A 143,844-nucleotide genomic window follows, 5' to 3' on the forward strand; every position below is an offset into this window, starting at 1 on the left:
GTGGGTGTTGTTCTCATGGGCATCTCCTGCTGTTTTCTCGGCCCTCCCCTTGCAGAGCCTGCCTGTTCAGAGAAGAGCTCGGAGCTTAGAGCTGAAGGTAGCAGCCAGGATGGGGGGCTGAATGTCATGGGGGAGGAGTGAGGGGTTCAAGCCTTGTGCCTGGGGGAGATGCTGGCTCTTAGTGCAGTAACTGAACCAGGAAGAACTGGAGAGGAGGGAATTGTGTGTTTCGGGGTTGAGGTGGGAGGTGTGTGTATGGTGGAGGTTTGGGGTTGTGTGGGGTGCGTAGTGGATAGTGTTGAGGGGCTGGGGGCTGCAGTGTGGGGAGGGAGGAGTACGGCATTGCATGTCTGTTCATCACAGGAGGTGTTTCTGTGGAGGCGTGAGGCTGGGGCATGGGCAGGGTGATGGGTTGCGGGGAGCAGTGTTGTATGTGGGTCCCTGGGAAATAGGGGGTGTGGGGCCATGATTCTGGTTCTGGACAGTCATGCTAGAGGTTGGCAAGTTTGTATAGTGCTTGCATTCAGGTGCTTGGCTGGGATTGTGTTGTTTCTAGGGAGGAAGTTGATGCGTGTATGTGTCAGGTACATGGCTTCCACTGTGGGCTGCTTATTGGATCTGTATTGGTAGTCAAGCCCTCTGTCTCTTGGGGCGCTCCGGTGTGTTGGTGGGGGTCAGACAGTGTGTGAGTGTCGGGGGGAGGTTACTCTGTGTGTGTGTGTGTGCGTGCATGGAGGGTGTCAGACAGTGTGTGTGCACATCTCTGGTGTGCGCGTTTGGTGGGGGGTCAGACAGTGTGTGTGTGTGTAGGGGGGGAGGTTATTTTGTGTATGTATATGTGCAGAGGGAGTCAGTGTGTGCGTGTTGGGGGGAGGTTACTGTGTGTGTGTGTGTGTGTGTGTGCGTGGCGGAGGTCAGACAGTGTGTGTGTGTGTTGGGGTGATGTTACTATGTGTGTTGGAGGGGTCAGACAGTGTGTGTTTGGGGGAGGCTACTGTGTGTGTGCTGGTGGTGGTCAGACTGCGTGTCTTAGGGGATCAGACAGTGTGTGTAGTCGGTAGGTTACTGTGTGTGTTGGCGCGGGTCAGACTGTGTGTGTGTGTTGGAGAGAGTTTACTGTGTGTGTGTGTGTTGGAGGCAGTCAGACTGTGTGTGTTGGGGGAGGTTACTCTGTGTGTGTGTATGTGTGTTGGTGGGGGTCAGACACTGTATGTGTTGGAGGTCAGACTGTGTGTTGGAGGAGGTTACTGTGTGTGTTGGTGGGGGTCAGACTGTGTGTGTTTGTTGGCAAGGTGTGTGTGTGTTGGAGGTGGTCAGACTGTCTCTATGTGTTGGGGGGAGGTTACTGTGCTTGTGTATCTTGCGGGGCCGGGATAATGAGGAGGGGAGGGGTCTCACCTTGCCTCTCTGCCCCCCACCTGGTGTATGCCCACAGCTCGTACCAGTGTGAGCAGGGGTGGAGCCCCAGCCTGCCCTGTGTAGCCAGGGAGCCCAGCTCGGGGCCAGCACAGCAGTGCTGTGGGGGTTCCACTCCACGTGGGGCAGTGCTGAGGTTAGGAGCTGCTTTATGGGGTGGCCCCAGTGCCCTGAGAGTCTCTTCTCCTGTCTGCTGTACTGCAGCCCCCTGGGGCCAGGAGTCAGGAATGGGTCTGTGTGTGTGGGGGCGCAGTTTGTGTCACTGCAGCACGGGGGGTAAGCGTGCGCTTGTAGCATGTGTCTGTGCCGCACTGGGAGCGTGTGTCGCTGCAGCGCTGGGGGGGCACCGTGTCACTGTAGTGCCAGGGTGTGGGTGGGAAGCTCATAGCATGAGTCACCATAGCACAGGGTGTGTGTGCGGTCGTAGCATGTGTCACTGCAGCACTGGGGGGGCGTTGCACACTTGTAGTGTGTCGCTGCAATGTCCGGGTGGAGGCACTTGCTCACAGCATGTCGCTGCAGCGCTGGCGGGGGGTGGGGGGCAGGGTCTCTGGGCTGCGCCGCGAAGCTGTCTCTCTGGCTAGAGCACGTGATGCAGTGTGTCACTGCAGTGCCAGGGGGAGGGGGTGCATGCTCATACCATGTGTCACTGCAGTGCCGGGGGGGAGGGAGAGGGGAGGCGCTTGCTCACAGCGTGTCACTGCAGTGCCGGGATGGGGACACTCATAGCGTGAGTCACTGTAGGGTGGGGGTGGGGATGGGGATGGGGTGCGCTCGTAGCATGTGTCACTGCAGCACTGGGGGGGTTGCACACTTGTAGCGTGTCACTGGAGTGCCAGGGTGGAGGCACTCACTCGCTTACAGCATGTTGCTGGAGTGCTGTGGGGGATGCAGGGTCTCTGGTCTGCGCCGCGAGGCTGTCTCTCTGGCTAGAGCATGCTGTGCACTGCAGGCGGAAGCCCTCTGCAGCATGCCCTGCGTGCATCTACCTGGGTACAGTGTCCGTTCGCGCTGTGACTAGCCGGTGGGCAGGGACAGGCGTGGGGCTGGGTTTCATTGCCTGTGTCCTTACGCAGGCAGGGCTTGCAGGAGCCTTTCCCCTGGGCACCGATGTTGGGGGGTTGCAGAGGGCTGCTGGAAATCAGCTCCTGTGACTAGCTCAGCAGGGAGGTGAGTGTGTGGAGCAGGGAAGTGCTCAGCTGCTTCATGGCTGGCAATAGGACTGGGGTTTCTCATTCCTAGCCAGGTTGGACATGGAGTGGCAGCGAATGGGGCCTGTGGGGAGCGAGGAGGCCCAAGGGATGGAGCATGCTGTCCCTAATCTGTGGTGTCTTTGCTTCCTTGCAGCCCCTGTCCAGCACAGGATGACGTGGCTGGCAGCCTGCCTGGGCCTGTGGCTCTTCCTGCAGCTCCCCATCTTGGGCGCTGGGACACGCGTGGTCTACAAAGTGCAGGAGGAACAGCCGCCCAACACACTCATTGGGAGCTTGGCTGCCGACTACGGCTTTCCTGACGTGGGGCACCTCTACAAGTTGGAAGTGGGGGCCCCCTACCTGCGTGTGGATGGCAAGACTGGGGACATTTACACCACGGAGACCTCCATCGACCGAGAGAGCCTGCGGGAGTGCCAGAGCCAGTTCCCAGGGGACCGCTGCTTCTTGGAGTTCGAGGTGTCCATCACGGACCTGAAGATGAACAGCAGCCCACGCCTGCTGGAGGGGCAGATCGAGGTGCTGGACATCAACGACAACACGCCCAACTTTGCCTCACCCGTCATCACGCTGGCCATTCCTGAGAACACCAACATTGGGGCACTCTTCCCCATCCCCCTGGCCATGGACCGTGATGCAGGAGCCAATGGGGTCGCCTCCTACGAGCTCCTGGCTGGGCCTGAGGCGCAGGAGCTCTTTGGCCTACAAGTGGCTGAGGATCAGGATGAGAAGCAGCCACAGCTGATTGTCATGGGGAACCTGGACCGAGAGCAGTGGGACTCCTATGACCTGACCATCAAGGTGCAGGATGGAGGCAGCCCACCACGGGCAAGCAGCGCCCTGCTGCGCATAACCATCCTGGACATGAACGACAACACCCCCAAGTTCGAGAAGGCCCTGTACGAGGCGGAGCTCTCGGAGAACAGCCCCGTGGGGCACTCCGTCCTTCAGGTGAGCATGCAGCGGGGCACCAAGCATCGCGCACAAGCTGCATCACCCAGGCCAGCTTCCCACTTTCTTCATCAGCGTTCAAAGGAGGGGGGTGGAGCAGCTGGAGTGTCTCTATATTACTTACTATGATTATTATTTATTAGGTGTATTATGGGAACACTAAGGAGGCCCAGTCACGGACCAGGCCCACATTGCAGTAGGCACTGTACATTATTAGGAGTATTACAGTATCTCTCATCGGCCCCAGTCATGGCTCAGCCCCCTGTGGCCCCAGATGCTGTACAAACACAGAACAAAAAGAACAGTCTTTGTCCCAAAGGCCTCACAGTCTGTCTGTCTGGAAATGTGCTGAGGCACCACCGGGGACCTGGTTTCAGGCATGGCATGATCACAAGTGGCAGGGGTTTTGTAAGTTAGGTTTTGTAAGTTGGTAAGATTAGGAATGGAAAAGAAGTGGGGGAAGGCCAGGGCTGGGCTAGCAGGGGCTGCAGGTCAGGATAGAGGGGCACTGGCAGCGCTGTGCTTGGGAAGCCTGCCCACTGCCTAGCTGTGCTAAATGCTGGCTACAGACAGGAAATTAGTCTCCCTTTCAGCAGCATTAGATGCCTCTGAGAGTAAAGCAGGCTCCTTTGGCTTGGCAGCCCCTGGGAAGTGCCTGCTCCCCGGGGAGATGTGGGATGGTGCAGCCTCTCTTGTACATGCACAAACAAAACGTGGCATGGCTGTCTCTGAAGCCCCGGGGCAGCCAAAGGCCGCTTGCATGCCACAGACTCCACAGAGAGAATTTTGAGCCCAAGCGTGGCATCCTAATGCCCATCTTGATTGGCTGGGGGCCCTGAGGGGTGGGTCTCTGTGGATTTGGTGGAAGGGGCACTGAGCTGATGGGAGCTGACATCTGTTTATCTGCAGCTGCCATCTTAATAAGCGGAGCGCGGCCAGCGCTCGGCTGCTCGGCTCGCTAATTTTGATGTGAATTTTAAGAATTCATTTTTCACTGTTCAGAGAGCGAAAGTTGGAGGCAGATAAGGCAGAAGCGACAGGAGAATGGGCTGCAGCTCTGCTGCTGCCATTGCTCAGCTTTTATCTTTCAGGAAGAAAATGACTCCTCAGCTCAGGGAGTGGAGGTAAAAGGTGGAATTTACATTTAACAACTTTTGTTCTCCATCCAAATCTGCTGAGCGAGATAACGGCAGAGCCGCAAATGGGGCAGAGAGGAGCCCGCTTGGAGAGCTGATTAGGAAAGCAAATGTTAGACAAACCTCTGATTCTTTAGAAAGCAAATAATAAATGTGGAAACAGGCTTATGTGAATGCAGAACTCCTGACCGGGAGAAGCCAGGAGCCGTGTGTGTGTGTGGGTGTGTGTGGGTGTGGGTGTGGGTGTGTGTGGGGAATAGAGCCATGCAGCGTATGGGCAGCTCTCCTCTGTCCCTCCACTCAGCCAACATCTCTCAGCCCCAATCTGGAGCTGTTCCAGCCCTGGGACCCACCTTCCCCACTTCTGCTGCTGCCCCTCAATCCCAGCCTCTTCCCCCTACATGCTATTTCTGTCCTCGGTTCCCCCACTCCCCAGCTAGGCTGGTCCCCATAGTCCTGACCCACAGCTCCCTGCCACCCCCCCATGCTATCCCAGCCCTGAGCTCCTCCCCAGCTCTGCCATTGCCCCACAGTACGGAACCTCAGCCCGCCTCCCATTGTTCCAGTCCTGGGCTCCCCCAACACCCAATTCCGCTCGAGTTCCTCAATCCCAATCTGCAGCCTCCTGCTGTCCCAGCCCTGAGAATCACTAGCTGTCTGCACTGAACTGCAGCAGCCTCTGGAATGGCTTCGGGTCAGGACGGCCCAGGAGCAGGCACTGGGCTGCCTGCGTGGCTTCAGAGCAGCAGCCCAGAATGGGAAGCAGTGGGTTCTAACCCAGCCTTCCCGGGTGGTGTCTTTGGCTGCATGTAACTAGCTTCACTGCAGTGTGGCGGTGAATCAGGGTTCATCTTAGCAAAGAGGTGTGCAAGGGCCCAGCAGGGTGTGGCCGACTCACTTGGACGGGCTGCATTCTAGTTCCTGGCTGTTCCTTCCTGTTGCTGGGTGTCAGACCTGCTGGCTGGCTGGTTCCCATGGAGAATTCCTTGCATGCCAGAGCAGGACAGCAGGGAGTGGGGCTGAGGCAGCCTAACCGGTCAGGCCAGTTTCACTGGAGCAACATGGACAGGGTTGCTCCTGTTCACCTTGTCCTCCTCTTCCTCCTCCCACAGGTGAAAGCCAACGACTCAGATCAGGGCGCCAATGCCGAGATTGACTACTCCTTCCACCAGGCCACGGACATGGTGCGCCGCCTGCTGCGCCTGGACAAGGCCACGGGCCTCATCACTGTGCAGGGGCCCATTGACCGGGAGGACATCAATATCCTCAAGTTCTCTGTCCTGGCTAAGGACAAGGGGGCCAATCCCAAGAGTGCCCGCACCCAGGTGGTGGTGACCGTCAAGGACATGAATGACAATGCCCCCTCCATTGAAATCCGGGGCATTGGCCTTGTCACCCATCAGGACGGCATGGCCAACATCTCTGAAGACGTGCCTGTGGAGACGGCCGTGGCTCTGGTACAGGTGTCTGACCGGGATGAGGGTGAGAACGCTGTGGTCACCTGTGTGGTTGCTGGCGATGTCCCGTTCCAGCTGAGACAGGCCAGTGAGACGGGCAGTGACAGCAAGAAGAAGTACTTCCTGCAGACCACCACGCCGTTGGACTACGAGGCGGTGAAGGAGTACACCATCGAGATCGTGGCTGTGGACTCGGGGAACCCGCCCCTCTCCAGCACCAACTCTCTCAAGGTGCAGGTGGTGGATGTGAATGACAACGCCCCAGTCTTCAGCCAAAGCCTCACCGAGGTGGCCTTCCCCGAGAACAATGCACCTGATGACCTGGTGGTGGAGGTGAGCGCCAGCGACGCTGACAGCGGCTCCAATGCCAAGCTGGTTTACTCCCTGGTCATGGACCCCTCCTCCAAGGGCGTCTTCTCCATCGACCCTGACTCAGGTGAGATCCGAGTGAAGACCGTGCTGGACCGGGAGCAGAGGGAGCGCTACGAGTTCCTGGTGGTGGCCGCTGACAAGGGCAGTCCCAGTCTCAAGGGCACTGCATCTGTGGCCATCAATGTCGTGGACAGGAACGACAACGACCCCAAGTTTATGCTGAGCAGCTACAACTTCTCAGTGATGGAGAACATGCCTCCCCTGAGTCCGGTGGGCATGGTGACAGTGATTGACGCTGACAAGGGCAACAACGCCCGAATCCAGCTGTCAGTGGAGCAGGACAACGGGGACTTTGTCATCCAGAATGGCACTGGCACGATCCTCTCCAGCATCTCTTTTGACCGGGAGCAGCAGAGCACATACACCTTTCGGCTCAAAGCTGTGGATGGCGGGGACCCTCCCAGATCCGCCTACGTGGGGGTGACCATCAACGTGCTGGACGAGAATGACAATGCCCCTTTCATCACCTCCCCTTCCAATGCCTCTTACAAGCACATCCTGCCCCACACCAGCCCTGGGCAGCAGGTCAGCAAGGTCAAGGCCGAGGACATTGACTCGGGGGTCAATGCAGAGCTGACTTACAGCATCACGGGGGGTAACCCCTTCGAGCTGTTCCAGATCTCGTCGCAGAGCGGGGACATCACGCTGGAGAAGGAGATCCTGCGCAAGCACCACGGCCTGCACCGCCTGGTGGTGCGGGTCAATGACAGGGGCAAGCCCTCACGCCACGGCACCGCACTGGTGCACTTCTACATCAATGAGACCCTGGCCAACCGCACGCTGCTGGAGACCCTGCTGGGACACAGCCTGGACACGCCGCTGGACATCGACATTGCCGGCGACCCCGAGTACGAGCGCGGCAAGCAGCGCAGCAACATCCTCTTCGGCGTCATTGCCGGCATCGTGGCTGTCACCCTGGTCATAGTACTGGTGGTGCTGGTGCGCTACTGCCGGCAGAGGGAGGCCAAGAGCGGCTACCAGGCGGGCAAGAAGGAGACCAAGGACTTGTACGCCCCCAAGCAGGGCAACAAGAGCAGCAAGAGCAAGGGCAAAGTGAAGAAGAGCAAGTCCCCCAAACCGCCCAAACCGTCCGAGGATGAGGAGGAGACAGGGCTGCAGAAGTCCCTCAAGTTCAACCTCATGAACGACTCTGTCAGTGATAGCCCCCGCATCCACCTGCCTCTCAACTACCCGCCTGGGAGCCCGGACCTGGGGCGCCACTACCGCTCCAACTCCCCACTGCCCTCCATCCAGCTGCAGCCCCAGTCACCCTCCGCCTCTAAGAAGCACCAGGTGGTGCAGGACCTGCCTGCCACTAACACCTTTGTGGGCACTGGGGACAACAACTCAACGGGCTCCGAACAGTACTCTGACTACAGCTACCGCACCAACCCCCAGAAATACACCAACAAGCAGGTAGGAGAGCTCGTTCTGAGCCCGCCGGACGCACCCCCTCTGCATCGGGGCGCCATCTGGACGGAGGTGTGGGAATGAGCATGGACCCACCCCCGGCCGCACGGGAATGGCCTGGGGGGCTGGCAGAGGACTAATGGAGCACCTAGCCATGGCTCCTTCCTGGGGCAGGAAAGGGCAGGGGCTGAAGCACTGTGACCTGTGGGCAGCCGCCTGTGGCTGATGGGGGTGGTAGCTGCTGAGCTACATTGCTGGGGGTTCCCCTGACGGGAAGGAACCCTGCATGTGCTGGGTGAGGGGTGTGGATGGACTGGATCCGCAGCCCCTGGGCCCCAGTAGCAGCCAAGCACTGGGCTAGAGACCAGGCCTGCCAGCACCAGCAGATGGCAGTGCCCACCCCTCCCATCCCATGAGTCGCGCTTGCTTCAGCTGCGCTGGGCTGCCTGGGGCCTGCCCGTTGCTGGTCCCACAAGGAGCTGACTTCCTGCCCTGCCTGGGTCAGGGGTGCTGTGCCCAGTCCCAGCCCATTATTGCTAGCAGCAGCCTCTGAAGTGCCAGCTCTGGGCTTCTGGGGGAGGGGCAAAGCAAATCTGTAAGAGAAGCTTCTTCGGCTCCTGGTGTGGCTGCCTGGGGTGGGGAGCCTGGCCTGTGTCCCAGGGCCAACCCTCGCTGCCTGGGGTGCTTGGCCCTTTGCTCCAGCTTGAGCATCAGGCTTGTCTCTGGAGCTGCAGGAGCTGATGCTGCAGCCTCTGCTAAGCCCACTGCAGAGGAGATCAGAGCACAGCTTGTTACCATAAGTGAGGGGGCTGGGCTGCACCAGGGCTGTCTGTGTGTCGGGAATGGGGAGCCAGGGCTCGCGGAGTTGGGGTCTCTGCTGGGGAGCAGGAGATGGCTGTGCCAGTCAGGGCTGGGGAGGGTCTCTGCTGGGGAGCAGGTGGTGGCTGTGCCGAGTGTCGGGGCTGGGGAGCCGGGACTGTGGTGGTGGGGTGTCTCTGCTGGGGAGCAGGAGGTGGCTGTGCCGAGGGGAGCCGGGACTGAGGGGGGTGTCTCTGCTGGGGAGCAGGAGGTGGCTGTGCCGAGGGGAGCCGGGACTGATGGGGGTGTCTCTGCTTGGGAGCAGGAGGTGGCTGTGCTGAGGTTCAGGGCAGGGTCACTGCTGAGAGTTGGGGCTAGGTGTGTCTTGCTGCATGAGGGGACAGAGCAAAGGTCCTGGCTGCATCTTGAGGGACCTGGGGGGGCTGGGGGGGAGAATGCAAATCTGGGAGCCAGGCTATGGAGGTGATGGGTGAGGTGGAGGGTTCAAGGCCTTGAGGACATCCTGCCTGGCTGCCTCATCTTGCTGGGCTCCTGCTCTGTGGGCCCTGTTGCGATCTGCCCATGGGGGGGAGGGGGGGGGCGCTTCCCGCCTGCAGCATTGGCATTATATTCTGTGTGTCCTGGGGCTGGGCTCCCCTCCCCCTCCATTGCATTGTAGGCTGTGTGTCCCATGGGACTTGGCTCCCCCTGTTGCATTGTAGCCTGTGTGTCCCATGGGGATGGGATCTGCCATGGGCCTGGACTGCCCCCATTGAATTTGCCCTCAATAAAGTTTTATATTTTTGAATGCTGTGTCTTGTTTTCCATAAGGCCCAGAGGCGCGGGGAGGGGGAGTGAACAAAAGGAGGCTCTGCCTCCCCCGCCCCCGCTCCCCCCCGCAGTCCATCCCCCCATAGTACAGCTGGGGGCAGTGGCACATTATCCACCACGCCAACCACATCCACATCCACATTATCCACCACCCCAACCTCTCTCCATGTGAGGACGTAGCAGGTGAGCCTAGAAATGGCATTACAAGGCCCGGTCCTGTGCAGTCAAGGGGCAGCAATAGTTTGGGGTGCCTCCCCCACACCGTGGAGCCTAAGTTGCACCTGGGGAAAATTTCCAGGGCTGCGCCCCACAGCAACCCCCATCCCTGGGTCAGGCTCCGCTCCTCCCATCCCTGGGGTTTGTGCCTGTGCCTTGGGGCTAGTTCCTCTCCTGTGCCCTGGCTTCCTTGTGCCTGAGTCCTGTTTTCCTGCCTGTGGGATAGGCCAGGGCAGGGTGGCTTGGGAGGGACCATGGCATGTCCCTGGCTGGCTGTGCCGTGCTGGTGAATGATGGGGGCTGTCGCAGACATCCGGCCCCTCCCTGTGCTGGAATCAAGCTTTGCCACTAGGGTTGCCAACCCGGCAATATTTAAAAACTGGACACTCCAGCAGGGGTGGAACCTCCCCTGCCCTGCCTTTTCCCCCTGAGGCTCCACCCTGCTCTGCCTCTTCCCCCCAAAGCCCCACCCCTGCCCATCTCTTCCCCTGAGGCCCCGCCTGCATCCATTCCCCTTCTTCCCTCCCACCCCATTGCTTGCTTCCGTCTCCGCCTGCCTGGGTCGGGGCTGGGAGCTGCAGCCGCACAACGAAGGTAGGAGGTGGCCCTGATTGAGTAAAGGCTGGAGTGGGTGATGATCTGGCAGCTCCCTGTCTCCCCTGCTCACAGTAACTGGATTTTGGATGTCCAGTCAATAGATCCGACCGGACGCTGTCAGGTCCCCCTTTCAATCAGATTTTCTGGTCGAAAACTGGGCACCTGGCCACACTACTTGCCACGAGGGAGCTCCAGCGTGCCAGCGCACGCCTGGAACTGCTCCATGCACCCTACTGGGTGCAGCGGGATCAGCAATGGTCAGTGCTCGCACCCAGCAGGGCAGCGTGGTGCGTGCATGCAGAGGGGCTGCCTCTGGGAGCACTTACTGACCAGGTCTCCATACTGCAGTGGGGTCTGCGTGGGAGAGGGAGCGAGGAGCCATGCTCCAGCAGGAGAGGGAGCTATCCCTCTGCTTTGACCTCACACTCAGTCCCTGACCACTGCCCTGTGGGATCCATTCTCTCCCTTGCCCCTTATCCCAGGGGTTGGTTCCTACACTCTTGTGCCCACTGCAGGCAGGTGCCTATGGAGGTGTGCAGGACACTTGAGTGTCCCGTTCCTTGTGGCATAAGAACGGCCATACTGGGTCAGTATCCTGTCTCTGACAGTGGCCAGTGCTAGATGCTTCAGGGGGTATGTACAGAAGAGGGCAATTGGAGGGTGATCCACCCCATCTTTTCTCCCAGCTTCTGGCAGTCAGAGGTTTAGGGTCACCCAGCGCATGGGGTTGTGCCCCTGATCATCTAGGCTAATAGCCATTGATAGGCCTATCCTCCATGAACTTATCTAATTCTTTTGTGAACCCAGCTATACTTTTGGCCTTCACAACATCCCATGGCAATGAGTTCCACAGGTTGACTGTGTTGTGTGAAAAAGTATTTCCTTATTTATTAAACCTGCAGCCTATTAATTTCCTCGGATGACCCCTGGTTTTTGTATTGTGGGAAAGGGTAACTAACACTTTTCTAATAATTTTCTCTGCACCATTCATGATTTTATGGACTTCTGTCATATCCCCCCCATGTCTTCTCTTTTTTAAGATGAACAGCCAAAATCTCTCCTTGTAGTGAAGCTGTTCCACACCCTTGATAATTTTTGTTGCCTTTCTCTGAACCTTTCCCAGTTCTACTATAACCTTGTTGAGATGGGGTGACCAGAACTGCACGTCATGCTCAAGGAATGGGCGCAGCATAGATTTATATAGTTGCTTTATCTTATTTTCTGTCTTATTTTCTATCACTGTTCTAATGGTTCCTAACATTCTGTTAGCCTTTTTGACCACTGCTAAATTGATGCTTTTAGAGAATTATCCACAATGACTCTGAGATCTGTTTCGTGGGTGGCAACAGCTAATTTAGACCCTATCATTGTATATGTATAGTCGGAATCATTTTTTTCAATGTTCATGACTTTGCATATCAACACTTAATTTCATCTGCCATTTTGTTGCCCACTCACCCAGTTTTGTGAGATCCCTTTGGAACTCTTTGCAGTCAGCTTTAGAATTAACTGTATTGAATTATTGTGTATCATTTGCAAACTTTGTGATTTCCATTTTCCAGATCATTAATATGTTGAACAGCACTGGTGCCAGTGCAGACCCTTGTGGGATCCTGCTGTTTACCTCTCTCCATTCTGAGAACTGACCATTTATTCCTGCCCTTTGTTTCCTGTTTTTTAACCAGTTACTGATCCATGAGAGGACCTTCCCTCTTATCCCATGACAGCTTACTTTGCTTAAAAGCCTTTGTGGTGGGACTTTGCCGAAGGCTTTCTGAAAGTCCTAGTACACTATATCCACTGACTAACCCTGGTCCACATGCTTGTTGCCACTTCAAAGAATTCTAATAGATCCATGAGGCACAATTTCCCTTTACAAAAGTTGTGTTGACTCTTCCTCAACTAATCGTGTTTATCTATGTGTCTGATAATTCTGTTGTTTACTATAGTATCAGCCAATTTGTCTGTCCTGAAGTTTGCCCTGTAATTGCCAGGATTGCCTCTAGAGCCCTTTTTAAAAATCGGCATTACATTAGTTACTTTCCAGTCATCTGGTCCAGAGGCTTGTTTTAGTGATAGGTTACATATACCACAGTTAGTACTTCTGCAATTTCATATTTGAGTTCCTTCAGAACTCTCAGGTTCTGAAGGTCTGGGCTTGGTGATTTATTACTTTTTAGTTTATTAATCTGTTCAATTTGTACTGCGACATCAATGTGGGGCAACACTTTAGATTTGTTACCCACATCAGAGCTAGCCTTTTGGGTATCCTTTTTGAAAACCGATGCAAAGAATTCATTTAGCTTCTCTGCAATGGTCTTGTCTTTCTTGAGTGCTCCTTTAGCACTTCGATCGTCCAGTGGCCCCACTGATTATTTGTCAGGCTTCCTGCTTCTGATATATTTTAAAAAATTGTTACTGTTTATTTTTGCGTCTTCTTGTGAATGCTTTCTTGGCCTACCCATACTCTGGGCAGGAGGCTCTGCTGGGGCCATGCGCGGCCTGTACCCTGGGCAGGAGGCTCCACGGGGGCTGTGCCCAGCCTGTACTCCAGGCAGGAGGTGCTGCGGGGGCCGTGACTAGCCTGTACCCCGGATGGGAGGCAGTGTGGAGTTCTTGCCCGGCCTGTACTCTGGAGTGTGGGGGGTGATGCTGAGTCTCTGTGTAATTCTCTGGGAATGGGGCCCATCAGGATTTGTGAGATCCTTGCAGCCGTGCTATTAGTGGGACAGGTTACCCCTGATGTCTGTGCTGCCTGGGGACTGGCTTTGCCCCAGAGATCCTAGCCATGCTACAGGCAGTTCCAGCTGCCCAGAGCATGTTGTCCTAGGCTGGCTGGAGCCTTCGTAGAATCATAGAATATCAGGGTTGGAAGGGACCTCAGGAGGTCATCCAGTCCAACCCCCTGCTCAAAGCAGGACCGATCCCCAAGTAAATCATCCCAGCCAGGGCTTTCTCAAGCCTGACCTGAAAAACTTCTAAGGAAGGAGATTCCACCACCTCCCTTGCTAACGCATTCCAGTGTTTCACCACCCTCCTAGTGAAAAAGTTTTTCCTAATATCCAACCTAAATCTCCCCCACTGCAACTTGAGACCATTACTCCTCGTTCTGTCATCTGCCACCACTGAGAACAGTCTAGAGCCATCCTCTTTGGAACCCCCTTTCAGGTAGTTGAAAGTAGCTATCAAATCCCCCCTTATTCTTCTCTTCCGTAGACTAAACATCCGCAGTTCCCTCAGCCTCTCCTCATAAGTCATATGTTCCAGTCCCCTAATCATTTTTGTTCCCCTCCGCTGGACTCTTTCCAATTTATCCACATCCTTCTTGTAGTGTAGGGCCCAAAACAGTTCCACTTCCACTTCCTCTTGGCTGTTACTTCCCTTCTGCTCTGGAGCTGGGTGCTGGGGCTGTCATCCTCCTGCTGCCCCTGGGACCTAGGGCTGGGAAGAATGGGTTTCTGGCCTAGTGCTCTATGAGTGCCTGCAGGTCAGAGCAAATGGCTGCAAAGCTGCCAATCGTAGTCACATCCCCAGGGCCTGGAGCAGCTGTGCCAAGGGGCAGCATCCCATGAGGCAGCTGCTGCGTGGCTGGGGATCTTTCACAGGGCCTGGGATGAGCGGAGCAGAGCTGGACCCATCTGCAATGCAGCTTCCCAATCAGCAGCATGCGGCAGGGTGGGGCCCTGGGCAAAAAGCCGGCAGGGCACAGATGTCACTCAGGCTCTGGCTCAACATGGCCTAAAGCAGTGGTTCTCAAACTTTTGTACTGGTGACCCCTTTCAAATAGCAAGCCTCTGAGTGTGACCCCCCCTTATAAATTGAAAACACTTTTTTATATATTTAAAACCATTATAAATGCTGGATGCAAAGCGGGGCTTGGGGTGGAGGCTGACAGCTCGTGACTGCCCATGTAATAACCTTGCGACCCCCTGAGGGGTCCCGACCCCCAGTTTGAGAACCCCTGTCCTAAAGGCTGATCCTTGGCTCAGCCCGTGGAAGGAGCCTGTGCCCCGGGGTGTGTGTGTGTGTGTGTGTGTGTGTGTGTGTGTGTCAGATCTGTGTGCATCGACTCTATGCAGTGTGCCACGCTCACAGCGCCCCTATGCTGTTGCCATGCCATGCTTCTGGATGCACCTTCAGCTAGCACCGCACACTGCTGAGAGAAAGAGCTGCCTGGGAGTGCCCCGCCGTCAGGCCCTCCCTCATGCTTTGTGTGGGGGAGTCTCTGCCCTACGCCCCTGGCAGGGTCCCCATTTGCCTGTTGCTGTGCCTCTGCAGCATAGCATGGAGCTCCGCATTGGCCTGGCCCTGACTCGGCCAGGGGGTTGCGTGGGGATTTTGTTAATTACCGAAGCCCTGGCTGTTTGTGCGCCCTGCTGGGGATCCAAGTGGCTCTGATTGATATTCCCAGCACTGCCTCTCCCCGGCTCCATTGCAGAGCTGCTCCTTGGTATTCACAGTCCTTCTGGAACCAGGCCAGAAGCTGAGTCTGGCAAATTATTCACCCAATTACTGGGGCAAAAATGGATTCAGCTGCCCTCTGCTTGGGTGTGTTCATAGGCCTTTCTGTCACTAGCCAGGCTCCTGTGGAAGGGTGGGTATCAGTGCCCAAGGCGCCATGGGGCAGGCAGGGGTGGAGGGCAGGGTGCTTAGTGCAGGAAGGGTGGAGGGCAGGATGCTGTGGGGTAGTGGAGGTGGAGGGTGCTATGGGGCAGGGAATAGAGGGCAGGGTGCTGTGGAGCAGGCGGGGGTGGAGGGCAGAGTGTTGTGGGGCAGGAGGAGGTGGAAGGCAGGGTGCTGTGGGGCAGGAGGAGGTGGAAGACGGTACTGTGGAGCAGGTGGGGAGGGTGCTATGGGGCAGGAGGGGGTCGAGGGCAGGGTGCTCAGGGAAGGGTGCTGTGGGGCAGGAGGGAGTGGAGGGCAAGTTGCTCTGGGGTGGGGCTGTGCTTGGGACGTGGGCCAGCTGTTTCCCTGTGGGCAGCTGTGTCGTGTCAGAGTGGGGCTGGCCAGTGCCTGGGTTTTCCCCGTGGGTAGTAGGCGGAATGTACTGAGAGGCGTGTGCTGGTCTCGTGTCAGTTACAGCTGGGGCTGGTGTCTGGCAGTCGGGGCATGTGGACTGTGGGTTACTTGCTCCTATAGTGGGGGGGATGGAGTGTGAGGCAGCCCTGCCCCTCGAGAACCATGGGGTGAGTGCCAAGTCTCCTTGCGTGGCAGGAGTATGTGGGGTGTGACTGCAACTCAGGTGAGGCCCCCGGGGAGCTTGTTGCTGGGATTACACCCAGTGATGCCAGGGGATGAGTGTTTCCTGGGGCCACAAAGGATGGGAGCTCCTGGCTGTGCCGCGGGAGTCAGTCTGCCAGGGAGGGCAGTGCTGGGCAGCTGGGAAGGAGGTGGGCATTTGTGCAGCAAATTCTGTGTGCGGATCCCACTCGTGGTACGTGCGCCTCATGTACGAGGTTGAGATCTCTTGACCTGCAGTGTCTATTGGGGCCATGCATGTCCTTGAGCCCTCCCACACATGAGGGCATATAGGGTAGGGCAGCCCTGCCAACCTGAAGTAGTGAGTTGTCTTTCTGCTGCCCTGTAACACCCCTCCATCCCGTCCGCTAGTGTGTATTTGACTGGCTAGGGGAACTGAGTAGCACGTTTCTGCCCTGTTGGCATCTCTGTTGATTGTTTTCTTTCTTTAAAATCTCTGTCATTCCCATAACTACACTTAGCGCTGAGGCACCTTCCCGCCCAATCACCCAGCCTCAATCCTTGGTCCTCAAGCCATGTACAGTGTGTGATGGACTTATCTTATTAACCAATGGACATGGTTAGTGTCTCTTCGCTCTGGGCGAAAGACACATTCCAGACTGTGTCTGTGTGCACTGGTCACGGTTTCAGAGATATCCAGCTAAAACTCGGCCTACTGGAGCGATCCATGAGAGGAGCATCAGACTGGGGAGACGTTCCTCTGACTCCACAAAAGGACTTTTCTCCCAAAGATCCCACTCCTTCAGGGCCCCTGTAAGTAGCGATTCTTCCCTGAAGGCTTCCGATGTGAGTACCGAGAACCGGCCTGCATCCCCTTCAGGTAGTCATTCTCAGTTCTCCAATCTGAGTCCCATACTGGCTGGGAGCTCAGTGCTAAAGCACAATATCACCTCCACCTCATTAGTGCAGGGCAGATCTGAGCACTGCTCTATGTTCGACTCATGGCACCTATCCTCTTTCCCCAAAGGGAGATCAAAGAAACTGAAAGTGATGGGTCCTCTGACTCTTCTAAACCCAAGCCTTGAGGCCAGCTCACCCTGGTGGTGACTCTTTGCCTCACCTGGTTCCGAGTTGGACCAAGTCCATTCTGTCGCTGACACCCTTGGTACTGACCTCGGTGTTAGTACCTGTCACGGAGTCCCCGGGCGATGCTCTGGAACTGGGGGAGCCTCCTCTCTGTGAGCAAACTGTCTTCAGGGCAAAAAGCTCACACGGCCTCCACCTTCCTGGGTCTGACCTCTGAGCATTCAGCATCTTCTGTCCCTCTGTGCGCTTCCCACAGCGAGTCCGCCCAGGCGGGGTCCTGGGGAAGCCAGAGGGTCTTGCACCCCAACTTCGCAGTCAGACGTGACTTTTAGCCAGCCAGTAAAACAGAGGTTTATTAGATGACAGGAACACGGTCTAAAACAGATCTTGTAGGTACAGAGAACAGGACGGCTCAGCCGGGTCCATTTTGGGGGGCAGTGAGCCAGACAACCACGGCTGCACTTTGCTCCTCGTTCCCAGCTAGCACAAACTGACTCACTCTCCACCCTTCCTCCTCTGGGCTTTGTCCCTTTCCCAGGCCAGGAGGTCACCTGATTCCTTTGTTCTCCTTGCAGGGGGGAAGGGCCCAGGCCATCAGTTGCCAGGAGACAGATTGTCAGCCATTTATGTACACTGGCCCTTTGCTCTGCAACAATTACACCCCCTTATCCCACCACCTAAAGACTTAAGAAATGCATATGGGAAACTGAGGCACCACTATAGTATTCAGAGGAAACATTAAGAACAGTCCCACTTCATCACAGTACCGAAAGACCTTTACCATCTCGTGACGTTGAGTCCCCAGCACTGACCTTGGTACCAATGCCTCTGACACCAATCAGAATTAAACCCTTGCTACTGGTAGTCTCCTATCCTAGCACTGAGAGGACAGGCTTACTCCTCCTCCTTCTCTGGCCACTCTTCCTCTCCAGAATCAAGCTGAGCCCCTTCTCTAGACGTCCATTCCCCTCCACTTCCTAGGGAGCTTCTGAATACAGCAACTCCCAGATCACTGCCAGCAGACTTTAGGGGTCCCAGAGTTCCTAAATATCCCTGAGATGTCCTCATATCCCTTAGCAGATGTCTCCTCAGGCCTCAGCATCTTCTTCGCCCTGTCCCTTTAGCTTCCCATCTTAACCATATTGGCATTCAGGGTCCCTGGTCTAGACCCTCTAGAAGCTGCTCTCCCTCTCACATTACCCACAAATTACTATATTCCCGTCACCAGTTAGGTGCCGACTAGCCCACTAGAAAGAGAGAGAGAACAATATTAGGAGGCAGAGGCTCAAGAGGAAGCATCATAAGATTATGGTTCTCTCCTATAAATCTGTCTTCCTCTTTGCAGGATGAGGTGGTGATGTACACTCCAGTACCACGCCCTGCAACTTCAGTCCTTCCAGGAGTTACTGGGTAGGATGCAGACACTTAATCAAGCTCAGTTTTGATACAAGTTAGTTTCCCGCACCCCTACCCTGCTGCTCCCCTTGGAAGGCTGTTCCAGAACTTCACTGTCTTTGATGGGTAAAAGCCTTCATCTAAACTTGTTGTTGACTAGTTTATAGCCAATTGTTCTTGTGTCCACATTGATACTTAACTTAAATAACTCCTTTCTCACCTGGGGTGTTTATCCCTCTGATGTACTTACAGAAAGCAGACATATCTCCCCTGAGCCTTAGTTTGGTTAGGCTAAACAAGCCAAGCTCCTTCAGTCTCCTCTCATAAGGTATGTTTTCCATTCCTCTGCAGCCCTTCTCTGCATCTGTTCCAGTTTGAATTTATCTTTCTTAAATATGAGAAACCAGAATTGCACTGTGTTCCAGATGAGGTATCACCAGTGCCTTGTATAATGGTACTGTATATTTCTCTGTTGGAAATGCCTCGCTTGGTGCATACTAGTATTGCATTAGACTTTTTCCTGGCCATAGCACATTGGTGGCTTATAGTCATCCCCCTGTGATCAACCAATACACCCAGGTCTTTCTTCTCCTCTGTAGCTTCCAGCTGAAGCATCCCCAGCGTGCAGCAGAAATTCTTGTTGTTAGTCCCTAAGTGCAAGATCTTACAGTTTGCTCTATTAAATTTCATCCCATTTCTATTTTTCCAGTTTTCAAGGTCAACCAGATCTTCTTGTATGATATTCTGGTGGTCCTCCGTATTGGCAATATCTCCCAACTTTGTATCATTCACAACTTGTATTGCGCACTCCCACTTTTTATGCCAAGGTCATTAATGAAAATATTAAATAAGATTAGTCCCAAGACTGATCCCTGAAGAACTCCACTAGTAACCTCCCTCCAGCCTAATAGCATGACCCGTTGTAGTCTCCCTTTTAATCATCTCCTTACCCATCTTTCAATTCTTGGATTAATCCCCATCTTCTCCAATTCCACTAATAATTTCCCATGTGGAACTATATGAAATGCTTTACTGTAATCCAGGTAGATTAGATCTACTGCATTTCCTTTGTCTAGAAAATAGGTTATCTTTTCAAAACAAACAAACAAAAAACCAAAAACCATCAGGCTGGTCTGGCACAAGGTATCTTCTGTAAAACATGTTGTATTTTGTCTCAATTACTGTTTACCTTAGCTATTTTTCTTTCAGAATTTGTTCCAAAACCATGTATACAACTGAGGCCAAACTAATGGGCCTGTAGTTTCCTGGATCACTTTTTTTCTTTCTTAAAAATAGGTACTGTATTAGCAATTCTCCAGTCATAGAGTATGACCCCTGAGTTTATGGATTCATTACAAATCTTTGCTATTTTGGTCTTGCAATTTCATGTGCCAGTTCCTTTAATAATCTTGGATGGAGATTAGCCGGGCCCCCCAGTTTGGTCTCATTAAACTGTTTGAATTTGACTTCCACCTCGGTTGTGGTAATTTCTACTTCCTTGTCATCATTCCCATTAGCCATGCTGCCACTACCCCATAGATCCTCATTACCATTATTAAAAACTGGGAAAAAATGTTCATTTAGGTTTAGGGCCATGCCTAGATTATCTTTAATCTGCACCCCTTCCCGGTGTTTAGCCATCCCACTTCTTCTTTCCTTGTTTCCTTTTTATTTATATGGTAAAAGAACCTTTTACTGTTGGTTTTAATTTCCTTTGCAAGGTCCAACTCTGCTTGGCAGTTCTCACTTTTACCCTACACTTTCTGATCTCCAAGAGGTCGCTTTCATTGCTGATCCAGCCCATCTTCCATTAGTTGATTTAAATCACTAGTCAGGAAGACTCGATTTAATCATGGTTTTCTACATAAAAGTGCATTCTTGTTGGTTGTTATAACCGTAATACATATTCTTCACAACTGAGAGTTAGATGTAGGTTTCATTTTTAGGAGGTATGCACTATATATTTTAAAGCAGTGATCTATTTTGAAAACTTTTAAGATTAGTTTTACAGCTATATCAGAAAATGAATGATTGGTTATTTCATTTACCAAAGGTAATTGAAGCAGATATTTATGAAGTCACTGGGAGGTGAACTATCTCCAATTCAACAGGTTAATCATTAATATTTGGAGGATTTTCTTGCCATGCTGTATTAGGAGGAGAACATCACCAGACAGACATTTAAATTGTTTTATTTAACTAAAACAACGTTAAGTATTCTGGATTTTTTTCTTCAACAGCAAACATATAATATTTTAACAAAACGAGCATATGTTCCTCACTTCTCACATTTATCTCCAGACTTCTTCTCCTTGTCCAGGTCTATTCCGCCCCCAACAATCTTATATTCATTGAACTTTTTGAAACTTTGCACTTTTAGAGAGAGGTAAGAGATTGACTCTGTGTACACATATTTGCAGAGGGACAATAGAGTTGAGGTCTGTTATTTCTCACCTATGCATATTATTTATTTATTTAAAACATTTTTGCTGTTAACAAGCCAGTTACCTCTGGAGACACAAATCCACAGTTTGAGAACTGCAAAACTAAGCATCTCTGATGGTATCTTCTAGACTGAGCACTGAGTCCCATTGGGTAAATTGAAAGATTAACCTAAATAATCCATACAGAAGCCTGTGGAACCCATAAGATTGGGTCCCTAAATAAGATTGAGTCCCATGAACTATTGGACCTCATTTACAAAACTTTTCTTAAACATTACATGAATATATTGTCTCATCCTATAGAGTTAGAATTTATAATCCCTATTCCTTGATGAGATATCTTTGAGCTATAATGTATCTTAATTAAAACTATCTTTAGTTTTTTTCCTCAAAAAGCATTTTATCAAAAAAATCCAATTTTAAACTTAAAAAAAAATCATTTATTTTTATCCACTCTGCCTTGTAGAAGTTCTGTTTTCTCTCAATCACCTGTTCGAAATGCTTGCTTATCAAGCTTGGTTTGCAACCCGTCCCTACCAATGTTTTCCCCTTGCTTGGAATACAGGCTTCAGATAGCTTCTGCAACTTTGACTTAATGTAATTCCAAGCCTCCCCCACATTAAGATCCTTGAGTTCTTCAGTTCAGACCATTTGCCTAACTTATTCCCTTAATGTTTTAAAGTCTGCCCTTTTGAAATCAAGGACCTTCGTGGCAGATCTATTTTTGTTTGTTTTGTTTAAACTGAATTAACTCATGATCACTCAAACCAAGGCTGTCCTCTACAACCAGTTCTTCTATGAGCTCCTCGCTATTTAGCAATACTACATCTAAAATGGCATCACCTCTTGTTGGCTCAGTGACTCTTTAGAGAAGAAATCTGCCAGCTATCACATCCAGGAATATCTGGGCCCAACCATTATTTGTAGCACTTGTCCTCTAATCTATATCTGGGAAATTAAAGTGTCCCATAATCACACAATTCCCACTTGTATTTATTTCATTAAAAATATTAAAGAGGTCTCTACCCATATCCAAATTGGATCCTGGGGGGTCTGTAGCATACTCCAAACGCTATCCCAGTGGAGCCTCTGTTAAGTTTCTTCCTCAAAGTGATTTTGATCCTAACAGATTCTGTTTTATCCATTCCATCACTTCTAATTTTTTTACAGTCTACCTCATTATTATTATACAATGCTACTCCACCACCTTTGCCTTTATTTCTGTCTTTGCTGAACAGCACATACTCTTCAATCCCTGTATTCTAGACATGACTGCTATTCCAACATGTTTCTGTTATCCCTGTGATATCTGATTTCACTTCTTGCACCAGTAGTTCTAGTTCCTCCATTTTGTAACCCAGGCTCCTTGCACTGGAATATAGACACCTTAATATAGTTGTTGCTTGGCTTAGCCCAGATTCCTCACTTGATTAGGTACAGTCATTCTACTGCCAGTATCACTGACCTGCCTGTTAGTGCCGATACCCATGACACTCTATTTCCTCTTGATGTCCATTCTCCTGCCCTCTATTATTCCTTTCCCTGTTCCTGTGTCCTCTCTTACTTGATTTTCCTCCTGCTCAATATTACAATCAGGAGTGGAGATTACATGAGCATCTCCCAATGGTCTCCCCTGAGTTCCTAGTTTAAAACTCTTTTAATCAGTTGTGCCAACCTCCATCCCAGAAGTCTGTTTCCCTCTTTACTCAGGTTTAGTCCATCTCATGAGAACAGTCCTCTGTCCATGAATGCCTTCCAGTAGTCTAACATCCCAAAGCCCTCCTTATTGTACTACTGGTTGAGCCATCTGTTGATCATCATAGGTAGAATCCCACTGAAGATCACCTGAGCCTCTATTTCTTTAAGCATCTTCCCAAGCATGGCACAGTCTCCCTGGATGTGTTACCATGGTAATCTAGCAGTATCGTTTGCTGCCACATGAAAGTGGGTTCTTTCCTGCTCCCATTAGGATCCTCTTCAGCCTCAGGTCCACATTCTGTATTTTAGCTCCTGGCAGGCAGCACACCCTTCTGTTCTCCAGCTCAGCTCAACCAGCCTTCCTCCTGTTCTTTCTGGATGCAAGTCCTCTTGTCTTCTGTTCTCACTTACAACCTTCTGTGAGTCATCCTCTATCCTGCTGTGAACTCTGGCGCTCTCCATTGACTCTTCCCCTTTTCTTGTAGGACTAGCTGCTCTTCTCTTTTTCCTTGCCCTCCCACCTTCTGTTACTGCCTGCTGTGCCCCTTCATTTTCCAGATGAGCAAACCTGTTCTTCAGCTTTATTTATCCTTCACTAGCCGGTCTTTTCCTCTTCTTGTTCTTATAGTCACATGCTTTCACTGGCCACTTTCCTCATTTAGCAGTCTACCATCACAGTTCTCCAGTCCAGCTTGCATGAGCAAGTCTTGAGTTTTCCATTCAGCCTCCTTTCACCTTCCCTCCATCATCTGGTCAAATCCACCTCAAAACTCAGCCGTAGTTTCTACCTGCATCTCCAAACCTCAGATCTTGTTTTCCATCAGATCTATCAGGCAGCACTTTATAAAAACCTTTCAGATACCCTGTCCAGGATAATGTACATCCTGAAGCTTCCACATCCCGTCATCTTCACTGTCTTTTCCATTCCTAGGGTCAATACCAGTGCTGCCTTTGTAGCTTTCGTACCCTTCACTCCTAAGCTCCTGTCAAGAAAAAACAAAAACAATAAACAAAACCCCACACACTCCTTCCATAAACTCTCTTGTTTTCAACTCTGTTTCCTGGCTCCTGTGGTGCTGTCCAACTGACACCAAGGCCTGGTAGAGACTTATCCACTGCAGGAATCAATGCACCTCACCAGCATTGATAATGACACTCACCCAGCGCTGTCAACACAATCGGGCTTATTAGTCAACTGGACACAGCACATGAAGTCTTTAAGGTTAGCACAGAGAAAGGAAAGTTAAAGCATAGCCCAAGTTCATCTTGGCCAGCACAGAGCCCAGCCATGCTATGGTGAACCCCATGGCTCAAGCTCTGTCTGTCTCCGACTGACCTCCTTAGTCAGTTCCCAGGTGAGAGTCCCGACTCCTTCCTGCAGCCACCTCTGATCCCCCTCCTCATCCCTTCCCAGTCCCTTGTTCTGGAGCTGGGGTCTGTGCTCAGCTCTCCTGCTGAGAGATGGGGAAATCCATCTCCCCCTGGGTCTCTGGTTGCTAGGTGTCCATGACCTAGTGACTTTGCTGTTGTCTTCTCGGATTCTGAGCCAGTCCTTTCCCAATGACCCATTCAAACTCAGACAGCTAGTGACATTCATACCTATGTCTCATAGCCTACCCTGAGAGCAAAGAGTCCTTTGCCACCCACTGGGTAACAATGAAGCATGTAGGGAAAACTGAGGCATACATAGGGATCATAAAAATAGTGCTGAAAATCCCCATTTCATCACAACTATCACTTACCTGGCATCATCTTCCAAACAGCAGGCACCATAGGCTATTGGAAATTATTATCAAAGTCACTCCATATAGTTCCAGTGTTTTCTCCTCTCTCACTCCCTCTTCAAGGACCCATTTAATGAGAAACAACTGAGGGAAGAAGGTGGATTCCTTACTTTATCTAGGAGTAAGTAAGAAGGACCGTAGGAGTGTAGAGGGAGGGGTGTCTATTCCTGTTACGGTACGCCTCCTGCCCTGGGCCTGAGACAACTAAACACATTCACACATCCAGTTCAATTCAGAATGGTGACACTAGCCTTCAGCATCTCTGCCGTAGAAGCTTAGGATTGGCTTGCAGCTCTCAACACTTTGTCCTGGAGGCTTAGTTTCATGTAGTGAGGATTCTGGTGCACAGTAGGACATGGTCATGACAGTACAGCTCCATGAATGTTCACAAAATTCCTGCCAGTAGTGGTGGCCCATCTGAGATGGCAAGGAATACACATCTACCTGTACTTGGATGACTGGCTTCTGAGAGGGAGAGTCCCCTCCAAAAATATCTGGCACCCTCAACATCCCATGCTCCCAGCCTGTCCACAGAATTTATAGAGGCCCTTTCAGATTCCAAGTCTGCAGAGCTGTACCTCTCTCTAGACAGGTTTCAGATCATCACATGCATGACTTCCATTACAGCAAGAGCCTATCTCAAATTCTTAGGTCACATGGTGCTATGCTTATGTGATGCCTCCTGCTAGACTCCACCTCCCCACATCCAAGACTGGCTGATCTGTTTACCTACCCTCCTAACATCTTGTAGATCATCTCTTCAAAGTCCTGACTTCTCCTTGCACTGGTGGGCAAAACCGCACATGGTCCCCAGAGGGGTCCCATTCTGCACTTCTCTCCACAAGAGGTTGGTGAGGGCCATCTAAACCATCTACAGATTCAAGAGTCCTCGTTGTCAATGTGCTGGAACTCCAAGTAATTAGAGCAGCCCACAGAGCCTTTCTGGTGCTCCTGCAGGGGACCACAATACAGATCCTTACAGACCAGAACTCCACAATGTAGTATCTCAACAGTCAGGGTTGCCTGCTCATCCCCTCTGTGGCAGGAAGTGATCTAGCCTGGACATGGTGACATTCTCATATGATAACTCCCCTATGGTCCTTCATCTATCAGGAACAAACAGCAATTGGGCAGGTCACCTCAGCACACAGGTCTCAGCCAAATACAAGCGGTTGCTGAAGGATTCTGTTCTTGAGGCTGTATGCTGCAGATGGGGCTGTCCTGTCATAAACCTGTTTGTCAGCAACAGAAATAACAAGTGCCCTTCTGCCACAGCAGGTACCAACCCACTGTACCTCCAGGATGCATTCATCCTTCATCCATGTGGTAGCTAAAGTCTGAAAGTCTCCTTTATGCCTTCTCCCCCATCCCACAGATTGCTCTTCCAGGATCAAGGACAAATTCTCCACCCAGACCCCACATCTCTACTCTTGGCAGTTTGGAAGTTGACTGTCTGAGTACAACAGACAAGGACTGTTCCAGAGAGATCCCAGAGATCCTCATACAGAACAGGAAGCCTTTTACCCCTCTCCAATATCAGTCTACAGATCCAAGTGGAAAAGATTTTCCATTTGGGCTTCACAATGAGGTTTCGACCCATTGCAAGCTCCTGTTCCCAAGAGTCTGGATTACATCCTCCAGTTCAGGTTGAGGGGTCTCAGCGCTATCATGGTCTAACTAGCAGCTGTTTCAGCATGCTACACACCTGTTCAAACTTACACTAGTGTTCTCTCACCCCTGTTTCAGAATTCCTAAAAGGACTGGTCTGTGCCAATCCCCTGAGTCAGGAGCCTCCCCTGTCCTGGGACCTTAATGTTCTTATGGGCCTTACGGACACCCCCCCTCCCGCTCCCCCTCCCCTTTCCCAAGTGCTCTCTGCACTATCTCACTCTCAAGCCGCCTTCTGGTGTTGGTCACCTCAGCCAGAGCTCCACCCTATGTTGCCTTCTACAGGGATGAGGCAGTGCTGAGACCTTCACCCTAAATTCCTTACCAATGGGGTGTCTGATTTTTTCACTGAAACCAAATAATTCACTGCCCCATTTTCTTCTTCAAACCTCATTCAAACTTGGGAGGAACCAAGCTCCACCCTCTAGCTGTCCAGAGCCATCCTCTATTATTCAGACAGGGCAAAGCCCTTCAGGAAATCACTCTGTTTATTTGTGGTGCTGGGGGAGACTGCAGAAGGTCAAGCCATCTTTTCCTAGAGATTATCCAAGCTGATCACCCAGTATCACAGTCTGTTATCCACTGCAGATGTGCTCCTTCGTTCAGGTATCAGAGCCCACCCAACTAGAGCTCTGGCAACCTCATCAGCATGCGTAATAAATACTTCTGTATCAAAGAGCTGTGGGGCAGCCACTTGGAGTTCAGCACATACCTTTACCAAGCATAATGCCTTGGGTTTGGCAACTAGCTCAGAGGCCAGACTCAGGAGAACAGTTCTGCAATCCTTTATCTATCTGTAACTATGTCCCTCCTGTTAATTTGGGAACTGCTAACTAGCCACCATGAGTGGGATCAAGATGGACAAAGACTCTTTAAAGAAAGAACAACTGCTGACCTAACAGTAACTGTAGTTCTTCAAGATGTTTTGTCCATGTGGATCCCAAACCCCACCTTCCATCCCTGCTCCTTTGCTGTCTGGCTCTTCTGGGATTCTGAATTTGCAATGGAAGTGAGAAGCAGTTAGGACCACTCTGTCCTATGTACCTGTTGGTGCGGGGCATGAGGACATGGAGGACACAGGTGCAGTCCCCCCAGATACTGCTGGTTGAGAGATTCTGATCTTGCGCACGTGAGGTGCTCGCACACCAGGAGTGGGATCCAATGGACAAAGCTAATGCTGAGGCGGGGAGGATGTGTTCTGGGTATGACGGGGAGGAGAGGAAGGGAATTGTCAATCATGCTGGAAGGAGTGGGGGTGTTAAAAAGGCTGAGTAGGGATCACTGCTAGCAGTAGTGTGGGTCACGTGTGAGTGTTCTGCAGGCACACAATGGCCAATGCCCGGGCGTGTACTCATGGGCCAACTGCATCTAGTGTGTTCTCACCGGCATGTGTTTTCCTAGGGTTAGTGACAGGGGTGTCTGGAAGCAGGGACTGTGGAGTGATTGCCAGTCCCACAGAGGGCATGAGTGTGTACCTAGGGCATTGGGGACCGCCTGCCCAATGTTATGGGAGTTGCCTCTTCTGCTGGCTGGGGCTGCAGCACACCACGGTACTGCTACATCTTGCCCTGGGACTGGGGATCTGGATCACTCCCCAGGTTTTCCCTAATGATCTTTTTTCCACTTTGCCCTTCTCAGCAGCTCCCTCTTGGGCCGCTCTATGTTTCCTTTGGTGAGCTGTCCAGTCCCTTTGTCTCCAAGCTGCCACCTTATGCCCTTTCCCTGCTCTGCCTGCTGCATCCCTGCTCTCTCAGACGAATGGTCTGGACTCTGCCCTGCCAGGTGGCAGAATCAATATGTGATACAGCCAAAGGGAGAGTCGGAGTCCAAGGCCATGGAACAGGGCCACTGACCCATGTGATCTCAAACACCCTGGAGCCCCCAGCGCAAGCTTCTTCACCTGGCTGAGGACACCAGCAAAGGGGGAGGCAGCATGGCATGTGCCCCCAGGCTAAATGAGTGCTCATATGGGCTTCTTACCTACTGTGCCAGCTGAGAACAAGCGCACTTCCTTGCTGTCCACTGATGTGGGAGGGGCTGCCCCAGGTTATTCCCCAGGGAGCAGGGGGCATCCTGCCACTGTAATTTCCCTGGGAGGAATAAGTCGGGGGAGGGGTCAGCCTTAGTAATACCCCCCTTCCCCACAATGTGAGACCCACCCCAAATAAAACACAATAATGACATCACTTCCCCTCAACAGACACTCAAGGCTAGTGCAAGCCCGCTATGATCCCCCCAGGGTGGCAGGGTGAGAAGGGGCTCTTCCATTAGAGGAGTACAGGTGGGCAGGTGGATGTGGATTTCCCCTCTGGAGGAAGTGCAGGGTGCGGTGTCTGCAGTAAGGTGCAAAGCTCCAGTTTGGAGGCTACCCTTGTACCTCCCACTAATGCCCCTAGAGCTCAAACATCTGCCCCTGCGTCCCACCCCTCCACAAAAGCCTTCCAAAGCGCCGAACCCTCTCGCCTGGGGACCCGTCATCCTCAGACCAGGCAGAACAAAGCAGTAACAGTTTCTCCCTCAGCAGATTCATGATACTGTTTGTGAATCATCCCTGCCCATCCAATCTGTCCCCTGCCTTCTGACATGTCCCTGCCCGAATAATTCCTTCCGTACCCTCTGACCCTCCCCTGCCCTCTGACACGTTCCTGCCCGAACGTTCAGGACTCTGCACTTGTCCTTGTTGAATCTCATCAGATTTCTTTTGGCCCAGTCCTCCAATTTGTGTAGGTCACTCTGGACCCCATCCCTACCCTCCAGCATACGTACCTCTCCCCCCAGCTTAGTGTCATCTGCAAACTTGCTGAGGGTGCAATCCATCCCATCATCCAGATCATTAATGAAGATGTTGAACAAAACCACTCCCAGGACCGACCCCTGGGGCACTCTGCTTGATGCCTGCTATCAACTAGATATTGAGCCATTGATCACTACCTTTGAGCCCGACACTCTAGCCAGCTTTCTATCCACCTTATAGTCCATTCATCCAATCCATACTTCTTTAACTTGCTGGCAAGAATACTGTGGGAGACTGTATCAAAAGCTTTGCTAAAGTCAAGGTATTTCACATCCATTGCTTTCCCCATATCCACAGTCCCAGTTATCTCATCATAAAAGGCAATCAGGTTGGTCAGGCATGACTTGCCCTTGGTGAATGCATGTTGACTGTTCCTGATCACTTTCCTTTCCTCCAAGTCCTTTAAAATGGATTCCTTGAGGACCTGCTCATGATTTTGCTGGGGACTGAAGTGAGGCTGACTGGTCTGTAGTTCCCCGGTTTCTCTTTTTTCCCTTTTTTAAAGATGGGCACTATATTTGCCTTTTTCCAATTGTCTGGGACCTCCCCCGATCACCATGAGTTTTCAAAGATAATGGCCATTGGCCCCTGCCTTCTGACGTGTCCATGCCCAATCATCCATCCCCCGCCCTCTGACATGTCCCCGCCCAACTGATTCATCTCCTTCCCTCTGACCCATCTGTACCCAACGGCTTCATCCTCTGCCCAATGACCCATCTGTACCCACCTCATTTATCCCCTGTTCTCTGACCCAACCCTGCCCAGCAGATTCCTTATACAGAGTTCCAGAATAATGAACTATGCTGACTATTTGGAATGTACAGCTGTGTCTTGGCTGGAATAACCATGATGAGATACATGTCCCGCAGATTGACTGGGTCTTTGAACTGTAGCTGAGCCCAGTGTTATACACAGGCCACTGGGAATGATAAGCAATGGGAATGCCAGGGATGCTGCAATTTCACACTGACCAGGGGGAGCAACCATCTTGAGGAATGTCTGGGGAGATCACTATGAAACTCAGGCCATGTAAAACAATGGACACAGGAAAAGCTGGGGAGGTCATAATCATCCGTAGGCTTCAGGAAACTGTGGGTTCAGGGAATGGTAGGAAAGCCATAATTATAGCAAGGTTGCAGTAAAGAGTTCACAGTTACCAGGGAGAGAGGTTATAGTTACATGGAGGCCACAGGGGGTGATAGGCTCAGTGGATTCCGGGGGGGCCAATATTACACACAGGCCACGGGAGCAAGGGGTTCAGGGAATGGTTTGGGAGGGGCACAATTACACACAGGCCAAGGGGAGCAATGGGCCCAGGGAATGGGGGGAGATGATACTATTCTTCTTCTATGACACTTATGTATTCCCACTTGTGGGGTTTGGCTCCTCTGTCATTGTCTTCCAAATGCATGTCTATTTGGGTGCACAAGCAGAGAGGGACTGGTACTCAGCACCTTTGTTTTGCTAGAGCCGTCTCTAATTTTTTCTGTGTATATTTGTAAATATAATGTTATTATAGCATTATATGTAGATATAGGATAGTCATCTTTCCCTTCTGTTGATCCTGGGTCCTCGGCTGGTCCTGTTTTTGTCCTTGAGCTCAGTATCTCTTGTCCCTCAGTCATCCTGGAGACTGCTGCTCACATCCAGTGACTCATGTGCCTGTGAGGATCTCATTCAGTTACTCAGTGTGTGGCCTACCATGCCTTTACAGCCCAGACAAAAAGGGAAAGGTACCTCAGATTCCTGGCCCATCTGACCTCTCTGTTCCTACATCCCATATCTCGACCAGCATCAGTGCCAAGGTCCTGTATGACAGTCCCCTCAACCTCACAGACTGGACTGGGCCACTCACTTCAGCACTTTGGCTATAAGATAGAATCCATTGTTGGTCAAAGCCTACTTGAATCTATAGAATGCATACAAGGAGCGTGGGCAGCTGCAAGAAGCTATTGAGCATTATAGGCATGCGGTACTCCTCAGAGAAGATTTCATTGATAGGTATACTAATCTGGCTTCTGCACTGGTAGCTGCAGACTATACGGAAGGGGCAGTATAGGCCTGTGTCTCTGCCCTTCCTGTAAGTAACACTCTACTCCAAGAACTCTCTGTCCTACCTGACCATCAAACACACTGCTGCATCAGTACAGATAGAGAAGTTTTTGTCTTTAAAAAGTTTGTTTGGAGAATTAAGACTGGAGCCCTAGCCACAAATTTAGAGTTTCTGGTGGTCAGGTTTTTTACAATTAATATTCTATTTACAGTTTTTAAAGGGCATTACATTCTTTGTTTGAGTTGTCTCTGCAAAAATCTTCGTCGGGGCATGTTATGCAACTGCTGGTATATGCTTATTGCATAACTGGGATAATAAAGGAAATTTCCCAATCAGTGACTTTGGAAAAGATTTGAGGGTCATAATAGATAATCAGTGAAACATGAGTTTCCAGTGCAATGATGAGGCCAAAAGGGCTAATTGATCTTTAAATACATAAACAGGGAAATCTCGAGTAGGAGTGGAGAGGTTATTTCACCTCTGTATTTGGCACTGGTGTGACTGCTGCGGGATATTGTGTCCAGTTCTGGTGTCCACAATTCAAGAAGGATGTTGATAAATTGAAGAGGGTTCAAAGAAGAGCTACAAGAATGATTAAAAGATTAGAAAATATGCCGTACAGTGGAATCCACCTCCCTATAATCAACATCATCAAAAGCTTCTATTCCAACTTTACCTGCAGTATTGATCACAGTGAGGTCAATTTTGAAGTCAAAACAGGAGTACGTCAGGTGTGTGTCATGTCTGCAATCCTCTTCAACATTGCCATCGACTGGGTAATGTGGCATACAACAGAAGACATACCAAGAGGCATTAGATGAACACTCTTCTCATGCCTTGAAGACCTGGACTTCACAAATGATCTTGCTCTCCTATCACATACCCAACACCGTATACAAGAAAACACAACCTGACTCAACACATTCAGCCAGCAAATTGGACTGAAGATCAACCTCAATAAGACAGATATCATGACCCTTAATATTACCTCACCATCACCAGTATGGATAAAGGATCACCAGTGTAGAAACATTCACATACTTGGACTGTATCATCAGCCAAGATGGTGGAACAAGCCAGGACATCCGGAACAGAATCAGTAAAGTCAGAAACACCTTCAGGAGCTTAAATACAGTCTGGAAATCATCAATATACAACACGAAAACCAAACTCAAGATTTATCAGAACTGTGTACTTTCAACACTACTTTATAGTGTAGAATGCTTGGGAATGACAAAGTATGACATGTCCAAACTGTCTTTATTCCATACAACCTGTCTCAGAAAAATCCTCTGTATCTTTTGGCCCAGAACAATCTCAAACCAAGATCTATTGACACAATGCAGGCAAGAGGATATGAGCAACATCTTTGCCAGGAGGCGTTGGATATGGATCGGTTATGTGCTTCAGATAGAAACTGATTCCATCACCAGAGTAGCAATAAGATGGTCACCTGAAGGCAAGCAAAAATGAGGCCGCTCGAAAACAACATGGCGAAGAGCTGTGGAAGCTGAGCTTAAAAACCTGGGGCACAGCTGGGGAACCATTGAAAGACTTGCCAGAAACAGACAGGAGTGGAGGTGCTTTGTCACTGCCTTAAATGCCAGAGGAGTAATGGGTACTAACTAACTAACTTACAGTGATAGACTCAAAGAGCTCAATCTATTTAACTTAACAAAGAGAAGGTGAAGCAGGGACTTGATTACAGTCTATAAATACCTACATGGGAAACAAATATTTAATAATCATAGAATATCAGTGTTGAAAGGGACCTCAGGAGGTCAACTACTCCAACCCCCTGCTCAAAGCAGGACCAATCCCCAGTTTTTGCCCCAGATCCCTAAATGGTTCCCTCAAGGATTGAACTCACAACCCTGGGTTTAGGAGGCTAATGCTCAAACCACTGAGCTATCCCTCCCCCAATAATGGGTTCTTCAATCGAGCAGAGAAAGGTCTAACACAGTCCTATGGTTGGAGTTGAAGCTAGACAAATTCAGACAGGAAATAAGGTGTAAATTTTTGCCAGTGAGAGTAATTGACCATTGGAACAATTTACCTTGGGTCATGGTGGATTCTCCATCACTGACAATTTTTCAATTAAGATTGGATGTTTTTCTAAAAGATCTGCCTAAGGAATTATTTTGGGGACGTTCTCTGGCATGTGTTGTACAGGAGGTCAGACTAGGTTGTCACAATGATCTCTTCTGGCCTTGGAATCTATGACCTCATCTGAAAATTGACCCTATTCCTAGACACCCACCATCAGCCATTGGCATCTACTAAGGCTAAGATAACAGTCAAGCTTAAGCTGGCATTGATGGCATGGGCCACTCTCTTGGCTCCAACTAGTGCCCCAGCACTGAGCACAATTTCTGCACTCTGCATTGATGGGAATCCTCCAGGGCCAAATGGTCCCTTTAAGAAAAAGAAGAGGAAACATGTCCTTTTGGAGAATATTCATAAAAAGAAACAGAGGAAGCATCAACATTCTGTGTCTTACTCATTTACTCAGAACTGCCTTCAGACTCTCTTCTCAGTGCCATCGACACCATCACATCCCACTTTCCCAATGTGGATCATTCTGGCTTGAACTTACCTGGATACCTTGCCACTGAGTATTCTGAGGACTCAATCTCCATGCTGGAGTGTGAGAATACTGGGGTGGATTCTGGTCACCTTCCCTCAGCACTTTGTGTCATCCAGATTTCACTTATCATCTAGCCGTCCTCTTTTGTCCCAGAACTGACATAGAGAATCTGTTATACTATTGGGGATTCCCATACAGGCCTTAGGTCTCAAATTCTTTGTTTCAACCATCAGCCTCATCTCATACAAGGAACTGTCCCACTATTGATGCTGTCTTACATACAAGACTTAGACTCTTCCGGGCGAATGTCATCTGCACTGATGTAACCTTTGGCTCTTCAAGCCCTTCTTTCTTCCCAAGCATTAGGAATCATGCAGGCGCCAGTGCTCTTGGCACCAAAATTTTTCCAAGACACGTCTCAGACAATGTTATCACTGGCACTGGGTCACCCAACATTGATCCCAGTGCCCCTTCCTAGCTCTCATAAAGATCAGCCTGGTGAGGATGACTAGGAAGAGAACAAGCCCTTGAAGAATTGTACAAGTATCCCTTGAAGGACATCATGGGAGCCGCCTCCCCTGAAAACCAGATTGGAGCTGCTTCTGCGTTCCCAGCTGATGAACAGACAGTTTCAAGAGCTCCTGGGGAGGATGGCACAGACTGTTCAACTACAGACAGAGGCATGACACTGGAGACTCCCAATCCCTTCCTTGAGATCCTGCAGTCACATCGGAAGGAGAAACTATCTTTCTTACTCAGTTCCAACCTCTTGAACCCAGCCAGGGACATTTGGTTTTCTCCCTTCTCATCATCCCCTTGTTTCCTAATGTGCAAACAGGATGCAGGCAGTACCATCTGAATCATAGAATCATAGAATATCAGGGTTGGAAGGGACCTCAGGAGGTCATCTAGTCCAACCCCCTGCTCAAAGCAGGGCCAATCCCCAATTAAATCATCCCAGCCAGGGCTTTGTCAAGCCTGACCTTAAAAACTTCTAAGGAAGGAGATTCTACCACCTCCCTAGGTAACGCATTCCAGTGTTTCACCACCCTCCTAGTGAAAAAGTTTTTCCTAATATCCAACCTAAACCTCCCCCACTGCAACTTGAGACCATTACTCCTTGTCCTGTCCTCTTCTACCACTGAGAATAGTCTAGAACCATCCTCTCTGGAACCACCTCTCAGGTAGTTGAAAGCAGCTATCAAATCCCCCCTCATTCTTCTCTTCCGCAGACTAAACAATCCCAGTTCCTTCAGCCTCTCCTCATAAGTCATGTGTTCCAGCCCCCTAATCATTTTTGTTGCCCTTTGCTGGACTCTCTCCAATTTTTCCACATCCTTCTTGTAGTGTGGGGCCCAAAACTGGACACAGTACTCCAGATGAGGCCTCACCAATGTCGAATAGAGGGGGACGATCACGTCCCTCGATCTGCTCGCTATGCCCCTACTTATACATTTCAAAATGCCATTGGCCTTCTTGGCAACAAGGGCACACTGCTGACTCATATCCAGCTTCTCGTCCACTGTCACCCCTAGGTCCTTTTCCGCAGAACTGCTGCCGAGCCATTCGGTCCCTAGTCTGTAGCTGTGTATTGGGTTCTTCCGTCCTAAGTGCAGGACCCTGCACTTATCCTTATTGAACCTCATCAGATTTCTTTTGGCCCAATCCTCCAATTTGTCTAGGTCCCTCTGTATCCTATCCCTGCCCTCTAGCATATCTACCACTCCTCCCAGTTTAGTATCATCCGCAAATTTGCTGAGAGTGCAATCCACACCATCCTCCAGATCATTTATGAAGATATTGAACAAAACTGGCCCCAGGACCGACCCCTGGGGCACTCCACTTGACACCGGCTGCCAACTAGACATGGAGCCATTGATCACTACCCGTTGAGCCTGACAATGTAGCCAACTTTCTACCCACCTTATAGTGCATTCATCCAGCCCGTACTTCCTTAACTTGCTGACAAGAATACTGTGGGAGACCGTGTCAAAAGCTTTGCTAAAGTCAAGAAACAATACATCCACTGCTTTCCCTTCATCCACAGAACCAGTAATCTCATCATACAAGGCGATTAGATTAGTCAGGCATGACTTGCCCTTGGTGAATCCATGCTGACTGTTCCTGATCACTTTCCTCTTATGTAAGTGCTTCAGGATTAATTCCATGATTTTTCCGGGGACTGAGGTGAGGCTGACTGGCCTGTAGTTCCCAGGATCCTCCTTCTTCCCTTTTTTAAAGATTGGCACTACATTAGCCTTTTTCCAGTCATCCGGGACTTCCCCCATTCGCCACGAGTTTTCAAAGATAATGGCCAATGGCTCTGCAATCACATCCACCAATTCCTTTAGCACTCTCAGATGCAACTCGTCTGGCCCCGTGGACTTGTGAACGTCCAGCTTTTCTAAATAGTCCCTAACCACCTCTTTCTCCGCAGAGGGCTGGCCATCTATTCCCCATGTTGTGATGCCCAGCGCAGCAGTCTGGGAGCTGACCTTGTTCGTGAAGACAGAGGCAAAAAAAGCATTGAGTACATAAGCTTTTTCCACATCCTCTGTCACTAGGTTGCCTCCCTCATTCATTAAGGGGCCCACACTTTCCTTGGCTTTCTTCTTGTTGCTAAGATATCTGAAGAAACCCTTCTTGTTACTCTTGACATCTCTCGCTAGCTGCAGCTCCAGGTGCGATTTGGCCCTCCTGATTTCATTCCTACATGCCCGAGCAATATTTTTATACTCTTCCCTGGTTATATGTCCAAGCTTCCATTTCTTGTAAGCTTCTTTTTTATGTTTACGATCCGCTAGGATTTCACCGTTAAGCCAAGCTGGTCGCCTGACATATTTACTATTCTTTCGACTTATCGGGATGGTTTGTCCCTGTAACCTCAACAGGGATTCCTTGAAATACAGCCAGCTCTCCTGGACTCCTTCCCTCTTCATGTTAGTCCCCCAGGGGATCCTGCCCATCAGTTCCCTGAGGGAGTCAAAGTCTGCTTTCCTGAAGTCCAGGGTCTGTATCCTGCTGCTTACCTTTCTTCCCTGTGTCAGGATCCTGAACTCAACCAACTCATGGTCACTGCCTCCCAGATTCCCATCCACTTTTGCTTCCCCCACTAATTCTTCCCGGTTTGTGAACAGCAGGTCAAGAAAAGCTCCCCCCCTAGTTGGCTCCTCTAGCACTTGCACCAGGAAATTGTCCCCTACGCTTTCCAAAAACTTCCTGGATTGTCTATGCACTGCTGTATTGCTCTCCCAGCAGATATCAGGAAAATTAAAGTCACCCATGAGAACCAGGGCGTGCAATCTAGTAGCTTCTGCGAGCTGCCGGAAGAAAGCCTCATCCACCTCATCCCCCTGATCCGGTGGTCTAAAGCAGACTCCCACCACTACATCACTCTTGTTGCTCACACTTCTAAACTTAATCCAGAGACACTCAGGTTTTTCTGCAGTTTCGTACCGGAGCTCTGAGCAGTCATACTGCTGCCTTACATACAGTGCTACTCCCCCACCTTTTCTGCCCTGCCTGTCCTTCCTGAACAGTTTATAACCATCCATGACAGTACTCCAGTCATGTGAGTTATCCCACCAAGTCTCTGTTATTCCAATCACATCATAATTCCTTGACATCACCAGGACCTCCAGTTCTCCCTGCTTGTTTCCAAGGCTTTGTGCATTTGTATATAAGCACTTGAGATAACCTGCTGATCGCCCCTCATTCTCAGTATGAGGCAGGAGCCCTCCCCTCACAGACATTCCTGCCTGTGCTTCCTCCCGGTATCCCGCTTTCCCACTTACCTCAGGGCTTTGGTCTCCTTCCCCCGGTGAACCTAGTTTAAAGCCCTCCTCACTAGGTTAGCCAGCCTGCTTGCAAAGATGCTCTTCCCTCTCTTCGTAAGGTGGAGCCCGTCTCTGTCCAGCACTCCTCCTTCATGGAACACCATCCCATGGTTAAAGAATCCAAAGCCTTCTCTCCGACACCACCTGCGTAGCCATTCGTTGACTTCCACGATTCGACGGTCCCTACCCAGGCCTTTTCCTTCCATGGGGAGGATGGACGAGAACACCACTTGCACCTCAAACTCCTTTATCCTTCTTCCCAGAGCCACGTAGTCCGCAGTGATCCGCTCAAGGTCATTCTTGGCAGTATCAAGGTCACCAGTTTTTCACCAACAGCCACCAGCCAACTCTATACTGGTGTCTGCAGCAGAAGGAAGATCAGGGGGAACTAGAGCCTCATGTTTTGCCCTTTTTGACAGGCGTACATATTGGTCATGTTTGGCAGGAGAGTATATTCATCTGGCTCTTTTGGCCTGAGAGTAGCCAATTATATCACCATCATACCCCAGTATGATTTTGCCCTTTGGGCTGCCATGATTCTTATCCTGCATTCCCTTCCAGAGGAGCAAAAGGAAGCAGTAAAGAACCTAGGAATGAAGAGTCACATCCTGGCCAGGCTTTCTTTAAGAGCTGCCTGTGAGTCCTCTGACTCACGTACCAGAACTATGGTCACTGGGGTGGTGTAATGAAGATATTCCTGCCTAAAATTCTCTGGTCTTATGCTGGAAATACAGGACAGGATTAAAGATCTTCCCTATGAGGGCAGCAGCTTCTTTCATGAAAAGACTGATGAGGTCTTGGAGACAATTAAAACCATCCAGTTCTGTCCCAGGCCTCCTCACCTTCCTCTCCCTTTTCCTTCCCTCTTCACAAACCCATCTCATGAGAGTTCTACTGGAAGAGGTGGAGTCCCTTTTCAGGAAGAGACTCAGAGGAGATCCTGCAGGAACACCAAAAGAAGTGATTTTATTCCTGCTATTCCCTGACTCCCAAGAAGAGCAACCTCAAAACTCAACAGGAACATAAGAACATTTACATTCAAGATGCTCACTTTTTGGTAAATTATCCTTTCCTTATTCCAGGGAGATTGGTATGTATCTGAGCCTGGGGTAACTACTAGATGCATTGCTCTGATAGTGGAGGCTGGTTGTATGCCTTTCCAGCAATTCCCTGATTCCCAGGGTGATTTCCAAGATCAAAGAAGACAAAGCCATGATCATCCTGGTAACTCCATACTGGCTGAGATTTGAATTGACTCAACAAGTTCATCCGCCTTTCAAATTCAAGACAGTAACAGCCTCTATAATCCCATCCTTAGGTTCCTGGGCCTGGTTTGTGGCTCTTGTCTTACAAGATGCCTACTTTGACATATCAATTCACCTGGTTCACAAACTGAGATTCCAAGTGGGAGGTTCCCATTCAGAGTTCTTCTCTTTCAACAGCACCAAAGGATATTCAAAGAGTGCTTGGCAGTGGCTCACCTAAGATGACAAGAGAGCCAAATATATCTGTACCTTGAAGATTGGATCATTCGAGGGAGATCACCACAGCAGGTGATCGACTCTTCACCTAATCCTACATGTTTTCACTATACTGCATCTCAGGATCAACAAAGAGAAGGCATCACTGTTGCTGACCCAGAAAATAGAGTTCATGGGGCAGTGCTGGATTCCACATCGACAAGAGAGAGATTCAGGACTGTGGTAGACCTCATCAATCAGGGGCAGACTTAGCCACAAATGTCTGTAAGGGTATACCTCAGATACCCTGGGTTACGTAGTCTCCTGAACTTATGTCACACAGCATGCCAGACCTCAATTCATGCTCCATGCAGGGGCAGTTGAAATCTGTGTATCTACCCAGCACATGACACATGGATATGAGAGTGCAGGTCCCCTGAGAAGTCCTCTCATTGTTCGATTGGTGGAAGAACCCTCTCCAGGTATGCAAAGGAGTACTCTTTTCTCCATCTCTACCTACCAAGATGACGATAATGGATACCTTCACACTTGGATGGGGAGCATACCTGTAGACCACCATCAGACCCAAGGCCTCTGGACTCCCAAAGAGACTCACCTCTACATAAATGTTCTAGAACTCAGAACTATTCATCTAGCATGCACAACATTTCTTCCTATGCTTTGCAGACTAACAGTCTAAGTAATGTATGCAGTGTTGTTGTAGCTATGTTGGTCCCAGGATATTGGAGGGACAAAGTGGGTGAGGTAATATCTATAACTGGACCAACTTCTGTTGCTGAGAGAGACAAGCTCTGAGCCATAGAGAGCTCTTCTTCAGGTCTGGAAAACTAACTATGAGCTTTTTTGGTTTTGTAACTGATAAACTATAATTAGCGTAAAATAGCTAAACAAAAGGTCATTTCAGACTGAAAAATATCTGATAAATTCATCAGAACTGACCTTTTCCTGTAAACAATTTCAGTTTTGACAAATCAGCATTTTCTGACAAAAAAAGTTTCATCTAAAAATGATTGACGAGCTGTACTTAGAAGCCCCGCTTCCTACTATCCAGGACTCTTAGGTACCCCGAAAGCAGGGATTGGCAACCTTTGGCATGTGGCCCTCCAGGGTAAGCCCCCGCCAGGCCGGGCCGGTCTGTTTACCTGCTGCGTCCGCAGGTTTGGCTGATCGCAGCTCCCACTGGCCGCATTTCGCTGCTCCAGGCCAATGGGGGCTGCGGGAAGCAGCACGTACTGAGGGATGTGCTGGCCACCGCTTCCCGCAGCCCCTGTTGGCCTGGAGCAGCGAAATGCATCCAGTGGGAGCTGCGATCAGCTGAACCTGAGGATGCGGCAGGTAAACAAACCGGCCTAGCCCGCCAGTGGGCTTACCCTGGTGGGCCGTGGGCCAAAGGTTGCCTATCCCTGCCCTAAAGCACTCAGGACTATCCATCAGCTCTATCAGGGACATTTAATAGCAACATCAGCTCATCATCCTCCTGTCTAGGATCACACCATATTTTCCCATCCTATAGTTGCTAGATTCCTCAGGGGCCTTATTCATGTGTTTTCCCAGTTCAGGAGCCCTCTCCTTCTTGGGATCATTAGAAAATCTTAGAAGATTTAAGGGATCTCCTTTTGAGCTCTCTGTCCCATCTGTCTATGAAAACAGCCTTTTTAGAAGCTAAAATATCAGCTTGAAGGGTAGGGGACGGGACATTCAGGCCCTCGCGGCTGGTCCAGCTTACACCTTATGGTGTTCCATCAAAAAAAAGTGACCCTTAGGTCTCAACCTAAGTTTTTACCAAGGTTGTTTCAGATCTTCATCTGACTCGGATGATTTCACTTGCCAACGTTCTTTCCCAAGCCTCATTCCAACCAGTAGGGAGCCAAATTGCACACCCTTTTACTTGTTACAGCTCATTTATATTACCTTGATAAAACAAGACCCTTTAGAAGCTCCCCCAGGCTGTTTGTAGCGTTTGCTGTTGGGGTGATATATCAGGCAATATCCACTCAGAGACTGCCCACAAGGGATTCTAATTGTATTATATCATTCTCTGAGTTAACAAGATTAGATTCACCTGTGCAGGTTACAGCCCGCTCCGTCAGGGCTCAGGCAGTTTCTGCAGCTTGTCTAAAAAGCATACCATTTTCAGAAATTTGCAGGGCAGCTACATGGGGATCAGTTTATGCTTTCACCCAGAACTGTTCCTTAGTTGAGGGCTCAAGATCTGATGCCTGCTTTGGTAGAGCTGTCTTCTAATTATTATTTAAATGGGACGTAAGCACCTATCTCGCTGCTTGCTAGTCTCCAGAAGTAAAATCCATCTGGACAATCACACAAAGAAGAAAGAATAGTTACCTGCCCTACAATAATTGTGGGTTTTTTTAGATGTTTTGTCCATATGGATCGCACAACACACCCTCTTGCCTCCCTACTACAACCTCCTATACCACCTGGAGTATTTATGTTGGGCCCACTCCACCCTTTATGCTCTTTGGAGTGGACATGAGAGCATCTAGAGCACAAGCACAGATTTAACTGTCACTGGTGGCCAGAGATTCCGATCTTGTGCACATGGGGCTCATGAGGATCAGAAGTAGAATCCAACAGTGAACAACACAACTTGAAATACCACAGTTACTGTAATGAGGATGATGCAGGAATCAATGGGTGAGGTTCTCTGGCTGCTGCTATGCAAGAGGTCAGATTAGATTATCATAATGGTACCATCTGGCCTTAAAAGCTATGAATCTTTCCTAGAGTTATCACAATTAGTTGAGTTACCATAATTTCTGACACACACTTCGTGGAAGGGATATTAAACCTCAGGCTTCAGGGTTTAAGCCAGTCTCTAATGATTAGAGATTGGGATGAGGTCTAATTTGGGGGAGCAGGGGGAGGTTGCCCCACATCTGCCTACGGCTCTGAAGCAGTTGGTGCTGCCCACTGTTGGCGGCAGGACACTGGACTGGGTGGAGCTGGGTCTGACCGAGTCTGGCCGTTCCTATATTTCTAAGGCCACGTCTACACTATCCACCAGATCATCGGGTAGTGATTGATTTATCGGGGATCGATTTATAGCGTCTAGTGTAGACGTGATAAATCGATCCGCGATCACTCTGCTGTCAACTCCGGAACTCCACCAGGGCGAGAGGCGGAAGCGGAGCCAACGGGGGAGCGGCAGCTGTCGATCCCACGCCACGAGAACGCGAAGTAAGTGATTCTAATTCGATCTAAGATATGTCGACTTCAGCTACGCTATTCTCGTAGCTGAAGTTGCGTATCTTAGATCGATTGCCGCCCCCCCCCCCCCCGCCCCAGTGTAGACCAGGCCTATGAATCACTGAACTTGCTGGGGTAGTTCTGGATCCCCCGTGCATTGAAATAGTTGTAGCCCTGTGGATCCTATTAATCCTGCTGCTCCTTGTTCTGCCTCAATTCTCCCCCTGACCCCGACCCTTAGATAGTATTTAACAGTATCAGGACAGCTGATTGAGGAACTGCAGCTCTGGGTTGGTCTTGTATTCACACTGGGCTATCGCAGTAGCCTTGTATCTCTGAAGATCTGGGACCTTGAGGTGTTCAGGGGACAATGGGGACTTGTGTGAGTGCTGTGGGAAGAGGCCTGATCTCCAGGTCACAATCAAGGAAGAAAAAATATCTGGGGATAGGTCACTGGAAGTGTCCAAAGTCACTAGGAGTACATATTCCCTTTGTCCGTCATTTTCAAATACACCTTCTATAACAAATGTGCTCTTTGTGCTGTGAACTGTCTACATCTCAGATGATGGTCCCAATATGCCAGCATGATGCAAGGGATATTGTGCTACAGGGAGTGGTGTGAGTGACTCAGTAGGGAGTACTTTTCTCTCTGAGTCAGTGCTGACTGATGCCCCAGTATTGTGCTAGGGATCATTGTGCTGCAGGGAGTGGGTAATTTGATAGGGGAGTGCTGTCTGCTCTGAGTCAGTGCTAACCCCAAAGTACTAAGAGAGGGGTAGTCAATTATTTTTTGTCAAGGTCCAAATTTCTTGGGCAAGGTATAGTCAAGGTCCAGACTCCAGAGAAACATTTTTCACATCACAATAACAATAATGATAATAACAAGTAAATAAAAAGATTTTGCGATTCGTTCAAAAGTGTCTGGTTGTCCAGATTTGGCCCGCGGTCCTCCTATTGACTACCCCTGTACTAAGGGATGCTGTATTGCAGGGAATACTGACATTCAAATGAGGGTAAAACCAAAAGGCTGATCACTTATGGCCATTGATGATCTAAGGTCTGGCTTTCTAAGAGCATAAGTTCTTTACCCTGGACAATTTGAAACTAGGTAATTCAAATTCTGCTTCCATAAATCCCTGCAAGTGGTTTCCATCATATATGAGATTTCCCTTCATTTCTAGTCCTTAGATACTGTGTTGCACTTCTGTATGCCTATGTTCTCCCCCAGATGCAGCTGCTTTTCAGTGACAAATGAAGAAGTCTCCATGTGACGCACAGTCAGCCTGTGGAACTCTTTGCCAGAAGATGTTGTGAAGGCCAAGACTATAACAGGGTTCCAAAAACAAGTAGATAAGTTCATGAAGGATAGGTCCATTAATGGCTATTAGCCAGGATGGGCAGGGATGCTGTCCCTAGCGTCTTTTTGCTAGAAGCAGGGAATGGGCGACAGGGGATGGATCACTTGATGATACCTGTTCTGTTCATTCCCTCTTGGGCACCTGGCATGATGGACCTTTGTTCTTACCCAGTATGGCCATTCTTATGTTCACAAACAGTAAGGACCCTATGTATAGTGAAGTAAGCTGGACCTGTAGTTCTGTGGCAAGACTGCCTGGTTGGCACAGCAGACTAGAAATCTTGCAGTAGCTCTGGATCAATTTAAAAAGTATTTAATTAATTAATCTGAAATTGACTATCTCATTCACCAGCATGGCCCCCATATCAGGGCTGTTTTGATATTCTGTACATTTGGCTTGGCTTTTAGAGTTTCAGTACTGTAAGGTACTGCATTGTAGTAGCTGGTGGAGAAGCTGGAGATTTTGGCAACTGACTAGGGGGTAGTTGGGACTTTTGGCATCTGGGGAGGCATCAGAATTAATTGGCAGTTGTCAGACAAGCACATTAGCGATGTTTCTGCTATAATAATTGACATTTGAAGTATCACAATTAGGTTTCAGAGTTAACCCTGCTTTGGATTAATGGGGCAGTTCACACTTGCCTGAACTGTTGTTCCAGGCTGCCTCTCTTCACCAGTTGGGGAAGAAACCAACACCCGCACCTAGGCCAGAGGTACCTGACCAGCAGTTGGCATGATCCCTTCCTCCCTGCTTCTCAGAACCAAGGAGACTCTGGAGATTTCACCAGCAGGGCTGAAGGTGTGAGAACCTCACTCCAGCCACACACTTGAGCCAAACCCAGCCTCGGCACACAACTCACAGGATCCATTGGCTCCATGAGGGGAGACAGCTACACAGCCCAGGGCTCTGGTGACTTTGAGTAGGGGCTGTCAGGTCAGAGATCATGTCACTCGGTGTGGGGTAAGTACCCTCTGAAGTGAGATTGTGTCGTTCAGTGGGGTAGGGCCAGGTGTTTCTGAGGTGAGAAATGGTGTCAGTCCTGAGGGCTGTGAAAAGAGATGGTTTCAGTATGCGGGAGATCCCTGAGGGGAGAGTTGATATCAGTGGAAAGGAATCTGAGGTGTGAGATTGCGTCAGCTGGGGAGTTAGGAATTGGACAAGCATGGTGACCCTTGTTGGTGGCGCCCTACTAGGGAGGGCTCTGGCTGAGAGATGGCATCAGTTGTGGAGGGGGCAGCTCTGAGCGGAGTGGTAATGTCAGTCAAGGGGGTTCTGAGCTAAGATATGGAGCCAACTTGGGGAGACACCTGAGGTGAGGAAGTGTTGTGAGTTTGTGTTAAGGCTGTGAGGTGAGAGATTGTGTCAGTCAGGGATCAGGTATACTAGGGACTCTTCTTCACTGTGCTCTGCCAGGGAGGACTCTGATGTGAAGGATTGCACAGTGGGCACATCATGTCAGTTATTCATTGGTGCCAGAGGGAGGGCTCTGAGTTGAGAGATAGTGTGTCATTTGGGAATTGTTCTGAGGTGAGAGTTGGTATCAATGGGGGGTTGTTTTGAGGTGAGAGTTGGTGACAATCGAAGGGTTGTTCTGAGGTGAGAGCTGGTATAAATCAGGGTGCGCTCTCAGGTGAGAGTTGCTATTGATCAGAGGGGTGTGCTGAGGTGAGAGTTGGTATCATTAGGATGATTGTTCTGAGCTGAAATTTAGGGTGTGTCTACACCAGTGGTTCTCAACCAGGGGTCTGGGGCCTGCTGGGGGGCCATGAGCAGGTTTCAGGGGGTCTGCCAAGCAGGGCCAGCATTAGACTTACTTGGGCCCAAGGCAGAAAGCCAAAGCCTCACTGCATGGGGCTGAAGCCGGGGCCCTGAGCCCCAACAGCTGGGGCTGAAGCCAAAGCCTGAGCAATGTAGCTTTGCAGGGCCCCTGTGGCATGGGGCCCCAGGCAATTGCCCTGCTTGCTACTTCCTTACATCAGCGCTAGCTTTTATACGCAGAAACCAGTTATTGTGGCACAGGTGGGCCTTGGAGATTTTATAGCATGTTGGGTGGGCCTCAGAAGGAAAAAGGTTGAGAACCCTTAGGCTATACTACAGCATAATCATCTGGACCCATGGCAAAGAAGCCCTTGAGGAATACCACCATGATTTCAACAATTTCCATCCCACCATCAATCTCAGCCTGGACTGGTCCACACAAGAGATCCACTTCCTGGACACTACAGTGTTAATGAGCGATGGTCACATAAACACCACTCTATACTGGAAACCTACTGACCGCTATACTTACTTACATGCCTCCAGCTTTCATCCAGGCCACACCACACGATCCATTGTCTACAGCCAAGCTCTAAAATACAACCACATTTGCTCCAACCCCTCAGACAGAGACAAACACCTACAAGATCTCTACAAGAGCATTCTTACAACTACAATACCCACCTGCTGAGGTGAAGAAACAGACTGACAGAGCCAGAAGAGTACCCAGAAGTCACCTACTACAGGACAGGCCCAACAAAGAAAGTAACAGAACACCACTAGCCGTCACCTTCAGCCCCCAACTAAAACCTCTCCAGCGCATCATCAAGGATCTACAACCTATCCTGAAGGACGATCCCTCACTCTCACAGATCTTGGGAGACAGGCCAGTCTTTGCTTACAGACAGCCCCCCAACCTGAAACAAATACTCACCAGCAACCACACACCACACAACAAAAACACTAACCCAGGAACCTATCCTTGCAACAAAGCCCGTTGCCAACTCTGTCCGCATATCTGTTCAGGGGACACCATCATAGGACCTAGTCACATCAGCCACACTATCAGAGGCTCGTTCACCTGCACATCTACCAATGTGATATATGCCATCATGTGCCAGCAATGCCCCTCTGCCATGTACATTGGTCAAACTGGACAGTCTCTACGTAAAAGAATAAATGGACACAAATCAGACGTCAAGAATTATAACATTCAAAAACCAGTCGGAGAACACTTCAGTCTCCCTGGTCACTTGATTACAGACCTAAAAGTGGCAATACTACAACAAAAAACGTTCAGAAACAGACTCCAATGAGAGACTGCTGAATTGGAGTTAATTTGCAAACTGGACACCATTAACTTAGGCTTGAATAAAGACTGGGAGTGGAGGGGTTATTACACTAAGTAAAACTATTTCCCCATGCTTATTTTCCCCCCTACTGTTACCCACACCTTCTTATCAGCTGTTGGAAATGGGCCATCCTGATTATCAATGCAAGAGGTTCCCCCCCCCCCCCCTCTCCTGCTGGTAATAGCTCACATTAACTGCTCACTCTCGTTATAGTGGGTATGGCAACACCCATTTTTTCATGCTCTCTGTGTACATATATATCTTCCTACTGTATTTTCCATTGCATGCATCTGATGAAGTGGGTTTTAGCCCACGAAAGCTTATGCTGAAATAAATTTGTTAGTCTCTAAGGTGCCACAAGTACTCATCGTTCTTACTACAGCATAAGTTGACATAAGTCATGTAGCTCAGGGGTGAGACTGAGCCACTCCCTGAGTGACATAACTTATATTGACTTTAGCGCCAGTGTGCAGATTCTCCTGCTGACATAGTGACTGCCTCTTGTGAGGCTGGAGTAGTTAAGTTGACGGGAGAGCTCTCTCCTGTCGTCTTAGAGCGGCTACACTAGAGAGCTTACAGTTGCATTGGTGCAGCTGTGTCGCTGTAAGCTCTCTAGTGTAGTCATAGCCTTAGTGTCAGTCGGGGGTTGCTCTGAGGTAAGAATTGGTGTCAATCAGAGGGTTGTTCTGAGGTGAGAGTTGAGATCAATTGTGGGCTTGCAGTGAGGTCAGAGTTGGTGTAAATTGGGGGGCTGCTGTAAGGTGAGACTTGGTATCAATTAGGTGAGGTTGCTCTCAGGTGAGAGTTATCAGTGTTCCTTCTAATTTTTTACGTCCGTGTGCGGAATGAATTTTGTTATGTGTACCAATATGGAGGTGATGTGTGAAACATCACCTTCATATTGGTGCACATAACAAAATTCATGTGAGGGGGGTGGGGCCGATAGGTTCGAAGTGTGGGAGGGGGCTCAGGTCTGGGGCAGAGGGTTGGGGTGTGTGTGGGTGAGGGCTCTGGCTGGGGGCTCTGGGATGTGACTAGGGATGAGGGGTTCAGGAGAGGACTCAGGGTTGGGTGCAGGGGTTGAGGGTTCTGGCTAGGGGTGAAGGCTCTGAGGTGGGGCAGATGAGGGGTGTGGTGGGGTGCTGGCTGTGGGGTGGGGCCGGGGATGAGGGCTTTGGGGTGGAGGCTGCCCCGGGACTGTGGTGGGGAAAGAGGACTCACCCCAGCCCTTGCCGCAGCAGCTCGGGGCCGCGGGAGAGGTGCTTCTCCCTGGCTGTGGCAGCTCCGGTGGGGCTGGGCTGAGCTGAGGGAGGGGCTCCTCTTCCCAGCAGCTCGGGTGGGCCTGGGCCGGGCTGGGCTGAGGGAGGGACTCCTCTCCCCTGGCCACAGCAAGTCCGGGTCAGGTCCGTGTTGGGGCCGTCAGGGAAGTATTAATGGGAGGTTCCTCCGACGTGGGAGTTAGTGTCAATGGGCAGGGGTTGCTCTGAGGTGAGAGTTGGTATCAGTTGAGAGGTTGCTCTGAGATAAGAGGTGGTATAAGAACATAAGAATTGCCATACTGGGTCAGATCAATGGTCCATCTAGTCCAATATTCTGTCTTCTGTCAGTGGCCAGTGCCAGATGCTTCAAAGGCGATGAACTGAACAGGGCAATTATCAAGTGATCCATCCCATCAACCATTCCCAGCATCTGGCAGTGAGATGCTTGGGGACACAGAGCATGGGATTGCACCCCAGACCATCTTCGCTAATAGCCATTGATAGGCTTATCCTCCATGAACTTACCTAATTCTTTTGTGAACCCAGTTATAGTTTTGGCCTTCACAACGTCTCCTGGCAATGAGTTCCACAGGTTGACTGTGCCTTGTGTGAAGAAATACTTCCTTTTTTTTGTTTTAAACCTGCTACCTATTAATTTCATTGCGTGACCTCTGGTTCTTCTGTTACGCGAAGGGGTAAAATAATGGTTTCTTATTCACTCTCTCCCCACCACTCATGATTTTATAGACCTCTGTCATATCCCCCCTTAGTTGTCTCTTTTCCAAGCTGAACAGTCCCAGTCTTTTTAATCTTTCCTCATATGGCAGCCGTTCCAAATCCTTAATAATTTTTGTTGCCCTTCTCTGCACCTTTCCATTTCTAATCTATCTTTTTTGAGATGAGGCAACCAGAACTGCATTCAGTATTCAAGGTGTGGGCATGCCATGGATTGATATTGTGGCATTATTTTTACTGCCCTATTATCTGTCCCTTTCCTAATAGTTCTTAACATTCTGTTAGGTATTTTTGGTCTGCCACTGAACACTCAGCAGATGTTTTCAGAGAACTATACACAATGACTTCAAGGTCTCATTCTTGAGTGGTAACAGCTAGTTTAATGCCCCCATCATTTTGTATGTATAGTATGTTTTCCAATGTGCATTACTTTGCATTTGTCAACATTGAATTTTTTCTGCCATTTTGTCACCCAGTCTTGTGAGATTCCCTTTGTGACAATTTGAAGTCGCTTTGCACTTAACTATCTTGAATAATTTTGTATCATTTGCAAGGTTTCCCACTTCACTGTTTACCACTTTCTCCAGATCATTTATGAAGATGTTGAACAGCACTGGTCTCACTACAGATTCCTGGGGTCACCACTATTTACCTTTTTCCATTCTAAAAACTGACCACTTATTCCTATCTTTTGTTTCCTGTCTTTTAGGTTCATAAGAGGACCTTCCCTCTTATCCCATGACCCCTTACTTTGCTTAAGAGCCTCTGGGGAGGGACTTTGTCAAAGGTTTTCTGAAAGTCCAAGTACACTATATCCACTGGTCCACATGCTTGTTGCCGTCTCAAAGAATTCTAATAGATCGATGAGTCATGATTTCCCTTTACAAAAGCTGTATTGGCTCTTCCCCGACTAATTGTGTTTATCTATGTCTCTGATAATTCTGTTCTTTACTATAGTTTCAAAGAATTTGACTGCTACTGAAGTTAGGCTTACCAGCCTGTAATTGCCAGGATTGCCTCTGGAACTTTTCTAAAAAATTGGTGTCACATTAGCTATCCTCTAGACATCTGATACAGAAGCTGATTTAAGTGTAATTTACCTACCACAGTTAGTAGTTCTGCAGTGTCATATTTGAGTTTCTTCAGAAATCTTGGGTGATACCATCTGGTCCTGGTAAGTGCTTCTTGAGCACCTTGGTCATCAAATTGCCCCACTAATGGTTTGGCAGACTTCCAGCTTCTGATGCACTAAAAATGTTTTTGCTGGTTTTTTTGAGTCTTTTGCTAGTTGCTTGTCAAATTCTTTTTTGGCCTGCCTAATTTTACACTTGACTTGCCAGAGTTTATGCTCTTTTCTATTTTCCGCAGTAGGATTTGACTTCCAATTTTAAAGGATGCCCTTTTGCTTCTAATTGCCTCTTTTACTCTGTTGTTAAGCGACGGTGGCATTTTTTGGTCCTCTTACTGTGTTTTTTATAAGAACATAAGAATGGCCCTACTGGGTCAGACCAAAGGTCCATTTAGCCCAGTATCCTGTCTTCTGACAGTTGCCAGTGCCAGGTGCCCCAGAGGGAATGAACAGAACAAGTAATCATCAAGTGTTGCTCATTCCCTGCTTCTGGCAAACAGAAGCTAAGGACACCATTCCTGCCCATCCTGGCTAATAGCCATTGATGGACCTAAGCTCCATGAATTTATCTAGTTCTTTTTTGAACCTTGTTATGGTCTTGGCCTTCACAACATCTTCTGGCAAAGAGTTCCACAGGTTGACTGTGTGTTGTGTGAAGAAATACTTCCTTTTATTTGTTTAAAACCTGCTGCCTATTAATTTCATTTGGTGACAACTAGTTCTTGTGTTATGAGAAGTAGTAAACACTTCCTTATCTACTTTCTCTATACCAGTCATGGTTTTATAGACCTCAATCATATCTCTCTTTAGCCGTCTCTTTTCCAAGCTGAAAAGTCCCAGTCTTATTAATCTCTCCTCATACGGAAGACGTTCCATACCCCTAATAATTTCTCTTGCCCTTTTCTGAACCTTTTCCAATTCCAATATATCTTTTTTGAGATGGGGCGACCACATCTGTACACAGTATTCAAGATGTGGGAGTACCATGGATTTATATAGAGGCAACATGATATTTTCTGTCCTATTATCTATCCCTTTCTTAATTATTCCCAGCATTCTGTTCTTTTTTTTGACAGCCACTGCACATTGAGTGGATGTTTTCAGGGAACTATCCACAATGACCCCAAGATCTCTTTCTTGAGTAGTAACAGCTAATTTAGACCCATCATTATGTGGGGTATGCATTTAATATGAGCCTCTATTATGGCCTTTTAAAAAAGTTTCCATACAGCTTGTAGGCATTTCACTGTTGTGACTTGTTCTTTTTAATTCCCATTTAAGAGGGGTGGGTTGGCTTTGTGGTGAGAGTTAGTTTCGGGGAGGAGGGGGAATTGTGCTGAGGTGAGACTTAGTGTCAATCAGAGGCAGTGGTTCTGAGGTGAGAGTTAGGCCATGTCTACACTACCAATTTGTGTCGACAAAAGTGATGTGACACCCAAAAGTCAACATAATAAAAATCACAATTTCATGTTCATACTTTCTCCCTCTGTCGGCAGATTGCGTCCACAGTGGGGGGGACCATCATCAGTGTGAGCAATGCACTGTGGGTACCTATCCCACAATCCTTCTGTCGCTAGATGTTGTGGGACGATGGAGTAGATCGCGGCGCATGTTGGGACAGTGCTAAATGTCCCGTGATGCATTGCTTTCTGTTCCAGCACTCCATGGGCTTCTGGCTTTCTTTCGCAGCATTTTTTCAACAGCTCTTCTTTGCTCTGCACCCCAGCATCTTTGTGAGAAGGGATGGATCCTGCACTACTCTCCTATGTCTGTTAACTGTCACGAAGACTGTGACAGGTTCAGACACAGAGAACCCCTTGGGACTGTCACCTGGCGTGTTGGAATTATCTCTGAGCCTGTTTTCCACTGCCAGCTTGGGACACCAGAACCCTGCCTTGTTGAGCCAGACACACTAGTCTGCTGCAACAGAGACCCAGGTCTGGTCCACGCCCCCAAAGCTGCAGACATTAATCAAAAACTGCTCAGTAAGTCACTTATCTCCAGCACCCAGACACCCAGTTCCCAATGGGATCTAAACCCCAAATAAATCTGTTTTACTCTGTATAAAACATATACAGCGTAAAATCATAAATTGTCTGCCCTCTATAAGACTGATAGATATGCACAGCTGTTTGCTCCCCCAGGTATTAATCACTTACTCTGGGTTAATTAATAAACAAAAGTGATTTTATTAAGTATAAAAAGTAGGATATAAGTGGTTTTAAGTAATAACAGATAGAACAAAGTAAGTTACCAAGCAAAATAAAACAAAACATGCAAGTCTAAGCCTAATACATTTAAGAAACTGAATACAGGTAAATCTCACCCTCAGAGACGTTCCAATAAGCTTCTTTCACAGACTAGACTCCTTAGTCTGGGCCCAATCCTTTCCCCTGCTACAGTTCTTGTTAGTTCCAGCTCAGGTGGTAACTAGGGGATTTCTCATGACTGGCAGCCCCCTTTGTTCTGTTCCACCCCCTTTTGTGTCTTTGGCACAAGGCGGGAATCCTTTTAATCTCTCTGGGTTCCCACCCTTCCTTCTAAATGGAAAAGCACCAGGTTTAAGATGGATTCCAGCATCATGTGACATGTTCACATGCTCTGTGAGACTTCATTACTCACTGGCTGGCACCAACGGACACAGGAAGGCTTACAAATAAACAGCCATTTACAACCAATTGTCCTAATTAATAGGAGCCATCAACATTCCAAGCCTCCATTTATGGTCCACACTTTGCACAGTTACAATACGACTTCAGACTAATAGTTCATATTTCTAGCTTCAGATACAAGAATGATACATTTCAGAGTAGCAGCCGTGTTAGTCTGTATCTGCAAAAAGAACAGGAGCCTAGACAAATTGGAGGATTTTGCCAAAAGAAATCTGATGAGGTTCAATAAGGATAAGTGCAGAGTCCTGCACTTAGGATGGAAGAATCCAATGCACCGCTACAGACTAGGGACCGAATGCCTTGGCAGCAGTTCTGCAGAAAAGGACCTAGGGGTTACAGTGGATCAGAAGTTGGATATGAGTAAACAGTGTGCCCTTGTTGCCAAGGCGGCCAATGGCATTTTGGGGTGTATAAGTAGGGGCATTGCCAGCAGACCAAGGGACGTGATTGTTCCCCTCTATTCGACATTGGTGAGGCCTCATCTGGAGTACTGTGTCCAGTTTTGGGCCCCATACTACAAGAAGGATGTGGAAAAATTGGAAAGAATCCAGCAGAGGGCAACAAAAATGATTAGGGGACTGGAACACATGACTTATGAGGAGAAGCTGAGGGAACTGGGGATGTTTAGTCTTCAGAAGAGAAGAATGAGGGGGGATTCAACTACCTGAAAGGGGGTTCCAAAGAGGATGGCTCTAGACTGTTGTCAGTGGTAGGAAATGACAAAACAAGGAGTAATGGTCTCAAGTTGCAGTGGGGGAGATTTAGGTTGGATATTAGGAAAAACTTTTTCACTAGGAGGGTGGTGAAACACTGGAATGCGTTACCTAGGGAGGTGGTGGAATTTCCTTTGTTAGAGGTTTTTCAGGTCAGGCTTGAGAAAGCCCTGGCTGGGATGATTTAGTCGGGGATTGGTCCTGCTTTGAGCAGGGGGTTGGACTAGATGACTTCCTGAGGTCCCTTCCAACCCTGATATTCTATGAAGGGGTTGGAATGGGGGCGGGACGGGGTGGGAAGAAGCAGGGCAGGTGTGGGGCCTCATGGAAGAGGTGGAGGGGGGGCGGGGCCAGGGGCGGGGGGGGGGTGTCAGTGAGGGCCAATGCACTAGTCCTCATGTGGCCCTCGTGGTCATTTGAGTTTGAGACCCCTGGACTAGACGATCATAATGGTCCCTTCTGACCTTAAAGTCTATGATGGGGGGGAGGGATAGCTCAGTGGTTTGAACATTGGCCTGCTAAACCCAGGGTTGTGAGTTCAATCCTTGAGGGGGCCATTTAGGGATCTGGGGCAACTATGGGGGATTGGTCCTGCTTTGAGCAGGGGTTAGATTAGATGACCTCCCGAGGTCCCTTCCAACCCTGATATTCTATGAGTCTAGTTGAAAGCAGCTATCAAATTGCCCCTCATTCTTCTCTTCTGCAGACTAAATAATCCCAGTTCCCTCAGCCTCTCCTCATAAGTCATGTGCTCCAGCTCCCTAATCATTTTTGTTACCCTCCACTGGACTCTTTCCAATTTTTCCACATCCTTCTTGTAGTGTGGGGCCCAAAACTGGACACAGTACTCCAGATGAGGCCTCACCAATGCCAAATAGAGGGGAATGATCACTTCCAATCCTCTAATTTGTCTAGGTCCCTCTGTATCCTATCCCTACCCTCCAGCATACCTACCACTTCTCCCAGTTTAGTGTCATCTGCAAACTTGCTGAGGGTGCAATCCAGGCCATCCTCCAGATCATTAATGAAGATATTGAACAAAACCGGCCCCAGGACCGACCCGTGGGGCATTCCGCTTGATACCGGCTGCCAACTAGACATGGAGCCATTGATCACTACCCGTTGAGCCCATTGATCTAGCCAGCTTTCTATCCATCTTATGGTCCATTCATCCAGCCCATACTTCTTTAACTTGCTGGCAAGAATACTGTGGGAGACCATATCAAAAGCTTTACTAAAGTCAAGTAATAACACGTCCACTGCTGTCCCCTCATCCACAGAGCCAGTTATCTCGTCATAGAAGGCAATTAGATCAGTCAGGCATGACTTGCCCTTGGTGAATCCATGCTGACTGTTCCTGATCACTTTCCTCTCCTCTAAGTGCTTCAAACTGATTCCTTGAGGACCTGCTCCATGATTTTTCCAGGGACTGAGGCAAGGCTGACTGGCCTGTAGTTCCCCACATCCTCCTTCTTCTCTTTTTAAAAGATGGGCACTACATCAGCCTTTTTCCAGTCATGCAGCTCCTCCCCTGATTGCCATGAGTTTTCAAAGATAATGGCCAATGGCTCTGCAATCACATTTTCCAACTTCCTTAGCACCCTCAGATGCAGTGCATTTGGCCCCATGGACTTGTGCTCATCCAGTTTTTCTAAATAGTCCTGAACCACTTCTTTCTCCAGAGGACTGGTCACCTCTCCCCCATACTGTGCTGCCCAGTGCAGTAATCTGGGAGCTGACCTTGTTCATGAAGACAGAGGCAAAAAAAGTATTGAGTATATTAGCTTCTTCCACATCCTCTGTCACTAGGTTGCCTCCCCCATTCAGTAAGGGGCCCACACTTTCCCTGACCTTCTTGTTTCTAACATACCTGAAGAAATCCTTCTTGTTACTCTTAACATCTCTTGCTAGCTGCAGCTCCAAGTGTGATTTAGCCTTCCTGCATGCCTGAGCAATATTTTTATACTTCTTATAACACCTGTCACCTAAGCACTACTGAGGGTGTTGCGCTTAGATGACAGGTGTTATCAATCGGGAGGAGCACTCTGAAGTAAGAATTGGTATCAGTGGCTGAGGTTACACTGAGATCATGGTTGGTATCAATGGGGACGAGGTTGTGCTGAGGTGAAAGTTGGTGACAATCGGGGGGTTGCTCTGAGGTAAGAGTTGGTATAAATTGTGGGGGGTTGCTCTGAATTGTGAATTGGTATCATTCAGGAGGTTGCTCTGTGGTAAGAGCTGATATTGATTGGGGGCTGTGATGAGGGGAAAGTTGGCATCAATCAAGTTGGTTGTACTGATGTGAGAGGTGGTATCAATTGGGGCAGGGGGGTTCTCTGCTGTGAGATTTTTTGTATCTGTGGGGGGTTGTGCTGAGGTGATAGTTTTAATGATCCGGGGATTGCTCTGAGCTGAGAATTGATGTCAGTTGGGGTTAATCTGAGGTGAGAGTTGGTACCAACTGGGGTTGTGTGTTACTCTGCTGTGATAGTTGATGTCATCTGGGTGTGTGTTCTCTGACGTGATAGTTGGTATCAATTATAGGGGTTGCTCAGTGTTCAGAGTTCCTGTCAATTGTGGGGGGAGAACTGGTATCAGTCAAGGGGGTTGCAATGAGGCGAGAATTTAAATCATTTTGGGGTTGTGCTGGGATGAGAGTTAATATCTATTGGAGGGTTGCTCTGAAATGAAAGTTTGAGTCAATCAGAGGCCTGCTGTAAGGTGAGAGGTGGTGTAAATCAGAAGGGTTGCTCTCAGGTCAGAGTTAGTATTAAGTGTGGGGGGGGGCAGTTCTCCTAAGATGAGAATTAGTGTGAAATGTGGGGTTGCACTGAGATGGGGTGGCATAAATGAGGGCGGTTTCTCTGAGTTGAGAGTTGGTATTAATCGGGGAGTTGCTCCAAGGTCAGAGTTGGTATAAATCCTGGGGATTTCTCTCATGTGACTGTTGCTGTCAATCAGGGGGTAGTGCTCAGGTTAGAGTTGGTATCGATTGGGATGGAGGGGAATTGCACTGATGTGATAGTTTGAATCAATCAAGGTGATTGTGTTGAGGTGAGAGGTGGTATCAGTCGGTGCCCTCTGATGTGAATGTTGGTATAAATTGGGGGGTTACTCTGAGGTGTGAGTTGGTGTCAGCTGGGGGTTGCATTGAGGTGAGAGTTGGAATCAATCAAGGGTATTGTACTGAGGTGAGAAGTGGTGTCAATCCGGGGTGCCCTCTGATTTGAATGTTGGTATCAGGGGAGGATTGCACTGAGGTGAGGGTTGGTATCAATCGCAAGGTTGCTCTGAGGAGAGAGTTGGTAGCAGTCAGGAAGGGTTGCTCTACGGTAAGAGATGGTATCAATAGTAAGGTTTGCACTGAAGTAAGAGTTGGTATCACTTGGGGGACTCTGAGATGGGTGTTGGTGTCAGTGCGGGTTGAGGTAAGAGATCAGTAAATATTTCCAACAGCTGGAATTGGGACACTGGGGAGGGCTCTGAGTATAAAGAATTCTTTCCCAGGTGTCTGGCTGGTGGGTTGCATTCACAAGCTCAGAGTCTAACTGATCCCTATATTTGAGGTCAGGAAGGAGTGTTTCCCTAGGTTAGATTGGCAGAGACCCTGGGTTTTTTTTGCCTTCCTTTGTATCATAGGGCACTCTTAATTTGCTGGTTTGAAGTAGAGTAAATGATGGATTGTCTGTCACTTGCAGTCTTTAAATCAAGATTTGAGGACTTCCAGCATTCATCCAGAGATTATGGTCCTATCACAGGAGTGGGTGAGTGAGTTTCTGTGGCCTCTGAAGTGAAGGAGGTCAGACTATATGATCATGATGGTCCTTTCTGGCCTTAAAGTCTATGAGTTTATGTCAATCAGGGTCTCTGAGATGAGAGATGGTTTTAGTTGAGGGAAGACCCCTGAGATTAGAGGTGATGTCAGGTGTGAATGGGACTTTGAGGTGTGAGATTATGTCAGCTGGGTAGTCAAAGATCAGGCAGTTCTGGCACCCTGTTCTGTGGAACTCTGCTGGGGTTCCTCTGAGTTGGAGATTGTGTCTGTTGTGGAAGGAGTTGGCTCTGAGATAAGAGTTGGTGTAATGTAATTCCTGTGTGGGACTGTGAGATGAGAGATGATGTTAGCTGGAGGACTGCTAGTCAGGGACGGTTCTGAGGTAAGAGATTATGTCAATTGGGGGTTCTCTGAGGTGATATGGTAGTAAGGGAGATGAGGGGGTGATTCCATGGAGTTCTGAAATAGGAGATGATGTCTGTTGGGTGGTGGGGTGTTTCTGAGATGGTGTAAATTGGAGGGTGGACTCTGAGGTGAGAGATCATGTCTGTTGGGGGGCAGATTTCTTTGGTGAAAACCAGAAAGACCCCTGAGGTGAGTGATGGTGTCAGTCAAGGGGAGACACCTGAGATGAGGGGAGGTGACACTTTTTTTTGGGAGGGGAGTGGGGATACTCTGAGGTTGGAGATGTTGTCCATTGGGGGGCTCATGAAATGAAAGATTTTTTTCAGTTGGCAGGGCTTAGGGTCAAGAGAAAGCTGTGGTTCTTTGTCCTCAGTGCTTTGCTGGGGAGGTCAGGTTTCATAACCAGTCCTGATCACTCCCTGTGGGTGGCTGGTATCCCCTCTTATCTCTTTTCTTTTCTGCTTTGCAGTTACCTCATCGCCGAGTGACATTCTCTGCAGCTAATCAGGCACAGGACTTGCAGGACCCCTCTCAACATAGTTACTATGACAGCGGGCTAGAAGAGTCAGAGACGCCCAGCAGCAAGTCATCATCAGGGCCCCGGATTGGGCCACTAGCTCTTCCTGAGGATCATTATGAGCGCACCACACCCGACGGTAGTATTGGGGAGATGGAGCACCCTGAGAACGGTAAGAGAGCCTGCTGCATGCATGTCAGCCTCCTTCCTGCAGATTGTCTTGGTGCAGGCACTTCAAAGCCTTGCAAATCTGCATCCCATGGAGGAGGGATAGGTGTGGGGGTTAGTAGCCATGTTGGGACAGCCTTGGACAGCGTGAGGCAGGGAGGCCAGAGAAAGTCACAGTTCTGAAGGCAAGAGACCACTAAGGATGAGAAGGGGCTCAGAAAGGTGGTCACTGGAGAGGAAGAAAGGAGAAAACAGGACTTTAGAGGTAGGAGTAAAGGAGTTAAAGGGATGCCTGGGGCTGATATGGCACAGGAAGAAGGGGAACCAGAAGGCTTTGATTTGAGTTGTTAGTAGAACATCATGGAGGATAGTTGGAGGGGAGATCTTGGGGGTTAGACTAGATGACCTCCTGAGGTCCTTTCCAACCCTGATATTCTATGATTCTATGATACAGTTTGTGACTGAGCCCATGGGCAAATCACAACTCTTTGTGTCTTGGAACAAAGGCCAGGGGAGTGTCTAGACTAGCATGTACAGTTATATGTTATATGTTAAAACTGGGTCCCAGACTCTTGTTTAAACAGACTCAGAGGAGCAGTTGGGGTAGAAACAAGATGGAGTGGAGAGGGCCTATGGGATTCCTTGGTGTAGAGGTGGATATTGAAGCCATGGGAGCCTTTGTAGTGGCAGAGAGGGAGAATACAAAAGGACCAACCTTGGGATAACAATAGACATTGGAAGAAGAGGGGACATGGTGCAGTATGATTGTGGCAAACCCAAAGGCATCAGGGCTTTCCATTGAGTTTGTTCGCCATAACAGCCTAACTCTTTTTTTATGGTCCCATCAAAAATGTTTCTTCGCTCCCACCGCAGATCATCTGCCTCTTCTCCATCTCAGGCATGGCGTGGGCACTGTCTTTGGCCCTCCGAGTGCCAGGGGTCTGTCTGTCTCCAACTAACCACTTCCCCAGGCTATCTTCTGTCAGGCTAAGTTGCCTCCTCCTGCCCAGGCTCTGGCCATGTGCCCAATACCTTCCTTACTCTGCTGTCTGCATTCTGACATACAGGAGTTTTCCTCTGAAATGAGGCCTCTCACTAAGTGGGCTGCAGAGAAACCTTTGGGGAAGAGCAGGGCAGCAAAATTGTCGTTGTGAATTTTCCTAGTGCTGGGAGAGATGGAAATAAACAGGGGTTCTCTTACTTGGGACAGGGTAGATAAAGGGCATCTGCATGAGCACATTGCTGGGCACTTGCTGTGGCCAAAGCCTGTGGGGGGGGCCCACAGGCAGCCTAGGGGGTTGGAAAGCCACTGTATCTCTCCACTGGGAATACCCTTGGTGCGATGGGGATTGCATGGTGGCAAAGGCCTGGTGGGATGTGCCTCAAATCCCTCCTTATCAGTTTCTGGGACAGGGGCCTGAGAGGATATGGCTGGAGTGCACTATGCTCCAGCTATTCTGGGCTGCTCAATGAACCCAGCAGGAGCAGCCAGACCAAGTTAGAGCAATCTCTAGGACTGAAGTGGCCCCTGAATCCAGGATGTGCTAAAATGGCATAAAGCTCCCCCTCTATCTGTGGGAATTTCATACAGACCACTTCCTCCCAAAGAGGAAAAACATTCAGCCTGGAAAAAAGGGAGAAAGGGGAGGTCTGGGGCCTGGCTGATGGGGTTCTTGGGATCTCTTGCGTATGCTGTGTAATAACCCTCAGGTAACAGCTGGGTGAGTGGAAGGGACTGTTGAGGGACCTGTGAGGAGAATTCTGATATGACACCGTGTCAGTTGGGTGAGCAATGACTGAGTGTCATCAATAATGACAGTGTTCTGTATAGGATGAAGGCTGTGTGAAAACAGAGGAGGGAATAGGAAAGGAGGAGAGACTGGAGCTGGACAGAGGAGGAGATGAAGGAAGGAGAGAGAGAACAAGGGACAGATGGGGACTCACAGAAGGCTGAAACAAGCAGCAGAGTAGAGTTCCCACTGACAGCATATGGCATCTGCCGGGGAAGATTTTGGTGGGGAAACTGAGGCTCAGCAAGAGGAGGTGACATGGTCAGGCTGCAGTGTCAGCAACAGAATCTTGGCCCTGTGCTTTAGCCACACAGTCCTTCCTCTGGCTAGTGAGACTTGCAGCTGCCTTTAGCCTCTGGGATTCTGACTATTCTGGACTCTTTTTCCCTTCTTGATGATTAATCCTGTTCAGGTCAGTTTCAGCTCCAGCAAAGCTGTCAGCATGCTATTGGAGAGACCCCTTGACTAGCCAGCAGAGGGAGATAATTTAGACCCCACTATGTTGTTGATCTCTGAGATATTCAGTTCTCAGCAGGGGATCAGAGTGCAAGGAGTGAGCTAGACCAGTGGTTTTCAGACTGCGGGTTGTGACCCGGTACTGGGTCACGGAATGTAAGGCACTGGGTTGCAGCCAGCTCCTAGGTTGGGGGGCCACAAGGCTCTGCACATGCCCCTGCCCCTCATGCTGCCCCTGCCCCAAGCACCAGCTTCCATTGGTTCCCAGCCAATGGGAGCTGGGGAGTGAGGGGGCAGTGCCTGCACGTGAGAGCTGCTTGCATGCCTCCGCCTAGGAGTCGGAGCTGCTGCTGGCCACTTCTGGGCCGCAGTGTGGTCCGTGGTGCCAGAAGAGGCAGGAAGCCCCCACTGCAACGCTGACTGGGAGCTGCCTGAAGTAAGCCCACTCCCCAATCCCATGCCCCAACCCCATGCCCCAATCCCCTGCTCCAATCCTGAGCCCCCCCCAACCCAAAGCCACTTACTGCACACAAAACCCCTCATCCCCTGCCCCACCCCAGAGCCCTGACCCCCTACTGCACCCCAATCCCCAGCCCTGAGCCCCCCTATAGTAAGCCTCCCTCCTATAGTAAGGTGCCTTCACTAACATGCTCACTGCCATGGACAGCAGCCAGGTGTGCACACACACACATGCACACCACACATACGTGCTTGCCAACACACACATGCATGCACACGCCATGTTCACATACACAACAGGGCTGAAGAGATACAGAACTGTATTTTGTGGCCATCATCACCTGGCCTGGGTCAAGCTCCCCTCACATGTTAGTCAGGCTCCCCTGTTTCCTGCAGCTGCTGGTACACACACAAACTTGATGCAGTGCAGAAAGAGTGAGAGGCCCGGGCTCCACTGATTCTTCTGACATTAACTCTAGCCTGTCTCTATGTTCTTCAGATTGTCTCACAAAGATAATTATATCAACAGAGAATATGAGAATAGGGTCAAAAATTCTGATCCACTTAGGCGATACACTGGGTGACTGTGGAACCAGGCAAAGGGATCTGTAGCTTGAAAGGTACCTAGTTACACTGCTACCTTACTTCATGATAATTAGCTAGAGATTCCTCTGGTGAGGCTAGCATATTAAGATCTGATCCATTAGGAATTTCATAGCTCAGACTAGTAGTGTGACCCAAATTAAGGAGTCCTATGGAGCAGATATCATCATGACTTTGAATCGGCTCATTCAGTTTCTCCAGCTAGTCCTCTAACAGTGCCAACTCAACAAGGGCCATACAGGGAAATCTAGTTTTGTTTCTGAGATCTTGGAAGCATAGGCAATTCTTGCCCACAGAATGAGAAGTTAATGCTGGAGAAACACTATTATTAGATCCCACACAGCTTATCATCTGTGGCAGGTGCAGGACTGCACCCTATTGTACATTTTCTAGAGTTTTATCTAGTCTAGTAATAAATGTTCAAAATGATGGGTCTTCACCATTTTCCCCAGGAGACTGTTCAAAGCCTAAGAGATCTGATGGGTGGATGATCATCTTTTGATATCTCTTCTGCTGAAAGGCAAACTGCATGGTAGTTGTGTCTTTTCTTCTGTAAGTCATCCCTTATTTAGTTATCACAGACACTTTTGGATCCTTCCTTATTGGACACCTCCTACCGTGTAAGCTGCAGTGAAGTTCTGAGTTGCAAAGGCTGCATGAGCCTTTCCAAAAAGATTTAGTAGGCTGTTGAGGGAGAGCTCTACAGTATTTTGGCATTGACATATGCCATCTTCCCTGGTAACACAATTGGTTGGTACCTTTAGTACCTGACTCGGATGTCCCCCACTTCCTATCCAGCACTCTGCAGTGCTGTCATCTGGTAGAGTGTGAAATACTGAGCTGGGGACCTCTGCATTACTTACCTGTAAGGCTGCCAGCTCCCTTGCTCACTCTGAAGACATCTGTTCCCATAATATTGAAACTTGCTCTGGTAAGGAAAGGCTGGGAATTGTTTAAGAACACTTTACTAGATGCCCAAAAAGCCACAATCCCACAATTTAGGAAGAATGCCAAATTGGTTAAAAAACTACCCGGGGATTAGTGGAGAAGAAAAGGCAGCAATAAAAAAAGGAAATATTTCAAACAAATGGAAGAAAGGGGATGTTGATAGTAACGAATATAAATCAGAAGTTAGGAATTGCAGAAAATTGATAAGGGAAGCAAATGGACACAAAGAGAAATCTGTGGCTAGCAGAATTAAGGATAATAAAAAGAAGCTTATTAGGAACAAAAAGATGACCTCCTGAGGCCCCTTCCAACCCTGAGATATTCTATGATCACTCCTTTGTGTAGAGCTTCCGTTTGTAGCAAAGTCCCGCCAGAGGTAAGAAGCAGGGTTGAAGACAAGATGGAGAAGCTGCAGCAGCTTTTTATAGTCTCTTGCCATGTGGTCTTTCTTTCTTTGTCCCAAGGACAAGCTGTCCATCACATGGCCTGGAAAAACCTCAGAGTTCTGTCCATAGGCATGTCCCTGCATACCTTGCTCAGTCACAAGGCATGTCTGCCTTCTCTCAGTGGGTCAATTGTATAGCTGATGGTCCTTGGTGTCAGGCTAGGCAGAGCTGACACCAATTTGTCTGGGGTGTCACCCAGAAGCATTGCATAAGTTTGAAATACAGACAGTATAGAGACAATATGCATAACTTCAACTACAAAAATGATACACATATACAGATAGCATAATCATAGCAAGAAAACCATAACCTTGTCTTAGACACCTTATTTGACCCCCTTTTTACAAGATTTGGAGCCACTACAGGACTTTGGTTGCAACAACGATCTATACAGTTACAGATTCTGTCAATAACGTCACACAAGGTCTATGTGGTTGCTCAGACAACTTCCTGGGCCAACACCTGGGATTAAGTAGGGGCACTTGGCCAATCAGAGGACTGCAGGGTACTGTCACTCTGGGTCTCGTGGGTGGTAGTTCCTGCAACGCCTATTCACACCGCTTCCTGGCTGTGCCTCTGCAGGGCCTTCTGCTGGTATGGTGGGAATATCAGCCACCCCAGGCTCTGCGTACCTAGGTTTTATTCCCTGCATCCTTACAAAACTGAGGCAATTGAAATGTTTAATTTCAATCTCACTCAAAATGTTTTGATTTACTGAAAATTCAGAACATTTTGGTTTTAAGTTCGATCCAAAACAAAACTTTTTTTGGGGGGGGGAGGGGGGCGTAGAATTGCCTGTGAATTAAAAAAGCCACTATTTTCCCAGCTCTCTTTCTTAGGCTGGGCAGAGTATAGGCACTGTCAATCTGGCTATGGGCCTCCAGGAACACATTCCAGGTGCCAACCCGATACACCAATTGCCTGGGCCCTGAAACCAGTGCTGGCTTTCCTTAGATCCCCAAGAGCTCGTGCATGCTCTCAGAGGACAACTGAAGCTGCCAGTCTTCCAGTGTACTGCTTTCCCCTTTGGGGACTACTTGAAAGTGTAAGCAAATAACACACAAACACAGCTAAGGCATTTCTAAATACATACACACTTAACTCTTAGGTAGCACAAGAGATATACAGATATCCTGTACCCAAATCCCTGTCTTAGTTTCCTCACTCCAAAAGGCCTTTGGGATTTGGCCTGTGTGTTTCCAGGTGGTTCAGGATTCTTCCTCTTCTTTTTCTCATGGGTATTAATGACCCTGCCCAGGGCAGCATGTGGCTATGTGTTGTGCTTTATGGGTGTTAGCAGTCCTGCTTGGGGTGGTATGTGGCTACATGTTGTTGATATGGAATTACTGGGCCTGCCAAAAGAGATAACATTGGACGCTGTCCCTCTCCTGACGGGACTTGTGCTCCTGGTGGGGGGTGGGGAGCTGCAAGGAGCTGAGAGCCCAGGCTCTTAGCTCCCCCAACACTGCCCCTCTTAAGTCAGTAGAAGTGCTCCTGGTGAAGATGCGCATCACCAACAGAAGGATGTGGATGTGAACCGCTGCAGTAATTACTGCAGTGGCTATAAGTCAACCTAACATAGGTCAATATAAACTTGTAGTGTAGACATGCCCTTAGATTTCACCAACCAGTTATCAAGTGTAAACTTCTCAAGCACTTTAACAGCCTTAACATGGAGTCACAGACAGTCCAATCTGGTACTTTGGTCTATCTTGCCACCCAGGTAAGCTTTCCTTTGTGATAGATGGTCCCTTACATCAAGGATCAGAGCAATATTCAGGTTAATCCCAGTCACATACCCCAAGTTAATTGCATCTTTAGATCTCAAACCAAGATAAAGTTTGTAGCTAATCCTATAATAAATTGTCTAAAGATTTATTAAGTAGTTGCCAAAGGAAATAAGAGAGTTATTTACAAGGTTAAAGCTGGTAAACATATATACACACAAATGAGTTCCAGTCTTAAGTTTCAAAAAGTAATAGAAGCTACTATAATAAGCAAGTTCTATATGTCCTTTAGAGCTAATTTAGTCCAAGCATGGGGATCATTTGCTTATGCTTATCAGTCCTTGCCCCTGAGAGTCCAAGCAGTATAAAAGCTTTGGACAGCTTTGCTTAACTATCTTGAGTAATTTTGTATCGTCTGCAAATTTTGCCACCTCACTGTTTACTGCTTTTATGAACATGTTGAAAAGCAATGTCTCAGTACAGACACCTTGCTTCATTCTGAAAACTGACCAATTGTTCCTACCCTTTATTTCCTGTCTTTTAACTAGTTACTGATCCATGAGAGGACCTTCCCTGTTATCCCATGACAGCTTACTTTGCTTATGAGCCTTTGGAAACGGACCTTGTCAAAGGCCTTCTGAAAGTCCAGCTATACTGTATCCATTAGATCACACTTGTCCATATGTTTTTTTGACCCCCCCGCAAGGAATTCTAATAGATCAGTGAGGCATGATTTCCCTATACAAAAGCTGTGTTTACTCTTCCCCAACAAATCGTTTTATCTGTGTCAGATAATTCTCTTCTTTACTATAGTTTCAACCAATTTGCCTGCTCCTGAAGTTAGGGTTACCAGCCTTTTTATTGCCAGGATTGCCTCTGGGACCTTTTTAAAAATTGGCATCACATTAGCTATCTCTCAGGGCCGACTGATTCTGCCTAAAAGTGTGGGGACCCCGAGTCCCCACCCCCTCCATGGCCTCACCCCTGCCACTCCTCTTCCTCCTAAGGCCCCACCCCTGGCCAAGCTGGAAGCTGAAGCCAGGCCACGGAACCCAGTCCCCTCAACCTGCCTGGGGTGGGGTGAGGGCCTGAGAGAAGCCCTTAGCCCATGTCCCTGCCCCCTGAATCCCCACCCCAGGCAGATGGAGAGTCAGGGGCTCCCCCCTGCTGCCTGGGCTCTGCAGGCTGCTCTTACCCAGATGGGGTCCAGCTTCTAGCCTGACCAGGGGATGGGGTCTCAGGGGGAAGAGAAGGGGCAAAGGACCAAGCCCGTGTCAAAAGGTAGATGGGCCAGGTCTGTCTACTTTGAAAAAGTGGGTGGGCCATGGCCCCTAGGCCCCCTCTATGCCAGTGCCCCTGCCTCCAGTCATCTGGTACAGAAGCTGATTAAAATGATTGGTTACATACCACAGTTAGTAGTTCTGTAATTTCATATTTGAGTTCCTTGAGTGGGTGAATACTATCTGGTCCGGTGACTTATTACTGTTTAATTTATCGATTTGTTCCAAAACCTCCTCTATTGACACCTCAATCTGGGACAGTTCCTCAGATTTGTTACCTAGATAAGAACGGCCATGCTGAGTCAGACCAAAGGTCCATCTAGCCCAGTATCCTGTCTTCCGACAGTGGCCAATGCAGGTGCTTCAGAGGGAATGAACAGAACAGGCAATCATCAAGTGATCCATCCCCTGTCACCCATTCCCAGCTTCTGGCAGACAGAGGCTAGGGACACCATCCTTGCCCATCCTAGCTAATAGCCATTGATGGACCTATCCTCCATGAACTTATCTAGTTCTTTTTTTAACCATGTTATGGTCTTGGCCTTCACAACATCTTCTACTAAAGAGTTCCACAGGTTGACTGTGCGTTGTGTGAAGAAATACTTCCTATTGTTTGTTTTAAACCTGCTGCCTATTAATTTCATTGGGTGACCCCCTAGTTCTTGTGTTATGAGAAGGAGTAAATAACACTTCCTTATTTATTTTCTCCACCCAGTCATGATTTTATAGACCTCTATCATATCCATCCTTAGTCATCTCTTTTCCAAGCTGAAAAGTCCAGTCTTATTCATCTCTCCTCATATGGAAGCTGTTCCATACCCCTTTTAATTTTTGTTTCTTTTCCAATTCCAATATATCTTTTTTGAGATGGGGTGACCAGATCTGCATGCAGTATTCAAGGTGTGGGTGTACCATGAATTTATACAGAGGCAATATGATATTTTATGTTTTATTATCTATCCCTTTCCTAATGATTCCCAGCATTCTGTTAGCAATTCCTTAAAGGAATGGCTTAGGTGTGGGAACCTCCCTCACATCCTCTGCAGTGAAGACAGATGCAAAGAATTCTTTTAGCTTCTCTGCAGAAAAGGACCTGGGGATTACAGTAGATGAGAAGCTGGATATGAGTCAGCAGTGTGCCCTTGTTGCCAAGAAGGCTAACAGCATACCGGGCTTCATTAGTAGGAGCATTTTCAGCAGATCAAGGGAAGTGATTATTCCCCTCTATTCTGCACTGGTGAGGCCACATCTGGAGTATTGCATCCAGTTTTGGCCCCCCCACTACAGAAAGGATGTGGACAAATTGGAGAGGCTGAGGGAACTGGGCTTGTTTAGTCTGCAGAAGAGAAGAGTGAGAGGGGTTTGATAGCAGCCTTCAACCTGAAAGGGGGTTCCAAAGAGGATGGAGTTCAGCTGTTCTCAATGGTGGCAGATGACAGAACAAGGAACAATGGTCTCAAGTTGCAGTGGGGGAGGTCTAGGCTGGATATTAGGAAACACTATTTCACTAGGAGGGTGATGAAGCACTGGAATGGGTTACCTAGGGAGGTGGTGGAACCTCCATCCTTAGAGGTTTTTAAGGCCTGGCTTGACAAAGCCCTGGCTGGCATGATTTGGTTGGTGTTGGTCCTGCTTTGAGCAGAGGGTTGGACTAGATGGCCTCCTGAGGTCTCTTCCAACCCCAATCTTCTATGATTCTATGCAATGGCCTTATCTTCCTTGAAAGCTCCTTTAAGTCTTTGGCTAATTACTCTTCAAAGTCGTCTTTGGCCTGCCTAATTATACATGACTTGCAGAGTTTATGCTCCTTTCTATTTTCCTCAGTAGGATTTAACTTCCAAATTTTAAGGGATGCCTTTTTGCTTCTAACCACTTCTTTTACTTTGTTTAGCCATAATGGCACTTTTTTGATTCTCTTACTGTGATTTTTAATTTGGGGTATACATTTAATTTGACCCTGTATATGGTGCAGATCTGCAGTGACTTTAATTCTTTCATAAAATAGGATCCTGAAGTCAGGCTACATTTTTTACTTATTGAGGTAGGCTTGAGACCTCTGTCAGAGCCAGGTCAGTCAGTATGTTGTGTCAGTTAGGAGTGTGCCTCCTACTTTGCCTGAGTTCCAAAACGGCTCACCCTCCCGATTGCCGAGGAAGAGTCATAAGACCTCCAAGCAACCCACCAAAAGAAGATGTCTGGCATCGAAGTCTGCTAGGCATGGGGTTAAGAGGAAAGTGCAGCTGAAGTCCAAGCACTCCTCTTCTCCAGCACCCAAGAAACCAGCAGCAATGACTCCAGCATCGAGGCAGGTACTGTTGAGTCCAGGCCCTGAGGGAGCACCTTCCGCACCTGTGGAACTGCACGAGAAATTTCTGGCAGCCTCAAATGCCTAAAGCATGCTCAGTACCAATGATCTCTTGTCACTTTCAGTGCCGGTATCACCAACAGTACAGGAGTCGGCACTCTTGGTACCACCGGACACAGGGGCTCCAACAACATTGCTGTAGTGCTCGTTACTGTGTCAGCCCCATTTGCCTCAGATGGCTTGTCCTTTGGTACCACTGAGGGGGGAAGCCCGCAATGCTTGCTATGCTGCGACTTGTGATTTGGCCTCAGTCACTGGTACCATCAGTAGCAGCACCTCCATGGCTATCAGAAGGAGAGCTGTCCTCCTATTAATCAGAGGTTGGGTCCTACATTTCCCAACCTTGGAGCCCATTTCTCTAGTCCCCGTCGAAGCACTACTACCCTGCAAGGGATCCTTCTGCAAGAGTACCATCAAGTGGGTGGTCAGGAGGTCACTTGGGGCCTACACCTGTCCAGTTGCCTTTTTGGAATCTGTGGGATTTCCCTATGTTTTCTAGATTATATTTTAGGCATTCTTATTCAGTCACCTTGGAGAGGTGTGCAGTATCTGCCCACCAGGTACCTCCTGTTCTTGAACCTGTTCCTGAGCCTAGTACCAGGTGCCAAGAGCTGGATGAGGAGGTCTCCACTGGACAAGTGATGGAAGAAGAGCAGCCTGAGCCTATGCTGGCCCCCTCTTCATCCTCTCCTGATGACACAGGCTCATCAGGGGGCATTTCACCTCCCCCAGATGACTATAAGGCCCACCAAGAATTGTTAAAGAGGGTGGCCTTAAGCCTGGGCATCCAGGTGGAAGAAGTGAAAGAATCCTTGCACCTCCTGATAGATATTTTGGCCTCAGCAGATCCTTCCAGAGTGACCTTGCCTCTCAGTGAGGCAAATATGGATCCCGTTAAGGCACTCTGGCAGACCCATTCATCCCAATAGGGTGTATTAAACTTCCAAGGTTACAGTTTCTCTCTGACCTTGGATGGGTAGATGCTGCCACCACCCAAATGCAAAAAAAACCCCTCCCTTTTTTGAGAACCCAGAAAGGTATACTTGGGAATTCCTTCCTGTGGGGTACCCTCAAGCCCTTTCACCCCCTGCTTCAGGGAAGAACTGAGAATGAAAAACAAAGGAAATCAGCTGTTGTCCCCAGCTAATTAAACAACATGTGCACAAACCTCTTAGGACACAAAAAACCCAATCCTGTTCTTAAAAAAGGTAAATTTTATTAAAAACAAAAAAAGAAAATACATCTGGAACTTAGGCTTTTTGCTAGATATTAAAAGAAACAATTACAAAAATTAAACATCAAGATAGCTCTCTTGAGGTTCAGCTTGAAGGTTACAAACAGAACAAAAGCATCTGGGGATAGCACAGAGGAGTCCACTAGCCATAAGAAATAAACAAAACTAAACCGAATAGCATCTTCTAAACATTCCTGATTTACTTACACATTTGGGGGTTCCAAATAAGTATTTCTAGGTATGATCTGATGATCTATGATCATACCTGGCTTAAAGCTTCTCATAGCATAACTGCTCTCTGTTCCCCTCTTTCCCAGAGAACAACAACGGACACAAAGGGGAAATTTTTTCCCCATTTAAAAAAGTTCTAGCCTTCTCATTGGCTCTTTTGGTCAGGTGCCCAGTCCCTTTCCTTTACCTGGGGGACTTTGTTAACCCTTTACAGGTAAAGCAAGCGGAGAACAGCCACCAAGAGAGACTTTATAGCTAACTGGCTGGCTAGGTGTCCATAAAACAGAGCTTAACCCCCACCCCCCTTCATTTATCACAGAATGTTAGACAATCACCAGTCAGAGAAGGTCTAGATAATACTTAGTCCTGCCTTGAGTGCAGGGGACTGGACTAGACGACCTCTCCAGGTCCCTTCCAGTCCTATGATGTTATCTTCTATAAGATGCAATCCCTGAATCAAAAGATGCAAAAATTTAGATCTGTTTGTCAGGAAAGTTTATTCTACTCGGGGAGGAGAAGGCTGCAATTTAGGATTGCCAACCAGCAGGTGCTCTTCAGCCAATATAATTTTAATGTCTGTGATACCATGCTCAAGTTTAGAGACATGCTGCCAGAAGATACTAGGCAGGAGTTCATGTAAGTGGATGAGGGGAAATCTGTGGCAAGAGCTTCATTGCAAGCTGCACTGGTTTCAGTGGACTCAGCAGCCAGGTCCATGGCTTCTGCAGTGGAGGCCATACCAGTTCCCAGGAAGTTAGACCCCATTTTTGTTTATTTGCAAACTGCCTTTCCCACTTTCTCAGTGCTTGGTCCTGCATTACTAAGGACCATTGGGTGTTAAGCCACGTGGAAGTGAGATATACCCTCCAGTTCAGTTCTACCACACTCTCCCTCCCCTTCAGTCTTCAGGGACTACTCTCATGGCAAACTCTTAATTCAGGAGGTTTAGTCTCTCCTTCAGCTGTAGAGGAGGTTCCGCAGAGTCTCAGAGGAAAGGGGTTCTACTCCTATTTCCTAATCCCCAAGCCAAAGGGCAGTCTCAGACCTATTTTGGACCTGTGTCAGCTCAACAAAAAGATAAAGTTCCACACAATCACCCGGGCTTCTATTATTGCCTCCCTAGATACTGGGGACTGCCTACAATTTAAGAGATGCCTACTTTCATGTGGCAATTGTGAAGTTCCCCTCTGGTGTTATCCGGACCGGTGATCTGCTAGGTGACTCCAATCCTTGACTCTGGGAGCCAGCCTTACCATGCTCTGCTGTGAGAACCCCCCACTCCTGGGCTGTTCACGCACAGCCTCTGGCATGTAAGCTGCTCCTTGGATTGTGCAACCGAATGACACTAGCCAATACCTCCGGTCCCAGACACAACCCTAGGAACCTCCATCTTGCAGTGTCCAGTTATGTCCTCTGGACACTGCAAGCTTATATGAGTTTGTCAATTTAACAAAGAAATTGATATGTGTCAGGCTTGTTATCCCAAGGGAGGCCTCTGACACACTTCAAACAAAACACACTGCTCCAGGTAGAATAAACAAACAAATTTATTAACTATAAAGATAGATGTTAAGTGACTATAAGTCAAAGGATAATTTGGTGAAATGAAATAAAAGCAAAATGCATTCTAAACTGATCTTAACACTTTCAATGCCTTACAAACTTAGATGCTTCTCACCACAGGCTGGATGGTTGCTCTTCAGCCAGGCTCTCCCCTTTGATCAGCGTTTCAGTCACTTGATGTGGTGTTTGTAGATGGAGGTGGAAGAGAGAGAGAGCATGGCAAACGTCTCTCCCTTTTATCATGTTCTTTCTTCCCTCTTGGCTTTCCCCCTTCCCCCCCTTCAGAGTCAGGTGAGCATTACCTCATCACGGTCCCATACTGACTAAAGGAAGCGGTGGGGAGGGGGGACGACTCACTTGAACAGATCCTTTTGTTGCAGCCTAGGCCAGCGTTCTTTGTTCCTCTGAGGCTGGGCTGGGTTTGTCTGATACCTGCCCTGATGAGGTGTGAACTGCCTCTCTGCTCTTGGAGAGTTTTTGCCTGGGCTTATTTTAAGCCATGAGGATACATTTTCAGCCTCATAACTATAACCTATAACATTACTGTAACAATTACTATAACAACAGTGCTCAGTGCTTCATGAGCCTTCTGAAGACACCCAACATAAGAAACTTTGCATTGGATACCACCCAATCATTTTACAAGGATGAACATTGGGGTGCTGGGTGTTTCCCTGAGGTGCAGAGCATCACAGCAATATATCAAGGTCACGAATGGTGTCTCAGGTTTGCATTTTCCAACATATAGACCTGTTTCCAAACAAGGCCAATAGAAAATGTCATCAATTTGCTTGCTGCAAGGCTACAATTAGTTGAAACGATAGTAAAGAATAAAATTGTCAGGCTGTATCATAGTTGCTTTTCTGCTACCCTAGCTGTTTTATGCTTTTCCCCCAATCACAGTCCTTCCCAGAGTGCTACTGAAGATCAAGTGGAACCAGGCCCGAGTTATTAATAGCCCCAACATGTCTCGCCAGCACTGGTTCTCCTCTCTACTGGACCTGTCAGAGGCAACTCCAGTTTCACTCTCATTACACTCGGACTTGATCTCCCAAGATCAATATCAGTTGCTCCACCCAAACCTGCAGGCCCTTCGTTTAACTGCCTGGAAGCTCCATTGCTAAATCTCATGTAGCAGTCTTGTTTGGAGTAATTTCGCCATGTCTTATTAAATAGTAGAAAGCCCTCTATCAGAGCTGCTTACCTGTCAAAATGGAGGCATTTCTTTACCTGGATTTGTCAAACTGGAATCTCACTGATGCAGTCCTCTATCCAACATACACTGAACTATCTATTGCACCTAAAAAAGGCAAGAGTTAGCAATCATAACATTCTTTTGATATATTTTTGAAGTAATTGGGAAGCCAGTTCAGTACAGTCAATACAGTTTTTTCAGGTACACAGGCCAAAACATGACGAAAGGAAGGATGGCCCAGTGGATCAGAAGCTTGGGAGAAATGGGCTCAATTCCTTACTCAGCCACTGATTCCCTCTGTGTCCTTGGGCAAGTCACTAATTTCTCTGTGCCTCAGCTTCCCATTGGTAAATGGGTATAACAATATTATTTCCATAAGGATTGTGAGGAACTCCGGCACTAAAATCATGGGAACCATGTAAGTATTTTAGACAGATAGCTAATATATGTTTTAAGTATTTGTATGCAAGTCATTTATAATGACCTGGAAAGCAAAGTGCCAGGAGATTGCCCAGAGCCCTGGCCTGTCACACCCTCAACACTGCATCGTGTGTGTGTGTGTGTGTGTCCGTGTCCCAGCAGCTGCTGGAAAAAGTGGAGCCTGACTGACATGTGTTGGGACCTTCTTCCAGGTAAAGTCATGGAAGCCAGGAAATAGAGTTCAGGATCTCCTCAGCCCTGTTGTGAACATGCATACGTCGTGGGCACTTGCAGCTGGGTTCATTTGGGGCCAGCAAGCCAAGGCTCAACAGTCTCTCAGAGTCTCGGGATGGCCTTGCCAGGCAATCTGAAGGTCTAGTGACCAAGTTACAGTCCACCATCTACTGGACTCCATGGGTTCCCCTGGTCTGGTGAAGGAAGAGGAAAAAGTGTAGGGGGACCCACGCCCTTCCTCTTCACTGGCTCCTGGCGCAAGGCCCAAGTGGGAAGGGATGAGTTGATATTCAGTCAGCTCTAGCTTTTACAACAGACCAGTCTCCCTTAGGTCACTTCCTACCTCCCCCTGTTCTATCTTCAGTTTGGAACGTGGTTGTGGCACTCAGCTTCTCCCACTGCAGAGGGTTTCTTCCTTCGGGGGGGAGGGATAGCTCAGTGGTTTGAGCATTGGCCTGCTAATCCAGGGTTGTGAGTTCAATCCTTGAGGGGGGCATTTAGGGATCTGGGCCAAAAATTGGGGGTTGGTCCTGCTTTGAGCAAGGGGTTGGACTAAATGACCTCCTGAGGTCCCTTCCAACCCTGAGATTCTATGATTCACAGTCTCAATAGTTCAAACACTCATTTGGGTCTTCCCAGTGTCCACCTACCCCTTTTGTAGGTGACAAATCTGAGGAATTGTCACAGATGGAAGTGACACTAGAGGAGGTTTTGGAATTAATTGATAAACTTAACAGTAGCAAGTCACCAGGACCAGATGGCATTCACCCAAGAGTTCTGAATCATAGAATATCAGCATTGGAAGGGACCTCAGGAGGTCATCTAGTCCAACCCCCTGCTCAAAGCAGGACCAATCCCCAACTAAATCCTCCCAGTCAGGGCTTTGTCAAGCTTCACCTTAAAAACTTCTAAGGAAGGCGATTCCACCACCTCCCTAGGTAACGCATTCCAGTGCTTCACCACCCTCCTCGAGAAAAAGTTTTTCCTAATATCCAACCTAAATCTCACCCACTGCAACTTGAGACCATTACTCCTTGTTCTGTCATCTGCTACCACTGAGAAGAGTCTAGATCCATCCTCTTTGGAACCCCCTTTCAGGTAGTTGAAAGCAGCTATTGAATCCCCCGTCATTCTTCTCTTCCGCAGACTAAACAATCCCAGTTCCCTCAGCCTCTCTTCATAAGTCATATGTTCCAGTCCCCATATCATTTTCATTGCCCTCTGCTGGATGTTTTCCAATTTTTTCACATCCTTCTTGTAGTGTTGGGCCCAAAACTGGACACAGTACTCCAGATGAGGCCTCACCAATGTTGAATAGAGGGAAACGATCACGTCCCTCGATCTGCTGGCAATGCCCCTACTTATACAGCCCAAAATGCCATTGGCCTTCTTGGCAACAAGGGCACACTGTTGACTCATATCCAGCTTCTCGTCCACTGTCATCCCTAGGTCCTTTTCTGCAAAACTGCTGCCTAGCCATTCGATCCCTAGTCTGTAGCGGTGCATGAGATGCTTCCTTCCGAAGTGCAGGACTCTGCACTTGTCCTTGTTGAACCTCATCAGATTTCTTTTGCCCCAATCCTCTAAATTGTCTAGGTCCCTCTGTATCCTATCCCTACCCTCCAGCATATCTACCTCTCCTCCCAGTTTAATGTCATCTGCAAACTTGCTGAGGGTGCAATTCACGCCATCCTCCAGATCATTAATGAAGATATTGAACAAAACCGGCCCGAGGACCGACCCTTGGGGCACTCCACTTGATACCGGCTGCCAACTAGACATGGAGCCATTGATCACTACCCGTTGAGCCCGACAATCTCGCCAGCTTTCTATCCACCTTATAGTCCATTCATCCAGCCCATTCTTCTTTAACTTGCTGGCAAGAATACTGTGGGAGACTGTATCAAAAGCTTTGCTAAAGTCAAGGAACAACACGTCTACTGCTTTCCCCTCATCCACAGAGCCAGTTATCTCATCATAGAAGGCATTTAGATTAGTCAGGCATGACTTGCCGTTGGTGAATCCATGCTGACTGTTCCTGATCACTTTCTTCTCCTCTAAGTGCTTCAGAATTGATTCCTTGAGGGCCTGCACCATGATTTTTCCAGGGACCGAGTTGAGATTGACTGGCCTGTAGTTCTCCGGATACTTCTTCTTCCCTTTTTTCAAGATGGGCACTACATTAGCCTTTTTCCAGTCGTCCGGGACTTCCCCTGTTCGCCATGAGTTTTCAAAGATAATGGCCAATGGCTCTGCAATCACATCCGCCAACTCCTTTAGCACTCTCGGATGCAGCGCATCGGGCCCCATGGACTTGTGCTCGTCCAGCTTTTCTAAATAGTCCCGAACCACTTCTTTCTCCACAGAGGGCTGGTCACCTCCTCCCCATGCTGTGTTGCCCAGTGCAGTAGTCTGGGAGCTGACCTTGTTTGTGAAGACAGAGGCAAAAAAAGCATTGAGTACATTAGCTTTTTCCACATCCTCTGTCACTAGGTTGCCTCCCTCATTCAGTAAGGGGCCCACACTTTTCTTGACTTTCTTCTTGTTGCTAACATGCCTGAAGAAACCCTTCTTGTTACTCTTAACATCTCTTGCTAGCTGCAACTCTAGGTGTGATTTGGCCTTCCTGATTTCACTCCTGCATGCCTGAGCAATATTTTTATACTCTTCCCTGAATGAACTGAAATGTGAAATTGCGGAACTATTAACTATGGTTTGTAACCTGTCCTTTAAATCAGCTTCTGTTCCCAGTGACTGGAAGATAGCTAATGTAACGCCAATATTTAAAAAGAGCTCTAGAGGTGATTCCGGCAATTACAGACCGGTAAGTCTAATGTCATCACCGGGCAAATTAGTTGAAACAACAGTGAAGAAATAAAATTATCAGACACATAGAAGAATATAAATTGTTGGGCAAAAGTCAGCATGGTTTCTGTAAAGGGAAATCATGTCTTACTAATCTATTAGACCAAGGAGTACTTGTGGCATCTTAGAGACTCACAAATTTATTTGAGTATAAACTTTTGTGGGCTAAAGCCTACTTCATCAGATGCATGCAGTGGAAAATACAGTAGGAAGATATATATATATATATATAAACATGAAAAAATGGGGGTCGGTATACCAACTCTAACAAGAGTAATTGATTAAGGTGGGCTATTATCAGCAGGAGAAAAAAACTTTTGTGGTCATAATCAGGATGGCCCATTTCAAACAGTTGACAAGAAGGTGTGAGCAACAGTAGGGGGAAAAATAAACACAGGGAAATAGTTTTTAGTTTGTGTAATGACTCATCCACTCCCAGTCTTTAATCAAGCCTAATTTAATGGTGTCCAGTTTGCAAATTAATTCCAGTTCTGCAGTTTCTCGTTGGAGTCTGTTTTTGAAGTTTTTTTGTACAGACTAACTCGGCTACCACTCTGTAATCTATTAGAGTTCTTTGAGGAGGTCAACAAACATGTGGACAAGGGGGATCCAGTGGACATAGTGTACTTAGATTTCCAGAAAGCCTTTGACAAGGTCCCTCATCAAAGGCTCTCACGTAAATTGAGTTGTCATGGGATAAGAGGGAAGATCCTTTCATGGATTGAGAACTGGTTAAAAGACAGGGAACAAAGGGTAGGAATAAATGGTACATTTTCAGAATGGAGAGGGGTAACTAGTGGTGTTCCCCAAGCCATCGCACAGTCAACCTGTGGAACTCCTTGCCTGAGGAGGTTGTGAACACTAGGACTATAACAGGGTTTAAAAGAGAACTAGATAAATTCATGGAGGTTAATTCCATTAATGGCTATTAGCCAGGAAGAGTAAGGAATGGTGTCCCTAGCCTCTGTTTGTCAGGGGGTGGAGATGGATGGCAGGAGAGAGATCACTTGATCATTACCTGTTAGGTTCACTCCCTCTGGGGCACCTGGCATTGGCCACTGTCGGTAGACAGAATACTGGGCTGGATGGACCTTTGGTCTGACCCAGTGTGGCCATTCCTATGAGAAGCGGGGAAAAAGGGGGTCAGACACTTGGCCTCCCAGTTGGGTCTTACCCACAGTCCAGACTCTTTCCCTGCACATCCCTCTGTTCCAGAAGCTACAGCCTGGCTTCCTGTATGCAGGTAGTCTCTCCTTCATTCTCCTCCTGCTTACCTGTCAGAGTTTCTTTTTAATCAGACCTTCCTTTTGGAGCATGCTCTGCAGCTGCTGAGGGGAGGGGCCCTCGTGGTCCAGTACTGTTCCATTACTCCTTTAACCCTATGGAAGAGTCTGTAAACCCCATCACTCACCCTCCCCCTCAGGCTGGACATCGCAGGGACAGTCTGTGCAAACAAGTTCCCTGTCCCTTGAGAAGAAGTCTGCATTCCTATGGTCTTTTTCTGCCCAGTGTAGTACCTTGAACCTGTATGGCTGCAGTGAGCGGTAGCTTCACATGATCCGAGGTTATAATCTTTCATGGCATGCAGTCACTGATGGGGTGAATGATCCACTACCAGATGGAATGGCTGGGCCCATACATAATAGCGGAGCACTTTGATAGCCCATTTCACTGCCACAGTCACCTTCCAGATTACCGAGTAAGAAACTTCCTGGGAGAACAATTTTTGGCTGAGGTAAAGAATTGTGTGTTCTTCTCCCTCAATTTCCTGTGAAAGCATGGCCCCATGGCAAACATCAGAGGTGTCCATCTGCAAAATGAAGTGTTTGGAAAAATCAAGGTGGAACAGGACAGGTTCCTCAGTCAGTGGATCCTTTAATTTTCTGAAGGCTATGGTGCAGTTGTGGGACCACTGGACCTTCTTGTTAGCTTCATCCTTCACCAGGTCCATCAGTAGGGCCACAACTGTGGTGAAATCCAGAATAAGCCATCTATAATATCCTGCTTATCCCAGGAAACATCAGACCTGCCTCTTTGTGGCAGGCATTCTGCTAGGGCTTGGACTTTCCCTACCAATGGGCATAGATGCCCCTCCCCACCATATACTCTAGGTACGTCTCCTCCCAGTTAGCTAGGCAATACTTGGATGGGTTAGTTATAAGTCCAGCAGTTTTGAAGGCATGCAAGATTACCACTACCTGCTTTAGAACAGTGTTTCTCAACCAGGGGTTGAGACCCCCAGAGGTCTTCCAGGGGTTATATCAACTCATCTAGATACTTGCCTAGTTTTAAAACAGGCTACATAAAACCACTAGCAAAGTCAGTGCAAACTGAAATTTCATATAGATAATGTCTTGTTTATACTTCTCTATATACTATACACTGAAATATAAGTACACTATTTATATTCCGATTGATTTATTTTATAATTACATGGTAAAAAAGAGAAAGTAAGCAATTTTTCAGTAATAGTGTGCTGTCACACTTTTATATTTTTATGTGTGATTTTGTAAGCAAGTAGTCTTCAAGAGAGGTGTAACTTGGGGGTACTCAAGACAAATTAAACTCCTGAAAGGGGTACTGTAGTCCAGAAAGGTTGAGAACCACTGCTTTAGATGTTTTCTTCAGGATGTGCTATAGATGATAATTTCATCAATGTATGCAACTGCACATTGGAAGGTAGCTGCTGCGCCATGTAGGCCAAAGGGCATAGTCTTAAATTGTTATATGTTGAATGGCATGTAGAAGGCTGTCTTTTCTCAGGATTCTGGAGTCAAAGGGATCTGCCAGTAACCTCTGGGTGGGTTGATGGTGGTGATATAACTGGCAGCCCCTAACCTCTCTAACAACTCGTTTACCCTTGGCATCAGCTAGGCATTGAATTTTGACACTGTTGACCTTTTGGCAATCTATGCAGAATCTGGAAGACATGTCCTGTTTAGTTGCCTATGCTATGGGGCTTTGCCACTTGCTCTGTGACTCCTCAACTACCCCGAGGTCTAACATAGCCTGTAGCTCTTCTGTACTATTTCCCACTTGTATCAGCAACTGTAGAAAATTCTCTCACCTCTTTTTCTGGCTCAGTCTCTGTGTGGTGAAACACCAGGTGAGTCTGTCCAGGTACTTCAGAAAAGACCAAAGCTAAGGACTGAGCCAGTTTTCGGATCTGCTATTTTTGTTCCATCTGCAGGTTCTTTCCCACTGGAACTTGTTTAGAACTGAGGGTTACAGGGGCCTGTGGCTCTAGTTCAGGTTCTGGGCGAAATGGTGCTACCAGGAGCCCCTCCCAATTTTTCCAGGCCTTTAACAGGTTGACGTGGTATACCTTAGTGTCCTGCCTCTTGCGTGGCATGGTTTACTGCTCCAATCCATCTGATCACTTCAGAAGGGCCTTGCCATCTGGCCAACGGTTTGGATTCTGAGGTGAGGAGCAGAAGTAATACTTGGTCTCCCAGTTGGAACTCCCAGACACAGGTTCCCTTGTGGTAGGCTTCTGCTTACCCTAGATTTTCCCTTGCAAATTCACTTAAGGTCTTTAATTTCTCCCTCAGCCATAACACATACTGTATCGAGTTAGTGGCTTTGGAATCTTGTTCCTCCAATGCCTCACAAAGGAGATCTAGTATTCCTCTCAGCTATCTCCCATACAGTAATTTGAATGAGAAGCCCATCAATGCCTGTAGGACCTCGCAGACAATGAACAGAAAGGGCGGAAGCAGTTGGTCCCAGTGGCAAGGTTCCAGGGCTTCGAACTTTTGCAGCATACTTTTTAGTCTTACTGAATCTCTCCACTAATCTGTCAGATGGGGGATGATACACGGACGTTCTTAAGGATTTTATTCTCAGCAGGCTGCACAACTCTCTCATAAATTGAGACACAAAGTTGGTTCCCTGATCAGTAATTATTTCCAGAGCGATCCCCACCTGGGCAAATACTTTCATGAGCCAAGGGCAAGGGAGTAGAGTGGAGTGGAATCACCTTGGGGTATCTCATGCCATAGTTTTGTATGATTGATATGTATTAGAAACCTGCTGCACTCTTCTCTAAGAGACCCACCAGGTCCATGCCAATTTCACTATGGGGTGGGATATCAGGGAGGCCTGGGGTACCATCTTCTGACTTGTCCACTAGCATTCTGGGCAGAAGGGGTAGTACTCTCACACCTCCTGTTGGACACCTGGCCACTAAAACCACAGTGTCACTCGTTTTTGTGTTTTCTCCAGAGCCAGATGTCCCCCATAGGATATGGTGTGGGCCAATTCTAATATTTCCCTGTAGTACTTCTTTGGGATGAGAAGTTGCATTTTAACCTCTCCAGTCTGCTGGTCTTTCTTTGCTCTACACACTTTTTCTCCCTGTAATTGTAATTTGTCTCCCTCTCATTGCTTCAGGAATCAGGACTCCACAATCTCCCCATTAACTCAGGCATAGTGTTTGTAGGCTAGCCTTAATGTTGCGTCCTTCTTCTGTTCCTCCACAGAATCAACCTTGTCCAACAGTAGGTCGGTCTCCATAGGCTCATTTAGACCCTTCTGTTGTTCGTCCCCCATAAGAGAAGTCAGGCCTGCCCCAGTCATCTGTGGGGACTGATGTTCCTTTCCTTGGGTCCTCCTTCTCCTTGCCTGCTAAGATTTGAGGCCCCGCAATCCCCACATCACTAGTATCACTGCCTGTCCCTTCCAGGGCTCCCCATTCTCAGACTTTATTAAGTCTCTAAAAACCTCCAATCCCGTCTGATTATCAGAGAATATATGAAGTTTGGGGCTACCCCTACACAGATTTCCTCATTGTGATTCTGCACCATCATCAGCACTTTCTTTCTCAGGTAAGGGCACACATCCCCACGGATGCACTGCAAATAGATGGTGTCCATGGGAACTGTTTCCAGTCCCGCCAGACTCACCCTCACCAGAGTCTGGCAGCAACACCAGTCCATCAAGCCTTGCACCTCCACTCTGTTCACTTGCATGGGCTCTAGTAGTATCCGCGGCCCCTTATTACAAGCCCTGGAGTCAGCCACCCATACTTGGTTGTAAAGACAATCTATGTACAGGCAGTCTCAATGGAAGTGCCTGACTCCTCCTGGTCTCCCGCACTCCTTGTCAGTTTCAGAGAAGGGCTGTTGCCTGAACCCACCACACTTCCTAAGCTGGGGGCCTGGCAGAGGCGTGTTCCCCACCACCACTCTTGATCTGTGGCTGTCGCCTTGCTGGGATCAGGTTACCATGTCCTCAGTCCTCACCTCCCCCTTCCTTGCTCTCCCTTCCACCATCTTTGTCAGCTAAGGTGAGGGACAGACCACCCTAGGGGGTCTCCACCATAGGCCCCAATGTGACATGATAATTCTTTGCTTAAGTTACAGCCTTGGACGGGGTTGCAGGCTGTTGTCGCACCCTTCAGTAAACTGCACTAGGACAATTCTTTTGGCTACCTAAGCTCCCATTTTTGCATTGCATTGGAGCCATCACCCACCACCAATATTCTCTGAAACACAGGGCCACTGCCATGGTCATGCCCCAGGTGGGAACCTTTCCCATCAGAATCACTGGTGATGAGTCTCTGTCAAAATATCAAAGGCATCTAAGATGGCTGCCTTAAATTGAGAGTGGACTTGTGCAGCAGTCACATCTGGTACACAGACTGAGCTGTATCTGTTAGGTAGGGGGCTAGCATGTGGTCAGGTTCTCCACAGGCCAGCGGGTTGCCATGGCAACCCTTTCACGAGGAAAGCCATTGAATGTCATCCAGCCCCACTTTTTTAGCTTTAGTGGTGTAGTAGGAAGAGAGCCTAAGACATAAGCCCTTTTATTAGAGGCCTGGTATGAGGCCTGAGGTCTAGGCTAAAGTAGCTGTCAAAACTTTGAAAAAAAAAAGCAAAATCTGGCTTTGAGCTAGAGGCAGGCCCTGCCCACAGAGTCTGGTAAGAACAGGGCTGATATTTTTCAGAGTAGCAGCCGTGTTAGTCTGTATCCGCAAAAAGAAAAGGAGTACTTGTGGCACGTTAGAAACTAACAAATTTATTTGAGCATAAGCATATGCAGTGCATGCATCTGATGAATTGAGCTGTAGCTCACGAAAACTTATACTCAAATAAATTTGTTAGTCTCTAAGGTGCCACAAGTACTCCTTTTTTAGGGCTGATATTGCAAAAACACACATTCCTAAGAGGTGCTAGGTACAGAGCACTCATGCAAACACATTCCAGAAGGGTTGTACCAAAATACCTTGATACCAACACATTCCCTAAAGATAACAGGAATACACTGACCCATCCTAAAGATAATGTCAGGATGACAGTGTGATGGATAGAGATGTACAAGGTAATGGGTGGTAACTGGTCAAAGGGTGTCAACTAACTACGTCAAAGGGGCAGTATGTAACTTGTTTGTATTGATGTATAAAATAGAGCCTCACAGGAAGTTTCTCTGTCTAGCCTAGGGAGGAACGGAGTGTCCCACAGTTTACTGAGTTGTTCCATTGTTACGGTCATACATGTATTAGTGGTCCAGTAGAGTCAGTGGAATACTAGTATTTATTAACAATAAACCTGGCCTGGTGCCTTCGTCCATTAATGGATCTTGTCTTCTCAGTTATAGTTCCAGTCAGAGCCAGATTTACGCCTTACACGTCCTGAGGCATAGTATCTTCAGCACCCTCCCTGCTTACAGCAGACCTTCATATTTTCTGTAAAATATAAAAGGAAAAGAAATATAAACAATAATTTAAATACAGTAGAACCTCAAAGATACGAACAGCAGAGTTATGGACTTACTGATCAACCGGACACCCTGTGGAACCGGAAGCCCCCAGTGAGGCAGCAGCAGCTCAGTTATTCAGCCATGGGAAGGTTGGAGCTTCAGTGTCAGGGCTCCAGACTTCTGACCCTAGGGAGCACTGGGTCTCAGGTCTTTAGACAGGAGGGAGCGCTGGGGCTTGGGGCTTTGGCACCATGGCTCTGCTCCTGGTTTCAGCCCCAGCACTCCCCCCATAGCTAAAGCTCTGAGCTGTGGCCCCCACAAGGCTGAAACCAGGAGCGGTGCCATGGGGCTGAAACCCCAACCCCAGCACTCCCCCCAGGTCTAAAGTGCTGAGCTCCAGGGCTCCCACGGGACAGAAGCCCTGAGTCCCCTGCCCAGAGCCCTGACAGTCAGAAACCCCGACTCCACTGCTTCCCCAGCCCAGAGCCCTGACACCCCCATCTTCATTCCCCTGCAGCTGCAGCCCCAACCCTCCATGTGGCTGAAGTCCGTAACCTCTTCTTCAGAGTTATGGAACATTTCAGAGTTACAGACAACCTCCATTCCCTTTTAAACTTTTAACCCACTTTTAACTTTAAGGAGCCCCTAGAATGCTTGCACCGCTAGGCGTGTGCCTAGTGTGCCTAATTGGAAATCCAGCCGTGGTGCCAGTTCCCCTCTTGAAAACCATTTCCAGCTAAGAGACAAAGACTCAGTGTGGAAGGATGTTCCCTGCTGGTTTTTTTCACCTGTTTGAGCTTCCTTTGTTTCCCTTCCTGCTTGATGACTCTGTTTACTGCTTACATGCAAATTAAGACAAGTATATATTCCATTGTGTAGAACAAACCTATCTGCCAACTTCTGTTTAGGCAGGGCTGCTGGTTTGGGTTTCGAACATGTGTTCATAACATCATAGAATTTCAGGGTTGGAAGGGACTTCAGGAGGTCATCTAGTCCAACCCCCTGCTCAAAGCAGGACCAATCCCCAATTTTTGCCCCAGATCCCTAAATGGCCCCCTCAAGGATTAAACTCACAACCCTGGGGTTAGCAAGCCAATGCTCAAACCACTGAATTATCCCTCCCCCCCATGCTCTCAAGAACATCATATTGGGAATTCTTATAACTTCACATACAATGTTGCCACACATATTTTATCAGGGCAGCACTGACCAGCAAATTATGAGCTTTCAAATGATATCATACAAGGCATACCTTGTACAAAGACTATTACAATAGTGTGTAGGTTCTGAATAGAGGGGTGTATTTAGTCACAGCAGTAGTGCGGGCTAGGAACGTGAGTACCTACCGAGGGTATTCCCACAGTATTCTTGCCAGCAAGTTAAAGAAGTATGGGCTGGATGAATGGACTATAAAGTGGATAGAAAGCTGGCTAGATTGTCGGGCTCAACGGGTGGTGATCAATGTCTCCATGTCTAGTTGGCAGCCGGTATCAAGTGGAGTGCCCCAGGGGTCGGTCCTGGGGCCGGTTTTCTTCAATATCTTCATAAATGATCTGGAGGATGGTGTGGATTGCACCCTCAGCAAGTTTGCAGATGACACTAAACTGGGAGGAGTGGTAGATACGCGGGAGGGTAGGGATAGGATACAGAGGAACCTAGACAAATTGGAGGATTGGGCCAAAAGAAATCTGATGAGGTTCAACAAGGACAAGTGCAGAGTCCTGCACTTAGGATGGAAGAATCCCATGCACCGCTACAGACTAGGGACCGAATGGCTAGGCAGCAGTTCTGCAGAAAAGGACCTAGGATTTACAGTGGACGAGAAGTTGGATATGAGTCAACAGTGTGCCCTTGTTGCCAAAAAGGCCAATGGCATTTTGGGCTGTATAAGTAGGGGCATTGCCAGCAGATCGAGGGACATGATCTTTCCCCTCTATTCGACATTGGTGAGGCCTCATCTGGAGTACTGTGTCCAGTTTTGGGCCCCACACTACAAGAAGGTTGTGGAAAAATTGGAAAGAGTCCAGCAGAGGGCAACAAAAATGATATGGGGACTGGAACACATGACTTATGAGGAGAAGCTGAGGGAACTGGGGATGTTTAGTCTTCAGAAGAGAAGAATGAGGGGGGATTTAATAGCTGCTTTCAACTACCTGAAAGGGTGTTCCAAAGAGGATGGCTCTTGACTGTTCTCAGTGGTAGCAGATGACAGAACAAGGAGTAATGGTCTCAAGTTGCAGTGAGTGAGATTTAGGTTAGATATTAGGAAAAACTTTTTCACTATGAGGGTGGTGAAACACTGGAATGCATTACCTAGGGAGGTGGTGGAATTTCCTTCGTTAGAGGTTTTTCAGGTCAGGCTTGACAAAGCCCTGGCTGGGATGATTTACTTGGGGAGCGGTCCTGCTTTGAGCAGGGGGTTGGACTAGATGACCTCCTGAGGTCCCTTCCTACTCTGATATTCTATGATTCTATGAGGGTTCCAGTCGTGTTTCTACAGCCCTTGCTGCAGCCCACATCTTCACTGCTCTTTGTTCTCACACTACCTACAATTTAAGCTGCAGTCACACTTCTGACTGCAGTGTAGACATACCCTGGGTGGGACCTACAAAATCCCAGGCATTGTGCTTCCTCTGCTGGCTAGGCAAGTGGTCTGTTGAGAGCTGTGTTTTTTAATTTGGGGTATACATGTAAGTTGAGCCTCTATTATGGTGTCTTTGAAAAGTGTCCATGCAGCTTGCAGGGATTTCACTCTAGTCACTGTACCTTTTAATTTCTGTTTACCTAACCTCCTCGTTTTTGCATAGTTCCCCTTTCTGAAAGTAAATGCCACAGTGTTGGGCTGTTAAGGTATTCTTCCCACCACAGGAATGTTAAATGTTATTATATTATGGACACTATTTCCAAGCGGTCGTGTTATAGTTACCTCTTGGACCAGATCCTGCACTCCACTCAGGAATAGATTGAGAGTTGCCTCTCCCCTTGTGAGTTCCTGTAACAGCTGCTCCAAGAAGCGGTCATTTAAAGTATCGAGAAATTTTGTCTCTGCATTTCGTTCTGAGGTGACATGTACCCAGTCAATAGGCGGATAATTGAAATCCCCCACTATTATTGAGTTTTTTATTTTGATAGTCTCTCTAATCTCCCTTAGCATTTCATCATCACTATCACTGTCCTGGTCAGGTGGTCGATAATAGATCCCTACTGTTATATTCTTATTACAGTATGGAACTACTATCCATAGAGATTATATGGAACATGTGGATTCATTTAAGATTTTTATTTCATTTGATTCTACATTTTATTTCACGTATAGTGCCAATCCCTGCCCCCGTACGACTTGTTCTGTCCTTCCAATATATTTTGTACCCCAGAATGATTGTGTCCCATTGATTGTCCTCACTCCACCAGGTTTCTGTGATGCCTATTATATCAATATCCTCCTTTAACACGGGGCACTCTAGTTCACCCATCTTATTATTTAGACTTCTAGCAGTTGTATACAAGCACTTTAAAAACTTGTCACTGTTTATTTGTCTGTATTTTTTATGATGTGTCAGATTCATTATGTGAATGTTTCTCATCTGATCTGGCCCATACTTTATCCTCTTCCATCCCCTCCTCCTGACTAAAACCTGGATAATGTTTATCAATACACTCTCCTCTAAGAGAAGTCTCTGTCTGATCCATATGCGCCTCTGCAGCAATCGGCTTTCCCCCATCTCTTAGTTTAAAAACTGCTCTGCAACCTTTTTAATGTTAAGTGCCAGCAGTCTGGATCCACTTTGGTTTAGGTGGATCCCATCCTTCCTGTATAGGCTCCCCCATTCCAAAAGTTTCCCCAGTTCCTAATAAATCTAAACCCCTCCTCTCTACACCATCGTCTCATCCATGCATTGAGACTCTGAAGCTCTGCCTGCCTACCTGGCCCTGCGGATTTCTGAGAATGCCACCATAGAGGTCCTGGATTTCAGTCTTTCCTAGCAGCCTAATTTGGCCTCCGGGACGTCTCTCCTACCCTTCCCTACATCATTGGTACCTACATGTACCAAGACCACTGGCTCCTCTCCAGCACTACACATAAGTCTATCTAGATGCCTCACCAGGCAGGTAAGTCACCATATGGTTCTCCCAGTCATCACAAAACCAGCTATCTATGTTTCTAATGATCTGTCTCCCTCATGATCCCCCCAAGAGCTTGGTGTTTGCAGATCCTCCTTGGACTAGCACAAATCTGAAGTTTCCATGGGTCTGTGGTGGCCAAAGCAGCAACGCAAAAGCTCTTCCCCACACCGGGCAAGCTGCCCTCAACGTGCCTCAGAGCCACCGTGGCTTAACAACCATGTAAAAGAAGCAGTGAGAGATAAAAAGGTATTGTTTAAAAAGTGAAAGTCAAATCCTAGTGAGGTAAATAGAAAGGAGCATAAACACTGCCAAATTAAATGTAAAAACGTAATAAGAAAAGCCAAAAAGGAGTTTGAAGAACAGCTAGCCAAAAACTCAAAAGGTAATAACAAAATGTTTTTTAAGTACTTCAGAAGCAGGAAGCCTGCTAGACAACCAGTGGGGCCCCTGGACGATCAAGATACAAAAGGAACGCTTAAAGACAATAAAGTCATTGCAGTGAAACTAAACCATAGAATATCAGGGTTGGAAGGGACCTCAAGAGGTCATCTAGTCCAACCCCCTGCTCAAAGCAGGACCAAGCCCCAATTTTTGCCCCAGATCTCTAAATGGCCCCCTCAAGGATTGAACTCACAACCCTGGGTTTAGCAGACCAAAGCTCAAACTCCTGAGCTATCCCTCCCCATCCCAATTCTTTGCTTCAGTCTTCATGGCTGAGAATGTTAGGGAGATTCCCAAACCTGAGCCATCTTTTGTAGGTGACAAATCTGAGGAATTGTCACAGATTGAAGTGACACTAGAGGAGGTTTTGGAATTAATTGAGAAACTTAACAGTAACAAGTCACCAGGACCAGATGGCATTCACCCAAGAGTTCTGAAAGAACTCAAATGTGAAATTGCAGAACTATTAACTATGGTTTGTAACCTGTCCCTTAAATCAGCTACTGTACCCAATGACTGGAAGACAGCTAATGTAACGCCAATATTTAAGAAGGGCTCTAGAGGTGATCCTGGCAATTACAGCCCGGTAAGTCTAACGTCAGTACTGGGCAAATTAGTTGAAACAATAGTAAAGAATAAAATTGTCAGACACATAGAAGAACATAAATTGTTGCGCAAAAGTCAACATGTTTCTGTAAAGGGAGATCATGTCTTACTAATCTATTAGAGTTCTTTGAGGGGGTCAACAAACATGTGGACAAGGGGGATCCAGTGGACATAGTGTACTTAGATTTCCAGAAAGCCTTTGACAAGGTCCCTCACCAAAGGCTCTTACGTAAATTGAGTTGTCATGGGATAAGAGGGAAGATCCTTTCATGGATTGAGAACTGGTTAAAAGACAGGGAACAAAGGGTAGGAATAAATGGTACATTTTCAGAATGGAGAGGGGTAACTAGTGGTGTTCCTCAAGGGTCAGTCCTAGGACCAACCCTATTCAACCTATTCATAAAATGATCTGGAGAAAGGGGTAAACAGTGAGGTGGCAAAGTTTGCGGATGATACTAAACTGCTCAAGATAGTTAAGACCAAAGCAGACTGTGAAGAACTTCAAAAAGATCTCACAAAACTAAGTGATTGGGCAACAAAATGGCAAATGAAATTTAATGTGGATAAATGTAAAGTAATGCACATTGGAAAAAATAACCCCAACTATACATACAATATGATGGGGGCTAATTTAGCTACAACTAATCAGGAGAAAGATCTTGGAGTCATTGTGGCTAGTTCTCTGAAGACGTCCATGCAGTGTGCAGCGGCAGTCAAAAAAGCAAAAGGGATGTTAGGAATCATTAAAAAAGGGATAGCGAATAAGACGGAGAATATATTATTGCCCTTATATAAATCCATGGTACGCCCACATCTTGAATACTGCTTACAGCTGTGGTCCCCTCATCTCAAAAAAGATATACTGGCATTAGAAAAGGTTCAGAAAAGGGCAACTAAAATGATTAGGGGTTTGGAACAGGTCCCATATGAGGAGAGATTAAAGAGGCGAGGACTTTTCAGCTTGGAAAAGAGGAGACTAAGGGGGGATATGATAGAGGTATATAAAATCATGAGTGGTGTGGAGAAAGTGAATAAGGAAAAGTTATTTACTTGTTTCCATAATATAAGAACTAGGGGCCACCAAATGAAATTAATGGGTAGCAGGTTTAAAACAAATAAAAGGAAGTTCTTCTTCACTCAGTGCACAGTCAGCCTGTGGAACTTCTTGCCTGAGGAGGTTGTGAAGGCTAGGACTATAACAGGGTTTAAAAGAGAACTAGCTAAATTCATGGAGGTTAAGTCCATTAATGGCTATTAGCCAGGATGAGTAAAGAATGGTGTCCCTAGCCTCTGTTTGTCAGCGGGTGGAGATGGATGGCAGGAGAGAGATCACTTGATCATTACCTGTTAGGTTCACTCCCTCTGGGGCACCTGGCATTGGCCACTGTCGGTAGACAGGATACTGGGCTGGATGGATCTTTGGTCTGACCCAGTGTGGCCATTCTTATGTTCTTACAGGCAGGAGTACTGCCTGAGGCAGTGCTATTGAAGCCAAAGGCCAATGCTAGCACAAGAACAAATGGGGATAAACTGGCCTTGAACACGCTCAGGCTGAAAATGAGAAGAGGGCTTCCAACCATCAGAGGAAGGAAGTTCTGGAGCAGCCTCCGAATAGGGGTTGTGGGGGCAAACACCCAAACTGATTTAAGATGGTGCATGATAAGTTTATAAATTAGATTATATGACAGGGCTGCCTGCAATAGCAGGAGATGGAACTTGGTGATCCAGCAGGTCCCTTCCAGTCCTGTATTCCTGTAGTGGGCAGGAGCTCTGGATAAGGCACATTCCTGCATCTCACAGGATCACCTGGAAAGAGCAGCACAGCAGAGGGCCTGGTGCCAGAGCTATGCACCAACCAGCCCCTACTAGCAGGCTCTGTGGAGAAGTTGGGAGCAGTGCCAGAGTCAGCACACACAGGGCTCCTGGGAGGGGCTAATTGATGGCTCCATTTTATCTCTTGTTACTCAGTACACAGGTCTGGCACTCCCAACCCACTCCTAATAGAACAAGCCCAATTCCCAGCCTGGCCCAACCCCTTCATCATATGGGCTCAAGCACTCCCAGTCCACCCACCTTGGCAGAGGTGTCCCAGGCTATCACTGGCTCTGTCAAGTCATAAAGCAGATGGCAGAGAGACAGGGGGCTTGTGTGAGGTGTTGGCACAGGTGACTTCCTTCTCTGGATCAGAGGAGCTGAAGTACTCAGCAATAGAAATAGCAGGATGAGCAGCTAGGCAGGTCAGATTCACCACTTGGAATCCTGCAGGAGTATGGAGAATCCTGTTCATAGGGATTGCTGCACAAGAGAGATGTCTGTGAAAAGGGTCAAGAAGGGACGCATGCAAGAGACAGTGGTTTATGCGTGTGACAAATAGGATATTACCTATAAGGGGGTGTATGAGTTGAAGCCTTGTGTGAGTGGCGTGTGTGTTTCCATACGTATTTGCACAGACATTTAAGCCAATGCAGGGGAGGGCTGAATGCACAGAGGCCAGAAAGCCATTCTGCTGGGCAATCCCATCTCCACATTTCAGAGGGAGAAGAGCAGGAGCTGCTGTGCTATGATGTGTCATTCCTTTCCTGACACTTGCCCAGGTACCAGATGGGCTCACAGATTCACTTTAACAGATTCACAGATTGCAAGGCGAGAAGGGCCCACTGTAATCATCTAGTCTGTCCCCCTGTATAACACAGGCCAGAGACCTGCCCTCAAATAATTCCTAGACCAGATCTCTTAGAAAAACATCCCGTCTTAATTACAGAATTGTCAGTGATGGAAAATTGACTGTGACCCATGGTAAATTATTCCAATGGTTAATTACCCTCATTGTTAAAAATTTACACCTTATTTCCAGTCTGAATTTGTCTAGCTTCAACTTCCACCCACTGGATCGTGTAATACTTTCTCTGCTAGACTGAAGAGCCTATTATTAAATATATGCTCCCCATATAGGTATTTACAGACTATAATCACGTGCCCCCTTAACCTTCTCTTTGTTAAGCTAAATAGATTGAGCTCCTTCAGTCTATCACTATAAGGCAGGTTTTCTAATGTGTTAACCATTCTTGTGGCTCTGCTGTGAACCCACTCCAATTTATCAACACTGTTCTTGAACTGTGAGCACCAGAACTGGACACAGTATTCCAGGAGTAGTTGAAGCAATGCCAAACACGGAGGTATAATAACCTCTCTGCTCCTACTTGAGAGTCCCGTGTATCCAAGAATCACATTATCCCTTTTGTCACAGTGTCACACTGGGGGCTTATGACCCACAAACCTTTTTCAGAATCACTGCTTCCCAGCATAGCCCCCCATCCTGTAACTATGGCCTACATTCTTTGTTCCTAGATGTATATAGTTATATTTAGCCATATTAAAATGCATATTGTTTGCTGAACATAAGAACAGCCATACTGGATGAGACTAATGGTTCATTTAGTCCAGTATCCTGTCTTCCAATAGTGGCCAATGCCAGGTACATCAGAGGGAATGAACAGAATAGGTGAGTGATCATCAAGTGATCCATCCCCTGTCGTCCACTCCCAGTTTCTTGCAATCAGAGGCTAGGGACACCCAGATCATGCGGTTGCATTCCTAACCATCTTGGCTAATAACCATTGTGCGCACCTTACCAAGCAATCCAGACTGCTCTGTAACAGTGATCTATCCTTTTCATTATTTACAACTCCCCCAATTTTTGTGCCGTCTTCCAACTTTATCAGGGATGATTTTATGTTTTCTTTCAGGTTATTAATAAAAATGTTAAATAGTGTAGGGCCAAGAACCTATCTCTGGAGGACCCGACTAGAGGAACACACCTGTTCGATGATTTCCTGTTTACAGTTACATTTTCAGACCTATCGGTTAGCCGTCTTTTAATCTATTTAATGTATGCCATCTTCAATTTACATCTTTGTAGTTTTTAAATCCAAGTATCATGCCATACCAAGTCAAATGCCTTACAGAAGTCTAAGCATGTTACATCAACTCTGTCACCTTTATCAATCAAATTTATAATCACATCAAAAAAAGATATCAAGTTAGTATGACAGGATCTATTTTCTATAAACTGGTGTTAAATGGCATTAATAATACTACCCTCCTTTCATTCTTTATTAATCAAATCCCATATCAGCCACTCCATTATCTTGCCTGGGCTGGATGTCAGAATGACAAACCTATAATTACTTGGGCCATCCCATTTACCCTTTCTAAATGTTGGCACAACTTTATCTTTCTTCCAGTCTTCTGAAACTTCCCTGGTGTTCCAGTCTAACTGAAAAACAACATTAACAGTCCAGTTAACAGTCCTGACTGACTGCTCAGTCAGATCTTTGAAAACTCTTGGATGCAAGTTATCTGGACCTACTGATTTAAGAATGTCTAATATTAGTAGCAGCTGTTTAACAAGGAAAGAGTGTTATCATCTTATGGAAAGCAGTCTCATCATATATTTTTTTCTTAAATACAGAACAGAAATATTAATTGGACACTTTTGCCTTTTCTGCATTATTATTGATAATTCTACTATTTCCATCCAGTAATGGACCAATACCACTGTCCGGTTTCTTTTTGTTCCTAATATACTTTTAAAATTTCCTCTTATTTTCCTTTACTCTGATAGCCATAGATTTATCCTTGTGTTCCTTTGGCTCCCTTGTCAATTTTCTACAATTGCAAGCTTCTTATTTATATTCATTACTATTACTATTAACTTCTATTTGTTATATATTATTATTTTTATTTTTTATAGTTGCCTTCACTTCTCCTCTAAACGAGGTCAGTTTTTTAACCAATATGGCCTTCTTCCTCAATTGTGACTTTTTGGGTGGGTATCTAGTACCATGTTCTTAAACAATTCTCAATTATCATTCATATTTTTCTGGTTAAATTCTTCCTCCTAGCTCATGTGGCTCATAATTGTTTTCAGCTTTATTCATTGGCTATAGCACCAAGAATAAATATCATGGTCTGGACTTTATTCTTTTTCACATTATAATGCAGAAAATGCAAAAGTGTTCAATTAATATTTCTGTTCTGTGTCTGAGAAAAAACGTATGATGAGATTGCTTTCCATAAGATGTTAACACTTTTTCCTTTCCACTAGTATCTCGATCTGCAAAGCATTCTGTGTGTTTTTTTGCTGAGGTCTTTGGTCAGTTCAGGGAGCTGCCTATTGCTAAGGCTGTTAGTCAATCTGGACAGCTTCCAGACTGGATATTGCAAAGCCATTGGTTGATCCTGGAATATATCTGTTCTGGTATGGCAAGAGTCCTTAGTCAGTCTGGGGAGCTGCTTGTCAAGGTGTTGCAAGGACTGTTATTTGGACAATGGTTAATCTGCAGAGCTGTCTATGTTGGTGTCACAGGGCTCAATTGGGACCAGCTGTCTATCTGGATAGTGTAGGTTTCAGGATGTAATTTTAAATAAATTATTAGTATAGTATAGGCACTGCAGGTAGCAAACCCTGTGTTAAGATAGCCTAACACTTTCTATTGTAGGACCCCATTTTCAGGTGCTTATAACTTTGTCAAACTTTTAACTGTTAAGGCTTAAATATTCCCTGATCAGCATCTACCTTGGGCTGAATATTTTGGGAAAGTTTCAGCAAAACCAGTTCAGTCATTTCAGAGAATGAAGCTAGGGGAAATATGTTGTTTTGCCCATGATAAAAATGCATTCTGCCATTTAATTGAGAAACTCTAGCACTTCTATGCTTTCGAGTAGGAACTTCTTGCAATCCCCTGCCTCACTTGCTACACACCTTATAGCTTCTGCACCAAATGTGGTGGGACTCCTACAGACTACAGAGCATCGTCCATCTAGTGCACTGAATGAGGCAGGGGTTCTGTGAAAAAAATGGTATGGGATTATGTAATTAAAGACTGCGTCATAATACATGCAAGGGAGATGAATTAAGCTTGCATGGACAACCCTAATTCTGACATTTCCTAACTTTTGAGTGCTTGACTTTGTAACCTTCATAATATTCTTTAACATAATTTTTAAAATGTAATTATTTTTGTGTTTATTATCATGGCGCATAAAGATCCTGATCAGGAATGGAAGCCCATTATTCTAGGCTCTGTATAAACACAAAGGAAGAAATGCCTCCAGTACCAAAACCTTAAAATCTAACGTGTCTGTTGTAGAGGCTTGAATATGGTCTTGAATAACTATCCATCTGGGTGTTGTTGGGACCAGTGTGGAGTCTGGGAGCTGTCTGGGGTTTGAAAAGGTTATTGTTTGTCAATAACAATAGTCTTGTGTCTGGGTGCTGTGAGGGCTTTGGCAGAGTCTGAGGAGTCAGCTGTTTGAGTGCTGTGAGGATTGGTGCTGCTCTCTGGAGCTTGTCTATCTAGGTATGATAGGAGCCAATGTTTGATCTGGGACAGCCCCCTGTCTTGGTGGTGGCGTGTTTAGATGGGGTTTGGGAAAACAGTTGCCTTGGTTTTGTAGGAGTTATTCTGGTATGTTCTAGGGCCATTGTTTGGTTTCTGGCGCCCACTGTCCGGATTTAGTAGAAGTGGTTAATTCCAGAGAGAGTTGTCCATATGTGTGATTTAGGTGCCATTGTTTAGTGCCAGGGGAGCCATCTGTCCAGGTGTTGTAGGGATGAGTGTTGGTCCTGGGGAGCTGTGTGTGTGTTGTTGGGACTTGTGAGACATCTGTCTTTTTGTTGTGGTGGTCAGCACTAGTTCTGAGGATCCTTCTGTGAAGGTGTCGTAGGGATGGTGTTAGGTTTTTGGAACTGTCCGTCTGGGTGTTGTAGGAGGTCAATGTTGGGTCCAGGGAGCCATTTCTGTGTATGGACAATGTTGGGTTTAGAGAGCCATCTGTATGAGTGTTTAGGAACAGGTATTGGGTCTTGTGTGCCAGCTGTCCGATTTTGTAAATATCATGTTGGGACCCAGGAGCCACCTTTGTTGGAGTCACAGGGTCAGTATTGGATCCCTGTAGCTGTCTACCTGGGTTTTGCTGTGATGATGCTGGGGCTCAGAAGCTGTCTGGGTGTTGGAGGGATGGTGTTGGTGCTCAGGAGAAACTGTCTGGGTGTTGGGGGTATACTGTTGGGGCTCGGAAACTGTCTATTGGAATGTTGGAGGGATGGGGTAGGATCCCAGAAGCTGTCAGTCTGAGTGCCATAGGGACTGATGTGGGGCCCAGGGAACTCTCTGTGTGTATGTGTTTTCATCCCTTACTCTGCAGATCCTCGATCTCTAGGATCTCTCTCCACAGTGATCTGCTCCAATTCATTGCTTCCTCTTGTGGAAGTAAGCACCATTCCAGCAGCCTGCCTCAAGGGATGGAAAGTGAAATTGATGCTATGCTGTGCGGGAGGCAAAGCTCTCTGGCCTGTGTCCATGTGCAGTGATAGGAAGGCAGAGATCTTAACAAAGCTGGTATGGGGAGCTCAGGGAGGCTGCATTGCTGGCCGCTCCTTCCCTAAGCCAGGAACCTCTGTGTGCCCTTTGGCAGTGTAAGGCAGATGCTGTGCCCAAGGCTGTCTGCTGGGTGAGGTTGTGGGTTGGGAGAACAGGCTGCTGTCTGGATGGTCTAATATCCAGATCTGGGTGGACGGGGTGGGGGGGGTTACATGAGTGGGAACCCACAGCATGGCCAATCCTTCAAAAAAGTCAGTTCAAAGGGCAGTTTGGGTGAGAGCTATTAAGCTTCTGCCAAGCCAAGCGCCTGCTGAGCCTTGCTTTTGAGGAGGTCTGGCATGCTGAACTGGGAGGGCCAGGCTGCTCAGCACTCTCGCTCTGGGAATTCAAAGGAGGGTACTTAGGACTATTGGGATCTGTACGTGGCCCACTCGCAACTGCCTCCAGAGAGAAGGGGTGTGGTGTTGTTGTCAGTACCCAGGAACAGTACCCAGAGGGATCCAATACAGAGCAGCCACATCCCATGTGAGATGCAATATGAGGGAAGGGTCCCCAGGGGGAATACTCCGGATGCATGCCGATGAAGTGGGCTGTACCCATGAAAGCTTATGCTCAAATAAATGTATTAGTCTCTAAGGTGCCACAAGTACTCCTGTTCTTTTTGTGGATACAGACTAACACGGCTGCTACTCTGAAACCTGTTAGGGGGAAGTAGCACTGTAGCAGAGAGGTGCCCAGGGGAGCAGAGCTGTAGGGAAGTGATGATACGAAGGTTCATAGCCATAGAGGTGCAATGCCCGGGGTAGCAGGGCGATAGGGAAGTGATGCTGCAAAGGTTCGTTGTCATTGGAATATGGTGCACAGGGAAGCAGGGCATTGGGGAAATGATGCTGCCAGGGTTCGTAGCTATAGGGATACAGTGCACAGGGGAGCAGGTCAGTAGGGAAGTGATGCCGCGAAGGTTCATTGACATAGGGGTGCAGTGCCCAGTGCAGCAGGGAGATAGGGAAGTGATGCCGCGAAGGTTCATTGCCATAGCGGTGCAGTGCCCAGTGCAGCAGGGCAGTTGGGAAGTGATGCCGCGAAGGTTTATTGCCATAGGGGTGCAGTGTTCAGGGAAGCAGGGCAGTAGGGAAGTGTTACTGCTAAGGTTCATTGCGTATGGTTGCGGTGCACAGTGGAACAGAGCAGTAGGGACATGATATTGTGGTTCTTTGCCATAGAGGTGTGGTGTCCAGGGAAGCAGGGTAGTAGGGAAATGATGCCACGAAGATTCATTTCCATAGTGGTGCAGTGCCCAGGAAAGCAGAACTGCAGGGAAGTGATGCCGTGGTTCATTGCCATAGGGGTCCTGTGCCCAATGGAGCAGGGCGGTAGGGAAGTGATACCATGAAAGTTCATTGCCTTAGCGGTGTTTTGCCCAGAGGAGCCAGGCTGTAGGGAAGTGATGCCGCCAAGGTTCTTTGCCATAGAGGTGCCGTGCCCAGGGCAGTAGGGAAGAGATACCGCAATGGTTCATTGCTATAGGGGTGTGGTACGCAGTGGAACAGGGCTGTAAGGACATGATGCCATGGTCCATTGCCATAGGGGTCGGTGCCCAGGGCTGCAGGGCAGTAGGGAAGTGTTTTTGTGAATGTTCATTGCCATAGGGGTGCGCTGTCCAGGGGAACAGGATGGTGTGGAAGTGATACCATGAAGATTCATTGCCATACGTTTCCGGTGCAGATTGAAACAGGGCGGTAGGGACTTGATGCCGCGGTTTATTACCATAGGGCAGTAGTTCTCAAACTTTTGTAATGGTGACCCCTTTCACATAGCAAGTCTCTGAATGCGACCCCCCCCTTATAAATTAAAAACACATTTTTATATATTTAACACCATTATAAATGCTGGAGGAAAAGTGGGGTTTGGGGTGGAGGCTGACAGCTTGCGACCCCCCCCCAATGTAATAACCTCGCGACCCCCCTGAGGGGTCCCAACCCGAATTTGAGAACCCCTGCCATAGGGGTATGGCACCCAATGATGCAGGGTTTAGGAAAGTGATGCTGTTGTTCATTGCCATGGGGTAAGGTGCCCAGGGCAGCAGGGCAGTAGGGAATTGATTCTGCAAATGTTCATTGCCACAGGGGTGTGATGCTCAGGGGAGCAGGGCTGCATGGAAGTGATGCCGTGGTTCATTGCCATATGGGTGCCTTCCCAGTGGAGCAGAGCTGCAGGGAAATGATGCCATCGAGTTTCATTGCCATTGGGGTACGGTGACCAGTGGGGCAGAGTGGTGGGGACACGATGCTGCAAAAGTTCATTGCCTTAGCGGTGTTTTGCCCAGGGGAGCCAGGCTGTAGGGAGGTGATGCTGCAAAGGTTCTTTGCCTTAGGGGTGAGGTGCCGAGGGCAGCAGCATGGTAGGGAAGTTATTCCGTGAATTTTCATTATCATAATGGTGCAGTGTCCAAGGGAGCAAGACTGTTAGGAAGTGATGCCGTGAAGGTTCATTGCCGTACGGTTGTAGTGCACAGCGGAACAGGGCAGTAGGGATGTGATGCCGTGGTTCATTGCCATAGGGGTGCGATGCCCAGTGGAGCAGGGCGGTAAGGAATTGATGCCATGAAGGTTCATTGCCGTACAGTTCCGGTGTGCAGTGGAACAGGGCCGTAGAGTCGTCATGCCGTGGTTCATTGCCATAGGAGTGAGGTGCCCAGAGCAGCTGGGAGGTAGGGAAGTGATGCCACGTATATTCATTGCAATAGTGGTGCGGTGTGCAGGGGAGGAGGGTGGTAGGGAAGAGATACTGCGATGGTTCATTGCCATATGGGTGCGGTGTGCAGTGAAACAGAGCGGTGCGGATGTGATCCCATGGTTCTTTGTCATAGGGGTGAGGTGCCCAGGGCAGCAGGGCAGTAGGGAAGTGATTCCGCTAATGTTCATTGCCATATGGGTGTGGTGACCAGGCGAGCAGGGCAGTAGGGAACAGATGCCGCAAAGGTTCATTGCTGTACTTTTGTGGTGCACAGTGGAACAGGGCAGTAGGGACATGATATTGTGGTTCATTCCCATAGGGATAAGGTGCCCAGATAGCACGGTGGTAGGGAGGTGAAACCGCGAAGGTTCATTTCCATAGCAGTGCGGTGCCCAGGGAAGCCGGTCTGTAGGGAAGTGATGCCGTGGTTCATTGCCATAGGGGTGTGGTGCCCAGTGCAGCAGAGTGGTATGGAAGTGATGCTGCGAAGGTTCATTGCCATAGGGATGCAGTGTCCAGGGAAGCAGGGCAGTAGGGAAGCGATACTGCTAAGGTTCATTGCCGTATGGTTGCGGTGCACAGTGGAACAGGGCGGTAGGGACATGATATCATGGTTCTTTGCCATAGTGGTGTGGTGTCCAGGGAAGCAGGGTAGTAGGGAAATGATGCCACGAAGATTCATTTCCATAGTGGTGTGGTGCCCAGGAAAGCAGAACTGCAGGGAAGTGATGCCGTGGTTCATTGCCATAGGGGTCCTGTGCTCAGTGGAGCAGGGCGGTAGGGAAGTGATACCATGAAAGTTCATTGCCTTAGCGGTGTTTTGCCCAGAGGAGCCAGGCTGTAGGGAAGTGATGCCGCCAAGGTTCTTTGCCATAGAGGTGCCGTGCCCAGGGCAGTAGGGAAGAGATACCGCAATGGTTCATTGCTATAGGGGTGTGGTACGCAGTAGAACAGGGCTGTAAGGACATGATGCCATGGTCCATTTCCATAGGGGTTGGTGCCCAGGGCTGCAGGGCAGTAGGGAAGTGTTTTTGTGAATGTTCATTGCCATAGGGGTGCGCTGTCAAGGGGAACAGGGTGGTATGGAAGTGATGCCTCGAAGTTTCATTGCCGTACGTTTCCGGTGCGCATTGAAACAGGGCGGTAGGGACTTGATGCCGTGGTTCATTAACATAGGGCAGTAGTTCTCAAACTTTTGTACTGGTGACTCCTTTCACACAGCAAGCCTCTGAGTGTGACCGCGCCTTATAAATTAAAAACACATTTTTATATATTTAACACCATTATAAATGCTGGAGGAAAAGCAGGGTTTGGGGTGGAGGCTGACAGCTTGCGACCCCCCCTAATGTAATAACCTCGTGACCCCCTGAGGGGTCCTGACCCCAATTTGAGAACCCCTGCCACAGGGGTATGGCACCCAATGATGCAGGGCAGTAGGAAAGTGATGCTGTTGTTCATTGCCATGGGGTAAGGTGCCCAGGGCAGCAGGGCAGTAGGGAATTGATTCTGCAAATGTTCATTGCCACAGGGGTGTGATGCACAGGGGAGCAGGGCTGCAGGGAAGCGATGCCGTGGTTCATTGCCATAGGGGTTTCAGAGTGGTGCCGTCCCAGTGGAGCAGGACTGCAGGGAAGTGATGCCATTAAGTTTCATTGCCATTGGGGTACGGTGACCAGTGGGGCAGAGTGGTGGGGACACGATGCTGCAAAAGTTCATTGCCTTAGCGGTGTTTTGCCCAGGGGAGCCAGGCTGTAGGGAGGTGATGCTGCAAAGGTTCTTTGCCTTAGGGGTGAGGTGCCGAGGGCAGCAGCATGGTAGGGAAGTTATTCCGTGAATTTTCATTATCATAGTGGTGCAGTGTCCAAGGGAGCAGGGCTGTTAGGAAGTGATGCCCTGAAGGTTCATTGTCGTACGGTTGTAGTGCACAGTGGAACCAGGCAGTAGGGATGCGATGCCGTGGTTCATTGCCATGGGGGTGCGGTGCCCAGTGGAGCAGGGCGGTAGGGAATTGATGCCGTGAAGGTTCATTGCTATATGGGTGTGGTATCCAGGCGAGCAGGGCAGTAGGGAACAAATGCCACAAAGGTTCATTGCCGTACTTTTGCGGTGCGCAGTGGAACAGGGCGGTAGGGACATGATATTGTGGTTCATTCCCATAGGGATAAGGTGCCCAGACAGCAGGGCAATAGGGAAGTGAAACCGCGAAGGTTCATTTCCATAGCAGTGCAGTGCCCAGGGAAGCAGGTCTGTAGGGAAGTGATGCCGTGGTTCATTGCCATAGGGGTGCGGCACCCATGGCAGCAGAGTGGTAGGGAAGTGAAGCCACAAAGGTCATTGCCATAGGAGTGTATTGCCCAGTGACACGCAGGGTAGTAGGGAAGTGATGCTGTCGTTCATTGCCATAGGGCTGAGATGCCCAGGGGATCAGGGCAGTAGAGAAGTGACACCGCAAAAGTTCATTGCCATAGGAGTGTGATGTCCAGGTGAGCAGGGTGGTAGGGAAGTGATGCCACGAAGGTTTATTTCCATAGGGTGTGGAGCCCGGGGAGCAGGGCCGTAGGGAATTGGTACCATGAAAGTTCATTGCCATAGGGGTGCGTTGCCCAGGGGAGCAGGGTGGTAGGGAAGTGATGCTGCGAAGGTTCATTGGCATTAGGGTGCAGTGCCCAGGAGAGTAGGGTGGAAGGGATGTGTAGAAAGAATAGTAAATATGGTAGGCGACCAGCATGGCTTAACAGTGAAATCCTTACTGATCTTAAACACAAAAAAGAAGCTTACAAGAAGTGGAAGATTGGACAAATGACCAGGGAAGAGTATAAAAATATTGCTCAGGCATGCAGGAGTGAAATCAGGAAGGCCAAATCACACTTGGAGTTGCAGCTAGCAAGAGATGTTAAGAGTAACAAGACGGGTTTCTTCAGGTATGTTAGCAACAAGAAGAAGGTCAAGGAAAGTGTGGGCCCCTTACTGAATGAGGGAGGCAACCCAGTGACAGAGGATGTGGAAAAAGCTAATGTACTCAATGCTTTTTTTGCCTCTGTCTTCACGAACAAGGTCAGCTCCCAGACTACTGCACTGGGCAGCACAGCATGGGGAGGAGGTGACCAGCCCTCTGTGGAGTAAGAAGTGGTTCGGGGCTATTTAGAAAAGCTGGACGAGCACAAGTCCATGGGGCTGGATGCTCTGCATCCGAGAGTGCTAAAGGAGTTGGTGGATGTGATTGCAGAGCCATTGGCCATTATCTTTAAAACACAACTAGAAACGACTAGAAAAAGGCTAATGTTGTGTCCATCTTTAAAAAAGGGAAGAAGGAGGATCCTGGGAACTACAGGCCAGTCAGCCTCACCTCAGTCCCTGGAAAAATCATGGAGCAGGTCCTCAAGGAATCAATTCTGAAGCACTTAGAGGAGAGGAAAATGATCAGGAACAGTCAGCATGGATTCACCAAGGGCAAGTCATGCCTGACTAATCTAATTGCCTTCTATGAGGAGATAACTGGCTCTGTGGATGAGGGGAAAGCAGTGGACGTGTTGTTCCTTGACTTTAGCAAAGTTTTTGACACAGTCTCCCACAGTATTCTTGCCAGCAAGTTAAAGAAGAATGGGCTGGATGAATAAACTATAAGGTGGATAGAAAGCTGGCGATATTGTCGGGCTCAACGGGTAGTGATCAATGGCTCCATGTCTAGTTGGCAGCCGGTATCAAGTGGAGTGCTCCAAGAGTCGGTCCTCGGGCCGGTTTTGTTCAATATCTTCATTAATGATCTGGAGGATGGCGTGGATTGCACCCTCAGCAAGTTTGCAGATGACACTAAACTGGGAGGAGAGGTAGATACGCTGGAGGGTAGGGATAGGATACAGAGGGACCTAGACAAATTAGAGGATTGGGCCAAAAGAAATCTGATGAGGTTCAACAAGAACAAGTGCAGAGTCCTGCACTTAGGAAGGAAGAATCCCATGCACCGCTACAGACTAGGGACCGAATGGCTAGGCAGCAGTTCTGCAGAAAAGGACCTAAGGGTTACAGTGGATGAGAAGCTGGATATGAGTCAACAGTGTGCCCTTGTTGCCAAGAAGGCCAATGGCATTTTGGGCTGTATAAGTAGGGGCATTGCCAGCAGATTGAGGGACGTGATTGTTCCCCTCTATTCAACATTGGTGAGGCCTCATCTGGAGTAGTGTGTCCACATTTGGGCCCCACACTACAAGAAGGATGTGAAAAAATTGGACAAAGTCCAGCGGAGGGCAACAAAAATGATATGGGGACTGGAACACATGACTTATGAGGAGAGGCTGAGGGAACTGAGATTGTTTAGTCTGCGGAAGAGAAGAATGAGGGGGGATTTGATAGCTGCTTTCAACTACCTGAAAGGGGGTTCCAAAGAGGATGGAGCTAGACTGTTCTCAGTGGTAGCAGATGACAGAATGAGGAGTAATGGTCTCAAGTTGCAGTGGGGGAGGTTTAGGTTGGATATTAGGAAAAACTTTTTCACTAGGAGGGTGGGGAAGCATTGGTATGCGTTACCTGGGGGGGGGTGGAATCTCCTTCCTTTGAAGTTTTTAAGGTCAGGCTTGACAAAGCCCTGACTGGGATGATTTAGTTGGGGATTGGTACTGCTTTGAGCAGGGGGTTGGACTAGATGACTTCCTGAGGTCCCTTCCAACCCTGATATTCTATGATACAATGATTCTATGAAGGGAAGTGATGCCCCCAAAGTTCATTTCCATAGGGGTGCGGTGCCCAGGGGAGCTGGGACATAGGGAATTGATGTCGTGGTTCATTGCCATAGCTATGCTGTGCCTACTGAAGCAGGGCAGTAGGGAAGTATTCCTGTGAAGGTTCATTTCCATAGGGGTGCGGTGCCCAGGAGAGCAGGGTGTTAGGTTAAGTGATACCGCAAAGGTTCATTGCCTAGGGGTGCAGTGCCCATGGCAGTACGGCAGTAGAGAAGTGTTCCCCCGAAGATTCATTGCCATAGGTGTGCGGTGCGCAGGGGAGCAGGGTGCTAAGGAAGTGACGCTGCAAAGTTTCTTTGTCCTCGGGGTGCAGGGGAGCAGGACAGTATAGAAGTGATACCGCAAAGTTTCATTGCCATAGTATGCAGGGGAGCAGTATGTTTAGCAGATTCTAAAGTGATGCCACCAAGGTTTATTGCCACAGGGGTTTGTTGCCAAAGGGATCAGGGCGCTAGGGAAGTGACGGTTCATTGAAGGTGATTAACCCTGGGAACAAACTGCCAAGGGAACTGGTGTATTCTCTAGCTCTTGATGTCTTCATATCCAGCTGACTGCCTCTCTGGAAGATGCTTTAGTCAAACACAAGTTACTGCGCCCAGTACAGGAATGAATGGTTGAAGTTCTCTGGCTTGGGCTACACAGCAGGTCAGACTGGATGATCTGTTGGTCCCTCCTGCTCTTAAAATATGTGAATCCCACATCTCATTGTGTTCCCCCAATGCTGCCTCCACTGCTGTGCTTCCCTGCCCCTTCCCACCCTGCCATACCCCCCCATTTCCCTCTCTGCACACTCCCAGCCCACCACACTGCCATTCCTCTTTGCTCTCCCACACTCTTCTGTGCTCACCCACTCCACCGCGGTCCATTGTCCCTCCCATGCCACAGTTATCGTCCCTTGCTGCTGCACCATGTTCTCCCATACTCCCACCTCATTTCCCCCATCCCTCCTTACCCTACTCTTCAATCCCTTCCCTCCTTGCCATGCTCCCTGCCCCACTGCCCTACCCCGTCCCTTCTGCACACGCACAGCACCTTGCCATGCTCACCCGTGCACCCCTTCGCAACACTCTCTTGACTCTCCCCAATGTACTCCCCTGCTGTGCTTCACCACCGCTACCCACCCCACTTCTTGTCCCTCTCCATAATGTTGCCATGCCAGCTCTCTCAGCCTGCCTCCCTCTGCCAGCTGCCTGCCTTTCACTACCTATCCCCAGGCACTTTCCTATTGTCCCACTCATCTCTCCCTGCACCCTCCGTCATTGGCTCAGCCTCCTCTTCCCTCCATCCTACCCCCTGATTTTCTTGGCCCTACATGCTTCCCTCCCCCTTATCGTTGCTTACTGCTCCCTTATGCCCCCCCCACTGCAGTCCCCCTCAGCTTGCCTGACCCCCCAGCTTACACAATGCTGAAAGCACTACTTGTCCATTTCTCTGGGCATTTATAGGGATTTCTAAAAGGTTTTGCACAAACACATGTAGCCCTCACTGGGTCCCAAATTTTTACTCCCTTCCATGCACAGACACAGTCAGATGCACAGCCCCTGGAAATAGCATGGCCCATACCAACACTGACTCCCCTCCCTCCTAAGTGCAGTTGAGCTCCTCGGGCCTGCATGGGCAAATCAGGTGTTTTCATGTGGGCATGTGCAAGCCTTTTGTCATTAGCACCTGTCATGGGTGAGCACCTGATTTTGCAGCTGAGCAAATGGACATCGCTGTGATGTGTCCATTTATTTGTGCCCGTCTGTGTGTGTGAGTGTTCACATCCAGGTGTGTGAGAGCACGTTTGCCCATGCATGTATGTATGCATGTCTGTGTGAGTGTATGTGAGTGTGAGTGTGTGACTGTGCATGTCCCTTTGTGTGAATGTGCATGTTTGTGTGATTGTGCACATCTGTGAGTGTGTGACTGGGCACGTCCATGAGTGTGAGTGGGCATGTCCATGTCTGATGTGGGAGTGCCTGTGTCTTTGTGCATGAAGGGCTTTGTGCTCTACTAGTCAGGTGTCCCCTGCCCTAATCTAACTCCAGTGCCAAGCTCTGGGGCAGGGAGTTGCTTGGTGATGGAGTTGGATATGGATAGGGCCCTACTAAATTCATGGCCATGAAACATGAGTCACAGCTCGTGAAATCTGGCCTTGTGAGTGCTTTTACACTATACTATACAGATTTCATGGAAGAAGCCAGCCTTTCTCAAGTTGGGGGTCCTGACCCAAAAGGGAGTTGCAGGGGGGTCATAAAGAATTTTACAGGGGACTTGGTATTGCCACCATTACCTCTGCGTTGCTTTCAGAGCTGGATGGCCAGAGAGTGGCGGCTGCTGACTGAGGGCCCAACTCTGCAGGCAGCAGCGCAGAAATAAGGGTGGCAATACCATACCGTGCCACCCTTACTTCTGTGCTGCTGCTGGCAGTGGCTCTGCCTTCAAGGCTGGGCTCTCTGCCAGCAGCCGCCGCTCTCCAGCTGCCCAGCTCTGATGACAACGCCACCGTCAGCAGGAGCGCAGAAGTAAGGGTGGTAGTACTGCAACCCCCCCCTACAATAATCTTGCAACCCCCCCCCACACACACACACACACACAACTTCTTTTTGTGTCAGGACCCCTATGATTACAACACCATGAAATTTTAGATGTAAATAGCTGAAATCATGAAATTTACAAATTTTAAAATCCTATGACTGTGAAATTGACTAAAATGGACCGTAAATTTGGTAGGGCTCTGTATATGGAGGGTGGCAGAAAGAAAGCAGAGTTGTGGAGAGTGAAGAAAAACTGGTGGGAAAGGAGAGAGATCCAGAGGCTGGGAGCTGGCATGGTCAGTGGTGGGGAAGGGCTGGCAAAGACAGGGGACTAGTGAAGGATGGAGGTGGGTGGTACTGGCTGGGGTTCTGCAGAGGCTGAGCCGGGGCCAGTGGAGGTCTGGGGGAACTGGAGCAGGTTAGGAGGAGTAGGTTAGAGGAAGACCTCATTGGGCAGTGTTGGCCAGATAGTCTGGTGGAGCCTAGGGTGGGGCCAGTGGCTCCCAAGTCACTGTTAAAGACAGCAGATATCAGAGGAAGCCTGGGGGAAAGAGGTGCAAGGCAGAGATGCAGGGGCGGGCTGATGCAGGCTGGAGGGGCTGGCAGGGTCCTGTGGGGAGTGTGTAGACTGGGGGCTGTATAATGATGTGACCCTGTCGTCCTTTTTCTGCTCCTCATTAGAGTCCCCTGAGCGGAACAGGCTGTGAATGGGGCTCTGAACCGAGGTATGTCCGCACGGCTTCCACCAGGGTGTTGCAGCTAATGTGCCCCAGGGGATGGGCCATGGGAGGACCCTCCCTGCCCATGGGAGGGACTCACAGGGGGTGACATAACCGATACAGGAGCTGGGGGAGGGAGAACCGGTGGGCATGATATAGCCGCTGCAGTAGCCAGTGGTGTGGGGGGCACTATGGGGACCTCACAGGTGATGCCGGAGCAGCGGGTGGGAAGCAATGGGGATGAGGCAGTCACTGCAGGAGCTGCCGGAAACCAGTGGGGGTGACACAGTTATTTCAGGAGCTGCAGGTGTGGAGTGTGGTGGCTGATGGGTTATTTTTGAAAAACAACAATTTCAAGAACATCAGTTGATCATTAACTCTGACTCCCAGTGCCAACCCCTTCTGTCTGACCTGAGCTCCTAGCCCCATAGCTCTCACCTCTGACTCAAGCATCCAATCTGTGTGGCTTGACCTCTGATCCCCAGCACCTGATCCGTGGCGCCAATCCCCTGACTCACTGAGCTCAGATTTTGAGCCCTGGCTCTGCAGGGACCTGGCTTAGTGAACTTATGTATTTACTTGTAGGAAGTCTGCCTTGTGTGAAACCAGTGCCAAAGGAGACTCAAGAGTCACTGTGCCCAAGAGCTCAGAGCTGTGGGAAGGGGAGCAGGCAATGGAAGGGAGCTATTGGAGAGGGGCATTGGGGCACAGTAGAACTGGGAAGGATTTTCAGTGGGTGTCAGGGTTCCCCCCACACACTCTGAACTCTGGGGTACAGATGTGGGGTCCCACATGAAAGACCCCCTAAGCTTATATTCTACCAGCTTAAGTTAAAACTTCTCCAAGGCACAAGTTCCTTTCCTTGTCTTTGGACGGTATATTGCTGCCACCACCAAGTGATTTACACAAAAATTCAGGGAAGGGTCACTTGGAATCTCTATCCTCCCAATATATCCCCCCAAGCCCCTTTACTCCCTTTTCTGGGGAGGCTTGAGACTAAAATACCAACCACTTGCCTTAGCAATGTGAGCTCAACCAGACCCTTTGTCTTTAGGACACAGAAATCAGTCAGGTTCTTAAAAGAAGAACTTTTATTATAAAGAAAAAAGTAAAAGAATAACACCTGCAAAATCAGGATGGAAGATAACTTTACAGGGTAATAAAAGATTTAAAACACAGAGGATTCCCCTCTGGGCTCAGCTTCACAGTTACAAAAACAGGAATGAAACTACCTCTGTAGCATAGGGAAATTCACAAGCCAAAACAAGAGATAACATAACGCATTTCCTTGCCCTACTCACGGTTTCTGTGGTTTTAGATGGATTATTCCAGGTATATGTTTTAGGAGATATTGTGTCTGCTTGGCTTCTCCCTCCAGAGAGGGAACAACACACAGAATAACAAAACAATCCTTCCCCCGCCCAGATTTGAAAGTATCTTCTTTCCTCTTTGGTCCTTCTGGTCAGGTGCCAAGTAGGTTATTTGAACTGCTTAACCCTTTACAGGAAAGGCAATCCAGTACAGCTGCCAATCATACACAAAGGTTACTACCCTTCCCCCTGTATTCATGACAGTGGGAGTGACATGGGGACCCTCTGTGGGTAGCAGCAATGTCTGATGCTGTGTCACACTCCAGGCTCTGGGCTGGTAATGTGGCAGCTGGATGGTCTTTCTCCCCCAAATTGTGGTATTGTATGCCTGTTTCTGTGGGGGAGTAGTGTGTGTGTGTGTGTGTGTGAGAGAGAGAGAGAGAGAGAGAGAAGAGAGAGAGAGAGAGAGAGAGAGATGGTGTTTCCAGGGTGGAGAAGCACTGTGTACATGTTTGTACAGTACAGTGTTTTCCTTGGGAACCAGAGTATTGGGGGAGGGTGATGCGGGGGGGATACTGTTATCTGTGCGATGAAGTATTTCTGTGGCGGGGGGGTATAAGGTGTCTGTGGAGGAGATGGGGAGAGCATTGTGTATATGTGTGGATATTGTGTCTGAGTATTTGATGTGTATATCCAGCATTGTGTCATGTATTTACGTGTTAGAAAAATTGTGTATGTGTGATGAGTTTGTGTGTGGTGGCAGTATTGTAGATATATTGTGTCTCTCTGGAACAGTATTGTGTGTCTGCAATGTAGCATATTGAGGGGAATCCCACATGTTTTGAGGTGTATTGTGTGTGGTGTTGAGTATGTGGAGTGTATTTGTGGTATACTGTGTGTGGGTGTATTCTCAATAGCACAGTGTATGTGAGAGATGTATAGTGTGGGGGTGTATTGTGTGTGTTATAATGTGCGGAGGATGTAATGTGTGTGTGTGAGAAAGGAATGTTGTGTGCATAGGAATATAGTGTGTGTGGTATTGTGTGTGCAAAGGAGTAGTATATGTGGCATAGTGTGTGTGTGTGAGAGAGAGAGAGAGAGGGAGGTGTAATGTGTGTGGTATAATGTGTTCTGGGTGGGGGTGACACAGAGGCAGAAGGGAGAAGTGTACGTGGCATTGTGTGCATGTGTTTATGTGTGTGAGAGAGAGGGGTGTTGTGTGCGTGGTATACTGTGTGGGGATGAGGGTGACAGATAGGCATAAGGGAGTAGTGTGTGTGGCATTGTGTGTGTGTGAGAGACAGAGGGGTGTTGCGTGTGTGCTATAGTGTGTGGGGGTGAGGGCGACATAGGCAGAAGGGTGTAGTGTGTGAGGCATTGTGTGTGAGTGTGTGTGTGTGTGTGTGTGTGTGTGTGAGGCGGGGGTGTTGAATGCATGATTTTGTGTTTATGGGTGATGATGACAGAGGGGCAGAAGGGAGTAGTGTGTTTGGCATTGTGTTTATGTGTGTGTATGTGAGAGAGAGAGGGGTGTTCTATGTGTGGTATAGTGTGTGGTGGGGAGGGTGACAGAGGCAGGAGAGAATAGTGTGTGTGGCATTGTGTGTAGGTGTGTGCATGGGGGGGTGTTGTGTGTGTGGTATAGTGTGTGGGGGTGAGGGTGACAAGCAGAAGGGAGTAGTGTGTGTGCCATTGTGTGTATGTGTGCGTGTAAGAGAGAGAGGGGGGTGTTTTGTGTGCGGTATAGTGTGTGGTTGTGAGGGTGACAGAGGCAGAAGAGAACAGTGTATCTGGCATTGTGTGTATGTATGTGTGTGAGAGAGAGAGGGGTGTTGCATTCATGGTATAGTGTGTGTGGGTGAGGATGACAGATGCAGAAGAGTAGTGTGTGTGGTATTGTGTGTTTGTGTATATGTGAGAGAGAGGGGGTGTTGTGTGTGTGGCATAGTGTGTGGTGGTTTGGTGCATGTGGTATTGTGTGTATGTGTGTGTGAAAGAGGGGTGTTGCGGGTATGGTGTGTGTGAAAAAGGGGTGGTATGGTATTGTCTGTGACAGAGGCAGAAGGGAGTAGTGTGTGTGGCATTGTGTGTGTGTGTGTTTGTGTGAGAGAGAGGGGGGGTGTTGCATGCATGGTATACTGTGTGTGGCTGAGGGTGACAGAGAGGCAGAAGGGAGTAGCGTGTGTGACACTGTGTATGTGTGTGGGGGGGGCTTGCATTTGTGGTATAATGTGTTGGCGGTGAGGGTGACAGAGAGGCAGAAGGGAGTAGTGTGTATGGCATTGCGTGTGTGTGTGAGAGAGAGAGGGGGGTGTTGTGAGTGTGGTATAGTGTGGGGGGTGAGTGACAGAGAGGCAGACAGGAGTAGTGTGTAGCACTGTGTGTGTGTGAGAGAGGGTGGGGTGTTGTGTATGTGGTATAGTGTGTGTGGATGAGGGTGACAGAGAGGCAGAAGGGAGTAGTGTGTGTGGTATTGTGTGTGTGAGAGAGACAGGGTGTTGCATGCGTGGTATGGTGTGTGTAGGTGAGGGTGACAGAGAGGCAGAAGGGAGTAGTGTGTATGGCATTGTGTGTATGTGTGTGTGTGAGAGAGAGGGTGTTGCGTGTGTGGTATATTGTGTGTGTGGGTGTGAGTGACAGAGAGGCAGAAAGTAGTAGTGTGTCACTGTGTGTATGTGTGTGTATGAGAGAGAGACAGAGAGAGAGACAGGGGTGTTGCGTGCGAGATATAGTGTGTGTGTGGCTGAGGGTGACAGAGAGGCAGAAAGGAGTAGTGTGTGTGTGTGTGGCACTGTGTGGATGTGTGTGTGTGAGAGAGAGAGGATGTTGCGTATGTGGTATTGTGGGTGAGGGTGACAGAGAGGCAGAAGGGAGTAGTGTGTGGGGCATTGTGTGTACCTGTGTGTGTGGGAGAGAGAGAGAGTTGGTGTTCTCTGTGTGGTATAGTGTGTGGCGGGGAGGGTGACAGAGGCAGAAGAGAATAGTGTTTGTGGCAGTGTGTGTGTGTGAGAGAGAGAGAGCCGGGTATCACGTGTGTGGTATAGTGTCTGTGGGTGAGAGTGACAGAGAGGTAGAAGGTAGTAGTGTGTGTAGTATTGTGTGATCCCTGCAGCACAAAAATAAAAGAGGCCAAAGCAGCCTCCCTTGGGTCCCAGCACCTGGCTGGATCTCTCAAGGTGGGTGCTCTGGAGGGGGGTGTTCTGTGTGTAGAGCAAGGAGGCCCTGGTATGTGTGTGTCCATTTGGGAGAGTGGTGAGCGGGGTAGGGGGATTTTTGTGACTGGTACTCCAATTACTTGGCTGTCCCAAGGGCAGAAGAGCAGTTGGTACTTGGTACAGCCTGCTTGTGCCTGGTGCAGAGGAATGACTGGTGCCCAACGATGCCTGGCTGTGCCTGAAATAGGGGAGTGACCTGTGCCCAGGGGTGGCTGGCTGTGCCTCAGTAGAGAAAGTGGATGGTTGCCAGAGATGCCTAGTTGTGCCCAATATGAGGGAGTGCCTGGTGCCCAGAGATCGTAGAATCATAGAATATCAGGGTTGGAAGAGACCTCAGAAGGTCATCTAGTCCAACCCCCTGCTCAAAGCAGGACCAACACCAGCTAAATCATCCCAGCCAAGGCTTTGTCAAGCCTGACCTTAAAAATATCTAAGGAAGGAGATTCCACCACCTCCCTAAGTAACGCATTCCAGTGTTTCACCACCCTCCTAGTGAAAAAGTTTTTCCTAATATCCAACCTAAACCTCCCCCACTGCAACTTGAGACCATTACTCCTTGTTCTATCATCAGCTACTACTGAGAACAGTCTAGATCCATCCTCTTTGGAACCCCCTTTCAGGTAGTTGAAAGCAGCTATCAAATCCCCTCTCATTCTTCTCTTCCGCAGACTAAACAATCCCAGTTCCCTCAGCCTCTCCTCATAAGTCATGTGTTCCAGTCCCCTAATCATTTCTGTTGCCCTCCGCTGGACTCTTTCCAATTTTTCCACATCCTTCTTGGAGTGTGGGGCCAAAACTGAACATAGTACTCCAGATGAGGCCTCACTAATGTCAAATAGAGGGGAACGATCACATCCATCAATCTGCTGGCAATGCCCCTACATATATATCCCAAAATGCCATTGGCTTTCTTGGCAACAAGGGCACACTGTTGACTCATATCCAGCTTCTCGTCCACTGTAACCCCTAGGTCATTTCTGCAGAACTGCTGCCTAGCCATTCGGTCCCTAGTCTGTAGCGGTGCATGGGATTCTTCCATCCTAAGTGCAGGACTCTGCACTTGTCCTTGTTGAACCTCATCAGATTTCTTTTGGCCCAATCCTCCAATTTGTCTAGGTTACTCTAGAGTCTAGACCCTATCCCTACCCTCCAGCGTATCTACCTCTCCTCCCAGTTTAGTGTCATCTGCAAACTTGCTGAGGGTGGAATCCACGCCATCCTCCAGATCATTAATGAAGATATTGAACAAAACCGGCCCGAGGACCGACTCTTGGGGCACTCCACTTGATACCAGCTGCCAACTAGACATGGAGCCATTGAACACTGCCCACTGAACCCGACAATCTAGCCAACTTTCTATCCACCTTATAGTCCATTCATCCAGCCCATACTTCTTTAACTTGCTGGCAAGAATACTGTGGGAGACCGTGTCAAAAGCTTTGCTAGAGTCAAGGAACAACACATCCACCGCTTTCCCCTCATCCACAGAGCCAGTTATCTCGTCATAAAAAAAATTAAAAAATTTTCCAGTCGTCCGGGACTTCCCCCGGTCGCCATGAGTTTTCAAAGATAATGGCCAATGGCTCTGCAATCACATCCACCAACTCCTTTAGCACTCTCAGATGCAGCGCATCCGGCCCCATGGACTTGTGCTCATCCAGCTTTTCTAAATAGTCCCGAACCACTTCTTTCTCCACAGAGGGCTGGTCACCTCCTCCCCATGCTGTGCTGCTCACTGCCATAGTCTGGGAGCTGACCTTGTATGTGAAGACAGAGGCAAAAAAGGCATTGAGTACATTAGCTTTTTCCACATCCTCTGTCACTGGGTTGCCTCACCCATTCAGTAAGGGGCCCACACTTTCCTTGACTTTCTTCTTGTTGCTAACATACCTGAAGAAACCCTTCTTGTTACTCTTAACATCTCTTGCTAGCTGCATCTCCAGGTGTGATTTGGCCTTCCTGATTTCACTCCTGCATGCCCGAACAATATTTTTATACTCTTCCCTGGTCATTTGTCCAGTCTTCCACTTCTTGTAAGCTTCTTTTTTGTGTTTAAGATCAGCAAGGATTTCACTGTTAAGCCAAGCTGGTCGCCTGCCATATTTACTATTCTTTCGACACATCGGGATGGTTTGTCCCTGTAACCTCAATAAAGATTCTTTAAAATACAGCCAGCACTCCTGGACTCCTTTCCCCATCATGTTATTCTCCCAGGGGATCCTGCCCATCAGTTCCCTGAGGGAGTCAAAGTCTGCTTTTCTGAAGTCCAGGGTCTGTATTCTGCTGCTCTCCTTTCTTCCCTGTGTCAGTATCCTGAACTCGACCATGTCATGGTCACTGCCTCCGAGGTTCCTATCCACTTTAGCTTCCTCTGCTTATTCTTCCTGGTTTGTGAGCAGCAGGTCAAGAAGAGCTCTGCCCCTAGTTGGTTCCTCCAGCACTTGCACCAGGAAATTGTCCCCTACACTTTCCAAAAACTTCCTGGATTGTCTGTGCACCGCTGTATTGCTCTCCCAGCAGATATCAGGGTGATTGAAGTCTCCCATGAGAACCAGCGCCTGCAATCTAGTAACTTCTGTGAGTTGCCGGAAGAAAGCCTCGTCCACCTCGTCCCCCTAGTCCGGTGGTCTAAAGCAGACTCCCACCACGACATCACCCTTGTTGCTCAGGCTTCTAAACTTAATCCAGAGACACTCAGGTTTTTCTGCAGTTTCGTACTTAAGCTCTGAGCAGTCATACTGCTCCCTTACATACATTGCAACTCCCCTACCTTTTCTGCCCTGCCTGTCCTTCCTGAACAGTTTATATCTATCCATGACAGTACTCCAGTCATGTGAGTTATCCCATCAAGTCTCTGTTATTCCAATCACATCATAATTCCTTGACTGTGCCAGGACTTCCAGTTCTCCCTGCTTGTTTCCCAGGCTTCTTGCATTTGTGTATAGGCACTTGAGATAACTCGCTGATCGTCCCTCTTTCTCAGTATGAGGCAGGAGCCCTGCCCTCTCGCGCGCTCCTGCTCGTGCTTCCTCCCAGTATTCCACGTCCCCACTTACCTCAGGGCTTTGTTCTCCTTCCCCCGGTGAACCTAGTTTAAAGCCCTCCTCACTAGGTTAGCCAGCCTGCTTGCGAAGATGCTCTTCCCACTCTTCGTTAGGTGGAGCCCGTCTCTGCCTAGCACTCCTCCTTCTTGGAACACCATCCCATGGTCAAAGAATCCAAAGCCTTCTCTCCGACACCACCTGTGTAGCCATTCGTTGACTTCCACGATTCGACGGTCTCTACCCAGACCTTTTCCTTCCACGGGGAGCATGGACGAGAAGACCACTTGCGCCTCAAAATCCTTTATCCTTCTTCCCAGAGCCACATAGTCTGCAGTGATCCGCTCAAGGTAATTCTTGGCAGTATCATTGGTGCCCACGTGGAGAAGCAAGGAGGGGTAGTGATCCGAGGGCTTGATGAGTCTCGGCAGTCTCTCCATCACATTGTGAGTCCTAGCTCCTGGCAAGCAGCAGACTTCTTGGTTTTCCCGGTCGGGGCGGCAGATAGATGACTCAGTCCCCCTGAGGAGAGAGTCCCCGACCACCACCACCCGCCTCCTTCTCTTGGGAGTGGTAGTCGTGGAACCCCCATCCCTAGGACAGTGTATCTCATGCCTTCCAGTCGGCGGAGTCTCCTTCTGTTCCCTTCCCTCAGATGTATCATCTAGTCCACGCTCTGCATTAGTACCTGTGGAGAGAACATGAAAACATGTCTGACTTTGCCTCAGAGTGGGGCAGGGGGTGGCCCGAGGGATGTCTGTCTTTGTTGCGGATGTGTTGGTACTCAGGTATACCAGGCTTTGCCCTGATATCCAGGTACGCCTGGATGTGCCCAGGGTGGGGAGTGGCTGGTGCCCAGTGATTCCTGGCTGGTGCCTGTGTCGTGGGAGTGGCTGGTCCCCACGGATGCCTGACTGTGCCCGGGGAGGAATGGCTGGTACCCAACAATGCCTGGCTGTGCCTGGAGTTGGGTGGTAGCTGGTGACCTAGTTTTTCTCTCCTTTGGTGTGCTATTTTCATCTCCCTCCTGGCGTTCTGCGATATCATCACTGTCGATTGGGGAATTCCCTGTAGCAGCATGGGGGCAGGTGAATGCCAGATGCGCTGGGTCAATGGCTGTGTCTGCCTGGGTGTAAGGGCCACACTTGCAATAGGGCCTGTGCTGAGCCTGAAAGGGCCCCGGCCCCAGGGCTGCTGCAGCAGTGAGTTTGAAGATGGGGGCTGGAATCACGAGTCCCAGGTTTTAGGCCCAGCTCTGCCATGCCTTTTTATGGCCTTGGGCCAGGCTGCACCATAGGGTTCCTCTGCCTCCCAGGAACAGGGCAATTTGTGACACGTGGCCCATGCCAGCCTCCGGGTGCTCGTGCTAACTGTGATTGTTCAGCCTTCCCCAGGGCCTCTTGGCAGTGAGCTTCCAGAAGTACTGGAATCCTCTCTGGCCTGGGACGGGATGGCAGAGATGGGACATTACCTTCTAGAGTCCCTTTTGCCCCTGCCAGCAGTGGAGAGGCCACGACAGGAAGCCTGTCAGCGAAATGTCCCCCAAAGTGCCATGTGCTTAGCGCTGGGGGGGGGTCAGGCCTGAGCGGTGCCCTAGGATCCAGATCCAGCAGTGGCTCCCATGTTATGGGGCTTGTGCACATAGGGTTAACGCCGCTCTTACTTCCCTTCTCCACAGATCTCCGGCCTCTGCCTGATGTTGCTATGACTGGGACCTGCACCCGGGAATGCACGGAGTTCGGCCACTCTGACACCTGCTGGATGCCTGGCCAGTCCTCCCCGAACCACAGGCCCAAGAATGCCCTGAAACTCTCCACTTTTGTGCCTTACCAAGAACGGGGGAGTCAAGAGCAAGTTGGGAATGGCAGCCCCAGACTCTCGGAAGAGCGCAGCACCAAAATGGCCAACCTCCGCCTGCTCCCCACATACAGTGCCTTCTCCAACTGTAGCCATGAGCCCTGCAAGGACTCCCCTATGGAGGAAATTCCTCTCACCCAGACCTCGGACTTCCAGCCAGCCACCACCCCCTCGTCTCAAACCGCTAAGAGGGAGATCTACCTGTGAGGCTGGGCCCAAGGGGTGGGGAGCAGACACTTGAGGCCAGTTTCCAGAGGAACATTTGAAACTTTAATGCTTTATCGCTCCTGCAGCCGGTTCTCCAGGTCGTTCCCAGTTTCCACCCCCCTTCGGGTGAGATGCCCCAACTGGCCTCTGAGGACACAGGGCAGGGCAAGGGACAGGAGGGCCTTTTTAACTCATTGTCTTCGGGCAGGGGGTGTGTGTGTGAAACCTAAGGAATTTCCAAGCACTTGAGGGTGCGTCTCTGAACTGCTGTGTCAGGGAGGGCTGGGCAGGCTCTGAGTGCAGAGGACACGGCTGGGGTGAAGGGCTTAGGTACCAAAGGTCCATGCAGAGCTGGTGGAGTTCCTGGGGCACAGGATAGAGGGTGTCTCCATGCACAGGGAGCAAGCTGCCTGTTGCTTTACTGTAGACTCCTGTAAATATGAATCTTAGGAATGACATTCAAATCCTGCCTGATTGAAACTTTTATTGTCCTTGAAACAAAAGACATTTCAACAAAACAAACCACAGGGAGCAAGTTCCAGCGTTGAATGGTTTGGTGCATGGAAGAGCACAGGGGAGCACAGCTTCCAGTCCACACTCCTGTTCCATATTGTAAATAGAGATGTGATTGGTTCCTCAAACAGCTGGGAATGGGAGGAGAGGGGCAGGGGCCTGTCAGTGCGGCTGGAGGCTTTCTGGTTTTACATCCTGGCCCGCTTGCCAAATGCTGTCACTGTGCCCATGGGCTGCAGGGTGTCCAGGGACTGCTCAGTACCAGAGATGAGGGCCTATGCTGAGGGGTCCCTTTCGGCTGTGTGCCAGTGGATGGCAAAGCTGAAAGAGCCAGGAGGAGGCCTGGGGAGCACCGGTTTGATAACTATATCTCTGGCTGTAGATGTCCTTGGCTCTAGCTCTGCTGGAGGGAAGGGAGGCACAGGTCATTGGGCCTCACCCCTCCCCTTGCACCTGCTGTAGTGCAGGGAACTCCCATGGGGCCATCTGTGCCATGAACTTGACCTTTGACCTGTCCGCCTGTAAGCCACCATTTGCCTTTGTGAGGAGGAGCTTTGTCTCAGGGTCACACCAGGGGCCACTGGCCCCTGCAAGCTGGAGTCCCGCTGCCCTTAGGCCACAGAGCCACTCTCAAGGGCTCCAGCATCCTCTTCCAGTGTCAAAGGTCATCCAGTCTCCCTGGGGTGGCACCCTAATGCCGTGCCAGGTGCCAGCAGCATCTGAGCTCCCCTTCACAGGGTACCAAATCCAGGGAGACACTGTGCAGGGTAGAGAGGAAGGATGGGTGCCGTCAGCTTGAACAGGTGCTCATAGGAATGGCCCGTGGCTTGGCCAGCCCGAGCAGGGTGTGGATCAAAGGGGTGGCCCTGGTGGGACACAGGAGCTTCTGCTGGCTCTGCTTGAACTCTCTTGCTCTCTTGGAGGCCTTGGAGCTGTTTTGGTGACTTGGTTTCTGTCCCATTCTCAATTGTTCCAGCTCTGGCCTGACCCCCTGCTCCAGACACTTGGGCTGTCCCGCCTGGAGCAAGGTGAGGGTGAGTCATGCCTCATTCTCTCTAGGATACCTCCTTTCCTCTCCTCATCCAGTAGGGGTGCTAGAAGGGGGGTGAGATGCCCCATTGTTCTTCCCTTCCTATCTCCTCAGCACTCTTCATCACTCAGCTCTTCCTTGGGCAGTGAGGCCAATGGCAGCTTCAGGATAACATCCCCTTTCCTATCTTTGGTCCATGCTTGGCCTTTGAACATAGGGGGAGGGGGTGGGAACATTTTGTGTCTCCTGGCAGGGCAGCCTTTCCTCTCTCGTGCCTGTGGGTGGCTAGGCAGGACTTGTTCAACACTGGGTGCTTCCTGCAAGGAGAGGGATTTGCAGCCCCATCCCATCAGGCCCAGAGGCCTGCAATTCCTGCAGTGAGTCTCGGGAGGTTCGGGGCAATGGCACTTGCCCTCCCTTGCCTCCTGGTGTTCAGTCCCTTGCTGAGTAGCTCCCGACCCTTTGCTCTGGCAGTGGTGATGGGATATGGCCAACTTCATGGCGTAGCTTCCTCAGGGCTGTGTGGCCTGATGGACACAAGCTGAACCAGGTCTGCCCAAGGAGCTCAAGGCCGAAAAGGCATAGAACTGACAAGGCCTGCGGAAGGGCCGCAGAGACTGAGGCTCCTAGCTGCCCTGCCCTACCCTGCCCGCTCCCCCAGCTCCCTGTTCTTGTGTCACCCTCTCCCAGGTGATGTGATGGGGGACTGTGCCACCACAGTTCATACATCTAGAGGTGTCGCTTAAGGGAGTCAGGACCCCCCCTTCCCACCTCTCCTGTCACAGCTCCCCTGCTTGGAGGGCACTGGTCCAGTGGGTCTCTGTGGTGGACATCGCCTCCAGGTGGGTGTCCGTCCAGGCATACCTGTTCTGCTCTGCTGGCAGTGCTGTGGGGCCCGTGTTCCCCCTGGCCTGGCTGCCTGAGCACGTCACTTTCCTGAATATGTTTTTATTGTAGTTCTAGTTTCAGGGCCTAACTGGGCAGAACGTGCAATTTGGCCATCTAGGCCAGGATCCTTGATTCCTCTGCCAGCTCAGATGCTCGCTCCCCACACCCAGGCTCGGGTCTGGGGCAGCATCCCTCTGGGGCAGGCTCCCCAGGAGAGCTGTATGACCGATACAGATGAGGGGCACTGCTTCCAAAAGGGAAAGAGTGGGCCCTGGCTCTTCCCATGGCCTGGTCTGCAGGATGGCTCCCCTACTCGCTGCTTGGGTCACTCAGGGAACCCTGAGGCTCACAGCCCTTTGGTTTGGTTCAGGAGCTGCCTAAGGCAGCACAGCAGCTCACTCAGCCTGCATACACGGCCATCTGTGCTTCTCAGACCCTTTGGTTTGGGACTGAGGGGGGAATCTGCCTCAGCAGGGAGGGCAGAGGTGGTGCTGGGATCAGCCCACATGTGAGGGATGAGGTGGTGCTGGGATTGGCCCAGGGTGAGTGTGTAGGTGGTGCTGGGGATTGGCCCAGGGGTAGGGGTGGAGGTGGTGCTGGGATCACCCAAGGGTGGGAGCGGTTCTGGGATCAGTCCCAGGGTGAGGGTGGAGGTGGTGCTAGGGATCAGCCAAGGGGGGAGGGGTTCTGGGATCAGCCCCAGGATGAGGGTGGAGATGGTGCTGGGATTGGCCATGGGGGGAGGGGTTCTGGGATCAGCCCCAGGATGAGGGTGGAGATGGTGCTGGGATTGGCCATGGGGGGAGGGGTTCTGGGGTCAGCCCCAGCATGAGGGTGGAGGTGGTGCGGGGGATTTGCCATGGGGAGAGGGTGCTGGTGCTGGCAGGGAGAAGCTCATTTGCACAAAGATAAGCCAGAAGGATAAAGCCTCTGCACATGGGGGAGGGAAGGCTCCCCACAGGCTCCGGTCTAGACAAGCACAGTGAAGGGGGGTGGGGGGTTACAGATGCCCCTCAGGGAGGGAGGGGTGTTCACTGTATTTAACACTGCACTAGGACAAGCCAGGGGGTAAAACCAAAGGTGGGAGCCAGGGAGCAGTCGGGCTGTGTGGGAAGGATCCAAGCGACCCCATTGTAGCTCTTCAGTGTTGGTTCTATTTATACGAGATTTCATTTCCTTGCTTGTGATGCCTTGTTTTTTGTACAGTTTTATGTACATGCAGGTGTAGCTTTTCTAAAGGAGAAATCCTATGTCAGAGGAAAGTACCCAGCTATTTTTCAGATGGTGACCTATGTCTAAGGCAGCGCCTATTGCTAAGGTTGTATTGCTCTCAACGTGTGATGCATTTCCCTGTGCGGGGAAGGCTTTGGGCCTTGGGTTTGGTTTTTCCCAGGCACTGTGAGCACAATTCATTCCCTTGTAATTCTTTCTGTTCGGAGCAGTGAGCATGACACCTTGTGAGCCCCTTTCTGTTCTCTCCCCTTCTGTTTGTTTGCTGAGCTGTCAGATGACAAACTCCATTGTAATTAGCCCTTCCCAAAGCTTTACAATAAAAGTGTGAAAACCCGGGTGCTGTGCCTGCTGGATTCTTCCCCGTGGGTTGTGTCTGCAGGGTCCTCGGAATCAGGGAGAGGACTATGTGCATGAGGGGCTTTGCATAGGCTCACTGCCTCCCTGCTTCCTCTCCTCGGCCCCACAGCACTCCCTCGCTGTGGGGGAAAAACCCCTGGCCACCCACTGAGGCTGAGAGCTTGGCTCATCCATTCACCATTACCCCATTTCCAGAGTAGGGTGTTTCCAGATGGGGCCTGGATCAAGCACAAGGAGCAAATTAGCCAACCTTGCCAGGCCCTGGCCTGCAGTGTCCTGGTGCTAACCATGATTAGCTCAGCAGGCCTGACTCAGGTTCAGCACCCGACTCTGGTTCAGTGCCTATATGTCTATTCTCTTGGGATGCCTGCCTCCCCCGAATACTTACCATGTCCTGGCTCTGCAAAAGGCCCAACTGCTTCACGCGCCTTCATGAGAGCTTGTCTGTGCTAGCCTGTCCTCTGAGAGCTGACACCTGCCTGCTCTCCAGAGAGGGGATTTTAACTGTTCAGAGCCCTTTGATCAGTTAGTTCTCAGCCTGGCAAAGCAGCCATGTCACTTCTGCCTGGGGCTGGGAATATGCCATTGGCCTGTAATTGTTCAGCCAATGTTTGCCAGGAGGGTGCTTAGCTAGAGCCATTGATTTTTTCCCTGCTTGTTTTTCCAGCAGACCCGTTTAGCTAGAACAACACACTCAGACCAGGAAGTGTAATACACACTCACACCTCAGCAACCAAAGGTCACACACACTGGTCATTAGCTTATCACAGCTCAGGGCTAGTCTACACTAGAAGCGCTACAGGGTGCAGCTGCACCGCTGTAGCACATCTTGTGAAGACACTCTATGCCGACAGGCATAACTCCACCCCCGTGAGAAGCAATAGCTATGTTGTGGAAGCTCTCCTTCCAACAGTGCTATGCTCATCGGTGCTTAGGTCAGTGTAACTTACATCGCTGGGGGAGGGGATATTCACACCCCTGAGTGACATCAGTTATACTGCAGGAAATGGTAGTGTACACCTGGCCTCAGTGTTGTGAGATTGTTACACAGCATCACCATGTCGGTCATACACCCCAACCACTCACCATGGAGCTCAGCTCTAGGACTGGAGAGGGGCATGCCATGCGGCTTAGTAATGAGAACTTCTACCCCCACCCAGCTACTCCTCAGGGCACAATGCATTGGGAATGGGGGGTGCCCGTGGATTCAGTGCCAATGGAAGTGTGATGTGTGCGCTTGGCAGCCTTGTGCCACACTCATTGCTCACATCCATACCCTGCAGTGACTCCTGCCCCAAGGCACACTGACACAGGCTGTCTATCAGCCCCCATGGGTGCCCCAATACCAGGGGGAGCACAGCAGCTGGTAGGGACGGGATAAGAGTGGCCTCTGTCAGGAAAGGGATAGACAATAAAACAGAAAATATCATAATGCCACTCTATAAATCTCTGGTACCCCCACACCTTAAATACTGCATGCAGATCTGGATGCCCCATCTCAAAAAAGATGTACTAGAACTGAAAAAGGTACAGAAAAGGGCAACAGAAATGATTAGGGGTATGGAACAGCTTCTGTATGACGAGAGATTAGAAAGACTTGGACTTCTCAGATGGAAAAGAGACAACTAAGGGGAAATATGACAGAGGTCTATAAAATCATGAATGGTGTGGAGAAAATGAACAAGGAAGTGTTATTGACCCCTTCTCATAACACAAGAAGCAAGGGTCACCCAATGAAATTAATAGGCAGCAGGTTTAAAACGAACAAAAGGAAGTACTTCTTCACACAACGCACAGTCAACCTGTGGAACTTGTTGCTAGGGGATGTTGCGAAGGCCGAAAGTATAACTGGGTTCAAAAAAGAATTAGATAAGTTCATGGAGGATAGGTCCATCACAGTGGCGTAGTGGTTAGCCAGAGTGATCAGGGATGCGGTCCCATGCTCTGGGTGTCCCTAAACCTTTGACTACCAGAAGCTGGGAGTGGTCAACAGGGGATGGATCACTGTTAATTGACTGTTCTGTTCATTCCCTCTGAAGCACCTGGCATTGCCCACTGTCAGCAGACAGGATACTGGGCTTGATGGACCATTGGTCTGACTGATTATGGCCATTATTAGGTTATTATGGTCTCTGTGACAGCCCAGGATTGGCGTGCTGGACAGCTGGTCGGGGATACAGCCCTGCCTTGGGCTTCAGTGACAGGCATCAAAGGGACATCCTAGAGATCAGCCTAATGGACAAGAGGGGGGGAGGGTCCAGAGACCCACCACCACGATCAGCCTCCCCAACAGACGCCATGGGAACCTCACCCCCATATCAGTCCCACCAACAGATGCCTCAAGGACCTCCTCCCACAGATCAGCCCCATCAATGGGTCAGGAATGGGCGGGGTCAGTGTCTAGGGATGGGTCTGGGTCTGGTGAATGTCTCTAGGGAGTGGGAGGATGATGGGTTGGCATCTAGGGCAAGGGATGAGTCAGCTCAGTGTCTAGAGTATGGGATGGATCAGGTCTGTGTCTCGGGGGGGTGGGTGGGCGGGGAGCATCATTATCTCCCTCCCTGTCCCAGAAGCGGTGGGTGAGACTTTGCTCTGAGGCTGGTGCCCACCTTGCTTTGGGCACTTGGCCTTGCTCTCTCTGACCTGGTGCTGCAGCTCCTGCCGCACAACATTTCAGCCCTTGTTCTCTGTCCAGCCCCCAGCTGGGGGCTCTGCACGCATCTCTAGGGTGCTCCCCTGGAGGGAGTGCTTCTCCACCCTGCAGCTGGGCTGGGGTGGGTGGGGGGTGGCACTACTGCCCTTGTAGCTCCTGCCCCTCAGCAGCTTCCATTCCTGCGATTTGGTCTGCCCCACACTCTTTGCTCCCTGTCCCCTAGGCTCAGGCCCCTCCCTCCCCTGCTCTCTACTCCAAGCTGCCAGTTTGTACAGCTTCATGGGTGTGATGTATGAAAATGATTTCATGAGGAAGTTTTCATACATACTCATAATTTGCATAATAGCATAACTTTCTGGTCAGCACATCCTGCCCCAAGCAGTGGTGGAGCCGGCCTTGGCAGCTTGAAGTTGGGGGAGACAGGTGGGGTGGTGGGTGTTGGGTCAGAGGGCTTGTCAAGGTTCCTCCCCCACTCTGAACTCTAGGGAACAGATGTGGGCACCTGCATTAAAACCTCCTAAGCTTCCTTTTAGCAGCTTAGGTTAAAACTTCCCCAAGGTACAAATTAATTTTACCCTTTGCCCTTGGAATTTCCACTGCCACCACCAAACTTTAACTGGGTTTACTGGGAAATGTAGTTTGGACACGTCTTTCCCCCCAAAATCCTCCCAACCCTTGCACCCCACTTCCTGGGGAAGGTTTGGTAAAAATCCTCACCAATTTGCATAGGTGACTACAGACCCAAACCCTTGGATCTTAGAACAATGAAAAAGCATTCAGTTTAATTACAAGAAGACTTTTAATAGATGTAAAGGAATCACCTCTGTAACATCAGGATGGTAGATACCTTACAGGGTAATTAGATTCAAAACATAGAGAATCCCTCTAGGGAACACCTTAAGTTACAAAAAAGACACACAGACAGGGATAGTCATTCTATTCAGCACAGTTCTTTTCTCAGCCATTTAAAGAAATCATAATCTAACACATACCTAGCTAGATTACTTACTAAAAGTTCTAAGACGCTATTCCTGTTCTGTCTCCGGCAAAACCAGCATACAGACAGCCCCAGACCCTTTGTTTTTTCTCCCTCCTCCCAGCTTTTGAAAGTATCTTGTCTCCTCATTGGTCATTTTGGTCAGGTGCCAACGAGGTTATCTTTAGGTTCTTAATCCTTTACAGGTGAGAGGATTTTTCCTCTGTCCAGGAGGGATTTTAAAGGGGTTTACCCTTCCCTTTATATTTATGACATGCCCCCCAAATCTCAGCTAGGGTGAAACGCTGGCTGGGATTTCTTCCTGGAGCTCTAGGAAAAACAGAGTTAATAAGACACATGCACCTCTAAATATACTACCAAGTACATAAAGACTAACAATATTTTCCACATCAAGGACGATTTTAACCAGTTGATTCTGGGAAACTTTCACAGGAGAGTGCATCAGCCACTTTGTTAGAAGCTCCTGAGATGTGTTGGATGTCGAAATCAAAATCTTGGAGAGCTAAACTCCACCGAATAAGTTTTTTGTTATTTCCCATGGCGGTATGAAGCCACTGTAGCGCAGCATGGTCGGTTTGCAGGTGGAAACGCCATCCCCAAACATATGGGCGTAGCTTTTCCAGGGTGTAGACAATGGCGTAACATTCTTTTTCACTGACTGACCAGTTGCTTTCCCTCTCAGACAGTTTTTTGCTGAGAAACACTACAGGGTGGAATTCTTGATTAGGTCCTTCCTGCATTAAAACTGCTCCCACACCACGCTCGGACGCATCTGTGGTTACTAGGAACGGTTTGTCAAAGTCTGGGGCCCTTAGTACAGGGTCAGACATGAGTGTCGCTTTAAGCTGGTTAAAGACCTTCTGACACTCTTCGGTCCACTGAACGGCATTTGGCTGTTTCTTTTTGGTTAGGTCTGTCAGTAGGGCGGCGATTTGGCTGTATTGCGGTACAAATCGTGTGTAATAACTGGCCAAACCTAAGAAGGATTAAACCTGTTTCTTTGACTTTGGGACAGGCCACTTTTGGATAGCATCCACTTTGGCCTGTAGGGGGCTGATAGTTCCTTGACCCACCTGGTGTCCAAGGTAAGTCGCTCTGCTTAGGCCTATTTGACACTTCTTAGCCTTAACAGTTAGTCCTGCCTCCCTTATGCACTCAAGGACTTTTTGTAGATGTTCCAGGTGTTCTGCCCAGGAATCCGAAAATATGGCCACATCGTCAAGGTAGGCGACTGCATATTCTCCTAATCCCTCTAGGAGACCATCTACAAGTCTTTGGAAGGTGGCAGGTGCATTTCGCAGCCCGAAAGCGAGTACATTAAATTCATACAGCCCGAGATATGTGGTGAAGGCTGACCTTTCCTTGGCGGATTCATCTAGCAGCACTTGCCAGTACCCCTTGGTTAAGTCCAAGGTAGAGATGAACTGGGCCTGTCCCAGTTTCTCTAATAGTTCATCTGTGCGTGGCATTGGATAGTTGTCTGGGCGAGTTACAGCATTTAGCTTATGGTAGTCCATGCAAAAACGTATCTCCCCATCTGGTTTGGGAACTAGAACCACTGGAGATGCCCATGCACTTCCAGAGGGGCGGATTACACCCATCTGTAACACATCCTGGATCTCCCGTTCTATAGCAGTTTTAGCTTGAGGAGACACCCGGTAAGGTTGGACTTTAATTGGGTGAGCATTACCTGTGTCAATGGAGTGGTATGCCCATTCAGTCAGTCCTGGGGTGGCTGAGAACGTTGGTGCGGAGCTAGTGCATAGCTCCTTGATCTGCTGTCGCTGCATACGCCCAAGGGTCATGGAGAGGTTCACCTCTTCCACACCACCAGTACTTTTGCCTTCGTAGTAGACACCTTCAGGCCACTCAGCGTCGTCTCCTCCCTGGGCTATAAACTGACAAACCTTTAATTCTCTGGAATAAAAGGGCTTTAGAGAATTAATATGGTATACCTTAGGCTTTCGTTTGGAGGTGGGAATGCTATGAGATAATTAACAGCTCCCAGGCGCTCCTGGACCGTGAATGGCCCTTCCCACGATGCTTATATTTTATGGGCCTGGGGCGCCTTTAAGACCATGACCTGGTCCCCTACTTTGAAGGAACGCTGTCTGGCATGTTTATCATACCAGGCTTTTTGCTCTTTTTGAGCATCCTGTAAGTTTTCTTTAGCAAGGGCTAAAGAGGTTCGGAGGGTGTTTTGTAGGTTGGTTACAAAGTCCAGAATGTTAGTTCCTGGAGAAGGTGTAAATCCCTCCCATTGCTGCTTCACCAACTGTAATGGCCCCTTAACCTCACAGCCATATACAAGTTCAAATGGGGAAAACCCTAAACTGGGATGTGGTACAGCTCTGTAGGCAAAGAGCAACTACTGCAACACTAGGTCCCAATCATTGGAGTGCTCATTTACGAATTTATGTATCATGGCCCCCAAAGTTCCATTAAACTTCTCCACCATGCCATTTGTTTGATGATGGTAAGGAGTGGCAACCAAGTGATTTACCCCATGAGCTTCCCAAAGGTTTTCCATAGTTCCTGCCAGGAAATTAGTCCCTGCATCTGTGAGGATGTCGAAGGGCCAACCTATCCTGGCAAAAATGTCTGCTAGTTCCTGGCACACACTTTTAGCCCTGTTGTTGCTTAGAGCTACTGCTTCCGGCCATCGGGTGGCAAAATCCATGAAAGTCAGTATGTACTGCTTTCCTCTGGCTGTCTTTTTCGGAAAAGGACCCAGAATATCCACAGCTACTTGCTGAAATGGAACTTCAATGATGGGGAGTGGCTGGAGAGGGGCTTTGACCTGGTCTTGGGATTTTCCCACTCTTTGGCATACTTCACAAGACCAGACATAGGTAGAAACATCCTTGCCCATTCCCTCCCAGTGGAATGACCCCCCCAAACGGTCTTTGATCCTGTTCACCCCAGCTTGGCCACTAGGGTGATTGTGGGCTGAGCTCAAGAGCTTGGCCCGGTATTTAGTAGGAAGTACCAACTGTCTCTGAGGATGCCAGTCTTCCTGGTGTCCACCAGAAAGAGTTTCCTTGTATAAAAGTCCTCTTTCTACAACAAACCTGGATCGATTAGAAGAGCTGAGAGACAGTGGGTTGCTCCGTACCACTGTCCAAGCTCTCTGGAGGCTTTCATCTGCTTCCTGTTCGGTCTGGAACTGATCCCTTGATGCTGGAGACATCAGTTCCTCATTGGATTGTGGACCTATGCTTGGTCCCTCTGGAAGCGATGTAGGGGATGGGGCTGTTTCCATTGACTGTGAACCACTCTCCGCTGGGACACTATGTTGGGGTTCAGGCTCCGGCTGAGCCTCTTGTGTAGGGTTATGGGCTGCTGCCGGTTCAACCTCTGGTGTTGAGGTTGCAAGTACTGGATTCAGTGCTGGCAATGGATCTGGTGCTGGTTGTTCCTCTGGTTCCGGTTCTGGGACTGGTTCTGTCTGGGTCTCTGGGACTGGATCCACTACTGCTGTTGCAGACATTGGCCTGGGGTCCGGGTCCATCACCTCTGACCGGGTCCTGATAGAAGTTTCTGGAACAGAGCAAGGCCTCACGGCTTGTTTGGCCTGGCTGCAGGTGACCATTCCCACCCTCTTGGCCCGCTTCACATGATTGGCCAAGTCTTCCCCCAACAGCATGGGGATGGGATAATCATCACAGATTGCAAAAGTCCACGTTTCTGACTAGCCCTGGTACTGGACGGGCAACTTGGCTGGAGGCAAATTGAAAGAGTTGGACTTGAAGGGTTGAATCGTCACTTGGATCTCTGGATTGATTAAATTGGGGTCCACTAAGGAAGCATGGATAGCTGACACTTGTGCTCCGGTGTCCCTCCACGCGGTGACCTTCTTCCCCCCCACACTTACAGTGGGCCGCTCCAAGGGTATCTGGGAGGTATCTGGGCCTGCGGACCTCTGGTGTGATTCCGGTGCAATGAACTGTAATCTGTTGGGGTTCTTGGGGCAGTTGGCCTTTACATGCCCCAGCTCGTTACATTTAAAACATCGTCCAGCTGACGGGTCACTGGGGCGAGGTGGGTTGCTGGAGAACGGGGTAGTGGGACGATAAGGTGTCTGGAGGGTTCTTTGGGAGGTAGGTGGGGCCTTGGGTGGCCCCCGGTAATAGGGTGTGGTCTGGGGTTGTCCCTTCTGGTCTCCGCTCCAACTGCGAACAGTTTTCTTCTCTGCCACCTCCACCCATCTGGCTCCAATCTCTCCTGCCTCAATTACAGTTTTGAGCTTCCCATCTAGGATGTATCTTTCTATTTCCTCAGGAACACCCTCTAAGAATTGTTTCATTTGCATTAGGAAGGGCAAATTTACTGGAGATTCAACACTTGCTCCTGATATCCAGGCATCCCAATGTTTCACAATGTGGTAGGCATGTCGGGTAAACGACACGTCTGGTTTCCACCTTAGGGCTCTGAACCTCCGACGAGACTGCTCAGGTGTTATCCCCATTCTGACTCTCGCCTTGGATTTAAACAGTTCATACTTGTTCATGTGTTCTTTAGGCATTTCAGCCGCCACCTCAGCTAAGGGTCCACTGAGCTGCGGCCTCAGCTCTACGATGTATTGGTCGGTAGAGATGCTGTACATAAGGCAGGCCCTTTCAAAGTTTTCTAAGAAGGACTCTGTATCATCGCCTGCCTTGTAGATGGGGAACTTTCTGGGATGGGAAGTGGTACCTGGAGAAGGATTGCTAGGATTTGTTGGTATATTCTGCTGAGCCTTTATCTTTTCCTTCTCCTCCAGTTCTTTGGCCCTTGCCTCCATTTCCCTCTTGTGGGCAGCCTCCTGTACCTCCTTCTCAAGCCGCATGAGTTCTATCTGTCTTTCATGTTCCTTTTGTTTTTCCTCAGCCTGAAATCTGGCTAATTCCAGCTTTTGTTGAGCCGTGGATTCTGTCATCCTAACCTCTCTGTTTTTAACTAACTTTACACCCAAGATTTAGAAATAAACAAGCAAAACTTGGCTGTAAAATTTTGCTGTGCTGGAATAGGATACCTATTCTCTGATAGTGATTGTCAGCCTACAGAAAAAGACAATTCCCTATGTCTCTGCTCTGGCCCCAAATCAAAGCAAAAAACCTCCAACTACTTGGAAACCTGCTTACCAGCAGCCCAAAGGAAAAAAAAATTCCTCTCAAACCTGTGCTCCTTGTAAAAAAAAAAATCAAAATCCTAAAATAAAAAAAACCCTGCCACTTTTGTCTCCAGGCAAGTGGGTAGAACACCCCCCTATTTACTTTTAGGGAAAAAAAAAAACCTCTGGTTTGCAAAGACTGTGAATTTCCCTGCAGGAGTTAATTACTCCGCCTCCAGGCAAAGAAAACCTGCAATTCACAAAGATAATCCCCTTTTGTCTCTGCTCTGGCCCCAAAGCAGAGAAAAAACTAGCTGCTTTCATTTGGACCTCCTTTCCAGCAGCCCCAAAGGAAAAAACAATATTTCCTTTTTAAAATTTGTCTTTCTGGTTCAAAAAATCTCAAATTGATCTCAAAAGGATTTCAGGTTAATCCCACCACGCTGCCACCATGTCAAGGTTCCTCCCCCACTCTGAACTCTAGGGTACAGATGTGGGGACCTTCATGAAAACCTCCTAAGCTTACTTTTACCAGCTTAGGTTAAAACTTCCCCAGGGACAGAACGAGGAGTAATGGTCTCAAGTTGCAGTGGGGGAGGTTTAGATTGGATATTAGGAAAAACTTTTTCACTAAGAGGGTGGTGAAACACTGGAATGCGTTACCTAGGGAGGTGATAGAATCTCCTTCCTTAGAGGTTTTTAAGGTCAGGCTTGACAAAGCCCTGGCTGGGATGATTTAACTGGGAATTGGTCCTGCTTCGAGCAGGGGGTTGGACTAGATGACCTTCAGGGGTCCCTTCCAACCCTGATATTCTATGATTCTATGGTACAAATTAATTTTACCCTTTGCCCTTGGAATTTCCACTGCCACCACCAAACTTTAACTGGGTTTACTGGGAAACGTAGTTTGGACACGTCTTTCCCCCCAAAATCCTCCCAACCCTTGCACCCCACTTCCTGGGGAAGGTTTGGTAAAAATCCTCACCAATTTGCATAGGTGACCAGAGACCCAAACCCTTGGATCTTAGGGCAACGAAAAGCATTCAGTTTTCTTACAAGAAGACTTTTAATAGATGTAAAGGAATCACCTCTGTAAAATCAGGATGGTAGATACCTTACAGGAAAATTAGATTCAAAACACAGAGAATCCCTTTAGGCAAAACCTTAAGTTACAAAAAAGACACACAGACAGGGATAGTCATTCTATTCAGCACAGTTCTTTTCTCAGCCATTTAAAGAAATCATAATCTAACACATACCTAGCTAGATTACTTACTAAAAGTTCTAAGACGCCATTCCTGTTCTGTCCCTGGCAAAAACAGCATACAGACAGCCCCAGACCCTTTGTTTTTTCTCCCTCCTCCCAGCTTTTGAAAGTATCTTGTCTCCTCATTGGTCATTTTGGTCAGGTGCTAACGAGGTTATCTTTAGGTTCTTAATCCTTTACAGGTGAGAGGATTTTTCCTCTGGCCAGGAGGGATTTTAAAGGGTTTACCCTTCCCTTTATATTTATGACAGGGCTGGAAAGCAGGTTTCTGGGGCAGTGGGTGCTGGAGAGTAATGGGGGGCCAGGCTTTCTGGGTGCTGTCTGGGGCAGATGCTGGAGGCTAGGGTGACTAGGTACGGTTGGGTGGGGTGTTGGGACATCTGTGGGTGCTGGGGCAGGTAGGTTTGTGCTGGAGTCAGTTTGGGGGCCTTGTAGATGGAGGCAGGGGTCCAGCTGAAGGTCAGGGATGGGAGTTTGGCTGGGGGTGGGAGGTTTTTCAGGGAGCTACGGGCTGACTGGAAGGCAGAAGGGCTGGGGTACTGAATCCTTGCACCTTCTATCCACCCCAGGCCATGTGTCTCCAGCAGCTCCTTCCCTGCTACAGCTCCGGGACAGCAGCCCACACAGACAGACTATGGCCTGGCTGCCCAAAGCTGGGACCCACAGCAACCACAGGGGGATCTGCATCTCCGGCAGCATGAGAGGCTCTGGCTGAGGTGCAGGAAGGCATGAATGTCCCTGCAGTGTCCTCCTCTCCCACCCACCCTGGGAACAGCTCCCAGGTCACCCCAGGGCAGGCACATGGTGCCACCTCACAGCCCTCTGAAGTGTCCTCATGTGGGCTGCAGCGAGGAGCCAGGTCTCCGCTTCAGCTCCCCCCCTAGGGTTCCAACGCTCCCCCTTCTCTGCTCGCTGCCACCCCGCTGGCCCTGCCCCTCTCTCAGGAGCACAGTAGGGAGTGGGAGGGGCTCAGCACTCTGTTGTCTGGGCCTGAGCAGCTCAGTCACCCCAGTGGTAGCCATGGAAGGAGGAGGATGGCACCAGGGGACTTCCAGTGAAATTCAGGGGGAGACAGACAGGCTCATGGCAAGACAAAGGGCCAGGGGAAGGGGGACAGGCCAGGCAAGGCAAGGAGAGCAACACCAGTGATGGGTGAAGGTCTGGGATAGTGATGGGGAACAGGAGAGGGAAAGGGACCAAGGGAACGCTGCAGGGCCAAAAGGGGCAGCATGGGCTGGGGACTTAATGCCGAGGCCAGGGATCCAGGATGCTGGGATCCAGTTGCAATCCTACCACTGACTCGCTGGGTGCCCAGGTCACCACACCATACCTCAGTTTCCTACTCCGCAAAATGGGGATAACAACATTGTCCCCTCCCACCCCCGGTGTGCCAGCACCGCCAGACCTGAGCTGGGAAGGTCAGTGCAAACATGAGTGGGAGATGGGTTGAGTCAGGGAAGCTGTGCACTGCCTGGCCCCTGCAGCAGCTGCTTGGCAGCAGTGTGTGGCGATGGTGTAGGGCAGTGTTTTTCAAAGTACAGGCCCTGCACAGCGGGTCCTGCTGAAGGTCAGTACTGGGTCATGGAATGTCAGGCACTGGGTCACCTTGCTGATTCAAACGCCAACGATTGTTGCCATGCAGCAGCTCTAAAGGGGGACCTGGAGAGGAGAGAGGTAGGGGGTGGGCGGGAACTGGGGAGAGGAGCAACTTGGGCCTCTCCCAGGCCCCAGAGCTCGCTGCTGTCAGCAGGGAGAGAGAGAAGCCTTTCCCCCGCAGCTCCGTACTCCCTGCCACCTGCCTGCAGTAGGAGAGCGGGTCCCCTTCCCCCAGAGCTCTGTGCTGCCAGCGGGGAGAGGGCTGGGGGGCGTCCTCTGGCCCCAGCCCTGGGGCAGCCTGCCTGCACCCCAATTTCTTCATCCCTGGCCCCACACCAGAGCCTGCACCCCCAGCCAGAGCCCTCACCTCCCTGTTTCTCAACCTTCTGCCCCAGTCCTGAGCCCCCTCCTGCATCCTGAATCCCTCATCCCCAGCTCCACCCTAGAGCCCTCACCCCCAGACAGAGCCCTCACCCCCGCACTCCACCCTCTGCCCTACCCTGGGCCACCTCCCATGCTCCTTACCATAAGCTTACTAATGCTAGTGTCTAGTGTTAGTTATGTAAAGTGGGTTAAGCTGGAAGGTATTGCAATATTATGATTTTATGAAAACTCTAGTCAAAAGATATAATTATGTTGGGTCACGGGCATCAACAATTTTCTTCAGCTGGGCCATGAGGAAAAAGTTGAAAACCACTTGTATAGGAGAGCAGCCCATTAACGTTGCCTGACACTTCCCATCATACCGTAGTGATCAATGGCTCCATGTCTAGTTGGCAGCCGGTGTCAAGTGGAGTGCCCCAGGGGTCAGTCCTGGGCCGGTTTTGTTCAATATCTTCATAAATGATCTGGAGGATGGTGTGGATTGCACTCTCAGCAAATTTGCGGATGATACTAAACTAGGAGGAGTGGTAGATACGCTGGAGGGCAGGGATAGGATACAGAGGGACCAAGACAAATTGGAGGATTGGGCCAAAAGAAATTTGATGAGGTTCAATAAGGATAGGTGCAGGGTCCTGCACTTAGGACGGAAGAACCCAATGCATAGCTACAGACTAGGGACCGAATGGCTAGGTAGCAGTTCTGCGGAAAAGGACCTAGGGGTGACAGTGGACGAGAAGCTGGATATGAGTCAGCAGTGTGCCCTTGTTGCCAAGAAGGCCAATGGCATTTTGGGATGTATAAGTAGCGGCATAGCGAGCAGATCAAGGGACGTGATCGTTCCCCTCTATTCGACATTGGTGAGGCCTCATCTGGAGTACTGTGTCCAGTTTTGGGCCCCACACTACAAGAAGGATGTGGATAAATTGGAGAGAGTCCAGCAAAGGGCAACAAAAATGATTAGGGTTCTGGAACACATGACTTATGAGGAGAGGCTGAGGGAACTGGGATTGTTTAGTCTGCAGAAGAGAAGAATGAGAGGGGATTTGATAGCTGCTTTCAACTACCTGAGAGGTGGTTCCAGAGAGGATGGTTCTAGACTATTCTCAGTGGTAGAAGAGGACAGGACAAGGAGTAATGGTCTCAAGTTGCAGTGAGGGAAGTTTAGGTTGGATATTAGGAAAAACTTCTTCACTAGGAGGGTGGTGAAACACTGGAATGCATTAGGGAGGTGGTAGAATCTCCTTCCTTAGAAGTTTTTAAGGTCAGGCTTGACAAAGCCCTGGCTGGGATGATTTAATTGGGGATTGGTCCTGCTTTGAGCAGGGGGTTGGACTAGATGACCTCTTGAGGTCCCTTCCAACCCTGATATTCTATGATTCTATGATACACATGCATCCAACCGTTTAGTTTAAGAGCTCTCCCTCCTTCCTGGCTTGCAGCAGGAGGAGCCTGATATTTGAATGCAGATTGCATTTGCTGGCAACCTTAATTTGGGCATTTCTTTACAGTTGAGTGCCTGACTTAAAAATGGAGAGTCAAGCACACAGCACTGGCCTAGTCATTGTGAAAGGCAGAATGGCTCAGTGGACGAGAGATGGGTTTTGTTCCTAACTCTGTCACAAATGACCTAGTACAAATTCTCAGTTGCCCTATCTGTGCAATGTGGGGCTGGTACAGGCCGGCCTCCTAGAGCAGGAGTATGAGTTCTTGCTCAGTAAGGAAGTCTGTGAAGATTAAAGACTTAATAACAACACTCAGAGGAAGAAATGAGATTGGGACTCATGGTCCCCTTGTTCCCAGCCCAGAGCACCCTCCCTTAGGCTAACAGGAATTTTCACAAGCAGGCGGGCTGGGCAGCACCTCACTTTGGCCTGGGAAAATGCACAGCACCGTTGTAACATTCAGAGAAGTATGGGGTCAGCATATAGCAAGGGCCAAGTTTCTATGGCTTATCTTAGCCCAGCTAAAATGGATTTTTATAGGCACCTCCCTGACCCAAGCGAGACCCCTGCCAAATTTCAAGCCCTAGCTCCAAAGCTTGGAGGCCTAGAGCTGTTCAGTTTTAGGTTGGCAAAACAGCCTCCTCGGCAAAGCTGCCTTCACTGAAATGTTCAGAAAGAAAATCATGCGGTGGTTGAGCGTGAGGGCAGGAGTTCCAGCACTGGCGGCTGCAAGCTGGCAGAGCTGTAGGCAGCCAAAAGCAGCGTCTGTACTACAGACTTTGGCCGGCACGGCTGTTTCGCTCGGGGCGAGCTCTGACTGGCAGAAGTCCTTACCGTAAATGCAGCTAGATGGCAAAGGCACTTTTACCAAGTCAGCTTATTTTGTTCAGGGGGAGGAATAACCTATAGCTGCACCAGCCCAGTGGTGCCGGTAAAGCTGCGCCTGCACTAGGCACAGTGCTCTGGGCTAGCTCTCCTGGTGACGAGCTCCTGGTGTCCCCTGGCCTAGGAGTGGCAGTGTCAGGCAGCCTGACCTATCTGCATCACTACATGCTCAGTCTGAGCAGTGCCTCCTGGGGGGCCAAGCCTCAGAGTCTGTCACATCGGCGACTGCTTTCCTGGGTGGCACCCAGGCACCACAGTGAGGGGTACAGTCCTAGCCTGCCCGCAAGGGATGGAACCCAGGCCCGTTGCTGGGCAGACTCAGGAAGCAGCAATAGTGCTTGGCCTTGCCTTGGGGAAGCCACAAGTCATTTCTGCCAGGCTGGCTTTCGTTTGTGGGAGGTCGTGCCCTCTGCAGTTATCCCGTCTGCGTATTGCTGGTACTCACTGGATGAGTGGGGCACGTCTGCTCCACGCCTTGCCAAGGGAACTGGCCTCACACCTGGCCCAATGGACGTGGGGTGGAGGGTGGCGGGATTTCTTGGAGTAGGAGGGTAGCCCCTGTTATCGCTCACAGGATGGCTTGGACAGAGGCAGCAGGAAACCCAGCCCAGCCTTTGCTCCTATCTCTCCAGTTGTCTGGCAGTGTTGATGAAAGGGATTAGGAAATTTAGAACATCCTTCCCCCAACCCTTGAATTGAAGCCCCAGCAGAGTTTGCAATTCAGTCTATTCCCAGAGGCAGGTTAAGGCAGAGGAGTTGCAAACAGCAGCTAATCTGAGAAGCCGCAATATTCCTTCTGCATTTGCAGGGCGAACTGGGATCTTCCAAACCAATGGTATCTACTCAGCTACCTCAACTGCCAACCACTGCCAGCCACTTCTGACCCCACACCTCAGACAAGCCTGCACCTCACTTTGCTATTTAACAAGTCCTGACTAATTTTGTTCACCCCAAAGCTCTGTCAAGGCACCTTAGCCCTGAACACTCCATCCCCACCATTCCAGTTCTGGGCCCTTCCACAGCTGTGTAAATGCATCTCAATCCTGACTGAACACCCCCTCACCTCCCACTGCTACTTTGCCAGTCCTGGGCACCCCCATCACAGCTCTGCTGATGCCCCTCAGTCTTGAGCTACAGCCCCTGGAATGGTTGGTTTGTATTGTGTTTTAATCACACCAGCACCAAGGAAGTCACTCAGTTCGAAAGGGAGTGGTTAGGACTGAGTGCAAATATGAGTGTAATTCGTGACAATGAGTCATACAGTCTGTTACAGCTGCCACCACAAAATGGGAGAAGCCTTCTTATACAGTATACAATTATAGTATCTAACCTAATCATCATCATCTATCTATCTATCTATCTATCTTTCCAGAGTGCCAATCACCATATTATCTCAGCTCCAATACTGTAAAGATCAGCCAGAGTGACTGGGACAAAAGACAAAGAGACACAAACTATCATTTCAGGCTTTTCCAATGAAGCAATAGGTGTGAGATTTATTGGTGGTTTAGGTGTTAATCCCCCTCCCCCTGTTCTCAGCATGGATAGCTGGCTGCCATTATAAAGCCCCCTTTTGGCCCCATTGTATCTTTGGCTTGGGAAATAGGGTTGGCCTGAAAATTGCCAGATTTACCCCTGCAGCAAAGGGGAATATTCCACAAAGTTTGAAGGCAAGGCTTTGAAATGTCCCCTGTCTCCATAAGGACTTGTTGCTGCCCCTCCAAGCTTTCCATAGGGCATGTCTTTACCGCTGTGAGCAGCCCAGGTGATCGGCACCAGGTCAGCCTAGCCCAGGTGTGAGCAGCCCCGGTGCAAAGCCCTGCTGGGGTTATTGCATCCTCGCTGGTGCTGAGCTCCCTAAGTGTGTCCCACTCCCTGCTGCATCCACGTCAGGGCCGGCCCACAACATTTTGGCACCTGAGGCGGGGAGCTCAAATGGCGGCCCCATACCCCCTCGCTTGGGCCAAAACTTTGAAACTCTGGGTCCTAGTGGCACCCCCCCCCCAGCAGCTGCCTCAGTTCGCCTCATGGTAAGGCCAGCCCTGGTCCACATCCTGTGGCTCTTTGTGCGGCACTGAGCTGAGCTGCTCTGCCATTCTCTCCCAGTGAATTGTGGGAGAACTTGCTTGTCCCGGGCCCAGGGGAGAATTGGGAGGAATTGGCAGACTGGCAGCCCTAGTTTTTGTTATTATTAATAATTGTCGTAGTGCCTGGGAATCCCAGGCACTGGCCACAACCCCCATATTGTGTCAGGCGCTTTAAGAACATAGAACAACAAGACAGTCCCTGCCCCACAGAGCTGACTGATTCAGGTGCCTTGGCCTGCATTCCCACTGCAGTGCAGGCGGGTGACCCGCCCAAGGCAAAGCCTAAACCCCAGGATGAGCCAGCTACCATGGAGTAAAGCCGCAGGGCATGGAGTGATAGGGTTTTGTGTGCGGCTGGGAGGCAGGTTAGTTAGCACCCCAGCAACAGCCCAGCTTAACACTGCAGCCAAGACAAGCGCATAAACACCTAGACAGCTTGGTGCTGGCTTAATTGGAGGAGGCAGGTTTTAACTAAGCCAAGTTGTTAACAACGTGCAGCTGACCCTTTCAGCCCAGCCATGCTCCCATTGATTTCAAGAGGAGTTCTTTGCCATTGGCTTTGGGGAGAGCAGGGCAGGGCCCCAGCTGCATGAGAACGCTGCCCTCTATTGGCTGTTTGCAGCTTAGAAAGGGCAGGGAACCATTTTGGTGGCAGCTGCTCATAGCCCTTCTGCTCAAGCAGGAGAGGCCTGTTCTCCATGGCGTGCTGGTCCCAGGTGTATTCCACCCTTGGGTGCCCATATGCCATGTGCCTGGATTCAGAAGTTTTTTCCAAGCAGCATTAATTGACCCGCACATGCGCAGCATCTCCCCTCGTACTCCCTATTCAGGGTACAAGGGGCAGTGAAGGTCGATGCCCCTCCAGTTCCTTCTGCCTGCTGCCTGGCCTGAGTTGGATCCCTGTCCCCCTTCCCTCTTCTAAGCTCTGGAAGGGTTTTTGTACGTCTTTGCTACCAATAGTTATCCTCTAGTTTAGAAATCTTAATTGTACATAGTATAGTCTAGTATAGCATAAGAAACGTCCTTCCCCAGGTTGGGGGAAACCCTCTTTATTGGGGTCCCGGGTTTCCAGAACTGTGTCTCCTGCCCTTGCTCCTTTCCCAGCAGCAATAAGCATCAACGGTGCTACTACGGTCTGGGCGAGGTGAACATATCTGCGAAGTGCAGCATCTGTAAGTCCTTTCTGCCCAGAACCAGAAAGGCCTGAGCACTCAGGCTGAGGAAGCACCTGATGGGAGAGGCTATGAGGCCCCAATCTGACCCTGGCCCAGGAGACCCCCTATACGTTGGCCTCAGCCAACCAGTGGTGCCTCTCTGAGCATGAGAGTGGAGCGGAGCCGTCGGCACCGAAGCCCAAGTACTGAGAACACAGGGCTGCCCATGAGAGTAAGAAACACTGTCATGGGCATGACGGCAGATCACCGCAGTGAACTGCCCACAAGAAGTGTGTTCCCTCCCTGAGCCATGCCAAGTCAGGTGAGACGTCATGTACAGATCCCATGGAACCAGCACCGAAGGGTCCCTGCTTGATGGGTAGGGTGAAGAAGAGGGATCCAGTGGTACAGACAGTGACCAGGTACAAGGGCATGCAGCTAGGCCAATCCCATCCACCAACACCTGTCCAGATGTACTATCGATACTGCCTCAGCAATATGGAGACTGGCCAGTGTCGGTGGTCAAACCAGGTCCCTCTGATGTCTCGATGGGAACCCCACAGACTCTGAGCTATACAGAGACTTTTCTGACACTGGAAGAGGTCTTTCTCCCCTATCCACAGTCCTCACTTTTGTTGGGCCTGATGGTTCTCAGGGAGGCTCCTACTTGCCGCAGGAGAGACCCTTCATTATCAATTGGACAGGGGCCTCCTGGTACCAACAGTACCACCCTTTCCCATGGCACCATCATCAGACTCAGAGGAAATAGTCCCACTGATGTCTCCGACATGGTGCAGAAGCCCAGATACACAGCTGCAGCTACCCTACCCACCCGGGTATGACTGCCCCGCCCCCCCCACCCCGGGACGCCTGGTATCACTTCGCGTGGGGCCCACCACAACCCATAGCCCCCTCCTTTTGGCTGTTTTGCAGACTCCCGGACCTGTCACAGGAATCCTACTGCTCTTCCCCCTCTTGTCAGACCATTCTTTCAGTGTACCAGGAGCAAGATGCCGAGCTGGTACTGCCGGATCCTCCTAATCACCCTCTCTGCCAGATGACCACCGGCAATATCAAGATCTGCTCCAAAGGGTGGCTACTGCCTTGAAAATCCTGCTGGAGGAGATCCAGGACCCCCAACATGGTCTCCTGGACATTTTACAGCCACAGGGACCATCCAGAGTGGCCCTCCCCATAAATGAGGCCATACTGGAACCTGCTGGAAAGGTCTGGCACACACCAGCATTGTGTGTCCCCACCCCAAAGAGAGCCACGAGACTCTATTTTGTGCCAGCCAAAGGGGCTGATTTCCTCTTGACACACCCTGCCCCTAATTCACTGGGAATGCAAGCAGCCACAGAAAGGGCTTAGCAGCACTCCCAGAAATCCACCCTGCCAGATAAAGGATCAAAGAGGCTGAATCTCCTCAGCAGGAACATCTGCTCTCTAGGCCTTCAGTTTCATATTGCCATCTACAGGCGTTGTTGGCTAAATATGACTAAGACTTACACAAGGCTGGTGGGGTTCAAAGACAAACTCCCTGCTGAAGATCTGGCCCAGTCCTTGGTGGATGAGCGAGGCTGGTGGCAAATGGACACAGCTGATACTGCATCCTGATCCTTAACCACAGGGCTGGTCATGCATAAAGACTCTTGGTCCAATCATTGGTCCAAAATACTATTCAGTACATCCCTTTTGATGAGGCCAATCAGCTAAAAGATGAGTGGATGTCCGCAATCCCTGAAGAATGTGAGATCCACCCTAACGTCCCTGGGGATCTACACTTCAGCCCCCAGGAAAAACATCAAAACAGCCCTTCAGATCATGGCCACCCTCTTCCTATTTCTCCTACTACCAATGGCCAGCTGAACCTCCCTGAAAGCACCTGAGATCCCAGACAGCCTGTTTCCTGGCTCCTCCCACTACCACATTGTCCATGTCCTCCCAACCTCAGGGCAAAGGCCACTTTTGACATCCAGGTTGAGACCCATGCACCACCACTGATGCCGCCTATTTCACCACCCATCATCTTTGGAGGCCACGTCACCTTCTTCGCCCACAGTTGGAGCAAGATCAGCATGGACAATTGGATTCTGGAGATCATCCATCATAGCTACTCCATAGACTTCCTTTCCTTCCCACCTCACAAACCACCCACCTGGCTTCCCCTCAGGGCTCCCTCCTGCCAACTGATTCTTCAACAAGAGGCAGACTCCCTACTTCACTGGCAGAGACTGTTCTGCCTCAGTACCAGGGAAGATATTTCCAATATTTCCTCATCCCCAAGAAGGGAGGAGGCTGGTGACCCATCCTGGAACCTTGACAGCTCAATATTTTCATCAGGAAGCTGAAATTCAAGATGATTACACTGGCATCAATAATCCCTCCCTCCAGAAAGGGAGTGTGGTTTGTGGCTCTCGACATGAAGGACACATATTTCCATGTGGACATTCACCTATTATACAGGAAATTCCGAGTATTCAGCACTGGACAGCCACACTACCAGATTTGCGTCCTTTCCTTTGGTCTTGCAATGGCACCAAAGGTCTTAACGAAAATGTTTACGGTAGTAGCGGCCCAGATGTGATGCCAGGGTCATACGACTTACCTGGACAACTGGCTTCTGGTGGGACATTCCCAAAAAGAAGTTGTCTTCTCAAAAGAGTCTCTTAGAGGCTGCATAAACAAAGACAAGTCCGTTTTGTCACCCACACAGACGATATATTTCATAAGATCATGTCTGGACTCGGTCTTGACACTAGTTTTCCTTCTAGCCAACAGATTTCAGATGATGAGCAGCCTGATTGCTCGCATCATCCCAAGCCCCACATGACGGTGTGTCAGTCCCTTTCCCTCTTGGGCCATAAGGCTGCCAGCACCTACGTGCCATCTTTTGCCAGGGTCCACTTGCGGTGCCACTCGACCTACCATCCAACCAGGGACTGCATCAATTCCAGAGTCACTGCTCCCTCAGGAGTTCTTGCCTCTTTGGCTTGGTGGTCCAGCCCACCCAAGGTCATGGAACAATCCCCTTCAGCCCTCCCATACTGAGGCCACCATTGTGACAGGCACTTCCCTGATGGGATGGGGCGCTCACCTGGATTGCCACACAACCCAGGATGCATGGATGCCAGGGGAAGCCCGGCTGCATAGAAATCTGTTGGAGCTCAGAGTAGCCCACCTTGCCTGCAAGGCCTTCCTTCCCCTCATATGCTACCTCCACAAGCAAATACTATTGGATAGTATCAGCGGCGTGGTATATATCAACAAACAGGGAGGAACGAGGTCTCATCCCCTCCGCCTGGGACAGTCAGACTGTGGAACTGGTGAGTCAGAAACCAGGTTACCATAGAGGCCGTATACCTCCTGGGTGCTCAGAACTATTGTTGGACAGTCTAAGCAAAATTTTCTACATTGACTATGACCATAGGAAATACACAACACAATTCTGACGAACATCTTTGCATGGTGGGGCACTCCCTTATGGGACCACTTTGCATCCCAGAAGAACAAGAAGCTTCCAATGTATTGCTCCAGGGGGGCCAAAGGCAGCGACTCACAGGGTGATGCTCTCCTGCTCTCCTGGATGGGTAACCTCTAATACATCTTTCTTCCTATGCCCCTCATACTACAATTTCTCTGGAAGATTCACCAAGACACAGCCACCATCCTCATCCTAGCATCCTATTGGCCCAGACAGTTCTGGTTCACTGATCTCCTAAGGCTATCCACATGCCCATTCCCAGAGCTCCTGACACAAGACAATGGGAGGCTCAGGCACCCGCACCGGAGTTCACCCCACCTCACAGTTTGGTGTATGGATGAGCGTCAGACAGAGGACTCTCATGCTTTGCCTAGGTCCTTACCCAAGCAGGAGAGAATTGACCAGAACATGTTACTGTGTGCCACTTCTCGACTGAGTGCACTGCCACCACCATCCTCTTGCTAATGGTGAGCATTCCAATTATCCTCAACTATCTCTTAGCCCTGAAAATACCTCGCAGCGATTAGCGCCTTCCTTCCCTGGTGGAGGACGCTCCATTTTCACGCATTCAATGACAGTACATTTTATGAAAGACTTGATCAGAAACTTCCCACCAGGCATCAAACCCATGCCCCAGTGGGACCTTAACCTTGATCTGTCAACTCTCACAGGGCTGCCCTTGGAACCTCTGGCAATCTGTGCCATGACCCACCTCTCCGTGAAAGTTGCATTCACTATCACTTTGGCCAGAAGGCTCAGTGAGCTAGCAGCCATGATGGCAGACCCTCCCTTCACAGTATTCCACAAGGAGGTCACCCTCCAGTTATACCCCATGCTCCTCCCCAAGATTGTGTCCAAATTCTGTACCATTCACTTAACTGTATTTGTTCCAAAACTCATGCCTCCCCTGATGACAAGACACTTCCTCGATGACAGACATGCCCAGCTGAATAAGGTGCAAGTTCCTGCCAGCACCTCAGTGCCCAACACCTCCATTCCCTCCACCGCAGTCTCCTCCCTCCCTCACTTTCTCCCTGTGCTTCCCCACAGCTTCCTGCCCTGGCCTGTCCCCTGCACTCACATGTCCCCACATTTTCCCTCCCTTTCTCTTTACAGTATCCAGTGTGGCCAACCCCAGCATTGAGTTACAGCCCCCAAAAGTGTGAGATTGGCTTCAGATCAGGAGATATTTTTAAAATACTAAGGCTGGGTTCTTTGCTTTGCTTGCCAATCCCTGAACCTGCAGGATGCCCTTGGCACACTGCCAAGGTCTTCCCTTTGCAATGAAAGCTGAGATTCTCCTGTGGCCTCTTGATTCCAGGAGCTGGGGCTTTAAGAAAAGCACCAAATATCGTCAGATCATGCTCAGTTGTGAAATATCTTACTCCACATTTTCCCGCTGCCACCTCCTGTTCTCTGCACCCCTCAGCCTCCTCCTGCCCCTCTTTAGTCTCTATCCTGTGCCCCAACTCTCAGTCTCTCACTGCATCCCACATTTCCTTGCACCCCTCCATCTTCTTGGCACCCCAATTCCCTTAAACCCCCAGAAGTCTCCATCCCTGCATCCGCATTCCTCTCTCCGCACCCTCCTTCCCCTGGGCCCTCAGTCACACCCCTGTCCCCCCGCCCCCCAGCCTCTAGGATCTTCAAAGTTTCTCTCCAGCCCCTTCTAAGAGAGTAATGGCCATCCTCCCTGAGCAGCCTGATCTATACAGTCATATATTCTGACCACCTGCCTCACACAGGCCATAGAACCACCCTGAATTCATCCCTCTTTGAAGCAGAGCAGAGCTTTTCACCTGGCATCAGTCCCACTGGAAGCAATGGGAGTTGGTGACCACCTTGACTAGAGCCAGCCTCTCTTCCACATGCAAAGCCTTCAGGGGAATGGTGCCTTCCTGGCCTGTGGGCAGTGTGACGTCAGCCCTCGCGGAAGCGACGGCATACCCAGATATTTGGCATGAGGGGAAATTCATAAATTTAATACCAGCAATTGTGAAATCCTGGGAAGCTTTTAAAACCGCAACTACTGGAGAAGGGTGTGAGCCCGGAACTCTGCTCACTTTCACTTGGCTGGTGTGTAACACCAGTGACTGTCCCACAACAAGTCTTGCTCTCGGGCCTCTCCCAAATCCTGCTCCCGGGGGGTCCTGACACAACCTACTGGGCCCTGGCCTCCCTGGAGCTGCTGCTCTTTGGGGCTGCCTGCCTGCTATGATAGCCTCCCACTCTCTCCACAAAGGGGTTAGCAAGCCCCTACACACCAGCTCCTGGGCATCAGAGCCAGGCTGGGCCACCAGGGCTCTCAGCTTTGGAGCTAGAGGCAGTTAATCAAGTGCAGCCTCGTCTGCAGGAGTTTAGTGGGGCCAGGGACCAGAGTTGATGGCCAGGGATCGATGTAGGTGAGACACTGCTCCACAATCAATCCACTGCTCACCCTGATGTCTCTTGTTTGACCAAGCAGCCCACAGGGCTCATTGGGGATAGGCTGGAGCAGGTGAGGACTGGGGCATTTAACTACCAGACACACTAAGTAGGGAGAAAAACAAGAGAGATACACACCTCTGCAGGGACACTGTTGTGATCCTGCTGACACCATGTGTGATGTTTCCCTCTGGTGTTATCTGGACTGGCAATCTGCTAGGTCATTCCAATCCTCAACTCTGGGAGCCAGCCTTACCCTGCTCTGCTGTGAGACCCCCACTCCTGGGCTGTTCACGCACAGCCTCTAGCATGTAAGCTGCTCCCAGCTATGTGAGTGAGCACTTTGTCCAGCTGCTGCTGGGATTGTGCAACCGAATTACACTAGCCAATATCTCCGGTCCCAGACACGACCCTAGGACCCTAGGAACGAGTTATGCCCACTGGACACAGCAAGCTTATATGAGTTCGTCAATTTAATAAAGAAATGGATATGTACCAGGCTTGTTATCCCAAGACGAGTCTCTGACACTCTTCAAATCAAATGCACTGCTTCAGGCAGAATAAACAAACAAATTTATTAACTACAAAAGATAGATTTTAAGTGATTATAAGTCAAAGCATAACAAGTCAGATTTGGTGAAATGAAATAAAAGCAAAATGCATTCTAAGCTGATCTTAACACTTTCAGCGCCCTTTCAAACTTAGATGCTTCTCACCACAGGCTGGCTGGTTGCCCTTCAGCCAGGCTATCCCCTCTGATCAGCGCTTCAGTTGTTTGGTGGTGGTATCTGTAGATGGAGGTGGAAGAAAGAGTGCATGGCAAAAGTCTCTCCCTTTTATCATGTTCTTTCTTCCCTCTTAGCTTTGCACCCCCCTTCAGAGTCAGGTGAGCATTACCTCATCATAGTCCCAAACTGACCAAGGGAAGGGGGGTGACTCATTTGAGAGTCCAACAGATCCTTTGTTGCTGCCTAGGCCAGTGTCCTTTGTTCCTGTGAGGCTGGTTTGGGTTTGTCCCATACATGCCCTGATGAGGTGTGAACTGCCCCTTTGGTCTTGGAGAATTTTGCCTGGGCTTGTTTTAAGCCATGAGGACACATTTTCAGCCTCATAACTATATACATGAAATTACAACCTATAACATTACTATAGCAACAATGCTCAGGGCATCATGAGCCTTGCGAAGACACCCGACATGACAAACTTTGTATTGGATACTCCACAATCATATTATAAGGATGAACATCGGGGTGCAGGGTGCTCCCCTGAGGCACAGAGCACCACACCATGCTCCTTCCCTCCTCCCCCGGGGAAGGACATTATGCCCCTGCCCTCCCTCATCAGCGGCACCATCCCCTGCCCTCCATCACAAGGGGAAAAGAATCTGCGCAATGGCCATGGTCCATTACTAGATGGAA

At 49.2% G+C, this 143,844-nt stretch overlaps 1 protein-coding gene across 1 annotated transcript; it reads left to right on the forward strand.

Moving 5' to 3' along the window:
- Positions 1-2,780: 2,780 nt before the first annotated feature.
- PCDH1 (protocadherin 1) lies at positions 2,781-114,940 on the forward strand. The gene is made up of 4 exons (XM_077824768.1): positions 2,781-3,578; positions 5,827-8,019; positions 57,313-57,532; positions 114,555-114,940. The coding sequence occupies exons 1-4, from the start codon at positions 2,781-2,783 to the stop codon at positions 114,938-114,940; spliced, it is 3,597 nt and encodes a 1,198-aa protein (XP_077680894.1).
- Positions 114,941-143,844: the final 28,904 nt, after the last annotated feature.

This window comes from Eretmochelys imbricata, chromosome 8 (genome assembly GCF_965152235.1).
Source record: "Eretmochelys imbricata isolate rEreImb1 chromosome 8, rEreImb1.hap1, whole genome shotgun sequence".
Taxonomy (NCBI): Eukaryota; Metazoa; Chordata; order Testudines; family Cheloniidae; genus Eretmochelys; species Eretmochelys imbricata.

Excerpts from the sequence above, each read along its gene's own strand:
- PCDH1 (XM_077824768.1), top strand. The coding sequence starts at position 2,781 with ATGACGTGGCTGGCAGCCTGCCTGGGCCTGTGGCTCTTCCTGCAGCTC. Across the intron at positions 8,020-57,312 it reads AGAAATACACCAACAAGCAG|TTACCTCATCGCCGAGTGAC; the intron begins GTAGGAGAGCTC and ends TCTGCTTTGCAG. Across the intron at positions 57,533-114,554 it reads GATGGAGCACCCTGAGAACG|ATCTCCGGCCTCTGCCTGAT; the intron begins GTAAGAGAGCCT and ends CCTTCTCCACAG.